Below are 144,179 nucleotides of genomic sequence, written 5' to 3'. Positions count from 1 at the left end.
AGTTGAAACTATGATCTAAAGACTTGTGTCATGGGCATAAAATGGGGAGGCTAAAACTCTAAGAATTCTAGCAAAAACCATAGAAGAAAAATCCTGCAATTCTGAGGTAAGAAAAGGATTCTTAGATAGGACCAACAAAGCACAAATCAGTAAAATACATGCATTTATGTTCCTCAAAGGTAAAAACTTCTACTCTTTAAAAAGCTCACAATTAAGAAAAGGAAAAGTCATCGACTGAGAGAAAACATTCTCAGTCTCCACGACTGGAGGGTTCTTATCTAAATCATGTAAATAATTTGTACGACTCAATACTAAGGGGAAAAAACCTTGATTATACATACATTTATCTTATTAGTTTATCTTTTTATCTTCTACTTCTATGTAACAAAGTACCACAAATTTAGCAGCTTAAAATTTACTATCTCACGATTTCCACAGATTAGGAGTACAGGCAGGGCTTAGCTTGGGGCCACTGCTAATAAGGCTCTCATCACCATGTCACCCGGGGCTGAGGTCTCACCTGAAGCTATGGCTCCACTTCCAAGTTCACCTGCTTGTTTCCAGGGACTGATTTCCTTGCAGGAGTGGCACTCAGAGCAGCTTGTTCTTTGAGGCCAGCAATCTCTCATTCTAGAGCCTTTTACAAAAGGTTCACCAGATTAGGTTAGACCCACCCAGGAAATCTCCCTGTTAATTAATTAAAGGCAACTGATGAGATGTTTTAATCACTGCTGCCAATCGCTGCACCTTGACGCTCTAGTCATGGGAATGACACCTATCATTCACAGGTCCTGACTGCACTCAGAGGAACGGATTACAAGAGCAGGTATGCTAAGGAGGCAGGTAATCTGGGGGGCAGACTTAAGAATCCTATACACCATATTTTCCATATAACCCAATAATTCTACTGTGAAGTGCTCCCCAGATCAGTAAAAACATACGTTCACAAAAAGACTGGTAAGGATATGCTCATACCAACCTTATTCATAATAATTCAAAACTGAAATAAACCAGTCCACCAGCAGTTTAATAGACAATCTGTAGTTTAGTCACGACTCACTAATGTGAGGAGGAAAAAAAATGATATATGCTACAACCACTGATGGCTCAGTGGTTAAAAATATCTGCCTACCAAGCAGGAGACTCATGTTCAATCCCTGGGTCGGGAAGATCCCCTGGAAAAGGAAATGGCAACCCACTCCAGGATGCCTGCCAGGACAATCCCATGGACCGTAGGAGCCTGGCAGGCTACCGTCCGTGGGGTTGCACAGAGTCAAACAGGACTGAATCGACTGAACAGCAGCAACAGCAACAACACAGATACGTCTCTAAAATCTATTGCATGAAAAAAGTCAGGAATGAGTTCATATATTATGGTTCCATTAATATGAAATTCTAAAACAGGCAAAATCAAAATCTACTGTAATCAGGAGAGTGATAGAAATCTGATCCCTGCTTTTAGAAGGAAAGAGAGGGCTGACTGCAAAGGAGAAGATGGAACTTCTGGAGTGATGGAAATGTTTTACGGTTTTTTTTTTTTTTTTTTGGAGAGATCACAAATGCACATGTATGCATTTGTCAAAACTCATCAAACTATACACTCAAACATGTGCCTACTATGTAAATTATGCAAATTATATCTCAATAAAGTTGATTTTTTAAAAAAGAATGTTTCTATCAAAACCAAGCAAAAACAAACTCCTGAGGCCAGATTATCTCAGAACACATTTGGAGATACTTCTCTGCTTGCATATAGTGTCACGTTCATGCTGAAATCCTGGCTGCCTAGTTTAGTTACTCAGTCATGTCCAACTGTTTTGTGACCTCATGGACTTTAGCCCCCCAGGCTCCTCTGCCATGGAATTTCCCAGGCAAGACTACTGGAGGGGTCACCATTTCCTACTCCAGGAGATCTTCGTGACCCAGGGATTGAACCTGCATCTTTTGCATTGGTGGGCGGATTCTTTACCACTGAGCCACCAGGGAAGCACCCTGTATGGAAACATCCCTGCCCTTAAATGCGCCTGCCAGCCAGTTAGGGACCAGCATCTGGCATCTGTGACTGGCTTCATTTGTCTTGCAGTTTGTGGATCTTCTAGTATCTCCACAATTGGTTCATTTTCTGCCTGAAGCCTTTGTGCATCAATGTAGTCTCTTCTTTAGCAGAACAAGGAATAAGTTGAAAGAGAACATAGTTTCTAACATTTGTAGCGAAGTTGATCACGATGGTATTAGCAAAAGGTTTTTCTTACAGGACTTCTTATTCTATACACGCACAGAGCAACATATTTCACGACATTTATCTCCTTTACAAAAACAGTTCCAAAAATACACTATGTGAATAGTCAAAACTGTACTCTGCCACTTTGTCAAGGGAAAGGAGAGTTTGTCTTCACCAAGCATTGTTGATCCAGTTGACTAGCAACCAGGCATGGGGAAGAAGGACTGTGAGGTGATGGGCTGTATCCTGCTTGAATGATTGTAGATACTGGGGCTGCGGCAGGACCAGTGCATGGGGGAGGGGCTTGGGGTGTTCTCTGGTTCTTCTACAGGAAGCTTGGAGGCCCACGGGCATGTCATGTACTTCTTGGCACCTAGTGGAGATTCAGTAGATGAATGAATGTATATTGGATATATATTAATATTATATACAGTTGTATATAATACATATCCATTTTCTGTGTGTTTGTGTGTGCTCAGTTGTGTCTGACTCTGTGACCCCATGGACTGTGGACCACCAGGCTCCTCTGTTCATGGAATTTCCCAGGCAAGAATACTGGAATGGGTTGCCATTTCCTACTCCAATATATGATATGTACATATATCAGTTCAGTCACTCAGTCGTGTCCGACTCTTTGCAGCCCCGTGGATTGCAGCACGACAGGCCTCCTTGTCCATCACTAACTCCCAGAATTTACTCAAACTCATGTCCATCGAGCCAGTGGTGCTATCCAACCATCTCATCCTCTGTTATCCCCTTCTCCATCCGCCTTCAATCTTTCCCAGCATCAGGGTCTTTTCCAATGAGTCAGTTCTTTGCATCAGGTGGCCAAAGTATTGGAGTTTCAGCTTCAGCATCAGTCCTTCCAATGAATATTCAGGACTGACTTCCTTTAAGATGAACCGGTTAAATATATAATAACATATATGTCCATTTTTTTCAAACAAAAATGCCCAATATATAGTCAAGGCTAATTAAATAATACTTGAAAACATGTTATACTTATCTCAGATTTTAAATAATTGTGAATTATGAACTATAAGACATTATAAAGAAATGTCTTCAGTTCATATAAAAGAGCTTGTAAAGATATCAAGACAGTTATTAAAAGCATGTTTAAATGAGATCTCAAAAAATGTCACCATTTCATTCTTATGACATCGTAGAATACTGGCCAAACTGATAATTTTGCACAGGAGCAAATATGGCCAGAATGTTGCTAACTCTCTGTGTTTTGAAACAAAACCCCTAACTATGTAGCTAGCAGTCCCTGGGGGTACTCATTGGACTTGCACCTGTCATCCAGCTGCTCACAGACCAGAAGGGAGTGTCTAGTATTTGGTGATTTCAATGTGTCCTGTACAATAAGGTCATAGGATGCACAGAGCCTGTAGGAAGAGAGGCAGGACACCAGCAGAGGAAGCGGAGTGGTGTTAACAGAAGCTGGGTTCTGGGATTCCTGCAGACAGCTCTGTAACTGAGACACGAGAGAGGAGATAACGTGATTCGGGGAATGAAAAAGTGCAAGAAAAAGACAGAAGAGTGAAAAGGGGCAGATCAGCAAACAGGTGAGTGCAGCTGGAGGAGAAGAGCGAGAGAGATGACCTTGGCCAACTCACCAAGGGCTGCATTTGCCAACTTAACACCCCTGACCTCTGAGTTGCAGGCTTCAAGTCAATGACATTGCGATAATGGCTTTATCACTGTGAATTTCAAACCTTACCATATGCTCAGGGATGTTTAAAAGTATGTCAGCAACACACTAAGCTATGCACTTAGGATGCAAGTCATAAAGACAGTCACTGACAGAGGATCATGGATTAGCCAAAGGAAGTCACATGTGTGAAATGGATAAGTGCACTCTTTCAGAATTGTCAAAAAGTAAGCACCTTCCTGAAACACTTGTATAGCAAATCCCAAAATATTTCATCCAGTGCTAAAAAATGGAACTCCAAACAACAAACAAAACCCTCATCTTTTTTCACAATTCTGTAATGCAAAGTGTAAGTCATGTTTTACCCATAATTTCTTCTTGAATGCTCAATTTTCAAAAGCAATCAGAGTGAGTCAGATCCAAGGGTCTGTATTTCACCAACTTATAGAGTATTAAATTTACTGTTTGGTGGGGTAGAGCCATAAATTTGAGAGGATTGCATATGGAGCATGTAAAAGGTATTCTACTGTGTGGGCTTCAATACACTTACTTATTTTGTCCTGGCCAAAAAAAGAAAACCCTGCTGTGAATGTTAAATAGTGTTCTATTACTTAAAAAGCCTTTGGGTACAATTCAAGACCTTGACTTCACAAATATTAGGGATGGGACATTTTTAGTGCACATTCTTATTAAGGCTGTTTAGTTCTAATGAGTATGAAATGCAGTGGTAATCACACTCATTTCCAGTTCTTTGTTCCTTTTTTAATTGAAAAGAACAAAACTTTAACAACCATTTACACATGTCCTTTTAGGCACATGACAAATATTCATTCAAAACTGACAAAAATAAATCCAAAGGTCTCTACAACAAAGTGCTTGGCTGTTAATTGTTAACGGTTAGAGTAAATTTAGGGGCTTCCCAGATGGCTCAGTGGTAAAGAATCCACCTGCCAATGCAGGAGAGATTGGAGACGTGGTTCAATCCCTGTGTCAGGAAGATCCTCTGGAGGAGGAAACAGCAACCCGATCCATTATTCTTGCCTGGGAAATCCCATAGACAGAGGAGCCCCAAGGGCTAGTGTCCATGGGGTTGCAAAGAGTGGGACATGACTGAGCAACTGAGCATGCATGCAGAGTAAATTTTCCACAAAATACTTTAGGAGATTGAAAGCTAGACAATGTTTCCCTCTCTTCCATGTTACACAAGAAGAATTTAAAACAGTACAGCAAAATGCACAAGAACGAAACGTCCTTAACTCATGCCTCACTTGATAGGTGTTTGTGATAACCCCTGATGGAAGTTATCCTACTCCAAAACACAATTCCAAGTAGTTCTGACTTCTATTTTCATTCAAAAATGATCATGGAAGTTGAGACATTACCTGGAAGCAGATTATCAAATGTAGAGCTTGAGTTCTTCAGAATAACTATAAAACTCTTTCTACATGTTTTAGTATTTCCTTCCTCAAGGTCCCTGACCTGTGCTCCATTGCTTTAAGAGACCTTCCCAAACATCTCCTAATTCCTTTCAAACACCTGTAGACAATGCTTTTGTATAAGAGATTCACTTAGCTTCAGGACCTGTAGAATTGCCTTCTGCAGGTAGCTGTAATAAAAGTGTATAGAAGGAACCTTAGACCTTAAAGGACCTTTTTGTGCATTAATTTCCAACTTCCAACTTAATGCCATTATCTCCTTCAATTTAAGTACTCTTGGACAATTCTCAGTGGCAGAAAACAACACACCGCTTCAAAAACAGTCATTGCTGGATAATCTCAACTACCAAAATTCTTCCTTAAAATAGGAAGCTATCAACATTGTTGACCAAACATATAAAAATTAGCACAGGTTGTTACTATGTGTTGAGACTCATCTTTATTGACTGAATTTATTTCAATGGGTGTTTACTTGTTTCATAATTCAATTAACTGGAATAGCTGCAATAAGACTTCCTTATATTGCTTGAAAGATGAATATGCTAAGATGAGCTCTTTGGGGCTAGAGAAAACAAGCTTCATGTATCAACTTTGTCAATATGTAACAACTTTGGGATCTGGCTCCTGACCAGTGCCCAGAATGACCTGCTCCTTTTAATGGAATAAACTGTGGAAAATTCTGAAAGAGATGGGAATACCAGACCACCTGACCTGCCTCTTGAGAAATTTGTATGCAGGTCACGAAGCAACAGTTAGAACTGGACATGGAACAACAGACTGGTTCCAAATAGGAAAAGGAGTTCGTCAAGGCTGTATATTGTCACCCTGCTTATTTAACTTATATGCAGAGTACATCATGAGAAACGCTGGACTGGAAGAAACACAAGCTAGAATCAAGATTGCCGGGGGAAATATCAATAACCTCAGATATGCAGATGACACCACCCTTGTGGCAGAAAGTGAAGAGGAACTCAAAAGCCTCTTGATGAAAGTGAAAGAGGAGAGTGAAAAAGTTGGCTTAAAGCTCAACATTCAGAAAACGAAGATCATGGCATCCGGTCCCACCACTTCATGGGAAATAGATGGGGAAACAGTGGAAACAGTGTCAGACTTTATTTTTCTGGGCTCCAAAATCACTACAGAGGGTGACTGCAGCCATGAAATTAAAAGACGCTTACGCCTTGGAAGGAAAGTTATGACCAACCTAGATAGCATATTCAAAAGCAGAGACATTACTTTGCCAACAAAGGTCTGTCTAGTCAAGGCTGTGGTTTTTCCAGTGGTCATGTATGGATGTGAGAGTTGGACTGTGAAGAAGGCTGAGCACCGAAGAATTGATGCTTTTGAACTGTGGTGTTGGAGAAGACTCTTGAGAGTCCCTTAGACTGCAAGGAGATCCAACCAGTCCATTCTGAAGGAGATCAGCCCTGGGATTTCTTTGGAAGGAATGATGCTGAAGCTGAAACTCCAGTCCTTTGGCCATCTCACGCGAAGAGTTGACTCACTGGAAAAGACTGATGCTGGGAGGGATGGAGGCAAGAGGAAAAGGGGACGACAGAGGATGAGATGGCTGGATGGCATCACTGACTCGATGGCATCACTGACTCGATGGACGTGAGTCTGGGTGAACTTCGGGAGTTGGTGATGGACAGGGAGGCCTGGCGTGCTGCGATTCATGGGGTTGCAAAGAGTCGGACACGACTGAGTGACTGATCTGATCTGAAGGTTGCTTTTGTGTCTGGGCAGCTGGGTTGCACCATTGACTTGTGTAGAGTTATTTGTAATGAAATATTGAGTTATTTATGCTCTGTCATCCTCTGTAACTTGGACAGTGCCAGTTTCACCAACTTTAGTTCATTGTTTCTAGTTCATCACAACATCAGTAGCAAAGTGATTCTTATTAACTGTTTCTTGTGTGGTAAGAAGAGTTATGAGACTTTGATTTGCACTATTTCAATTAATTCTCAGAGAAGCACTGTCTGGCACACCAGTGGTAATTTGAAGCAAACTGCTTGAATCTTCGGAATACAAGAATTGTATCTGACTCTATGTTATCACCTTCTACTGGCAGTGGGAACTTAGAAAACTCACTTTCACCGGGTGGGTCTCACTTGCCTGAACAATAAAACGAGTACTGTAATGGCTCCCTGAAATTATAGATAATATTCTAGAGGGTTAGAAATGACTACCAGAAAATCAAGAATGAAGAGATGCTTAAATTTCTGAAAAGTTGCTTTAGTAAAGTATGTAGTACCTTGCTACTTAAAGTGTGGTTTGAGGCCAGCAGCACTGCCTGGGAACTCAGTGGACATTCAAATTCTCAGGCCCTGACCCAGACCCAGACCCAGATCTACTGAATCAGAATCTGCAATGTCACAAGACTCTCAGGTCATTCCTAAGCACGAGCAGCTCTGCAAGTGGGGTGGATTGTGGGGGTAGAGCTGCATGGAGAGGGCAGGGCTGCTGTGTAAGTCCTAGCTTCATATACAGCAGCTGTTTGCACAAGTCATTTCGACCTTTCCATAAAAAAAAAAAAAAAGAAAGAAAGGAAAAGAAAAACACTACTACCTCAAGTTGCAGTTTAAAATAAACTAGATTAAATATACGTAGGTGATCAATGCTCTACCTAGAATATCACTGATATCTTTTACATATTTGTTGAATCCAAACATGGGTATTTTAAAACCATGCTTTCTCTTCTCTGATTTTAAAAATAATACCTCTTCATTGCAGAAAACTGGCAAAATGCATTTTTATGTGCAGTTTTTATTTCCGTTTAAAGCTGTAAAAGACAACTAAAATGTTTATGGGTATTCTGTCAAATTAAGTAGCAGTTGTAACAACAAAAAAAAAACCAAAGCACTTGCACTGCACTTTAGGAAATCAGATTCTATTTTCTTAAAGCAATTCTATGATAACAAGAACAGTACATGCAGTGCGTTTTGCATAATAAGCTTCATAAGGGGTACAGACAAGCTGAGCAAGCCCGGAGTTGCGAATCTGGGAGAGGCAAGTACGGATCCAGAGGTGTCATTGAATAGATGGATGATGTCAGGCACGGTGCTCATGTCTCCTGAACTGCAGTTTCTTCACCTTGAAGTCTGTTGTGGAGAAGATTTAGTTGAGAGGAGAGGCTCAGCTCAGGGGCCGACATGGAGTATGCCCTTCATAAATGGTGATGATCTCTGTGCTAGGGTGTGAAGACACTCCGTTTCTGACAGCCCATTCAAAGAGAAACTTGGAACAAGTTTTCATATCTATGTGGGATTCCAGATACACAACGTAACCAAGGCAGGAAGGATAGGAGAGAGGGCTGAGAATTCTCCTTGTGATGGAATTTGACATCGCAAAGGCGACAGTTCTCCTGTCAAAGCAGTGTAAACCACAGCTCTATGATAGAAATGATTATATGAAATCACTTGACTATCTGCAAAATGCCCATGCCTTTTCAGACTGGGAGTGATCAGAACACAGAGGACAGTCTAGGAGGACCAAGGTGTGTTTGTCAGGAGTTTATTAAAAGGATGGTTGCCAATCACATTTCTAGTTGGTCTCTAAATCTCTTTTCATGTTTTCTGGTCATTGGGACCTTTTCAAGTGAGTCATTGGGTGAGTAATAGTTCATTATTTGTGACACAGTGATAAAGAATCTATAGAAGATGTGGGTTCAATCCCCGTGTCGGGAAGATCCCCTGGAGAAGGGAATGACTACCCACTCCAGTATTCTTGCCTGGGAGATCCCACGGACAGAAGAGCCTGCAACCTACAATCCATGAGGTTGCAAAGAGTAGGGCATGATTGAGCACTCAGCACTTAAGATCATAATGGGGATGTAAGATAGCATAACTGATAGAATCTGGTTGAAAACCCACCAGGTAAGAATTGTGTGGAAGATGACAAACAAGCTTTGCTGCAGAGAAAAAGTCTGAACTGAGCTCAAGAAGAATCATTCCAGAGGAGCTACAAGAAGCAGCTCACTTTTGTTTTCGTCCTGCAACGCGTGGCTGCAAAATGCAGTTGGGGTGCAGGGAAGATGGACACTGTGCTGAGGTGTGACGATCCTGCCCAAGGAGCCCAGTGTCCGGAAGAGCATTTCTGAGCCCAGCCTGCTGACCGAGTTACCACACTTACATGTGTGGTGGGCTCAGTGTGTGTGATCGGTTCCAGCTTCCTGCCGATGTACAAGGATTAGAGCCAGTTCCACTCAGATGTCTCCTTCACTCTTCTTCTCACTCTTGTCATGAGTTCTTCTGCTTTTAATGGAAAATGGAAAAAAAAAATGCAGTGTAAAAAATGGTTCACAGAGTAAAGGCTGAAGCAATTTTCTACAGAGTTTTGAAGAGAAATATGCGGACATAGACCACTCCCTAAATGCATGTGTTGATACGGAATATGCTTTCGAACCATGCCGCCTTTGAATGGGTCAGCATAGTTGTGACTCTATAATTGGTTCATATGCACTGAAATGGGCTTCCCTGGTGGCTCAGACTGTAAGGAATTCACCTGTAATTCAGGAGACTGGGGTTCAATCCCTGGGTGGGGAAGATCCCCTGGAGGAGGGCATGGCAGCCCTCCAGTATTTTGTCTGGAGAATCCCATGGACAGAGGAACCTGGTGGGTTACAGTCCATAGGGTCACAAAGAGTTGGACAAGACTGAGCAACTAACACTATGCATTGAGATGCTGTTTGGTTCGGGTCACTCTTGGGGAATCTCATGAGAAGAAGCATAGCGCAGCAGGTGTCCATAGGTGTCCATAGAACATTGGACACCAGGAGAGAACACCATGCAAACGTGTACACAGTTACATAAAATCAACATTTAACACGACAAGGGATGGGCCTCGAGGCAGCAGGGACTTCACACTGCTTGGATGGTTAGAGGGAGGTGGGGCTTCCGGGGGAGGAACCTGGTACCCCAGAGGAATCCAGAGTCTCTGCAGGTCCTCTTCTGAAAGGTAGACAGATTCCAAATGTGCAGAGACGAGAAGGAAGGGGAGAACCATGAGCCACAGCTGCAGAAAGTGCTAGGTTTTGTCCTGGAAACATGGATTTTTAAGTTACTTTTCTGTAAGTCTCTCTCTGTGTTACTATATATAAAGTGTTAAAAAAAAAAACCTGTTAGAACTCAATTACAAAATAATTTTCTATAACTAATTTTAAGTTGGATACATGCACACCAATGTTCATTGCAGCACTATTTACAATAGCCAAGACATGGAAGCAACTGAAATGTCCATTGGTCATACAATGGATGATTAATCAGCTATGAAAAAGAATGAAATAATGTCATTTGCAAAAACACGGATGGGCCTGGAGATTATCATATTAAGTGGTAAGTCAGACAGAGAAAGACAAATATCATATGATATCACTTATGCATAGAATCTTAAAAAAAAGACACCATTGAACTTACTTGCAAAAGAGAAACAAACTCAGATTAAGAGAATGAATTCATGGTTACCAGTGAGGGGAGGGATAGAGTAAGAGTTTGAGATTGACAGTAACCTGTGTACACAGTACTATATTTAAAATAAAATGCCTTTCCATGAAATAAAGAAAAAAAGAAGTTTGGAGTAAATAAATCAGATCAGATCAGATCAGTCGCTCAGTCATGTCCGACTCTTTGCGACACCATGAATCGCAGCACACCAGGCCTCCCTGTCCATCACCAACTCCTGGAGTTCACTCAGATTCACGTCCATTGAGTCAGTGATGCCATCCAGCCATCTCATCCTCTGTCGTCCCCTTTTCCTCTTGCCTCCATCCCTCCCAGCATCAGTCTTTTCCAGTGAGTCAACTCTTCGCGTGAGATGGCCAAAGGACTGGAGTTTCAGCTTTAGCATCATTCCTTCCAAAGAAATCCCAGGGCTGATCTCCTTCAGAATGGACTGGTTGGATCTCCTTGCAGTCCAAGGGACTTTCAAGAGTCTTCTCCAACACCACAGTTCAAAAGCATCAATTCTTCGGTGCTCAGCCTTCTTCACAGTCCAACTCTCACATCCATACATGACCACAGGAAAAACCATAGCCTTGACTAGACGGACCTTTGTTGGCAAAGTAATGTCTCTGCTTTTGAATATGCTATCTAGGTTGGTCATAACTCTCCTTCCAAGGAGTAAGCGCAGTCACCATCTGCAGTGATTTTGGAGCCCCAGAAAATAAAGTCTGACACTGTTTCCCCATCTATTTCCCATGAAGTGATAGGACCCGATGCCATGATCTTTGTTTTCTGAATGTTGAGCTTTAAGCCAACTTTTTCACTCTCCACTTTCACTTTCATCAAGAGGCTTTTGAGTTCCTCTTCACTTTCTGCCATAAGGGTGGTGTCATCTGCATATCTGAGGTTATTGATATTTCTCCCGGCAATCTTGATTCCAGCTTGTGTTTCTTCCAGTCCAGCGTTTCTCATGATGTAGTCTGCATATAAGTTAAATAAGCATGGTGACAATATACAGCCTTGATGTACTCCTTTTCCTATTTGGAACCAGTCTGTTGTTCCATGTCCAGTTCTAACTGTTGCTTCGTGACCTGCATACAAATTTCTCAAGAGGCAGGTCAGGTGGTCTGGTATTCCCATCTCTTTCAGAATTTCCCACAGTTTCTTGTGATCCACACAGTCAAAGGCTTTGTCATAGCCAATAAAGAAGAAATAGATGTTTTTCTGGAACTCTCTTGCTTTTTCCATGATCCAGTGGATGTTGGCAATTTGATCTTTGGTTCCTCTGCCTTTTCTAAAACCAGCTTGAACATCAGGAAGTTCACGGTTCACATATTGCTGAAGCCTGGCTTGGAGAATTTTGAGCATTGCTTTACTAGTGTGTGAGATGATAAATAGGAAATACAAAAAAATGACTTTTCTGGTTGATAGTGTGTGTGTGTGTGTGTGGCCAAAATAAATATTAGCTGACTCAAGTAGACATGTGAAAAATCCTTGGCCAGTCTTAACTCTTTAAAATCAAATATTTACCTCCCTGGAGTTCTCAAAATAAAAGTTTCTGCTTAAAAATTATTGCCAGCAAAACAAATGATTTTTTTGCACGACACTGCAACTGGTCTGTGATACTGCCAAATAAATGATCACTAAACAATATTCTGTTTGGAAAATGACTACAATTGGTCATATAGCCCAAGAGTTAAAGTTAGTTTTTTTGTAGGTGAGTAATAGTGTGGGACACTCTACAAAAAGAGTGTCAGTAAATCAGGCGATGTTTGCTCTGTGGATATGACACACTTCAAAACATTGGTGAAGTTCCTCCGCAAAGGTACATACTCGCCTGTAAAATAAACACTCCCTGGAAGGTGCATACTGCACATCCCCTGGCTTGACCACGAGCAGCCCAGCTACCATCTCCAACCTTCACAAATGTTAGTAGAGATTTTGTTGTGGAAAACAAGCTCAATCAACCAGACTCCCCTAACTTTGAATTTGTAAATTGCTTAAAGAAGTGAGCTTGAGATCATCCTTTTATAGTGAAAGAGTAAGAATGATTTCAGGGTCACTTTTTAAGGCAACTAAATAGATTGAGTTATTTTTATGTGATGTGGGAAGCATTTATTTGCAGGTCACTCCAACCTATGGATTTAACCAAGTTCCCTCCAGATCCTCTTGGATACGTGGACTTGCAGTCACTTCGAGGGTTTTACTGTCAAAGTTTTGTTTTGTACGGTCTTAAAAGTTGCATGTATTTATATTGTTCTCAACTTTGTCTTCTGTGCCCAGTTTCTATGAATCTGGGACATTTTCTTTGAAGAAAGTTACACTGGTTACGCTGAAACAGCAGAAATGGATGAGCTCACTCTTCTGGAGGCTACAATCCTGAAATCATGGTGTTGGCCATGAGCGAAGAACGGTTCCAGGCCAGTTTGTGGACTTGCGGTGTTTGGCTGACAATCTCCTGTATTCCTTGGCTCAGAGATACATCACTCCCACATCTGCCTGCTTCTTCACCTGGTGTTCTCCCGGTGCCCAAAGTCCCCCTTTTTATAGCAACCCAGCCATATTAGATTAGAGCTCACCCTAAAGACCTGATGGTAATTTGATCATCTACAAAAACCTTACTTTCAAATTGGTCCCATCCACTCACTCATACTGGAAGTTAAACCATCAACGTCTTTTTAGGGGCCATAATTTAACCCATAATACCATAAATCCTCTGGAGAAAGAAATGGCAACCCACTCCAGTATTCCTACCTGGGAAATCCCATGGACAGAGGAGCCTGGTGAGCCACAGTCCATGGAGTCCCAAAGAGTTGAACACAATCAAACAACAACAGAACAGAACCATAGGACCTAGTGATCCCACATCCAGCTATTTTTCCTCAAAAGGCTTTGTGAACATTGTTGTTGTTATTTAGTCACTAAGTCATATCCAACTTTTTGCAACCCCATGAACTGTAGCCTTTCAGGTCCTCTGTCCATGGGATTTTACAGGCAAGAATACTGGCGTGGGTTACCGTTTCCTACTCCAGGGGATCTTCCTGATCCAGGGATACAATCCACGTCTCTTGTATCAACAGGCTGGTTCTTTGCTACTGAGCAACCAGGGAAGCCCTTGTGAAGATTACATGAAATGTATTTATTTTTAATTTTTTTAAAAAAATTTAAGTGTAGTCAACATACGATGATATGTTTAATTTCTATCAGAGGAAGTACCATGAAGAAAGTGACAACTGATGTCATCTTAAAAGCTCTGGACAAGTAGAGAGAAAGGCAGTCCAGGTGGTGAAAGAGTAAAAGTCAGGTAAAGGAGATGGGGTGCATAGAAATATGTGGAAAACCTATATATCACTGATAGGAGGAGGGAAGCGTGGGCGAGGTGGGCTTTGGGGAAATATCGCTGCATCAGGGGATGGTCCAGGAGGCCATCAGCACAGGAGCTCTGTGTTCTGAAGGCAATAAGGAAAGAAGGGACGCACCTGGAACAGGAGAACGGTGATATTAGTGCTTTTTCAGCAAGTTTATCTTGCATGGGGTGTTGTGCAGTGTGATCAAAAAGGGGAGTATGGCATGGGGGCCACTCAGTGGTTGAAAAAGGGAGGAGATGCCCCCTGACAGGAGCTCCATCTACCTTCCCTTTGGGAAGGCTGTTCGCTCAACTGGCCTTGTACATATCAGCCCATTTTCTTTTAACACCAGTCCAGCACAGGGTGTGTCTAAGTGGTCAGAGAGGCTGTTGGTCCCTCTAGTTAGGCTAAAAGAGCAACTATTACCTGATGCTGCCATTTCTTCCTTCTCCCATAAGAGAAAAGCTCTTGATCATGCAGTGATACTGGAATAATGCAACGATCAGCTTTATCTTTGCAGAAAAAGCAGCAGCATTTTTTTCAGAATAAAATCTCTGGATCACCAGCATTTAAGATAATTCCAGTGCCACCGTTCTTCCAAGGCTAAATCGTACACCACTGTTACTGCATTATTCTTCTAGGGGAAGGCACCCAAGCATTTAGGGCTATAGCTCAAATTGTGCAGATTCCCAAATAGCCCTTCACAGCAATATCTTTCAAGGTCAATGGCCAGACAAACAATCTCTGTGAGAAAATCTGAGAATGGCTTGATTGCATAGTAAACTCATAAAATTGGTGATTTAGGGAGGCAAAGTTGAAGGACTTCTAATCCTTTAATTTTATGTCTCTCCTTGAATATGATCATAAAGGTAGACTTGGTATCCTCCTTTCACTAATATATCAGGAGACTAAGAGAGGAAATGGTGGTGGTTTAGTTGCTAAGTCATATCTGACTCATTGTGACCCCATGGACTATGGCCTGCAAGAGTCCTGGAGTGGGTTGCTATTTCCTTCTCCAGGGGATCTTCCCCACTAGAGACTGAAACTGGGTCTCCTGCATTGCAGGTGGATTCTTTACCAACTGAGCCACCAGGGAACCCAATCCCTCACCCAAATATCTCATTCAGTTCAGTTCAGTTCAGTCACTCAGTCGTGTCCGACTCTTTGCGACCCCATGAATCATAGCACGCCAGGCCTCCCTGTCCATCACCAACTCCCGGAGTTCACCCAAACTCACGTCCATCGAGTCAGTGATGCCATCCAGCCATTTCATCCTCTGTCGTCCCCTTCTCCTCCTGCCCCCAATCCTTCCCAGCATCAGGGTCTTTTCCAATGAGTCAGCTCTCCGCATGAGGTGGCCAAAGTATTGGATTTTCAGCTTCAACATCAGTCCCTCCAATGAACATCCAGGACTGATCTCCTTTAGGATGGACTAGTTTGGATCTTCTTTCACTCCAAGGGACTCTCAAGAGTCTTCTCCAACACTACAGTTCAAAAGCATCAATTCTTCGGTGCTCAGCTTTCTTCACCGTCCAACTCTCACATCCATACATGACTACTGGAAAAACCATACTCCTTCCCAATAAGTTGCTACCATTGCTTCCCTGTTTCCCCAGTGGAGCTGTGTCTTTTAGGACAAGCTCAGTGACTGTGGGGTGAGAACCAGCTTGGAGAAAAGGCTTCAGGTCTCTCCAGATGGCTGGGAGATTGCAGTGTACCAGGCAGACTTCTCACGTATGTAGCTTCAGGAAAGAGGAGGCTCCCTCAGGAAGGCAGCTCCGGATGCCGATCTGTCTCTCATGCACAACAGATGAGTTTGAGAACAGTTAAGTCGAATGCACTCACACACCATCTCTGTGAGTTCTCCAGGAAGCATTTTAAGCAGGAAGCAAAATGTTTATTACTATGTAAAGCTCTGAGTTTCCTGGATAAAAAAATCTGTTCCCATATTTATTTATGCCTTAGTTCATATATACCTACGGAGAAGAGCAAAATATTTTAGGCAGGAGCCTCTCTGCAAGGCAGGCTTGTATTTTTAAGGAAGATATTTGAAAGTGGTGATATTTGGTGATCTGAGAACCAAAGGACTCTGTGGTGGTGGTTTTAGTCGCTAAGTTGTGTCCGACACTTTCAGCCCCATGTACTGTACTGTAGTCGCTCTGTCCATGGGATTTCACAGGCAAGAATGCTGGAATGGGTTGCCATTTCCTTCTCCGGGGGATCTTCTGATCCAGGGATTGAACCTATGTCTCATACACTGCCGTCTCTTCATTGCAGGCAGGTTCTTTACCAACTAAGCCACCAGGGAATCACTTTTAAAGGAGTCTGTGGCTTAATGAAGCATTCAGCTGAAAGTTAAAGCAAGTAAATAATTCTCCAAGGTCCCCAGATGAATTGCTGGCTGATTTGAAATCTGGTCCTCATCTTTTGATTCCCTGCTTCTATTATCTCCTCAAATTCAGTGGCTCAAGACAATAGCAATTATTTGGGTTTTTTACATTAATTTTTATTGGAATAAAGTTGATTTGCAATGCTGTGTTAGTTCTAGGTATACAGAAAAGTGAATCAGTTAGATGTATACATACATCCACTTTTTTAAGATTCTTTTCCTGCAGAGGTCATTACAGAGCGCTGAGTAGAGCTCCCTGTGCTATATCGTAGCTCCTTGCACTATATGTGCTCAGTTGTATCCAACTCTTTGCAAACCCATGGCCTGCCAGGCTCCTCAGTCCATGGAATTTTCTAGTCCAGAATACTGGAGTGAGTTGCTGTCTCCTACTCCAGGGGATCTTGCAGGCCCAGGGATTGAACCTGTGGCTCCTGCATCTCCTGTGTTAGCAGGAGGGTTCTTTACCAGTAGCACCAAAGGATTGTGCTGCTGCTGCTAAGTCGCTTCAGTCGTGTCCGACTCTGTGCGATCCCACAGACGCCAGCCCACCAGGCTCTCCCGTCCCTGGGGGAATGTAATTATTGTTTTAATTTGCATTTCCTGGTGAGAGATGATGCTGCCTTCTTTTCCTATGCTTGTTTGCAATCTGTCCATCTTCTCTGGCGATTTATCTGCTGAGGTCTTTGGCCCATTTTTCAGGTTGGTTTGTTCCTTTTCTGATGGTTGAGTTTTAAGAGCACTTTGAGTGCTTTAGATAACAGTCTTTTAGTGGATGTGCTTTTGCAAATATCTGCTCCCAATTGGTGGCTTGTCTTGTAATTCTCTTGATATTGTCTTTTGCAGAACAGAAGCTTTGAATTTTAATGAAGTCCAGCTTATCAATTATTTATTTCATGGATGGTGCCTTTGGTGTCGCATCTAAAAAAATAATTACCTTACCTATTGCCATCTAGGTTTTCTCCTGTGCTATCTTCTATGATTTTATAGTTTTGTGTTTTACATTTGGGTCTGACATCTATTTTGACATGGTATTTGTGCAGAGTGTAAGGTCTGTGTCTATATTCTTTTTTTTTTTCTTTTGCATTTGAGCACCTAGATGCTCCAGCACTGTGTTGAAAAAACTGTCTTTGCTCCTTTACGTTGCCTTTGTCCGTGGATCAAAGATAGTTGACTGTATTTGTGTAAGTCTATTTTTGGACTCTCTCTTCATCTCATTGATCTATTTTTTTTTCTATCCTTTCACCAATACCAGGCTCTCTTGATTACTATCGCTTTATAGTAAGTCTTGAAGTCAGATAATGTCAGTTTTCCAACTTTCTTCTTCTCCAATATTACCTTGGATATTCTTGGTCATACCTTTCTCTACGGATGAAAGAATATTGCCTCTGAAAACCCATGGGATCTCTCCCATTCCCTCAGTCTATGAGTTTTAAATCCCTTTTACATTATTTTAAAAATTATTTATTTTGATGTGAACAGTTTATAAATTCTTTATTGAATTTATTACAATATTGCTTCTTTTTTTATGTTTTGGTTTTGTAGCATGTCTGATCTTAGCTCCCCAACCAGGTATCAGATCTGTACCCTCTGCATTGGAAGACAAAGTCTTAACCACTGGACTGCCAGGGAATTCATCCCTTTTGAGGCTTTTAAGAGTGAAAATTGTGTAAATCAGGTTTCTGTCTTAGCCGTGCTGTTGTTTTGACCTACATCACTCCTGTGAGCTGAGTTGTACAGTTGTTAACACACTCTTGTGCTTGGGCCATTGTTTATATTGCTGTGGTCACTTTACTTACATGTTGAGGCCACAGTACTATAGTGACAAGTGGAAATGTTATTTGCTCAGTCGTGTCCGACTCTGTGCGACCCCATGAACTGCAGCCTGCCAGGCTCCTCTGTGCATGGAATTTTCCAGGCAAGAATACTGGAGTGGGTTTCCATTCCCTTCTCCAGGGAATCTTCCCAACCCAGGGATGGAACACAGGTCTCCCACATTGCAAGCAGATTCTTTACCATCTGAGCCACCAGGATACACTTATGTAATCCCAGGGATGTTGTTCTTAGTGTAGCTTCAGGAACAACCTCAGTACATACAACGCTTTCAAAGAAAGCCTGTTTCCTGCTGAACCCTGCATAAGAATAATACATCTTTACCCATGGTGATTTTTGAAATGCGATTCTCTGGGTTAAATGTCCTTTCCGTACATTGTTGTGGTTTTAGGACAAACATAGCATTTAACTTTGATTACACAGGGAGTAGATGTGAATTTAAACTAGTGGAACTCAATTATCAGACTGATTAAACAAGAAATATATGTTGTCTATTTTAATCTGCTTAATTATTGAAACAAGCTTTTCTTTTAAAATTACTCCATTAGTCAAAAGAGCAAAATCAATGCATATTCAATATTAATTATACAATAGATTCAAAGTTGAGTCAGGTTTAGCACAGTCCAATAATGTGGTTTTTGCATTGGTAAATTGAAAGTTCATTTACTGAAAGAGAGTAGGGTGCTTTTGACTGTATTTAGAATCACCATGAAGGCCAAATTCTAAATGTCAAAGCCATCTCAGACTCCAAGGGGTTTGTTTGAGTGTATACAAGTCTGGGTGGGGGGTGTAATATGACTCTGTTCCCTCTGCTTCTAGAAGAACAACTTTTAAAAGACCCAAAGAATAAATTTCCTAGACTCAATTTATAATTTTAAGATCTAGTCTAATTGGCCACAGCCATATAAATTGAGTCCAGGTAATTTATTCTTTGGGTCTTGACCAAAGAGAGGGCAACACAAACATGATTTTTCAATGATTTCCATGCCATGAAGTCTGGAAGTAGAATAGAGTTTATATGGGCACGAAACAATTTACCATTCTGGATACAGTAATTCTCAATGCATTTGGATTTCACCATTTCTAATTCGTCAGTTCTCTTATCTTGTGATGAACGGACAGAGAGAAAGAAGATGAAGGTAGCATGCCTTTTAGGATGCTTTGGGATTCTTATATATAAACAGACAGAGGGCTTCCCACCAATTTTTCCCTTTTCCTATCTTCCTCTCCAGGTCTCCTGGGCATATGTTTCCTAGGGTGTCTCTCTCCGATCTAAATCACCAAGTCGTGTATACCTTTCTCTTAAGAGACAGCATACAGACTTTAAAAATAAACCCTTAGAAATAAGTAATTAAGATAGACAGTGAACAGCCATTAATCATGTGGTTGGCATTTAGGTCCTTTTTGATGACTCACCACTCATTTGCCAAACATTTGCTGCTTCCTGAAAACCCTTGTCTTCACACCTTGGTGTCTGCATTCCTTTCTGAGTGCTGCCTGCCTGGCAGACGGCTGTACACGCTTAGCTTCATTTCCTATCTTCAAGCTTCTACATTCAGCTCACATATCATTTATTCTTGCCACCCAATGTCCATTCAAATTTCTTCTGCTAAAACAATAGTCTTTTTTTTTTTTTTTATAGGGGTTCTTTTTTCAAGGCTCTTAACCTATGAAGATTGGATGGATCTGAGTTCACCTCCAAGCACTGTGATGGGTGAACGCTGATTGGCCCAATCAAAATAAAACATTCACCTTAATTTGTTGTTGTTCAGTCACTAAGTCATGCCTGACTCTTTGTGACCCATGGACTGCAGCATGCCAGGCTTCTCTGTCCTTTACCATCTAACAGAGTTTACACAAACTCATGTCCATTGAGTCGGTGATACTTTCCAACCATCTCATCCTCTGCTGCCCCCTTCTCCTTTTGTCTTCAGTCCTTCCCAGAATCAGGGTCTTATCCAATGAGTCGGCTCTTCGAAACAGGTGGCCAAAGTATTGGAGCTTCAACTTCAACATCAACCCTTCCAATGAATATTCAGGGTTGATTTCCTTTAGGATTGACTGATCTGATCTCATTGGAGTCCAAGGGACTCTCAAGAGTCTTCTCTAGCACCACAGTTCAAAAGCATAAATTTTTTAGCGCTCAGCCTTCTTTATGGTCCAACTCACACATCCATAGATGACTACTGGAAAAAAAAGAGCTTTGACCAATAAGATACAAAAGACTTCTGCTGGATCTCCTGAAAACATGCAGGTTAACATTATGCCTGGTGTCCTTGAACCTGGAAAAATGTAGTACTGGAGCTGATGCAGACATCATGCCCTGACACGTGATTTGAAAATGTAGCCCCCTCCCACCTGCTGAATGGACCCAACAGAAAAATGAGAGTCTAGTAAAGCCAACTGAGCTCCTCAACCCAATCCTCCCTGGAACAAGTATTAGCATCACACTCCATAGATACTCTCTTATTTTTTTAAGGCAATCTGGGTTGTGTTTTTGGCTGTTTTCCATGGATAACACATTAACTGACATGCTTTGCCAACCATACCAGGCAGAATGGATGGCTCCCTTCTCTGCATCCTCAAAATGCTTTGTTTATAGCACTACTGGATCACTTGTCAAATGGTTTATAGTTAGTTATATGTGTCTCTAAGCCTCTGGAGGGCATTAACTGTGGTTAATTTCTCTTTCCAACTCCCAGCTGCAAGCACAGAGCCTGGCACATGGTGGGGGCTCCATCAGGGTTTGTTCAATTAAATAACAATTTTACTGCTCTTCCTCTGTCAGCTTCAAATTGGCTTCCCTCTCTATGTTTACAAGCTTCAACAGAATGGGAATGTATCAGCACAATGTTTTAATGATTAAAATAATTAAAAGACAATAGAGCTACATTATCTTGACAACCTCCTCAAAGGTTGAACCAAGTTAGACACTGTTAACTGATTACCATCAGAGGGAAACCAAATGTAGGAAATTGTCAATTATCTGCCAAAAACTGTCACCATGGTTTTTAAGGCATATTTTTTGGACTTAGGTTATGTTAATCCTTCCATAGGCATCAGAGACCTTTGAAAAAAATGAAGTATGAGTATCCTATTGATGAAAAGATAACCTTTCAGGGATTTTAGAGGAAAAGAAATAGCAATTCCTGAGAGAGCCTTCCAAAGCCTTATAAAAATGCTACCAGCTGAATTATTATGGTATTTCTACTTCATTTCAGAAAATCCATGCCTGCCATGTTTGAAACATACCAGCAAATTAGCCATCCAGACAGCATGAGCGCTTCCATTAGACTTCAGATCCTTGCTGAATCTCTCCCTTGCTCCCACACACAGCACACAGCTGGCTCATGCTTCCCATGCGCATGTAATCAACAGAGCAGACTCGTCATTTTTTCACTCTGGTTGCTCGGCAAAACTATGCAGAGTGAGTTCACTCCCACTGTCCATATATTTATGTTTTATCACAATTTTCACAATATCCTTTCCTCACCTTAAATGAATGGAAAGGTCATAGTAGACTTTTATCTATTATTTCTTGCCCTGATCACTAAAGCCAACACATGCTGCTTCTGTTTTTCCATAAGATACTGGCACATTTATCATTAACTGACCTTAAGAGTGTTTTTTGTGCTGTGCTCAGTCACTTCCCAACTCTTTGCAACTCTATGGACTGAAGCCCACCACACTCCTCTGTCCATGGGATTCTCCAGGCAAGAATACTAGAGAGGGTTGCCATGTCCTCTTCCAGTGGATCTTCCTGACCCAGGGATCTAACCTAAGTCTCCTGTGTCTTCTGCATTTCCGGTGGATTCTTTACCGCTGAGCCACCAGGGAAGTCCAGTAGTGCTTTTTACCATCAGGTAATGGTTTTTCCAGTGGTCATGTATGGATGTGAGAGTTGGACTGTGAAGAAAGCTGAGCCCTGAAGAATTGATGCTTTTGAACTGTGGTGTTGGAGAAGACTCTTGAGAGTCCCTTGGACTGCAAGGAGATCCAACCAGTCCATTCTAAAGGAGATCAGCCCTGGGTGATCTTTGGAAGGACTGATGCTAAAGCTGAAACTCCAATACTATGGCCACCTCACGCAAAGAGTTGACTCATTGGAAAAGACTCTGATGCTGGGAGGGATTGGGGGCAGGAGGAGAAGGGGACGACAGAGGATGAGATGGCTGGATGGCATCACTGACTTGATGGACAAGAGTTTGGGTGAACTCCGGGAGTTGGTGATGGACAGGGAGGCCTGGCGTGCTGCAGTTCATGGGGTCACAAAGAATCAGACACGACTGATCGACTGAACTGAACTGACTAAATAATGCTCTTGAATTTCACCTTCAAAGTGTGGTTCCAGGAAGAGGAATAAAGTAACATGGTGGATGCTAGGACAGTTGGCTGTTTCTGACTCTGGGTTTATGGTTCTTGGTGATATGTGAAAAATCACTTCTCTTTCCTTGACCTCACAGGCTTGTCAAAGAAAAGATATTGGTATAGGTAGTCTATAAAGTGTTAGTCACTCTGTCTTGTCTGACTCTTTTGCAACCCCATGGACTGTAGCCCACCAGGTTCCTCTGTCCATGGGATTCTCTAGGCAAGAATACTGGAATGGGTTGCCATTTCCTTCTCTGGGGAATCTTCCTAACCCAGGGATCAAACCTGCATTTTTTGAGTCTTCAGCATTGACAGGTAGTCTCCTGCATTGAACCACCTGAGAAGACCACACAATAGTGTGTGTGTGTGTGTGTGTGTGTGTGTGTTAGTTGCTCAGTTGTGTCTGACTCTTTTGCAACCCCATGGACTGTAACCCATCAGATTCCTCTGTCCATGAGATTCTCCAGGCAAGAATACTGGAGTGGGTTGCCATTGCCTTCTCCAGGGGCTCTTTCTGACCCAGGGATGGAACCTGGGGGTTCCCGTGTTACAGGCCAATTTTTTACTGTCTGAGCCACCAGGGAAGCCCATAAGAATGGTAATAATATTAATATATTTCTAATACTATATTGATTTTCCCTGAGAAGGTGACTTGCTGATCCATGTACATGGAATGCAATGAAGGTTATTCACAGAACACTTAGAACATCTTGCTTACATTTGGCAATACACATTTTTTTTTCTTTCAAGTTACTTTGCTCAGTTGTTAACTGGGGAACATAGGCTTGCTTAAAGCTGTCTTTCTTGTTTTGGAAATAAAGAACTGCAATCATGTGCTAGAAGAAATAGAGCTTTCCTTACCATTAAATCACATGGAAGTGTGCTAGTTATTCAAATAAATTCTTGGAATATTAATGAATTTTGGAATATATTACTTCAAGGGTTCTTCTTTCTGTTTGTTGATAATATAACTCAAACTGTCTGATCTAGAGAATTTCTAGTGGCTTGCAGAACTCTGCTCAGGCCTGGCCTGCTCCAGAAGGCCTGCCTGAGAGTCCTGAGCCTTGGTTAGACGCCTCTTCTCTGTATCTCCCTGGTACACACCGAAGGCCTGCCTGAGAGTCCTGAGCCTTGGTTAGACGCCTCTTCTCTGTATCTCCCTGGTACACACCGAAGGCCTGCCTGAGAGTCCTGGGCCTTGGTTAGACGCCTCTTCTCTGTATCTCCCTGGTACACACCGAAGGCCTGCCTGAGAGTCCTGAGCCTTGGTTAGACGCCTCTTCTCTGTATCTCCCTGGTACACACCGAAGGCCTGCCTGAGAGTCCTGAGCCTTGGTTAGACGCCTCTTCTCTGTATCTCCCTGGTACACACCAGCCGTTACACCCCACATGCCACTGTGTTTAGGTCCTTTCAATTATATCAATTTTCTACACACTGAATTCCTTGAAGACAGTATTTTGTGTTCCTCTCTATATGCCTAAGACCCAGCCTAACAGAAAGCATGTTATAAAAATCACAGTCAGTGTATGGAAAGTAGATTTAGATAAAACTTATTCACAAAAATCTTAAATAATACTGATAGACTAACATGCAATGCAAAAAGATTCCCAGAAATGTGTATGGGAAATAGGAAATGAATTCACCAGGGCTGGGAAGACATAGAGGAAAAGAAATAACATTAGAAAAAGAAAAGTATGAATAAATATGAAAGGAAAGTAATGTGCTTTTTATGATTAAGAACCATGATTAGTTCAATATGGCTCAGGAATGTTAGAAAGTCAGGTTGAGGGGAAATTAGAAGAAGCTTTGAAGATTAGGCTGAGACTTAATGGACACATCGATTGGCCAGGCGGAGATGTTTATGAATATATCCTGTGGGCAATTCAATCCTGCATGTGTGTTGTAAAGATAGAATCTCCCCAAGCCTCGGTTCCTCACATGTGAAGCCAAAAGGTTAGATTCCAAGGTGACCCCTAAGGTCTCTTTATGATCCTTTCTCTATGATCTAGGGCCGGACTGGCTTACTCCACACTGACAGCCCTTTGGAAAGTGTTCACCTCACTGGGTCAGCGTTCTCTAAGCCCAGGGTGTCAAGTAAATGCAATTATCACCTCGGCCTGTTCATTTAGCTTTCTTTCCTAACTCTCTTTTTATTTGTTTTCTCTTTTTTGTTGATTTATAATTGACACATAACATGATATCAGTTTCAAGTTTCAACATCAGTTCAGTTCAGTTCAGTCGCTCAGTCGTGTCCGACTCTTTGAGGCCCCATGAATCACAGCACGCCAGGCCTCCCTGTCCATCACCAACTCCTGGAGTTCACTCAGACTCATGTCCATGGAGTCAGTGATGCCATCCAACCATCTCATCCTCTGTCGTCCCCTTCTCCTCCTGCCCCCAATCCCTCCCAGCATCAGAGTCTTTTCCGATGAGTCAACCCTTCACATGAGGTGGCCAAAGTACTGGAGTTTCAGCTTTAACATCATTCCTTCCAAAGAAATCCCAGGGCTGATCTCCTTCAGAATGGACTGGTTGGATCTCCTTGCAGTCCAAGGGACTCTCAAGAGTCTTCTCCAACACCACAGTTCAAAAGCATCAATTCTTCAGCGCTCAGCCTTCTTCACAGTCCAACTCTCACATCCATACATGATGTCAACATAATGTGTCAACATAATGAGTTGCTATTTTTGTACACTAAGAAATGGTCACTGCAAAAAGTCTAGTTACTCTTCATCACCATCATATTTACAGATATTTTTTCTCATAAGGAAAACTTTTAAGATGTATTTTCTCAGCAACTTTCAAGTATGAAGTATAGTGTTAATATCTGTAGTCAGCATGCTGTACATGACGTCTAACAGGCTCATGAATTTTATAACTGGATGTTTATACCCTTTGACTCTTTTCAACCATTTTTCCCACCCTCTACCCTTTCCTAAACGTCTTGAAGACAATTCGTTAAGTAGCTCCTGCTCAGTTGTGTCCAACTCTTTGTGACCCCATGGACTGTAGTCCACCAGGCTCTTCTGTCCATGGGATTTCCCAGGTAAGAGTACTGGAGTGAGTTGTCATTTTCTCCTCCAGGAAATCTGGAGAAGAAGATCCAGGGGATCTTCCCAATTCTTTAACTCAGCTCTTTAGAAACATAAGATAATTAGTTCAAGAGAACCAAACACACTTTACTGACCTCAGGGAAGTGCTTTTCTCTGGGCACAGCTCAGTCAGAAACCAGGACCTAGAACCAGAGCTGGGTTGACTTCATATTGAGGAGGATGGAGAAATTCTGAAAAGGAGCTGGAAACTGAGGCCAGAACTCCAGAGTATGTGGTGTAGGTATGAGCAAGGAAAGATCTGAAACTCTGAAGTCATTGTGGCCAGGCCCAGAGAGGGTCAAAGTGTTCCGAGGAACCCCAGCAGACTACTATGGCTGATTAGTTGTGTGTCCATGAGTTTGCGTTCCTAACCACTTCCCATGGGTATCTCCACTTGTGTTTCAGAGAAACATAGAGGCCCCAAGTTACTTATGATGGTTTGGAGGCAAACTGACCACACAGAAGCTCAGATTGGCCAATACAAAGGCACTTTGGCAAATAGTTGAGTGAAATGCATTTATTATTGTACATAGCAAGCAACTGGAGGAGGAAATGGTGACCCTATCCAGTATTCTTGCCTGGGAAATCCCACGGACAGAAGAGCCAGATGGGCTACTGTCGGACACAACTGAGCAACTAAACAACAGCAATAGTAAGCAATTTGCATGGTTCTGTGGCAAAATAAAAATAGGACGTGGACCTTTGGATATAAAAAATTTTTGTCTACTATAATCTAGACTCAAAAAAAATAAAAAAGACTTTATATGTGAGGAGTTCCTCTGACTGCTTCTTTCACAAGATGCTTTGACTCGGTTGTTTATTCACACTTGTGGGATAAAACATGACCCAAACACATGAAGTTAAGATTTTTGAGCTTACAGAGTTTTATAGGAACAATGAGGATCATAAAACACACCTCTATTTACAGAGCCAGGTTCACACGCTTATAATCTGTATTGTCATACCAGGCCCACGCTCAGCAGGGTCCCACCATTGGTTCAAAGCTCTGGGATCACCACCTTGAAATTCTCATCATTTTTGAAAAAGGATTCAATATTTTTATTTTGTGCTGCAGTCCTACAAATTATGTAGTGATCCTGTCTGTGTGTGTAGATAGAAAGATGGGTAGATAGATGACAGATGATTGATAGATGATGTATAGAAATAGATGATGATAATGATGATGATGATGGTGATACAGAGAAATCTGAGTGAAGAAAACGAACCTCGGGGATGGGGATCTATTTTCTACCATATGTTGAGTTGTTGGGCCTTTATTTTTCTGCAGATTCACTCTTATTCTGCTCATTCACATCCTGTCTAGAGAGAACATTTCCATCCTATTATTAAAAGAGAATTTAAATGCTCTAAAGCACCTGATTTTTATGAGCTGCCCTAAGATTAGTTTGCATACTTCATTAAATGGAGTCAACATTATTTATGTGGGTATTTTAAAAGAGATTAGAAAGCCACTTTTTCCTGAAAAGGTAGTATATTTGTCAATAACCTTCTCTTGACTTCTCTTTATCATAACTTCATGCCTCAGAACTAATCCTCAGTGAGAAAGATGACTCATGAACTCAAGATCATCCTGGGTAAGCAAACTCGGACTTTGGGCCTGAGCTGCAAAGTGACTAAGGGAGATGCATTCTGAAGGCCATTCTGTGACAGCTGAGGATCCTTATATGGAGAGAAAGGGTCACTATGACAAGATGAGTATATTTTACAAAATAAGTTGCTTGAGATTCTCTAAACCTCAGTGTTAATCCACACCGCATTATTATTTTGATGATTACATATGAGTGGTTTCCTGCCTTCCCATCATCCAGTTATTCTACATTTGGGTTACATAAAAATATATATGGACTTCCTGGATGGCTCAGTGGTAAAGAATCTGCCTGCCAGTGCATAAGATGCAGGAGGTGTGGGTTTGACTCCTGGGTTGGGAAGATCCCCTGGAGAAGGAAATAGCAAACCACTCCAGTATTCTTGCCTGGAAAATCCCATGGCCAGAAGAGCCTGGCAGGCTACGTAGTCTGTGGGGTCACAGCATTGGACATGACTGAGCATACATGCAAAAAAATATATATGTTTTCTTTCTAGTGAAGGAAAAATCACTGATTCCTGAATTATTAGAGCTGGAAGGTTTATTTGGCATTACTTACTTCATTGTTTTATACTTTTTCAAGTATTTGGTATTAGCTTCAGATACCAAATATTTGAAACAACAATATCCATTAAATTCTGGCTTTAATAAACTAATTTTATGTTTTTCAAAACAAACATACACACATATGCGTAACTACTTTTTCCTAAAGTTTATCTATGATGATCTAAAAAATGGTTCATGTTTTTCTCTAAAAATATACAAGTTGAACAGAGGTGTAATTCAAACTTCTCCTGGTACACATGAGCCAGTGAAAGCAGAATGAGCTTATTAAAATAAAAACACAGATTATCCCACAACCCAATTAAAAATCAGTCTTAGAAATAAATTTCACAATCTTTATTCTGCATTTTCTTACCTCTTTGGAAAAGTCACTTAAAATCCTTGAACCTCAGTTTTGTCATATGTGGAACCTGAGTTTAATCAGCATCCTAGCTCATAGGATATTCCAAAGCAAGGAGGAAAGTTCGTGGTGGGGGTGACAGTGACAGATGACATGTGACCTGATCATGACAGTGAATATAATTCTGAGTGACAGAAGAGACCACCACCCAAGGTCACAGAGTCATCATAACACAAGGGTAGTTGACAGAGCATGAACAAAACCCAACTTTCCTAACTCTCCATTCAATGACCTTGGTGCCGAATGAAATAAGCTAATTAGATGTTGAATAAACTTCCCTGAAATCATGCTTCTGTTTCCAAAGCATTGGGTTTTTATATGGCTGATGGTGTTCACAGATCACTGATAACACTTTTTGATGAAAATATATGAGTACAGTATTGCCTAACGGTCACTGGTTCCATAATTCTTTTCTGACATGGTGGCCTCCCTGCAATTTATCTCTGAAGCAAAAGGTAGGATGGTTGGTTCCTTTCTGATTTTTCTTTCAATCTAACATATGGTTCTGTTTAAATGTGTCCATGTTTGCAACTTACAGTTGACGTTTTTGGCACTCGGAATAGTATCTTGCAATTATACTTAGTTTAGAAAGAAGGGTTTGCTTTAACAGCAGAATGCATGAAATAAAAAAAGTGCAAGTCAAATTTATTGGCTGCTGAGAGTGCTCGAGAATGTAGACGTCTGGTCTGGGGGAACTCAATGGATTTCTGTTCTTGGTACATGCACCCACTTACATGCTCGTGTCCACCCCCATCCTCACAGCCATTACATGAAAGCATCTGAGTGTTGTACAAGGCTAAAGCTTTTTGTGTTAATCTGTCCCATATGGAGTAGGCATTAAACAGACAGCGAATTCACTCAAGGCCTGGGGGTAAGCATGCATTTGTAACACGGGGACACTGTCAAGGGACTTGTGTAGCAAAGAATAAGGGAAAAAAAATAGAGAGAAATGAGCAATAGAGAAATGTGAAAAGTAGTACCTTCTCGGCTACATTCAGCCTGAAAATAATTGTTTTTGAAGACTATGGTGGTTGAGGACATGCACAAACAGCTGAGGGGGCTGTCCTTGGAGGAAGGCTACTCTCCTGCAATTCTGAGCCCAGGAGACACAGATTTTTCCTGTTCCTGGGTCTCCCTGCAGAAATTAGACCCAGAAAGAGAATGATTCAGTGAAACCCAATCATATCCCAGCACCAGATTCTAGACATATGGAAATTAATGAAACACAGGAGTTCTGCAAATGTAACAGAAATGCACATGCAGACCCCTTTGTAATTTAAGCAGGACGATTTTATGTTTTAGGTGCTAGCTTTAAGCAAATGAGAGAGAGATTGAGAGATTTTGGTGGCTAGAGTATCTGTACCAAAGCAAGACATGGTCAGGCCAGTTGGTCACATCTCAGCCGACCCCAGAGATCTGGGATGGCTCCAGGGCAACAGAAATTTCTGGGGCAAACTAGGAGAGAGAGGCATTTGTATACATGACCTTGGTTCAAGGACAGATTTGCCCCGCTCCCTCCAGAAGGGAGTAATGGAAACTTAATACCAAAACACAGCAATTAGATTGGTTTATTTCTATAACGTCTTATGTACATTTTTGCTTGTTTATTAGATTTAAAATAGCTTTTTCTAGAATGTGGATCCATTTCTTCTGGGCAATTTTACTCTTTATCTGTCCTCACACAGTTCTCAAAGGACTCTCTCAGGTGATGCAACCCTAACATCTATTAATGGAAACCTCTTACACAGAATGAACCCATGCAAAGCCTGAAAAGTCATTTACCAAGCAGAACACATGCCCTAGTGAGTTTGTGAAGAGATGGAGTTTGGAGTTGGATGATGTCTAAATTTTCTTTTAGCTCTGAGACTATTATTCAGTGAAAGTTCCCTGGCTTCAAAAAGCCCAGCAAACATGACTCCCTGGACTGTACTTCTACCCTGCTTCCAGGGACTGAACAGCTCTGTGAGTCATTCAGATCAACATTCTTCTAGTTAATGCAGTTCTGTTCAACAGATACTCAGAATGTGCTATGAGCCCAGTACCGAGGACACAAAGTGAGAAAAACAGGCATAATCTCAGTTCCCATGGAGGTGACAGTTTCGAGGAGCAAATGTCACTCAAAGAACCACAATCAAAAGGACACCCATGAGAGTGCATAGACACAGTTGGAAGGAAAAGAACATGATTTCAGGCACCTCAGGGAGCTGCTCACAGACTCAGAGATCAGGTGTTGACCCTAAAGGGTGGAGGAAGACACTGGAGGTTTCTAAGCTGAAGGTTAACAAAATTGGAGTTGAATTTGAAAGCATCAATTTGGCATCCACTTACCCAGAAACAACCAAACCTAAAATAGTCTTTGTATCAATAGCCAGAAGATCAAACCAGTCAACCCTAAAGGAAATCAACCCTGAATATTCATTGGAAGGACTGATGCTGAAGCTGAAACTCCAATACTTTGGCCACCTGATGCAAAGAACCAACTCACTGGAAAAGACCCTGATGCTGGGAAAGATTGAAGGCAAAAGGAGAAGGGGATGGCAGTGGGTGAGATACTTAGTATCACCAACTCAATGGACATGAATTTGAGCAGACTCTGGGAGATAGTCAAGGACAGGAAAGCCTGGCATGCTGCAGTCCATGGGGTCACAGAAAGTCAGACATGACTTAGCGACTGAACAACAACTCTCTTTTACATTATCTTAGTAGATAATTCTCAGAAAATCTCCACTGCTAGGTGCCTGCTCTGTGTATCAGTGGCTGGGCTAATTAGCACATGATATCTTAGACCTAGTGGATACTACACACTGGGGTTTCCTGGCCATTTTGTGCAGAAGAGCCTCTTTGATTTCCTTGAAAAGTTAAAGTCATTGGGAAAAAGCCAGGAGACACAGAGAGGTGTCTGAACAGAGACTGTGTTTGGAGAAGAAATATAATTAACTAACAAGACTGAACAATGGAGTTTTGAGAGATGGGATGTGGGAAGAACAGCCCAGAAAGGTATCAGAAATCCAGTTTCCGATTAGATGGAACACAGAGCCACTTTGCACTTCTGTTTACTTGCTTATAAAATAGGATCTGTTCATTCACACTGCACCTATGCTCTTTCTTATTTTTAAACAATGCAGCCATGCACCAAATCCTGTGCTAAGCTCAAGGGATAAAAAAAAAAGCATGGGGCTAGCCTTCAAGTTGGTTTTCCAGGTGGCTCAGTGGTAAAGAATCCACCTGCCAACGCAGGAGATGCTGGAGATTAGGTTCGATCCCTGGGTTGGGAAGACCCCTTGGAGTAGGAAATGGCAACTGGCTCCAGGATTTTATCTGGGAAATCCCAAGGACAGAGGACCACGGGGGTCCCAAAAGGGTCAGACATGACTGATAGACTGAGCACACACACAGCCTTCAAGTCACTGGTATTCTCCCTGGGGAGGCAAAAATCCAACATGTATCAAACCCTGACCCCCTTCTAGACCCTGGGCTTGGCGCTTTCACATGTGTTCCATTTTTTTGGTCCTGAGCACAACCAGGTGAGATCAGAGACCTCTTGGCTCCACTCTTACAAATGAGAAAACTGAGACTCAGAGAGAGGGGGGCCCTCGATCCAAGATCTGCAAGCGGCGGAGCCAAATGTCACATGCAGGTCGGTGCAATTCCAAGCCCCTCGTCCACCCCACCACAACACAGTGTGAGCAAGTCATGAGAGAGCAGACCGAGGAGTGTTTGCACTGAGATATGTGGCAGGAATGAGGGCAGCAGGGTGCGGAGACACTAAGAATAGCCCCTCTGCCGCCATGCAGGGCTGTCCCCAGGATCACAGGCGCTGATGGACTTGAAAGTGCCCTGGACATTAAAAAGTGCCGTGTAAATAGAAGGGATTACTCTCACCCACACAACCGGATCTGCTAAGTGGAGGCTCTGAGTAACTCTCAGGGTGAGGTTGCAGGCTGGGATGGTGGCTATTTCATTCATTCTTTTCCAGGACTTTCTTGGCATTCGAGACACCACCGCAGGGGTGGGTCTGCCAGCCAGCAGTCCCACACTTTTTAAATGGAAGCCAAAACCTGACAGCTGTGTGGGGACATTCCTGGGCGCTGAGTGCTGGAATGACACTTAAGGTTTTTATCTCCAAGCCGAGAGGGAAAGGGTTGATCTAGTCTGGAGCGGTCCCAAGGAGCACCCTCTTTCTCTCCCTCCCCTGGGCCTGAGACCCCAGAACTCAGAATCAGAGTCCTCCAGTGATCAGCAATGTGCGCCCCCCGCCTCCACCCCCAGGCCCTCAGCTGTTTCTGGTGGGATTGCCTGGGTTGGGCTGAGTCACGTCTCTACCTTGCTGCTGAGGCGGGGTGGTGGGGCATGCTCAGGAATGGCTTGGGGACAAAGCCTGTTTAAGATTACAGGGGTTTTCCAGGCTGCCCTGGGTGGGGGCTGCGTGGATTATAAACAGCTGTGTTCAGTAGCCAGCGAGTGGCACCAGGGCTTTGTGACCCGGCTGGAGTCCTTGAGGAGACATCTGTGGCCAGGCTCAGGGCGGAAATTCTCACACTGACAGTCCTGGTGTTGTGGTTAGTGTGGGCACTGCCTGTCTGAATGTGTATTAGTGTGTGTCCCGGGGGAAGAGGGGAGGGAGACAGTGGGTGACAGTCTTGCTTTTCCCTTGTCAGGAGAATTACCCTCTCAAGGCAGACTCATATGCCAACTTCTGACACAAGGAATTTTATTTACTTATTTGCTTTTTTTTTTTTTTGTTGAGATTTTTGTGACAAGAAGTAGAAAAGCAGAGAGATGGAAACAACTGAAAAAGAGAAAAGGCGGAACCAGAGGGTCAGGTGATGAGCATCTCAGTGCTGGGAGGAGAGGTGGAGGTGGAGACCTTCATGACTTCCAGCCACGCGAGAAGAGACGTTTCTGAGGCCTATCAGAAAGACTCTGTGGTTTACACAACATTGTTGTTGTTCAGCTGCTAAGTCGTGTCCAGTTCTTTGCGACCCCATGGATGGCAGCACACCAGGCTTCCCTGTCCTTCACTGTCTCCCAGAGTTTGCTCAAGCTCATGTCCACTGTGTTGGTAGTGCCATCCAGCCATCTCATCCTCAGTCATCCCCTTCTCCTTCTGCAATCTTTTCTGGCATCGGGGTCTTTCCAATGAATTGGTTCTTTGCATCAGGTGGTCAAAGTATTGGAGCTTCAGCTTTAGCATCAGTCCTTCCAATGAATATTCAGGGTTGATTTCCTTTAGGGTTGACTGGTTTGATCTCCTTACTGTCCAAGGGACTCTCAAGAGTCTTCTTGCAGGTGGTGCTAGTGGTAAAGAACCCACCTGCCAATGTAGGAGATGCGAGACACGGGGATTCAATTCCTGGGTCAGGAAGATGCCCTGGAGGAGGTCATAGAAATGCACTCCAATATTCTTGCCTGGAAAATCACATGGACAGAGGAGCCTGGTGGGCTACAGTCCATCGGGTTGCAAAGAGTCGGACACGACTGAAGTAACTTAGCATGCAATGAGAGTTTCAGGTTTTCAGGACTCCCATGTGGCATAATACCTACCAGGACTTGAAATACCTTTTCCAAAAAATGAGTCAGTCTAGATAAGCCACCTGAATATTAAATGCCAGATTTCTCTGAAAGAAAACTGCAGAAGCGTCATCCATGAAGGACCACAAATGTGCCTAACTTTGGACCTGGTATCCACACACATCGTAGTTCCCGTCCACAGAAGCTCTGGCCTTGTGCTGATTTAAGAAAACCATGCAGCACTCTTTCATTTATATTTTTGTGAGGACCGTGGGGTCACAGACAAAAGGTTATTTTCATGTCTGTCTTCAGCACTATTATTTTAAGAAATTAATATCACCCACCTTATCTAGGAATGCTTTTAGGGTCACGACCTGACCCAAACCGTGAATGAACCCCAAACTGAATGGAACCATATTAATTTGCAAAACCAGCCACTGAAACTGAAACCATGTAGTGATTTTTAGCTGAAATGTACACTGAAACGACATCTTCTAAAAATGTGACTTGGCTTGATATATTTCGAAAGCTAATGAAGGGATGTAAAAACGTCTCTGACCGATGGGTCATCCAAGCCTTATTTGTAATATGAGTCAAAGCACATGCAGTGTGACTAAAATAATTAAAGAAGAGAAAAACCATGCAGGACCTTTGCCACGACTGAGCCATCGGCTTTCCAGACGGTTCTGCTGGGGAAAGTGAGGGTGGGGTGGGAGGCAGCCAAGGCTGGGAGGGGAACGGGGACTGAGGGAGCAAGGCTGAGCCTGGGAGTCAGGCTGGGAGGACAGAAAGTGAAATAGTGAGTGGGGGACCTCTTCCTGGGGAGTTCAATGAACAGACTGAAGCCTTCTCTTAACGCTGATGAAAAAGGAACGTGCCAGATGGCAAGTGATCCTCACACTGATGACATAATTGAATTAGAAACTTGCCTTGGTCCACGCCACTTTGGGATACTGCTTTTAGTTTAAAGCACAGCTTTGTGGTGGTAGGTCCAGATTGGGGATGCAGGGTCAGGGAGGATAAAGAAAGAAAGAATCTAGAAGGACTTCCCTTGTCTCTTGCACGAAGGACTCCCTGAGAAAGCAGCCCCCGAAGGCCCTGATTCCTCTGAGGTTCCTGCCCCCAAGCCCAGGCCTCCAGATTCACCGTCATGTCCATCCTGTCTTAGCCTCGCCCATCTGTGGACAGACAAATGACTGTATGAATGCCCCAAATACTCTCCTTGCTCTTCCATCCTCCTCTTTGCACCATGCCATGCCAGCCTGAAATGCATTCATTCAGGGTCCTTTTCCCCTGGGTCACAGGCCCTGACTCTCCATCTCCATCTCCATCTCATTCTAATTCCTCCATTCCCTTGCTTGGGTGTTTGTATACTTGGTCTCCCAGTTGTGTCTGACTCTTGAGACCCCATAGAGCCCTCTAGGCTCCTCTGCCCATGGGATTTCCCAGGCAAGAATACTGGAGTGGGTTGCCATTTCCTTCTCCAGGGGACCTTCCCAAACCAGGGATCGAACTCACACCTCTTGTGTCTCATGCCTTGGCAGGCAGATTCTTTACCACTGTGCCACCTGGGAAGCCCTCATTCTCTTGCTTAGCTGCTTTGAAATAATCCTTTTCCTTCAAATACCTTCTACTTGAATTATCATCTTATCTTTCCTTTTACTTTAATAGTTGTATTCACTTCCTAGGGTTGTCTTAACCATGGTTTACAAAGCATTCGGCCTAAAACAGCAGCAATTTATTTTCTTCCAGTTTTGGAAGCTAGAAGCCCCAAACTGAGATGCTTGTAAGGTTGTGCTCCTCTCTTAAATTTTAGAAAAATGGCATGTGTTGAATTCTGTTCCCCCAAATTCACATGCTGAAGTCCTAATGTCCAGTTCCTTGGAATGTGACTTTGTAACTTAATTTGGAAATAGGTTCATTGTAGAGGTAATTAGCTAAGATGAGGTTATACTAGAGCTGGTGTCCTTGTGAAAGGGGGATGAGGGGACACAGCAGAAGCCCAGGGAGAATAGCAAGTGAGGATGAAGCCAGAGAGCGGAGTCATGCATCTAGAGGGAATATGAGACAGTGCCAGCAAATGACCAGTATCGGGAGAGAGGCAGGAACTGACCCTTCTCCTCCCTGAGAACCTTCAGAGGGACCATGGTCCCCCAGCATCAGACTTTCTCCTCCAGAATTGAGACAACAACTGCCCGTTACTGAAGCCATCAACTGGTAGTACTTTGTCCTGGCTGCCTGAGCAGACATGGGGAGACCCCTTCCCCGCCTCCCCCAGCTCTGCTGACTGCCAGCCATCCTGAGCACCCCCTGGTTTGCAGCCGCCCCCTCTGAGCCCTGCCTCATCATCACACAGGTTTCTCCTGTAGCTCTGGGTCTACATTTCCCTCCTCTTATGAGTCATCTCGGAGAAGGCAATGGCACCCCACTCTAGTACTCTTGCCTAGAAAATCCCATGGACAGAGGAGCCTGGTAGGCTACAGTCCATGGGATCGCTAAGAGTCGGACATGACTGAGCGACTTCACTTTCACTTTTCACTTTCACGCATTGGAGAAGGAAACGGCAACCCACTCCAGTGTTCTTGCCTGGAGAATCCCAGGGACGGGGGAGCCTGGTAGGCTGCCGTCTATGGGGTCACACAGAGTCGGACACGACTGAAGTGACTTAGCATAGCATAGCATAGCATGAGTCATCTTGGCTGAGTGCCACCCTAATGGCTTTGTCTTAGCCTAATTCCATCTGCTAAGACTCTATTTTCAAATCAGATCACATTCACAGGTGCTGAGGGTGAGGACTCTTTCTGGGGGACACAATGCAATCCAGACTCCTTGAATGGGTTAAGCACACTCCTAGTTTCTTCCTCAGAACCTGGTTACTCTTCATCTTTTCAATGCAAAGTGCATCCTGCTGCAGACACCCCGAACTGGGATCATACCACTTTCCTCTTCACCATCTTAATCTCCGATGTTCTATTTTCTTCCTTTCCCTGACCTTGATGAGATTGCCTCCCAACCACTTTGGAGCAGACTTCCCACCTTTCTGATTTCCTGGGCCTTCTGTTGTGGGCCTGCTCCCCAGGCCTGGCACTCAGAGCACTGGTGATTCAAGCGGTATCTGCCTGCCTCTCCTCCATCCTCCCCTCCTTTGTCCTCCTGCCCCTCCTCCTTCCTCCCTCTCCTCCTCCATCCTCCCTCCCTCTCCTCCATCCTCCCTCCCTTCCTCCCTCCTCCCACTCCTCCTCCATCCTCCCTCCCTCTCTTCCGTCCTCCCTTCCCTCTGTCCTCCCTCTCCTCCTTCCTCCTTCCTCCCCTCCATTTTCTGAGCATGGAGACCGTGTGATTTAGGCACCGGCAGTCCTCACACAGAATAAACATGCAGCAGCTCTTGAAGGAAAGAACAAAGACTTGAATGAATGGGACCTTGTGAATTTTCAGTAAGGGAGAATGACACAGCCTCGACTTGTGGTCTCTTTATCCCACCTTGAGAGATGGGCCCAGTGAGGCACTCATCATGTTCTGCTCAGTTGCACCCCAAGGTAAAGAAAGGAACAACCATGGAGTGTTGTGGAGAAAGGAACTGGGGGCTGTGGACACAGGCTGATCACTGCCCCCTCTCCCTAGGATGTGTGGGTGATGTTTCAGCGGGGGCTGGGGTCCAAGAACCTGCCCACCAGTGGCGGCTCTCAGAGTCCTTGTCTGACTGTGAAATGAATGAACATCAAGGATAAATGTCCTCCTTCACAGGGACATGACAGGGACAAATAGAATATTCTTACTTCTCTAGTGGAGACATTTAAATCCTAGCATAAAAGACTAGAAATAAAAACATCATAATGTGGGCAATAAGAAAACATCTTGAATCTGGACAGGAACAAGGGCGGGCTGCACCTACCAGCCAGGAGGGGTTTTGCAACTGCCCTGGGCTCCCCATTCAGCAGACCACACCCCCCCCCCCCGCCCCCAGTGCAGGTGTGAACAGGTATGCTGTCTACTCGGATGGAATTCAAAACCTTCACTTCACATGAAGGAACTTTGAGCCTGAGAGGATTCAAAACAATGTCTTTAAAGTTATATGGAGACAGTCTCATTGTGAGAGCCCTTCTCTGAAACAGGAAAGCGTGGGGATGGTTTTACACGAGGCACCATGCCACCCAGGTCCTTTTGACATTGGCTTGTGCAGTTAAAGAAATGACATGATTTGGGTAATTGAAAATTTGCAAAGACCATGATAGAATAGTAAAAATGAGTAATAATGGGTTGTTTCAATTTCTTCTCATTTTCAATTCAGAGCAGGAAATGAGACAGCACATTAGGTCAATGGTTATGAACTAATTAAGGGGCAAACTAAAAGCAATTTCATTTTTAAATAGGTTATGCACGGAATATGCAATACCTTACAAGTCTGTCCACTTACAGGCTTACAGCTTGGTTTCTAGGGCAGATAGCATGGGTTTCCATGGGTTCTTTCACTTATTAGCTGTGTAATATCAAGCAGTTTACCCCAACTCTTTGGATCTGGATTTGTTCATCTGTACTATATACACCTCACAGACTCTCGTGAAAATGTTACTGTATGGCTCATGTCAGCATCCTTTCTGCAGAGCTGGCTAGAGGATCTGTGTGTGATATTTTTAATCAGCATCTGACTTCAGACTGGGGGAAGCCAGAAAGGAAAACATCTCACTAAAAATTAAAATCAGCTGGTTGGGACCTCACCCCTAGATTCCAGCATTCCTTGCTTTGCCACGTTAAGCTGTTCATTAAATATTCATGGGCACTGTTCATCTCTGAATCTACCTGGTAACCCTGGAGGAAAAAGCACATCCTGTGTCCTTTGAAAGGTTACCCCGAGCTAACGGACATGCTTGGATGCTGGTGGTGGGCAATCGAAGAGCAGGCGATGACGGAATGAGGAATGAGGGAGGCTGGAAAAAAGGCAGGTCAATTCAAGGGCAGGACCTGGCTTCTGAGCCACGTCAGCCAGAAGCCTGCCTTGGGCTACTTAGACCCAGAATCTCTCTGTGTTGTCACGCGGGTGGGAAGTGCACCTCGCCCCAGGAGCCCCTGACTGAGATCACAGGAGGGGTGCCTAGAAAGCACACAGGACTTTTCCTGCAGCCTACTTGCAAACTCCACAGTTTCTCAAAAAGACTAGATCAGCAGATTCTATCTTCACAAAGATGACCTCATCAACACAGAAACCATTTGTATCTATAAAAGGCAGAGTAACTGGTAACTACCAAAGTGAAATATTTTTGCTGCCTGTTTGAGGTTTCTTTATGTCTTGTCCTAATGGATTCCAGTAAGAAATGATGGTGAAATAGGGTCCAGAGCGCATGAGTGGTGACATGCTTTGTGCTCCAATTACTCAACTTAAGATCTTTACAGTTTGCATTGCACAGTGATTCGCACCTCAAAAAGGTCGTTTGCCAGGGCTGTTTCATCTCATTCATGTTAGAGGATCATTTTGCCTTTAAGAGAGAATTGGTGAGAGAGTGACCTGAAATAATATTTGCACCACAGGAGGAGAGTCCCTTTCCAATTTTCAGCAAGGAAACTGACTCAGATCAGGGAAGGAAGTGTGGGGCGGGTCCCAAAGCATGTGTTCTCTGCCAGACTCTCCCTGAATGAACGGCTTGGCATATGGATCCTGGGCGAACAGCCCTGAGTGGTGGGTTTTACAGTGTTTTATTTAATGGATGAGGAAACTGAGATTGACACAGGTTAAGCAATAGGGCAAGGCTCTATGATTAGTTGATAGAAGAACTGGCATTTAAACTTCAGTTTTCTAGCTATATATGTGGTTTTGCTTAAATGATACTGAGAGACATATCAATGTAGCCTACTTATAAAAAGTATTCTCATGGGCTAGGCATAATAGCATATCTGACCAAAAAGAGAAAATAATTTCTAAAAGCAGACTGAGGTTGATGACTCTTGTGTCTTGCTGTTACCTGGAGGATGAAAGCACAGATTTTGTATTATGCAGGACTGGGTGTCCTTCTTCATCCTTTGCTTCCATGGCAAAGTCACAGGAATAGAGAAGAGCAGGGGAAGCATGGGCCAGGAGAAAGAAGATGGATGATTTGACCCACTGACTGCGCAGCTTGGTGAAGGTGGCCTGGTTTATCAACAACCTCAGATATGCAGTTACACCAGTCTAATGGCAGGAAGTGAAGAGAAACTAGAGTCTCTTGATGAGGGTGAAAGAGGCACCATCAGCTGGTGGCAGGAGACTTTTCAGAGGCACCCAGTTCACTGGAGCATTGCTTTCTAATACTCTAGAGATGCCACTTTGCTGACAAAGGTCCACGTAGTCAAAGCTATGGTTTTACCAGTAGTCATGTATGGATGCGAGAGTTGGACCATAAAGAAGGTTGAGAGCCAAAGAATTGATGTTTTCGAACTGTGGTTCTGAAGAAGATTCTTGAGAGTCCCTTGGACTGCAAAGAGATCAGACCAGCCCATTCTAAAGGAAATCAACCCTGAATATTCACTGGAAAGCCTGATGAAACTGAAACTCCAATATTTTGGCCACCTGATGTGAAGAACTGACTCATGGAACAGATCCTGATGCTGAGAAAGGTTGAAGGCAAAAGGAGAAGTGGGGGTCAGAGGAGGGGCTGGTTAAATAGCATCACCAACTTAATGAACACAACTTTGAGCAAACTCTGGGAGAGAGTGGAAGCCTGGAGTGCTGCAGTGCATGGGATTGCAAAGAGTCAAACGTGACTTAGTGATGGAGCAACACCACCACCAAAAGGTTTGTCATAGCTTTCCTTCCAAGGAGCAGCTGCTAAGTTGCTTCAGTCGTGTCTGACTCTGTGCGACCCCAGAGATGGCAGCCCACCCGTCCCTGGGGTTCTCCAGGCAAGAACACTGGAATGGGTTGCCATTTCCTTCTCCAATGCATGAAAATGAAAAGTGAAAGTGAAGTCGCTCAGTCGTGTCCGACTCTTAGTGACCCCATGGACTGCAGCCTACCAGGCTCCTCCGTCCATGGGATTTTCCAGGCAGGAGCAAGTGTCTCTTAATTTTATGGCTGCAGTCATCATCTGCGGTGATTTTGGAGCCCCACAAAATAACATTTGCCACAGTTTCCATTTTTCCCCCTTCTATTTGCCGTGAAATGATGGGACCAAATGCCATGATCTTAGTTTTTTGAATGTTGAGTTTCACACCAGCTTTTTCTCCCTCATCAAGAGACTCTTTAGTTCCTCTTCACTTCCTGCCATTAGACTGGTATCATTGTATATCTGAGGTTGTTGATATTTCTCATAGCCACTGTCAACATGCAGAAAGTTATCAAACCCATGTGATATGGCTCAGGTGACTCTGGCTGTGTGACAAATCACCCCAGAGCTGTGTGTTTTGAAACAATGATCACATCCATTCCACTCACAGACCTGAAACTTGGGTGGGACTTGATGGAGGTAAGGCTCCTTTGCTGCTTGAAGGCTGGCATCATTGAGAAGCTCACCCCCTCAGGTCTGGTGACCAATGTGGTCACTGGCTACAGTCTCAGCTGGGTCTTTCGACCAGGACCCCTGCGTGGTACCTAGCCATGTCACCTGAGCTTCACCACAATATGGTGCCCAGGTTCCCAGGTCAGGGTCTCAAGGTTCAGAGGGCCAAGCAAAGCAGTCCTACTTTTTATGAGCTTGCCTCTTGAGTCACATGGTGTCACCTCTGTCACATTCAATTAGAAGTGAGTTACTAACTCCAACATGTATTCAAAAGGAGATGAGTTGGACTCCACGTGTTAGGAGTGGAGTGCCAAAGGACTTAGAAGCATGTCTTTAAAATCATCACAAATATTCCCTCTGTATAAGAGAGGAACACCCACCCTGGAACCCCTTGGTCTTCCTCCTGCCACTAGGATATTCTTACTTTTCTCATTTCGTGTCCTATCTTTTCTAGAATGTTAGCTACATGAGATGATATCAATTTCACTCAATATCAAATTATGAATATATAGCACACTGTCTAAATATTTTCTGCATAAATAGTATTTTACTGCACTCACTTGTTTACTATATTTTCTTATCCTACCATTGCCCGAAGGCTTGAGCTGTGTTTTATGTAGCTTCATAATCCATTCTCCAGGCATGATAGGGTATAATACAGAGCGAGAACAACAGCTACTTGTGACAGAAATTAATCAGTGCATGGTGACAATTGCCTTTGTTATCTGTGCATATATGTGATATGTGATATTTGTGTGGAGGTGTTTTTGAAAGTCTTTTTATTTGTCTGCTAGCTTCCGTGAGAACAGACATTTATTTTTCCTGCAACTCTTCATTCAACTCTAGGAAAGTATTTAGTACATAGATAACACATTGGCTTCCCTTGTGGCTCAGCTGGCAAAGAATCCCCCTGCAATGTGGGAGACTGGGGTTCAATCCCTGGGTTGGGAAGATCCCCTGGAGAATGGAAAGGCTATCGATTCCAGTATTCTGGCCTGGAGAATTCCATGGACTGTAAAGTCCTGCCTTTCACTTCACTAACATATAAAGGAGAAAAGGAAAGATATACCTATCTGAATGCAGAGTTCCGAAGAATAGCAGGGAGAGATAAGAAAGCCTTCCTCAGCGATCAATGCAAAGAAATAGAGGAAAACAATAGAATGGGGAATACTAGAGATCTCTTCAAGAAAATTAGAGATACCAAAGGAACATTTCATGCAAAGATGGGCACAATACAGGACAGAAGTGGTATGGACATAACAGAAGCAGAAGATAATAAGAAGAGGTGGCAAGAATACACAGAAGAACTACACAAAAAAGATCTACATGACCCAGATAATCACAATGGTATGATCACTCACCTAGAGCCAGACATCCTCGAATGTGAAGTCAAGTGGGCCTGAGGAGGCATCACTATGAACAAAGCTAGTGGAGGTGATGGAATTCTAATTGAACTATTTCAAATCTTAAAAGGTGATGCTGTGAAAGTGCTTCACTCAATATGCCAGAAAACCTGCAAAACTCAGCAGCGGCCACAGGACTGGAAAAGGTCAGTTTTCATTCCAACCCCAAAGAAAAGCAATGCCAAAGAATGCTCAAACTACCGCACAATTGCACTCATCTCACACGCTAGCAAAGTCATGCTCAAAATTCTCCAAGCTAGGCTTCAACAGTATGCGAACCGTGAACTTCCAGATGTTCAAGTTTTTTTTAGAAAAGGCAGAAGAACCAGAGATTAAATTGCCAACATCCACTGGATCATCAAAAAAGCAAGAGAGTTCCAGAAAAACATCTACTTTTGCTTTATTAACTATGCCAAAGCCTTTGAGTGTGTGAATCACAAAAAACTGTGGCAAATTCTGAAGGAGATGGGAATACCAGACCACCTGACCTGCCTCCTGATAAATCTGTATACAGGTCAAGAAGCAACAGTTAGAACTGGACATGGAACAACAGACTGGTTCCAAACTGGGAAAGGAGTACATCAAGGCTGTGTATTGTCATCCTACTTATTTAACTTCTATGCAGAGTACATCATGAGAAATGCTGGACTGGAAGAAGCACAAGCTGGACTCAAGATTGCCGGGAGAAATATCAATAATCTCAGATACTTAGATGACACCACCCTTATGGCTGAAATTGAAGAAGAACTAAAGAGCCTCTTGATGGAAGTGAGAGAGGAGAGTGAAAAAGTTGGCTGAAGACTCAACATTCAGAAAACAAAGATCATGGCATCTGTTCCCATCACTTCATGGCAAATAATGGAAACAGTGAGAGACTTTATTTTTGGGGAGTTCCAAAATCACTGCAGATGGTTACTGCAGCCATGAAATTAAAAGATGCTTGCTCCTTGGAAGAAAAGCTATGACCAACCTAGACAGCATGTTAAAAAACAGAGACATTTCTTTACCAATAAAGGTCCATCTAGTCAAAGCTATGGTTTTTCCAGTAGTCATGTATGGATGTGAGAGTTGGACCATAAAGAAAGCCGAGCTCTGAAGAATCGATGCCTTCAAATTGTGGTGCTGGAGAAGACTCTTGAGAGTCCACTGGATAGCAAGAAGATCAAATGACTCTATCCTAAAGGGCATCAACCCTGAATATTCATTGGAAGGACAGATGCTGAAGCTCCAATACTTTGGCCACCTGATGCGAAGAGCTGACTCATTTGAAAAGACCCTGATGCTGGGAATGATTGAAGGTGAGAGGAGAAGGGGATGGCAGAGGATGAGACGGTTGGATGGCATCACTGACGGGAAGGACATGAGTTTGAACAGGCTCAGGGAGATGATGAAGGACAGGGAGGCCTGGTGTGCTGGAGTGCATGGGGTCACAAAGAGTAGGAAGTGACTTTATAACTGAATAACCATAAAGGTAGCTGGGGAAGAGCCGGGTTGACCGTGGCAAAGAGTAATAAAGACAGGTCACAATGACGTGGAGTGAATCCTGTTCATGGTGGTTTTGCATGCGTCAGCTCATTCAGTTCATACAGCACCTGGATCAGCCCAGCGTCAGGCAGTGCTTTCCTGTCATGTAGACGAGGACGCTGATGCATCTACGTCTTCCAAGTTCTGGCGGAGTCACAGAGCTCAGAAGGGTGAGTGACTTGAAAACTGTAAGTCTTCAGTAACTCCAGTGATTGCCCATCTGTTGGCCATGCTGCCTTGAAAGCTACAAGAAGATGGCTTTTAAGGAAAGCTATTATAAGGGTGACGCTGAAGGGACTTTGGCAACCCACTAGCCTAACTGCTTGCAAGCCTGTGTGCACAGTGCAGCCCGAGAACCACGTCACCAGCATGAATCTGCACAGTTCAGTGACTATTAGAACTGGCACTGGGACCCAGGTCCCCCTGGTCTCAGGTCTATGCCCCTCTTCTGTGTCTCTCACGTTCCTCCAATAACATAATCCCTATTCTAATGTGCATTATTAATTTCCTATGTGGTTTCACTTTAAAAAATACCATGTCTCCCCAGTCAACCATATCCTCTCCATATGGAGTTTAAACTCATATAAATCAAATGAGAACATGACATGCAGGAATGAAGGAATGACTGCTGGATTTTTTTTTTTTTTAAGATTAAAATGACTTCGATGAATAGGTATTTATGGGAAAACACTAGAATCTTGACACATACCTTAATGCTGAAAACATATTTTATTGGCTTCATAAATAAAGGGGAGGAACTTTAACAGAAGCCTTGGAATTAATCGTGGCTGAACACGATGATTTCTTGGCTGGCATCTTTTGCAGGGGATGGGTTGTGAACCCCTGCATGGCTGGAGCCCTGGCAGAGAGCAGACCGGGCGTCAGAGCAGTGGCATCACAGAAGCCTGCATCTTGGAGACACGTGAGGGCTCAGAGCTTGGGGACGAGACAGTTAATGCCTCCCCGTGCGAGCGAGTTATATCACACAGCGCCAGTGCGAGGTCAGCAGTCTGGCTGGAGCCCGGACGGGGCTGAGTGTGCCAAGCGATGCCAGGCACCCAGGCAGCCCTGGAGAGGGTTTCCACATCTAGGTTTTGTTCCGCAGCTTGGAAGAGGCTTTGACGATCGCTTGGAGAAGGGAAATGTGAAGCTGCATCTGTGATTCCCAGACCAGCCACTTTGGAGCACGGACCTCTCCCAGCTGGAGCCCACTGCTGCTGGGACAAAGGGAGCCTGGGCTGAGACCCAGCTCAGGTGAGACCGGCCGCGGGCTTTGAGGTCCTGTCTCTGCCGTGTTAGGAGAGCGGAAGTCAGTCTGCTGGGACTGGATGCTGCCATCAGGCAGATTGATGGCTGAATGCTGTTGCCTTTTCTCTAATTCCTTTTTAAGAAGCGTGAGCTAGTCCGACGATGCATTTTGGTCAGAAAGCCACCTCTAAGATTGGGGAGCTGGTTTCCTAAAGAATCCAGCAGCTGGGGGATTCTGGCTCAGGCTCTCAGAGGTGTCAGCAGCAGACCAGAGTCGGATTAGCTCGTCCCCAGAGGCGATTTCTCCATGGCGCCCCCAGATTAATACTGGGATGGTGGCGACACAATATGCCAGGGGACCTGGGGTGCTGACTTCTAACTCAGAACCCGCCCTGGGGTTACCAGGGAACTACGTGGTCTTGGGAAAGATCATGTAACCACTTGGCATTTCAGTTCTTCACTGAAAAACGTGATTAAATATTTGCTGCAACAGGTTTGCGCTCCTTGGGGTCAGAATTGTGTCCTGTTTACCTTTGTGTCCTGAGTCCTTGGCACAGGATCTGGTGAGCAGAGCGCCTAAAAATTATGCACTGGCTATCACAGTGGTTTAAAATAGAAAACAGCAACAAAATATGGGTGTGAACCTGTAAAGGCCATGGAGCCTAGGTTATTATCGCAGGGAATCCAGTTAGCCATTCAGATCCTTTGCAGAATGAAGGAACAGAGCAAAATCATGTGTGCTGATGTTGCCATGAATTGAGATCTGATCAGCCATGAGGCTAGTGTGGGCGCCCGGTTGGTTCCCCGGCCCAGGTGGCCTGTGCTTTGGGTGAAGTGAGATCCCGGTGACAGATCTCAGAGACAGAAAGATGTAGGAATGAGCCTGGGACTTTGGGGGCCAGTCTGCATGAAGCCTAGCTACAAATGCCCAAAAAGTCCAATGACCTTGAGCCATACTCACGTTGGTGTCAGTCTCCAAGATGTCTGACCCACTGGGTGGGGCCTGTCATTGGGAAGCCCCGTGGCAAACAGGGTTCATATTGGACAGATACCTGCTTTCGATCGCCAGAAAAGCCCTCCAAATGGCACCTCTAGCTGAACTCTTGAAAAGGCAGGTATGACTGTTCCTTTCTTGGTTGACACTGTCAAGCCTCCTCTCTGCCTTTAGGGCTGTGTTCAGTCTTCCTCTTGTGACCACCAGGCTGATTCCAGCCTCCAAGACCTGTCTCCTGTTCCCCTGTGCCCTCTGGTCTCGTTTCCGGACCCTCTGCTCCATGCGGAGCCTGCTGTGTGCTCATGTTTTCCTGCTGGCTCTCTGGTGCTCCTGTCATCACATCTGTTTCTGCGGGACCCTCTGTCTGTAGCTGGCAGCCTGTACCACTTGTATTCTTTGCTTAAGACCAAGCTTAGCTGCGGCTTCCTCCAACAAGCTCTGGGGCTCGTTCAGGATCTTCTCTTCCTGCCCCGAAAGCATCCTGTGTTGTTTCTATTCCATTGCATTGCAATCACCCTGCTGGGGGACGGGGGACGTGACTTGGGCATCCTGGTGCACTCAGAGCCCGACCTGCAGTAGAGACAGCCCTGTCTGACCACATGTAGAAAGAAAGGCTGTCCACTTCTGGGAAAGGCTTCAGAGGCTTCCAAGATTTCTGTGGTTCTCCCCAGGATGGGAACCCAACAACAAGATCAGGGAACCAAAACAGGAATGCAGAGTCCAGACACCAGGACTGAGGGCATCAGAGGGGCCCTGGCTCAGAAAGCTGAGCAGGAGGGTTCACCGGGACCAGGGCACCAAGACCCTCCCACGGGGCTCCATGACTGCCAGCCTGGGTCCACCCTGGATGGGGACACTGAGGCACTGAGCTAAAGACCAAAGCTAGGTTGGAATGCTGGGGCGGGCAGTAATGGTCAAGCTGCATTGTCCCAAGTGTTCATACTTGCATCACTTGGCTCTCACAGGACCGTGCATTGCAGCGTGATGTGGGGGCATTTGCACAGAGAGACCTGTGAGACTCTGAATTTGTCCCCAAATCAAAATCCATGGCCCCCTGGTGTGGAAGGAAATGGGGCCACTCCTGCCCTGGGAATCTGGGTGCACAGGCAGACCCCTGGGCCCAGGAGCCGGGCACATTGAGAAAAAGCCCCTGAGTACCACTTTGCACAGAACTCACTAGGGGCAGGTTAAATAAAAACACACAGGTCACAAGCGGTGTCTGTGAGTCAGAAACTGCCTTGTGGCAAATATGTCTCAGACTGGTTTAGATGTGAAGGGACATTTTGGGGGTCAGGTAACCACGGGGATCAAAACACGATTTTGCTTCTGTTCCCAGCTGAATCTAGGGGTTCGATGAAGTCAACAGAAATCCACGGGTGTTTGTGTTTGTTTCGTTGTTTCTGCCCCCTCTCTCTCAGGTCTGCTTTTTTAATGAGATGGTTTCATTCACAAGCAAACAATGCCCAGAGGGCAGGGCAGAGGCTACCTCTGATAGTTCTAATTAGTAAGCTCCAAGACAGAAGACCTCTTTCCCCCAGAGTTCCAGAGAAATCCCAGTGTCCTTTGTGTGGCCTCATTTGGCTCCCAATTCCATTCTCCATTCATGGCTCAGACAGTAAGGAATCTGCTCTAGGGCAGGAGATCTGGATTCAGTCCCTGGGTGGGGAAGATCCCTTGGCGAAGGAAATGGCTACCCACTCCAGTATTCTTGCCTGGAGAACTCCATGGACAGAGGAGAGAGCTAAGGGTTTTTGTTTTTGTTTTTAATTGGAATATAGTTGCTTTACCGTGTTGTGTTGGTTTCTGCTGCATAACAAAATGAGTCAGCCGTAAGTCTATTTACCCCCTCCCTCTTGGACATCTCTCCAACGCCCCGCGTCCTGATCATCTTTTTTGCATGGCTAAGAAAACAAAAAATGAGATGAAAAGACAGCTCTCAGAATGGGAGATAATATTTGCAAACAAAGCAACTGACAAGGGATTAATCTCCAAAATATACAAATAGCCCATGCAGCTCAATATCAGAAAAACAACCCAATCAAAAATTGGGTGAAAGACTTCACCAGACATTTCTCCAAAGAAGACATACAGATGGCTAACACACATGAAAAGATGCTCAACATCGCCCATTATTAGAGAAATGCAAATCAAAACTACTGGGAGGTATCATCTCACACCACTCAGAATGGTCATTAGGAAAAAATCTAGAAGCAAGAAACGCTGCAGAGGGTGTGGAGAAAAGGGAGCCTTCTTTCATTGTTGGTGGGAACGTGAATTGGTGCAGCCACGATGGAGAATAATACGGAGATTTCTTTAAAAAAAAAAAAAAACGCAATAAAACTACAATGCTGCTGCTGCTGCTGCTAAGTCACTTTAGTCGTGTCCGACTCTGTGTGACCCCACAGACGGCAGCCCACCAGGCTCCTCTGTCCCTGGGATTCTCCAGGCAAGAACACTGGAGTGGGTTGCCATTTCCTTCTCCAGTGCATGAAAGTGAAAAGTGAAAGTGAAGTCACTCAGTCGTGTCCGACTCTTCGCGGCAGCCTACTAGGCTCCTCTGCCCATGGGATTTTCCAGGCAAGTGTACTAGAATGGGGGTGCCATTGCCTTCTCCAAAAACTACAATATGATCCAGCAGTCCCACTACTGGGCATACACCTCAGAAAACCTTAATTCAAAAAGACATATGCACCCCAATGCTCACTGCAGCACTACTTACAATGTCAGGACAGGACATTTACAACAAGGCTTTGAGATTCTGAGTAAATCAGTGTAAGAGGTTATTTTCTATTTCTTTTCTGGACATTGGCCATTTTACTAATCAGTGAGATTGCTCAGAGGCTTCCCTGGTAGCTCAGCTGGTAAAGAATCTGCCTGTAACGCGGGAGGCCTGGGTTTGATCCCTAGGTTAGAAGATTGATTCCTGGATTGGGAAGATCCACTGGAAATGGGATAGGCTACCCATTCCAGTATTCTTGGGCTTCCCTGGTGGTTCAGCTGGTAGAGAATCCGCTTGCAATGTGGGATACCTGGGTTCCATCCCTGGGTTAGGAAGATACCCTGGAGAAGGGAAAGGCTACCCATTCCAGTACTCTGGCCTGGAGAATTCCATGGGCTGAGATTGCTCAGAGTCTAACTTCCATCTCCTATAAGTGCTTCAGTTGTGAAATGAATTTTCCACTCTGTAAAATGGTGTGGAATGTCCAAATTCAATTTAATTGTTATCGATTAATCCCGATTGATCTACTAACAGGCATTAAACCCCTCGATGGGTCACTGAAGGGCCTCTGGGAAGGGCAGGTGTTCACAGCCCCCATCCTAGACAAAGCCTTGATTCCCTTGGCAGAGAGACAATCCAGGTCTTTTGATGGAAGTTTTCTGGATAGTTTAAGGTGAAAACCAGAATACTTACTCTTCATCTAAGTTCAGTTTAAATATGCAACATAAGGGACTCTCTAAAGAGGACCCTCAGTTACCAACCTATTTGCATGACATGTGTGTGTGGCTCAGTCATGTCTGGCTCTTTGTAACCCCATGGACTGTAGCCCGACAGGCTCCTCCATCCATGGGATTTTCCCAGGCAAGAACACTGGAGAGGGCTGCCATTCCCTTCTCCAGGGGATCTTCCCAACCCAGGGGTCGAACCTCATCTCCTGCATTGGCAGGCAGATTCTTTACCACTGAGTCACCAGAGAAGCCCAATTTTCAAGATATTTTCAGTATAAAATGTGCACATTCATCCACATAAACACAGGACATGAGCGGGATCTTCTTGAACACCCTGTAGCTGGATATCATTTTTTTTGTTGTTATCTTTGGCTTAGCATTTATGAGATGTGTGCTTGGATGCTCTTGAGCCTCTCAACACCTTCCTTACTGAGTTCAAGATTCTGTGGCCCTTGGTTTGTGAATTAGGTGTGCGGACTGTTCCTGTGACAGGAGGTGAAATTGAAGGCTCTTTTGCCCTGGACCTGACATAGAAAAGTTGTCCCGGGGAAGGTTGGTCCCTTCAGCTCAGAGGTGACAAACTCAAGTGGCCACACAGGTGAGGCTGACAGCAAGAAGGGGTGATGCCGGCCAGGTACAGGGGAGCAGGGGTTGCCTGTCCTGCCTGGGGGCTGACTTGCTGAAGACCCTGGTCCAGCATTGCAGGGAAGTCAGAATCTGAGCTTGGAGTCTCCTGGCCATGAGAGCCCCGTGCACCCAAACACCTTGGTGGGAGGGAGGGGTCTGAGGGCTCCAACTTTGTTACATCTGCTTGGTGCTCTCAACAGAACAGAGGCGTCTCCTGCTGGGAGGCCCAGTCCCCAAACCCAGACCTAGAATGGCTTAGAAGTGGTTAGTGGTTAGAAGATACATAAACAGAATCAATTTGAACGAAAGCATCTTTAAAAGAAGTTTCAGCTCTGGTTTGCCTCAGGCCTCACCACTCCCTGCTGTCTTACCCCAGCTCCCAGGCCTGCATCTGTGCTTCCCCTCTTTTCCCTATAGGCGTCTTCACAGTGAGCTGTGTGTACAAACAGAGGGCTCCCGGGTGGCAATAGTGGTAAAGAATCTGCCTGCCAAGGCAGGAGATGCAAGAGACACAGGTTTGATCCCTGGATCAGAAGATCCCCTGGAGGAGGGAATAGCAACCCACTCCAGTATTCTTGCCTGAAAAGTTGCATGGACCAGAGCCCAGCGGGTACAGTCCACAGGTCGCAGGGTTGCAAAGAGTCAGATACAATTGAGTACGCACGCATAAACAGATGGGTGTTTTAGTTTCTTGTCTATTCGGGTGTGACTCACTGGAGATCTAGGGTTGAACCAAAAAATGCAGGACCAAAAATTGTTATAAATGACATCCTGTGGCCCACAGAGTGGGCCTTGGCCTTGGGAAGGGGGAGGGAATTACCTTTCCACCTGAACTTTCCCCTTCTGGTCTGTAACGTGCTAATTGTGATGTTGGAAACAAAATGCCTGAAGCGTGGATCACAGCACTCGATCCATAACAGGAACTCAGTGTATGAAACCTAATTATTGCTGCCATGAGCATTTTATGAGGAATATTTTTATTACAATAACCTACCTCACTGGACCCAAATACACAAATAGCCTTGGAGTCACTGCAGAAAGGCTTGTGTTCACAAGCTTACAGGGCTCCTCTGCCAGGGATTTCTTAGGACAAACACAATAGAGGCAAAATTCTAAAGCCCCAATTAAGTGGAAAAGGTCGCTTTTACCGTAACAATAGGGCAGAGCTAAGCAACAACAAAAAAAAAGCTACTTAGTTTGGCAACCTTTGTTCCGAAGAATCTTCTGAAGAAGCCCCCCTGGAACCTTCTGAATGGGGCCTGAGCCAGGCTTCTTAATCCCCTGCCCGTCTCACATAGGGTTAATTGAAAGCTGGGGAGGAGGGGGCGTCCCCTTTTGTGGCAGACGCTGGTCACAGAACAAAAACCAATCTCCAGGTTCCAAAGGGCTGCTTCCTCCGTCTCTGCGCTAAAACCACCCGGTGACTCCTTTTCCTTCTCGGCCCGGAGGGGTGGAGAGAAAGGTCAATCTTGCCAACACACCAAATTTACTGGAAAAGGTGGGAAGCTCCACCTCAAGCTCCAAATTTGAACGCAGACCCCCCCACCACTGGTCAGACACTGTGGCCCTTCTTCGTCTGAGGGAGCCACAGACGTCCCTCTAGCTTGGGCCGCAGCTTGGCCTGGAGGCCTCCACTCCGCACCACCCCCAGCCCCACCCCCAAACAGCAGGTTGTACCCGGTAATTAAACCTCTGGGGCCCAGAGATTTTGGACTCCCGGTTTGGAGAAACACGACAGAAAACCCGCCCCCAGCTCCTCCTGCTAGCCTGTGGGAATTTTCTTTAGTTACACATGGCTTCCCAGGTAAACAAGCTTGGAAGAAAAAAAAAGTCACTGGCGGGAATTAAATTAGCACCTTAGCGTTGCTTGTAATGAAGCAGTCTGCTTAATGAGATGAGCATGAACTGATAAGGTTGAAAAACAGCAGAGTGTAGCCAAAAGTGGAGGCTTTGCTCCCGCTTTCATAGGTCCTTTGCGGAACATCCTTATTACATACGATAACTTCTTAAATACGAAGGTGCTTTGTTTACAGTCAACAGGTTGGAGTCATACAGATCCGGCCCTTGTTACCGAAGGACCATGCTACAGGGGTGCACGCGTCCTCATTCTCTGGGCTCCCTTTCTGGAAACGCTCATGGTTCCACCGTCTGTCTGGGAGTCCGGTCTGAGGGTGAAGGAAGGCTCTGTAAGGCCACGCCCTGAACATTTAGGATGCGGGCAGTGCTGCTGAGGTCCACTCATCTGGGACTCCGACACGGCCTTTAGCACACACAGGCCAAGAGCTGTCGGGCACGTGGGGGGTGCAGTAACTCACCCGCGACCACAGACGGCACGTGACGGCGTCCAAGCTCAAGGGGAGCTCTGCTGATCAGAGCCGTGCTTCCAGCACAGACCAAGGCCCCCAGACTCCGTGCCCACATGGCACAGGAGTGTCCATGCTGTCGCCGGCATCTGCGTCCAAGGAAAGAGACCGTCTTGCCTGACCTGGGGTTTGAGGTCCACTGTGAACGTGGAGTCTGCCCAGGCGTCCCTGAGGCTACAGTTTACAGACGGGCACTTTACCTCAGGAATAATCACGGGGCAAGTCTGCTGGTTGGGCTTCCCTGATAGCTCAGCTGGCAAAGAATCTGCCTGCAATGTAGGAGACCCCAGAGACCCCGGTTTGATTCCTGGGTCAGAAGATACGCTGGAGAAGGGATTGGCTACCCACTCCAAAATTCTTGGGCTTCCCTGGTGGCTCAGCTGGTAAAGAATCCGCCTGCAATGCCGGAGACCTAGGTTCAATCGCTAGGTTGGGAAGATACCCTGGAGAAGGGAAAGGCGGCCCACTTCAGTATTCTGGCCTGGAGAATTCCATGGACTGTATAGTCCATGGGGTCGCAAAGAGCTGGACACGACTGAGCAACATTCACTTAATGTCTACTGGTCAGGGGAAGAAGGAAGGACACCTTCAAACATGTGCCGGGGATGGACACGCAGGCTGCTCTCGCGAGACGTGTGTGTGTCCAGGGTCACCCTGTGGTCTTTCATGGGGGAGGCTGGGTCCCCTGGTATTCTTTCAAGGGTGGACGTGGGCAGCCCCCAGCCTGAAATCTGTCCTTCTAGGGACACAGAGGGAAGAAGGTGGGTGTCTCCAGCACCCTCCAGCACGTTCTGTAGAGACTTCCACATCAGCGTCAGCAGACAAAGCTAGTTGTTCAGACAGAGATGGTGATGGGAGAGGGGCTGTTTAGATGCCAGGTTCTTGGCGTTCGGAACCAGCGGTCACTACAGTGGCTGTGGTCGTAGAGGTTATGATAGCAGGAATAGAAGTAGGAGCTGACGGTCAGTGACTATTTACTCTATGTCCCAGAGTAAATGCTGGGATGCTCTTTATTTACCCGGATTTTCTATTTCTTACAAAAACCATAGAGGTAGTAGGGGTTTCATTTTCCCTGTGAACAGACGAGGGGTCTGTCAGTTAGAGAAATGAAACTCTTGGCCCAGGCACCACCCAGCCAGTAGCCAGGGCAGCTCTGGAGAATCCGTGTGTCCATGGCTCCCCATCTACCTTATCACAACACATCCTATTTTCTTGGGAGCAGAGGTCTTGGGGGAGAAAACACTGGGTGCGTGTGTGTGAGGCCGAGAGCACGGTGGATTCTAATGACCGCCTCATGAGTGATGGTTTCCCCAGCCTCCTTCGTCCCAGGCACAATTCAAACCCCTGGTCCAGCCAAGGGATCCTTGGTTCCATCTGAAACGAGCTGTGGGCAGGGACCTTGACTGGTGCTCCCCCTAGTGGCAGTCAGCAGAACTGCCCTGTTCCCTCTGGGCAAGCCCCTCCTTGACTTCATCTCTCAATAGACTGAAAGCTTCTTGAAGGCAAGGCCTCTCCAGCAGTTTACTGTCCACCGATGTCTTCTGAAAGCTGGGGGCACAGGGCATCGAACAAGGCACGGTGACTTTCTGTGAGCAGCTGTCGTTAAGGAGACAGAGGATAGGAACCCAGGCAGGACAAACACACAGACATCCGAGGACGGTTTTAGGAGCAGAGAAAGGAATGCCTGGCTCTGCCCAGGAGAAGTGATCTGAAAAGGCGATGAGGTGGGGAGCAGCATTGGGTCTCCACCTAATAAAGTCACATGCTTCAACAGGTGGGTTCCTGGGCAGCGGGGCAGGCCAGGGGGTGAAGCTATCAGAGCTAAAAAAAACCCCAGGGACGATGGAGTTGGTCTCAAGCACTGGGGGAGAGAGTGTGAGGAGACGGCAGGTGATTTTCCTGGCTGATGGATGCTCTTTACCATCTCCATTTAAAAAATTTTAGTCTTGGCTGTTCTGGGTCTTCGTTGCTATGCTTTTCTCTAGCTGCAACAAGCAGGTGAAGTAAAAGTTGCTTCAGATCAGATCAGATCAGTTGCTCAATCGTGTCTGACTCTTTGCGACCCCATGAATCGCAGCACGCCAGGCCTCCCTGTCTATCACCAACTCCCGGAGTTCATTCCGTCCATCGAGTCAGTGATGCCATCCAGTCATCTCATCCTCTGTCGTCCCCTTCTCCTCCTGCCCCCAACCCCTCCCAGCATCAGAGTCTTTTCCAATGAGTCAACTCTTCACATGAGGTAGCCAAAGTACTGGAGTTTCAGCTTTAGCATCATTCCTTCCAAAGAAATCCCAGGGCTGATCTCCTTCAGAATAGACTGGTTGGATCTCCTTGCAGTCCAACGGACTCTCAAGAGTCTTCTCCAACACCACAGTTGAAAAGCATCAATTCTTCGGCACTCAGCCTTCTTCACAGTCCAACTCTCACATCCATACATGACCACAGGAAAAACCACAGCCTTGACTAGACAAACCTTTGTTGGCAAAGTACTGTCTCTGCTTTTGAATATGCTATCTAGGTTGGTCATAACTCTCCTTCCAAGGAGTGTCTTTTAATTTCATGGCTGCAGTCACCATCTGTAGTGATTTTGGAGCCCAGAAAAATAAAGTCTGACACTGTTTCCACTGTTTCCCCATCTACTTCCCATGAAGTGGTGGGACCGGATGCCATGATCTTCGTTTTCTGAATGTTGAACTTTAAGCCAACTTTTTCACTCTCCACTTTCACTTTCATCAAGAGGCTTTTGAGTTCCTCTTCACTTTCTGCCATAAGGGTGGTGTCATCTGCATATCTGAGGTTATTGATATTTCTCCCAGCAATCTTGATTCCAGCTTGTGTTTCTTCCAGTCCAGTGTTTCTCATGATGTACTCTGCATAGAAGTTAAATAAACAGGGTGACAATATACAGCCTTGACAAACTCCTTTTCCTATTTGGAACCAGTCTGTTGTTCCATGTCCAGTTCCAACTGTTGCTTCCTGACCTGCATAGAAATTTCTCAAGAGGCAGATCAGGTGGTCTGGTATTCCCATCTCTTTCAGAATTTTCCACAGTTGATTGTGATCCACACAGTCAAAGGCTTTGGCATAGTCAATAAAGCAGAAATAGATGTTTTTCTGGAACTCTTTTGCTTTTTCTATGATCCAGCGGATGTTGGCAACTTGATCTCTGGTTCCTCTGCCTTTTCTAAAACCAGCTTGAACATCAGGAAGTTCACGGTTCACATACTGCTGAAGCCTGGCTTGAAGAATTTTGAGCATTACTTTACTAGCATGTGAGATGAGTGCAATTGTGTGGTAGTTTGAGCATTCTTTGGCATTGCCTTTCTTTGGGATTGGAATGAAAACTGACCTTTTCACTCCAAGGTTTGCCATTTCCTTCTCCAGCACTGTGGCCACTGCTGAGTTTTCCAAATTTGCTGGCATATTGAGTGCAGCACTTTCACAGCATCATCTTTCAGGATTTGGAATAGCTCAACTGGAATTCTATCACCTCCACTAGCTTTGTTCATAGTGATGCCTTCTAAGGCCCACTTGATCTCACATTCCAGGATGTCTGGCTCTAGATCAGTGATCACACCATCGTGATTATCTGGGTCGTGAAGATCTTTTTTGTACAGTTCTTCTGTGTATTCTTGCCATCTCTTCTTAATATCTTCTGCTTCTGTTAGGTCCATACCATTTCTGTCCTTTATCGAGCTCATCTTTGCATGAAATGTTCCTTTGGTATCTCTGATTTTCTTGAAGAGATCCCTAGTCTTTCCCATTCTGTTGTTTTCCTCTATTTCTTTGCATTGATCATTGAGGAAGGCTTTCTTATCTCTTCTTGCTATTCTTTGGAACTCTGCATTCAGATGTTTATATCTTTCCTTTTCTCCTTTGCTTTTTGCTTCTCTTCTTTTCACAGCTATTTGTAAGGCCTCCCAAGACAGCCATTTTGCTTTTTTGCATTTCTTTTCCATGGGGATGATCTTGATCCCTGTCTCCTGTACAATGTCACGAACCTCATTCCATAGTTCATCAGGCACTCTATCTATCAGATCTAGGCCCTTAAATCTATTTCTCACTTCCACTGTATAATCATAAGGGATTTGATTTAGGTCATATCTGAATGGTCTAGTGGTTTCCCCTACTTTCTTCAATTTCAGTCTGAATTTGGCAATAAGGAGTTCATGGTCTGAGCCACAGTCAGCTCCTGGTCTTGTTTTTGCTGACTGTATAGAGCTTCTCTATCTTTGGCTGCAAAGAATATAATCAGTCTAATTTTGGTGTTGACCATCTGGTGATGTCCATGTATAGAGTCTTCTCTTGTGTTGTTGGAAGAGGGTGTTTGTTATGACCAGTGCATTTTCTTGGCAAAACTCTATTAGTCTTCGCCCTGCTTCATTCTGTATTCCAAGGCCAAATTTGCCTGTTACTCCAGGTGTTTCTTGACTTCCTACTTTTGCATTCCAGTCCCCCTATAATGAAAAGGACATCTTTTTTGGGTGTTAGTTCTAAAAGGTCTTGTAGGTTTTCATAGAACCATTCAACTTCAGCTTCTTCAGCGTTACTGGTTGGGGCATAGACTTGGATTACTGTGATATTGAATGGTTTGCCTTGGAAACGAACAGAGATCATTCTGTTGTTTTTGAGATTGCATCCAAGTACTGCATTTTGGACTCTTTTGTTGACCATGATGGCCACTCCATTTCTTCTGAGGGATTCCTGCCCGCAGTAGTAGATATAATGGTCATCTGAGTTAAATTCACCCATTCCTGTCCATTTCAGTTCACTGATTCCTAGAATGTCGACATTCACTTGTGCCATCTCTTGTTTGACCACTTCCAATTTGCCTTGATTCATGGACCTGACATTCCAGGTTCCTATGCAATATTGCTCTTTACAGCATCGGACCTTGCTTCTATCACCAGTCACATCCGCAACTGGGTATTGTTTTTTCTTTGGCTCCATCCCTTCATTCTTTCTGGAGTTATTTCTCCACTGATCTCCAGTAGCATATTGGGCACCTACTGACCTGGGGAGTTTCTCTTTCAGTATCCTATCATTTTGCCTTTTCATACTGTTCATGGGGTTCTCAAGGCAAGAATCCTGAAGTGGTTTGCCATTCCCTTCTCCAGTGGACCACATCCTGTCAAATCTCTCCACCATGACCTGCCCGTCTTGGGTTGCCCCACGGGCATGGCTTAGTTTCACTGAGTTTGACAAGGCTGTGGTCCTAGTGTGATTAGATTGACTAGTTTTCTGTGAGTATGGTTTCAGTGTGTTTGCCCTCTGATGCACTCTTGCAACACCTACTGTCTTACTTGGGTTTCTCTTACCTTGGGCGTGGGGTATCTCTTCAAGGCTGCTCCAGCAAAGCGCTTTATTGCTCCTTACCTTGGACGAGGGGTATCTCCTCACTGCCGCCCTTCCTGACCTTCAATGTGGGATAGCTCCTCTAGGCCCTCCTGCGCCTGCGCAGCCACGGCTCCGGGTAACTCCTCTCCTCGCTGCCTCTGGCCTCCGGCGTGGGTTGCTCCTCCCGGCCGCCGCCCCTGGCCTCGGGCGTGGGGTAATTCCTCTCGTCGCCTACCCTGGCCTCGGGCGTGGGTTGCTCCTCCAGGCCGCCGCCCCTGACCTCGGACGTGGAGGCGTGGGGTAGCTCCTCCCGGCCGCCGCCCCTGACCTCGGACGCATGGTAACTCCTCTCGTCGCCGCCCCTGGCCTCAGCGTGGGTTGCTCCTTCCGGCGGCCGCCCCTGGCCTCGGACGCTGGGTATCTTTTCTCAGCCGCCCCCCTTAACCTCGGACGCGGGGTAGCTCCTCTCAGCCGTTCCTGCACTGCAGCAGTCTGGTACTCTTGGCCGCTGCCCCTGACCTCGGACGTGGGGTAACTCCTCTTGGCCGCCGCCCTTCGGGCATGGGGTCCTCCCGGCTTCTGCACCTGACCTCGGACGTGGGGTGGCTCCTCTCGGCCTCGTGGCGCGCCCGTCGCAGCCGGCGGCGTGAAAGTTGCTTAGTTGTGTCTAACTCGTTCATGGGATTCTTCAGGCCAGAATACTGGAGTGGGTAGACTATCCCTTCTCCAGGGGATCTTCTCAACCCAGGGATCGAACCCATGTCTCCGGCATTGCAGGCGGATTCTTTACCAGCTGGGCCACCAGGGAAACCCAAGAATTCTGGAGTGGGTAGCCTATCTCTTCTCCAGTGGATCTTCCCAACCTAGGAATTGAACTGGGGTCTCCTGCATTGCAGGCAGATTCTTTATCAACTGAGTTCTCAGGGAAGGCTGTGGCAAGCAGGGATGACTCTCTAATTGTGGTCATGGGCTTCTCATTGCAGTGGCTTCTCTTGTTGCTGAGCACAGGCTGTAGGGCACTCGGGCAAATGGTCTCAGTAGTTGCAACTCCTGGGCTCTAGAGCTCAGGCTTAGTTGCTCTGCGGCATGTGAGATCTTCCTGTATCAGGGATCGAACCCATGTCTCCTGCATTGGCAGGCAGATTCTTTACCACTGAGCCACTAGGGAAGTCCCAGCATCTCTATCTTTGAAAAATCATCTCTAAGATGCTAAGCAACACCTGGATGGATACTTAACAGAAGCCAAGAATTTTAAAATATAAAAAAAATTAGAAAACTCAAACGGAGAATGAAATAGGAATAAGACCCTCAGAGACTAACATTTATCCTCCCAAAGTTTTAGCTTATCATTTACCTCATTAATTATCCCTCATGAGGACAGTGGCCAATAGTTGAATACATAAGTTGTAAAATTCAAAGCCAAAGAGCAACACAGGCTTAGTCTACTGTGTAAGTGATCCATGCCTAGTACGCGCTCATCGGCATGCACTTGGTAAGCATTTTTGGTCCAGACCGTGTGTACAGGGTCCCCACAGGGTTGGAGCACAGAGTCACAGGGTCCCCACAGGGTTGGAGCACAGAGTCAGCGGGATTGTGAGAGGCTGAGCTCACAACACAGAACAGAAGAGACTCCCGTCCATGCTCAGGCATCTGAATACCCCTTTAGCATTTGCTGTGTGGCTCTCTGTGTGAGCTCCTGCACCCCTTTGCCTGGACGCCTCCTGGAAGGAAGATGTGCACCTCAGTCAGGGTGGGCCTCACCCCAAAGCAAGAGCTGAGGACCGCTGCCTCCCTGGATGTCTTCTCAGCAGGTGGGCAGGTGAGACCCTGCCCAGAGATGTCACAAGGCGGGCTGGCAGGGGCCTGGCTGACCTGGAACTGTAGAGAGCTCCTGGGCCCTGCACTCATGAAACCTCAGCTTAGAGTCAGGGGTGAAGCTCCATGGGGTTTTGCCCCGCGTGCCCGAGGCGGGGTCCCCCTGTGATGAGCCCCCAGGCTCCTCTGACCCTCAGTCCCCTCCCTGCGTACTTCTCGCCTTCTCAGTGGACTTGCTTTAAAGCTGTTGGAGCCCACACTTGTGTTTCGCTTCTGCTGTCAGAGACCCAAGGCAGCACCAGGTCCCCTGCCCTCAGAGCTCCTGTTCAGGGACCACAGACCAGGCAAGGAAGGACCACCTCCCCGTGGCTGAGGAAGTCCCCGTAGGCATGAAGGGAGTACTCAGTTGCCTAAGGCGCAAGCATGAACTTAACTACATCTCATCTCTCCAAGCTACTGTATTTTTTTTTTTTTTTTTAAAGAAGGAGAAAGTACTGCTTTGATCTTAAACGAGACAAATGTTCTTCGGATGGGCCCACTGCGGGGCATCAGGAGCAGGACTTGGCAGGGCTCTGGAGCCAGCAGACACCAGGCCAGGTGGTGATTTCTTCTGGGGCATTTCCCCTGGTGGCTGGGGGTGGGAAGGGGTGGTGTGAACAGACCGGGCTGGAGGCTGCTGTCACTGGGTGGGGGGCGGGTTTCACTCTGATTTTTTTGCAGGTGGCTTCCCGGGGAGGGGCTGTGTTTCAGCAGAGCCCCCGTCCTGCCTCCCCTCCCCCACCCCTAAGGGCACAAGTGTACAGTTAGGAGAACACAGCGGGTCTGGACCCTTTCCACCATACACCCCGCCCTGCGGGGTCTGCCGAGCCCCTTCTCAAATGTCCGGACTCCCTCTGCCGGGTTCCCCAGAACAGATGTCAGCCTGGCTCCTATGACATTCACTCATGAACTTCACATATGCCGAGTGACGGACCCCTGGCTGTTGTATGCACTTTACTGCACGTTCCGAACGCACGCTGGTGTGGTTTTGTAGAGACTCTGCTCCCGGTGAAATTCTGATTTCTGTTCTCATCAGCCTTGCCCTAGAACTTTGCCAGGGAAGAGGAACCCTAGCAGCCCCTAGCCTTCCTGCTGGAGGGAATGGCAGACTTAGGAAAAGGAGGTGTTCATCCAGCTTTGCCAAGTTCAGGGACCGGCTTGGGGCTCAAATCTCTGCTCTGAATTTCTCATCCATCTGGGCTCTTTATGTCTCAAAATCTAACTCCATATTATCAGAACTTTTACAGATGGCATATTTAAAAACAAATGGTTCTGTAATTTTAATTTTTTAAAGACTTTATTATTTTAGAGCAGCTCTAGGTTCACAACAACATCAAGGGAACACACAGAGACTTCCCATGTGCCCCAAATCCCATAGATGAATAGCGCCCCCCCAATCATCAACACCCCCACCAGAGCGGGACCTCGGTTACGCCTGATGAACCTGCCCTAACGCGTCACCATCACCCAGACTCCACAGTTTACAGGAGGTCTCCTCTGGGTGTTGTGCGTTCTGTGGGTTTGGACAGTGTGTGATGACACGAACCCACCTTTACAGGTCTCACCGAGTGGTTTCACTGCCCTAAACCGCCCTGTGCCCTGTCCAGTCATTCTGACTTCCAGTCCCTGGAAACCACTCACTGCTTTACTGTGTTCATGTTTTTCCTTCTTTGATGTTTTTTGAGGTTTCATTGCTAGCCCGAGTGGTTTTAAGAGTAAAGAGTTCCACCCACCACAGCCTAGGGGTCAGATCAGCCAGGTGTCCACCTTCAGGACAGAAGCATTTCAGGAAAGCCCTGACAATAGCTTCCTTGTACGTATCAGAGGCTTCCTGTCTCCATGGCGACATGGTTCCACCCCTGCTCTGAAGACCGACGTCCCTTCTGGATTCTGGGATTCTGATTCCCTTCTCTTATACCCTCCACCTTCACCCCTCGGTACACCCCGCCTCCCCGGCACCCATATCCTGGGTGCCTGCCCAGCTTTCTGGGCTCTTCCAAGCCTGTTTGGACCTAGCTCCTCAGGGGGGACCTGGTGGTTGTGCTGACCACTGCTCCCATCCCTGGAGATGCCGGCTGGGTTTCGGAGGGATCTCCAAGGATAAATCTCCAAGGAAAGAACAAATGCCGTGTTTAAGCCGGTCTTTCTGACGTGGTACACTACCTACCCCAGAGTCTGAGGTCTTGTCTCAGGGTTTCTAGGACTTTGGGTACAAAGCCATCACTCTCTAAGCCAGACTCCCTGGCTTCAACCACAGGCCCTGAGTCAGTGTGTAGGGTGAGTCCGCCTCCAACACAGGGGGCCCCAGGCTTCTGGGGGAGGCACTGTGGTGTGGAAGAGCCCGTGAGGCTGAGTGCTCCGGGACGGGGGACATGGTCTCCTCACCTGCCGGTGCACCTTTCTGTCCTTACGAGGCCACAAGACTAGGGATCCAGCAGACGTCTGGGCTGCTGGCTGCAGCTATGTGTCTCCCCACCCACCGCTGCCCAGAAGCCATGGACAAGGTGCTGGTGGCCACGCCCTGCGAGGGAACACCCGCACCACATTGCAGATGCTGCCACATTTCCACGTGACCATTCACCCATGGAGGGGGGCCCTCCCATTGTGGAGAACCTCAGCCCACCCCCTCCCTGTCTGCTCCCACTCTCTGGCTAGTCCAGAGCAGCTGGGGTCATGGAAACTACTCAAGACCAGAGGTCAGAAGGCTCAGATTCCAGGCTGCCTCAGCCACCATGGACTGGGACCATGAACTGGTCACTTTCCCTGACTTTGGTTTCCAGTGGACACAGTGGGGGTGTCTCTATGCATTCCTGGTTCTCTACGCAGAGCCTCTGTGTGGTTTCTCTGTGCCAAAAAATACTCTTAACTAGGTTCTAACCTCAGATGCTTGGGCTCGGGAAGTTGGAACAGGGTTCAGACGGACGAAACTTGGGGCACAAAACAGCTGCAGAGTGCTGTGGACTCTGATGGGCTCTGCTGGGTCTTGGTTACAGTGTTCCCCGAACTAGTCATTGCTGGATCTGTGATCGCACCCCCCAACATCAAACTAGCAGCCTGGCCCCGTCGGGACAGCATCCCCAGGCTGTGATGCTGTGCGTGAGATGCGGCCTGCGATTGTACGTCTTCTGCTGCTCTGTCGGCTCCAAATGCACTGGGATCCCCGGGTCATAAGTTGGGTTGTCATTGTTTAGTTGCTCAGTTGTGTGTGACTCTTTGCAGCCCCAAGAACTGCAGCACACCAGGCTTTCCTGTCCTTCACTGTCTCCTCAAGTTTGCTCAGAGTCATGTCCATTGAGTTGATGATGCCATCCAACTATCTCATCCTCTGTCATCCCTTTCTCCCACCTTCAATCTTTCCCAGCATCAGCATCTTTTCCAATGAGTCGGCTCTTCGCATCAGGTGGCCAAAGTATTGGAACTTCAGCATCAGTCCTTCCAATGAATATTCAGGGTGGATTTCCTTTAGAATGGACTGGAAATCAACAGGGACCACCAGTCATAAGTGAGATCGAATCAGTCCTAAGATGCCATCTGGGAGCGGCACAGGAGCAGCCCCCGCGTGGCCAGCATTCACAAAGCCATGATCAGGTGTTCGGGGTGGAGCCCTGAGTCCCCAAGGACTTTCCTTGAACTCAGAAGGACAGCCCTGGAGTTGTAGCCCTGCAGAGTCTGGCCTCATTCATCTAGGTGCTCACCCCTCACAGGGCAGCTCCACCTGTTGAGGTCACCCTCACTGACAGGCACTCACTCCCATCAGTGGAAAGATGAGACGCGGCCTCTGCTCCTGTCCTGGCCCCTTTGCCTGTGGATTAAATATGTGAATAGAAACAGTGCTAATAATGAGTTTGTCGGGAAAAGTTACTGAGGTTTCCTTGGTATTTCCCTCCCCTTCTGTGGACAAGTTTTCTTTCTGAGAAAATAGGCAAGACCATGTGCTCTCCTGCCTCTGGGATTACCAATATTCCACACCACAGGCTCCGGAGCAGAGGAGCTGAGGCAGCTAGATGGCATTCAAGGCCTTGTATGTGAAAGCCTGGGCTTCCCAAGAGGAATCGTACTGGACAAGCCAGTGGAGGAAGCCACAGGGATATGGGGGTTTCAGGGATGAGAGGCCAAGAAAGGGTACCAGACGGCTTGGGTGGAGCTTTGGATAACTTCCTGTTGCTGACATCATTGAGACTGTGGTCCAGGGAGTCCCCAGGACTCTGCTCACATCCAAGATGCTGGGGGATATGAGGATAATGGACACAGGCCTTGGGGACAGGGACAAAGAATCCCTGTGTTCACACTCAGCTCAGATGCAACCCACCTCAAAGGGAGCACAGGAACTGAACGGGAGTTTATCCATGGGGCACTCAGGGCTGAAGAACAGAGAAGGCTTCCTTGAATGGTTGGACTATACAGACCTTCTGGAATTTTGTTCAAGTCTGGGAGGCAGGGCTAAAGATAAGACTCATTTGCAGTGAGAAGGTTGAAAAGCATTTGGATCAGATTTTATGTAACTTGGAGAAGTAACGGCATGTGGTGGTTCTGCTGGGGCCCAACGGGCTTGCGGGCCCTCACGGAGGGAAAGGGGTAGAAGGTGATGTGATAGGCTGTCTCCTGGTGTTCATCTCCAGGGAACCGGGGGCTGTCTTCAGGAGCGGGAGAGGTATAGGGCCCGCACCGCCACAGTGCTGAGAGGGAAGCGGGGAGTGCCCTCCACCCGGCCCCAGCACAGCTGGGCTCAAACTGTGCCAACATCTTCAGTGGAGACAGTGAGGGAGGGAAGGAGAAAGTGGAGCAAGACAGGAGGGTGTGTGTGTGTGTGTGTGTGTGTGTGGTGTGTGTATATGTGTGTGGTGTGTGTGGTGTGTCTGTGTGTGTATATGTGTGTGGTGTGTGGTGTGTGTGTGTATAGTGTGTGTGTGTAGTGTGTGTGTACTGTGTGTGTGTGGTGTGTGTGCGTGCGTGCAGTGTGTGTATGTGTGGTATGTGTATGTGTGGTGTGTGTGTGAGTGATTGTGATGTGTGGTATGTGTGTGTGTAGTGTGTGTGTGTGGTGTGTGTGTGTGTGTGGTGTGTATGTGGTATGTGTATGTGTGGTGGTGTGTGTGTGTGCGGTGTGTGTGGTGTGGAGTGTGCATGTGTGTGGTGGTGTTTGTGTGTGTATGTGTGCAGTATGTGTGATGTGGTGTGTGCGTGTGTGTGTGTATATAAGTGGTGTGTGTATATGTGTGGTGTGTATGTGTGTCCAGTGTGTGTGAGTGTGGTGTGTGGTATGTGTGTGTGTGGTGTGTGTGGTATGGTGTGTGTGTATGTGGGGTGTGTGTGTGTGGTATGTGAATATGTGTGTGGTGTGTGTGTGTGTGGTGTGTGTGTGTGGTATGTGTATGTGTGGTGCTGTGTGTGTGTGTGTGGTGTGTGGTGTGGTGTGTGCATGTGTGTGTGTGGTGTGTATATGAGTGGTGTGTGTATATATGTGGTGTGTGTATGGTGTGTATGTGTGTGTGTGTGGTGGTGTGTGTGTGTGTGCAGTATGTGCGATGCGGTGTGTGTGTGTGTATATGAGTGGTGTGTGTATGTGTGTGGTGTGTATGTGTGTGTGGGTGTGTGTATGTGTCGTGTGTGTGTGTGTGTGCAGTATGTGTGGTGCAGTATGTGTGTGTGTGTCCAGTGTGTGTGTGTGTGGTGTGTGTGTGTGTGTGGTGTGTGTGGTATGGTATGTGTGGTGTGTGTGTGCAGTGTGTGTGGTGTGGTGTGTGTATGTGTGTGTGTGGTGTGTGTATGAATGGTGTGTGTATATTTGTGGTGTGTGTGTGGTATGTATGTGTGTGTGTGCAGTGTGTGTGTGTGGTATGTGTGGTGTGGTATGTGCATGTGTGTGTGTGCAGTGTGTGTGTGTGGGGTGTGTGTGTGTGGTGTGCATATATGAGTGGTGTGTGTATATATGTGGTGTGTGTGTGTGTGTGGTGTGTGTGTGTGGTGTGTGTGTGTGGCACAAGAGTAGACCCAGCTACACAAATATTTCACTGATGCCCAAGTTGCGGCTACTTAGAAATAAGCACTTTCTGGCTGGTAAACGTTCCGTAGGATTTCAGTGTAAATTAGTGTTCGTTTTTTTGAGGAGTTTTTCATTTTCTTTCGTATTGGAGTATGGTAGATTTCTGCTGCTGTGCTTATTTTGGGTGCACAGCAACGTGACTCAGTTATCCGCATGCATGCACCTGTTCCTTTTCAAGTCCTTTTCCCATTTAGGTTGCTAGAGGATATTGAGTAGAGTTCCCTGTGCGATAGAGCAGGTCCTGGTTGATTATCTATTTTATATACAGTAATGCATATATGTTAATCCCAAATGACTAATTTATTCATCCTCACCCTCACCTCTTCCCTTTGGTAACCAAAAGGTTGTTTTCTATGTATGTGAGTCTATTTCTGTTTTGTAAATGATAAGTTCATTTGTATCTCTGTTTTAGATTCTACACGTAAATGATTAAGTGATAAAAATGTATGAGCTTTAAACACACACGCACACACACACATGCCTCTGTCGCCTGCCCCCCGCCCCTGGCCCCTGCCCCCGGAACAGACAGACCTTAGGCCCAACCAGTGTCTGGAAGGTCAGAGCATGGAGGTGTCAGTCCTGGGCAGCTATCACCCCGAGTGCCCCAGGGGAGCAGGGTGGCCTGCATCGCTGCTCAGAATCTTCCAACTAAGCCTCCCCAGCCAGCCAGAGGGCAAACTTTTCTGTTAGGGACCAGAGGGGAAACATTTCTGTTAGGATCCAGAGGGCAAACCTTTCTGTGAGAAGTCAAAGGGCAGTTGTGTTCGTGGTGGTGGCTGCATGGGGGAGTCACCTGTCTGCAGCCCTTAGCTCATGGGCTGGCATTAGCCTGTGGGCCCATGGCTCACAGAGGCCGCTGCCTGTAGTGCCTGGTGCCCCACAGATTTCTCACAAGCATCACAGATCTGGAGAGAGACCTGGGAAAAGGCAGCTGGCTTGGGAGTTCATCACCCCCACATGGAGAGCATATATATTCAAAAAGAACCTTCTAGGTAACAAAGTAGTCATGTATGGATGTGAGAGTTGGACCATAAAGAAAGCTGAGCTGCAAAGAATTGATGCTTTTGAACTGTGGTGTTGGATAAGACTCTCAAGAGTCGCTTGGACAGCAAGAAGATTCAACCAGTCCATCCTAAAGGAAATCAGTCCTGACTACTCATTGGAAGGACTGATGCTGAAGCTGAAGCTCCAATACTTTGGCCTCTTGATGTGAAGAACTGACTCACTGGGAAAGACACTGATGCTGGGCAAGATTAAAGGCAGGAGGAGAAGGGGACGACAGAGGATGAGATGGTTGGATGGCATCACTGACTCAGTGGACATGAGTTTGGGTGAACTCTGAGAGTTGGTGATGGACAAGGAAGCCTGGTGTGCTGCAGTCGATGGGGTCGCAAAGAGTCAGACACGACTGAGTGACTGAACTGAACTGAACTGAACCAAGGTAACAAAGGGGCCGTTGAAAGCTCCAAATGGGAGCTTCCTTTCCCAGCAACATCCTAGCTGCTTGTCAAACAGGCTCTGTGGTCTTGCGTGCTCTGCGTACACTCCTGTCCTCTCGTCCTGAGGCAGCTGAAGGAGGGTGGAGGATTATCCTTCCTCGAGGGAGAGCAATGCAAAGGGCAGCATTCTGTCTGCAGAGACAATGCTGAACAGGGAGGCATTTTCCAGGCACCTCTGCAAGGCAGGACGCTGTCTGGGTGAGAAGCCTCTCTTATACTCTGAGACCCTTTCAGCACATGTCCCCCTGTCTGATGATGTCTCCAAGTGCCTGGGATGATGACTCCAAGGGCTTTTATTTCAGATACAGTCACCTGCACAGCTTTACCCTGACTGTCTCGGGAAAAGTCCCTTGGGACTGCTTTGCTTTTTGAAAGGAACCATGATGACTTGGCCTTTTGACTCAGCTGGATGTGAACGTGGTGGCTCGCTCTCTCTGCTCCAAAGCTGTACAGAAACATGTGGAAATGTTCTGTTTCTCAGATCAAAAACCATGTGCGCCACGTTTTCCCAGACCTGATCTTAATGTAGATAAAAGTGAGAAACCCAGAGGGGAGCCTGCTGTCGAAGGCCTGCATTGTATGCTCTAATTTAATCATCATGTGCCTTGGGATTTCTTTGCATAAATTATAACCACGGCATCACTTTCACAAAAGGTGGCCTTTAATCAGTTCAGATCTCCGAGAGATGGGCGGCAAGTCCAAAGCGAGAAGGGCTGCCCTCTGCTTTACAGAGCTGGAGGCAGCACCTGGGGCTCGTGGCGGACGCCCATCCACCAGCACCTCCCGGTTCTTCACCTACTCAGTTCATTTTCTTTTTCACTTGACACCTACTAGCTGCTTGGTTCCTATTTTCTGGGAACAAAGGGTCATTGGCAGTGGGTGCCAGCCTGGTGTCTGGAGGAGGGGGCTTCCAAAATGCCCCCCAGAGTAGAGAAGTAGTGGAGGGAACTGTCCTCTTCGGGTACCTCCCGTGGCCTCCTGTTTCTTGTCCTCTCCTTTTTCCCTTCTGTTGGACAAACACAGTTGTTAAATTGTCTGCATTGTCAACGCTCTTGGGTCTTCATCAGGGAATGCACTGTCTCTCATGCTTCTCTGAGCAGACCTGGGCCCATGGCCTCCTCTCTCCAGGCCTAGGAGGGTCTGTCTCCCTAGGAGCCCCGGGAGAGGTTTTATAAGCCCCTGCATTGAAGGCAGGCTGCCAGCCAGCTGTGCGTGTCCACGTTGTGCTGATCCCAGAGCATATGGACAATCCCTCTGGAAGAATGGCGTTGAGAAGATTCTCAGGATAGAGACAGCTCATTTCCATCTTTGGAGCTTCCCCTCACAAAGGACATTTGCTGTAAAGACAGAATTGAGTCTGTGAAAACTTTACTCTTTATTTCCCAATGGGTTAACCCTAGAGAAAATGGAATTTTTTTTTTCACATTTTCCCAATAGAGTGATGCTTTTAGTGCCAAAATCCTCAAAACAGAACAAAGATCGCATATCACCTGTATGGGCAACAGCAGGAATGTGTGATGAAAATTCAGGGACTACAAGGGGAGAGCTGCTCTTCGATAAAGGTTAAATGAATGAGTGAAAAATTCAATAGTGTCCGTGCTGCTGAATGAAGTAGTGGTTATCAACATATGCAGGTGTACACCGCCTTTTATGACCACAGCAATGCAAAGCCTTATCTCCTGTCAAATCACCATGAGAACCACTGATATTTATTCCTGAGGGCAAAATAGGAGACCAGCCGTCCTGTGGGTGCATGTGGGTGTGTGGGTACATGTATGTGTGTGTGCGTGGACACACACACGCCAACCCACCTGGACAGCCCCGCTCTGCAAGAACTCCTCTTGTTTTGTGTGTTTTCAGTGGGGTGAGGGGTCATAAGTCAAAATGCTTCCTTGGAATGATGTACGGAATGTCAGACCATACAGCCTGAGCCAAAAGTCTTCCTCCGACTCAATTTACATGTATAAATATGAAGTTCTGAGTCTTAGAGAATGGTGAAAACAGACATGGCTATGAAAGGTAGGAAGTACACAACAGATGCCTTTTTCTTTCTGCAAATCAGATTGTTCTGTCTTATGAATGCTCCTTTAATGCTCCTATGAGGTCAGACTTGGGAGATGTTTGGATTAGTAGCCTAATAAATCTCTGGTGTAAGACTGTGTGTGTGTGTGTGTGTGTGCGTGTGCGTGTGTAGATGTGTGTGCACATCTACACACGCACGCGAGTGCATGTGTTCCCGTCCGTGCTGTGTAACTGAAGTCAGTCTGGACCCTGTGTCGTGCACATTCACCTAGAAAACAGCCCTCCTTTTCAGTTTCAATGGGGCCTGCCGACATGGGAACCCAGTTGTGGGATTTGTGTTGGGGCTGAAAGAAAAATTTGGCTTCATAACACTCCCCAGTTTTGTTTCTATGTGTTCCTTGTTTCGTATTTCCCCCTCTTGTTTCTTTAAATTAAAAAGAGAAAAAAGCTATTGGAATGGTCCTGTGGGGTTTCTATTCGTTAAAAAATAAGCCTCCTCACTCAGTGAGACCTTGGATATTTGGGAAGCTATTAACACTGGCTCCGGAGTCGGGCAGAGATGGTGTGCATCCTGGTTTCCCTGTTTGCTTCGTGGAATCTTTCCATCTACTCTGCCACTCCAGCCCTCTTACTGAGGGTTTTCTTACCTGCAGAACAGAGGAAGCTATTCTTACCTTGCTGGGTCATAGTATTGAGTATAGTTCACATAGGAAAAACACACAGTGCACAGTAGGCACCTAATACATAAATAGGAATTATTACTTGGTTTGTGGGTGTGTATCAAAGTGCACAATGCCCTTGACAAGTGAAAGTGAAAGTTGCTCAGTCGTGTCAGACTCTTTGCGACCCCATGGACTATACAGTCCATGGAATTCTCCAGGCCAGAATACAGGAATGGGTTGCCTTTCCCTTCTCCAGGGCATCTTCCAAACTCAGGGATTGAACCTAGGTCTTCCGCATCACAGGTGGATTCTTTACCAGCTGAGCAACAATGTCTTTTTATGTATTTAAAGCAAGTACATTACAGGTTAAAGACAGAGGTTTACAAAATGCCAGAAATGGGCAAATTTGAAATATTCACAAAGCTTTCAGTAAGAGATAATACAAGAGGGTCTTAGCTCTGCCATGAGTTAGTTTATGTAGCCTTAGACAGGTCATGTCACCTCCCTGGATTTCAGCTGTGTCACAGATAACCGTAAAGAGTCAGTGCTTCCTGCAGGGGCCTCTGGTGTGTCCCCTGGAGGGAAGTGTGGGTCTGCACCTCCCCCTCCCCAGCTGGACCCCTGCAGATCCACTTTTGGGTACTCCTCCCGGGAGACTGTGGCCCTTCTTTTCATTTCTCACTTTCCGGAGATTGTGAGGGGTAGTGGTCTTTCTGGTCCTCAGAGGTAGGGAGGCTGAGCCTCTGCCCCACCCCACGGCCGCTCGGACGTCAGGTCTCCTCCCGTTGGCCACCCTGCTCCTCCAGGGCTCTGCTTTGCTGAGTGGGAGGCTGGAGGCCCCATCTCTCTGGAGCCTCAGGGGCAGCTCTCTCATTTCCTGCCACCAGAAATCAGCCACTCCTCAGCTCTGGTTCTGGCTGGGGCCTCAAATTCGCTCACCTCCTCGAGTTCCACTCCCCCTAAGAGGTGGAGGGCAGACCCAGGGCTCCTGCAGCATCAGGATATCAGGATTTCCCACGAGAACCCAGGAGGCTGCTGGAACTGGCAGGGACTTGTCATCCAGGTGGCGTGCCCCAGAGCAGACCCCCAGAAGCAAAAGGGACAGCCCACTCCACCATCTGTGGGGACACAGAAGGAGGGTCCCTAGCGAAACAAAAGACATTCCCATCAGCGGGGGCTGGGTGGGAAAGCAGCCGGTGGAGACGCCGGGGACGGAAGGTGACCAGAAGGCTGAGTCCCCGGAGACAATTAGAGACAGGCCAGCAGGCAGCAGCTGAGGCCTGGGCCCCGAGAGCCATTTCCTTTGCAGGGCTGCTGCAGAAGGGCCTGCACACTGTCTCTGCCCGGCAATTTGTCCACAAGGGAAATAATAGCCCGGGTCTCATTGCTCTGGGTGGCAGAGAGGACAATGACCTGCCGTGAAAAGAAAGATTCTGAGGACAGGAGAAGCAGGCCCACATGGTGGCAATTCAGGCGCCTTTGGATGCCACGAGCACGCTCTTTAATGAAGCCCCTGTTCTTCAGCACATCCTGCAGAAATGCACCTGCCTTCCATCTGCCCGCTGGAGCGGCCCGAGCGTGACTTCACGCCGTCCTTCCTGAGTTCTGCCCGGGACTGTTCACGTGAGGTGGCCACAGGCTCACTTGCTCTTTCTCTCTTTTTCCTTTTTCTTGCTCTGAAAGATTCTATGAAAATCATGTTAAAAGTGTGTGAGCCAAGCGATTCCGTTTATCAAAGGGAGAAAGCTGTAAATAGCATTCATTCCGAGAATAGCAAACAGTACTACCAGATTCCTAGGCAAGGGAGGAAGGCCAGAGTCCCCTTAATTGACCTAATCTCCATTTCATGCCCAACGCTGCATCTGCGCCTGCAAGCTGGAACACAAAATATCTTCCTCTCACAGAATTATCTTCGGCAGCAGCAGTAAACAACCAGGGCCTGAGACATGGATGTGTGCGCTGTTTGCTGAACGACCCTGTCTTGTTTTGTGTCGCAGTGGTGGTGGCTTTTTTCGGGTGGTTTGGTGCTGACTCCGTTCTGCAAATGGGTTCCACTCACGTGGGCTGGGCAGTGGGCAGGGCCCCATGTCTGGCGAGGAGGCAGCGGGGTGCGCCCGTCTGCCCTCCTGGAAATCTTGCTGTTGCCAGGATGGTGCTGGGTCATCGCTCGGGGCCCCTCCCCTCCCCTCACAGATGTTCTTGCATTTTCAGGAGAGGCCCTGCGTGAGCTGCTTCCCTGTCCATATGTGCCTGCTGGCTCCAGCAGCAGGGGAGGCTGGTGCGAGCCCAGCCCAGGCCTGGCACCACCCTGGCCCCCATTGCAGCTCAAGCTGCCTGGCTACAGCTCTGGCTTCAGCAAAACCACACCGTTTATACCTCCTGGGAGAATGGCTGTCCCAGGAATAGGGAAGAGAGGGCCCCTATTGATTTGTGCAGGATGCACAGTAACTGCAGGAGATGCCTGTGTCCTAGAAGCTGTGAGTGGAGCCTCGTAAGCGGTCGCCCTGGGATCTGAGATCCTCCTGGGTCCTCCTGGCCCTGAGGGCTCACCCATCAGACACTGGCTCCTGCTGGCTGATCCTCTGCGCCTGTGCACTCTCCAGGCTTCCCTGACCACCACCCCCATCCCCAATGTGGTTTCTGGACACACCCCCCTTTCCCTGCCTCCTTCCATCCTCATTGACTTCGGCTTCTCTGTGCATTGCCCTGAAGGCTCAGGACCTCTGGGAACACCCTTGTTTCCCCATTGTCCCATTCTTCAGTGATCAGCCCAGAACTTGCTGGGTCTGTGGAGCTGAGAGGGCTCTTTCTTTCTTTCTTTTTTTTTTTAATATGTTTGTAATTATTCAGATAAAAGATTGCTAGGCTCTGATTTGTCTTCGCTGCCTAAAGAAAAATGGAGAATTAAACACAATTCTGCTTTGAGAAAAACCCAACTGTAAAAACAAAATGATGATTCAATGGAAGGTATTCAGGAAAATCTGCAGTTTGAATAAGCTTGATGATTTTTAGCACTTCCAATAGATTGCAAGCCCTTAGCATCATTTATTAACTATTTGGAGACTGTGGATTGATGATTATTCTGTCTCCTTTACAGACTAACAGAGGTGTCCACTGTCTCCCAGAGTGGCTGGGGAAAGGAAAGAAAGAAACCTGCCAGAAAAACAGTCTGGCTTCTCAAATGGCTCATAATGGCTTGTGAAATTGAGGAGAGGAGTAGAGACAGAGAGGGAGCTACTATTCCGGTGGAATCTGTTTGCAGCTAAGGCCTGGGCAGTTCTATGTGGGACATGGTTTGAAGTCAGGGATTCGGTTTCACAGTTTGCACAGGAGAATGTACATGCTCTCCCAGGTTAGGGGGCAGAGTGTTCTCTGGCGAAGGGGCTGCATCTTGCTCAGAGGTGCCTTTAGCATCTGGCAGCCTGGGCCACTGTCCTATAAGGTCTTGAGTGTGCCAGCCCTGCCCACCTCCACAGGTGTGGGTGATGTGTCCAGGACACACCTCCATGATTCCACGGGTCCTCCTCCCCTGTGGGTGTCCCTTCCTGGAGCAGCTTTTCAATCTTTCTCATTGTCTGCTTCCAAGGTACACCACTCTTCACAAAGCTTTCTCTTGCCTCCCCCCACCTTCACTTGATGCTATACCTTTCCCTTCAACGTTCCCATTGACAACGGAGACTTTGACTTCCAAGTTTATGTTCATAATGCTTTCTATCCAGCTCACATCTCTCTGATGAATCCTAGACAGATAGCTTCAAAGCCTGCTGGGCTCCTCAATGCCCCCCAAATGTCCAAACGACCCAGGGGTCTTTGCTGTCTCTGCCCTGACCTTGTCCTTCACCGTCTGCTTCTTCTCCATGGAGTCCCCCTCCGTAGAATCAGTGGCATTCGTGTAATTAACCTAGACTGGAGATGCACCCCTTCCTTCACACCTTTACACCCCTTTTTAATTGATTTACTGAGTCTTGCTTCCTCTGACGCGGGAAGATTTCTGGACCCCCTTTCCTCCCGTGACCCCTGCGGGCGCCTGAATTCAGTCTCTGCCCACAGGGATCCAAGGGCACCTGATGGGTTCCTGTCTCTGGTTTGCTCCTCACCCTCCAGTAGGTCTTCCACCTGCTGTGGCTTGTTTTTGCATAGAAAACTTTTATTTTCCAGCACTTAGACAATAAGCTCTTTAGCCTGACACTCGAGTCTTTTCAACAGAGCCCCCAACCACTCTGTGCTCCTGGGCAAGCTCCTGGCTACCCTCTTCCTGAGAGGCTGTGTGCAGGGCCTGGCAGCTCTGCTTGTGCCCCTCCACCTGACACCATCCCTCCCTTTGCATGATAAATCATGTTTTAAGATGACTTTAAAAGTTATCTGTGCTATATAATAATAATACTACAGTGTATGGTATTTGCTCTCCGGTGTATGCCATGTGGTATATGACATACAATATATGTCATGTGATATAAGTTATCTGGTTGCATTATGTGGTATATGCTATCTGGTATGTCATACGATATACACGATGCAGTATATGTCATGTGGCATATGCTATCTAGTATATGTCATACTGTATATACCATGTGGTATATTCCACATGGCATATGTCATGTAGTATATGCTTATATAGTATACTGTATCTAGTATATACCATATAGTATTAATGTATACCATGTGGTATATGCTACATGATATATGCCTGTGGTATATACTATCTAGTATATGTCATATAGTATGTACCATGTGGTATATGCCATTTGGTACATGCGATAGAGTTTATGCTCTCTCGTATATGCCATATAGCACATATCATGCGGCTTGTGCTGTGGCATATGTCATGTAGTACATGCTATTTGGCATACATCATATGATATATCAGTGTTATTCTCTCAGTCATGTCTGACTCTTTGTGACCCCATGGACTGTTGCCTGCCAGGCTCCTCTAACCATTGGATTTTCCAGCAAGAATACCAGACTGGGATGCCATTTCCATATGCTATACAGTATATTCCATATGATATATGCCATGAATTGTATGACATATGCTGTATGTGTCATATGATGTAATATGGTGGAAAATGCAACCAGACCTTATGAATCAAAGTATAATTCCATGTCGAGCCCACCATTTGCCTCCCACTCTGGATGCTCTGCCTGCTCTCATGTGCAGCCTCGTATTGGCTCCAGGTGAAACGAGGTGGCTGCTGACCCTGGAATGGTTCTGGGAGCCTCTCTGCTGTTTCAGGGGCTGAGAATAAGCCCCTGACTAGCTTCTTCATCCCAGGTTGCGGTGAATGTCTGCCTGTAAGGCGGCATCCTTGCTGAGTCATTAGCAAGCTGTGTGCTTACTGTCTATAATGACTCAGCACCTGTGTTGTTGTTATTCAGTTGCTAAGTCACATCTGACTCTTTGTGACCCCATGGACTGCAGCGCGCCAGGCTTCTCTGTCCTTCACTATCTTCTGGAACTTGCTCAAACTCATGTCATTTGAGTCAGTGACGCCATCCAACCATCTCATCCTCTGTCACCCTTTACTTTGCTCTTTTCAAAGTACTTTCCATTCATTTCTTACTCAGGGCAGGGGATTTCCATCCTATCATACAAAGAGGTGATAAAGATTCAGAAAGGGTAGCCCATTTTTCAAGGCAGTGGTTAAACCCTGCTTTCTCCTGACTTGGACCACTCTGTGGAAGGCCCACCTCCCTTTCTCTTTCTCTGTCTCTCTCCTCCCCCAGCCCCCTCTCGGCTCTGGTCTTCCCCCATCTCATTTTCTGGCTACTCAGAAGTCTTGCCCTTTGCCTCGGCCCCACACCATAACCTGGTCTTCCTCTGAAGTGCTCCAGGGTTACCTGATCCTGTAAAGTCCAGAAGTGTGAGTGGTGACAGGTATGTAAGCGATGCTTTGATGGAGGTGGATGGACCGCCAGAAGGGAGCTCTGCTTCCAAGGATTCCCCTGGTGGGCTCTCAGTTTTTATGCCAGAAGATAGACCCAGCTTCATCTGACTCACTGTGTCTTTTATGTAATATTGAATTTACATTGGTTTTTTGCATCTTGACCAAAGGAATGTGTGATAGTCAGAGTTGAGTTTCCCAGAGGTTTTGCCCACGCTCATTTGAAGTCCTTCATTAAGAGGTCCGATTAAGTCACAAATATCAGTGCAGCACTATATTGTACAAAGTTCATCAAACTGCAGTGGGAAAGGGACCCTGGAGGCTTTCAAAACCTGTAATTGGCCTCATCTCTAGAGATTGTGACTGAGTCACAGGATTCCTTGCATGCCAGATGATTCTTTACCTTTTCCAGATTCCCTGAGATATAATTAGCTAATAAAAATTATACATACCTAAGATATATAACTTGATATAAACAGATAAGAATCCCACTCAGAGAGTTTCTGGTAGAAGGAGAATTGACTTTACATTTAGACAGACTTAAATTCAGAGCTGATCTTTGCTTTTCATTAACTTTCTAATTTTGAAACAAGTGTTCATTTTTGACCTTCACTTTATCACTTAGGAAAAAAAAAAACTATGTCAAAGGATTGTCCTTAGGGTTAAAATAAAATCAATTAATTATATCATTAATATAAATACCCCCATGTTCCTTATGAAAATGGAAGATTGCTTTTTTATGTGAGTGACTAGTTTATTAAATTATAATGATATGTAAATAAAAATACTACAATCCATTGGGAAATATATTGGCTGCTTTATTTAGTTTGAGAAATGCATACAATTAATGTATTTCTATCTCTGGAAAGTGTGCAGGAATTACAATAGAAAATGATTATAATAATATATCTTGACATTTCAACTTCCACAGTGTGTTAGGCCAAGTACCAAAAACCTGTACCTCTAAAACCGAGCGGTAATTCTGATTACTCAGTTACAAGCAGGGTTTATGTGTATGGCTGAGTTTACAAAGAAGGATGGAAGGTCCGGAGCAGCCAAAATAAGGAACAAAGTATTAGAGCCCTAGGGCTGGCATGGGAGGCGGGCAAGAGGCAGGGAGGTCGCTCCGCTTTGTATATCAAGGGGCTTCTGTGTAACCATCAGAGGAGACACTGAGGGAAGTCTTGGAGCAGAACTCAGTCTACTCTCCTGCCCTACCTACAGGATAAAAATCAGGTACGAGGTGATTACATCTTAGTGGAAATCACACAAGAAAAACTGTTCACCAGCTCAGTGAATTGACAAGTTTTCAGGGCTAATTCCACCTGGAATAAGGTTTAATTAAAAGGCAAGGGTGGGGGCAAATTCCCCTGAACGCGTGCGGCTGTGACCTACCTCATGTGGAGTTGGCAGTCAAATGGAGGATATCAAAGCCGTGAAGTCTGGGCAACCTGGCAAAAGCAAACCCAAAGCCACTCTAGAAAACTCAGGTCCACCAGAGAGGAGCCCAGCATCGCCAAGTGCAGACTCCCTGTGGCATGAGGGTGCTGGAAGGATTTAAAGACATCAGAGGAGAAGGTGAAGTCATTGAGAAGACTACTGCAAAGATGTCAGGTAGATTTTGGAGAAACAAGATAAAATGAAACGCTTAGAAATGAAAACTGTCACCACTGAAGTGAAGATAATTCAGTTCAGTTCATTTGCTCAGTCGTCTCCAACTCTTTGCGACCCCATGGACAGCAGCACACCAGGCCTCCCTGTCCATCACCAACTCCTGGAGTTTACTCAAACCCATGTCCATTGAGTCAGTGACGTCATCCAACCATCTCATCCTCTGTCATCCCCTTCTCCTCCTGCCTTCAATCTTGCCCAGCATCAGGGTCTTTTCCAAGAAGTCAGTTCTTCGCATCAGGTGGCTAAAGTATTCAGCATCAGTCCTTCCAATGAATATTCAGGACTGATTTCCTTTAGGATGGACTGGTTGGATCTCCTTGCAGATAATTAGAATGAGATAAATAGTATGTATGTCTGGATGCAGGAGAAATCTTAACATAAAAGAGCCCTCACACCTTCCTTTCTTCTTGGTTATCTCCCACAGAGAGGCTGGACACATGTCTTCTCAGGTTCACGCAGTCAGTGAGTGAGGGAAAGCTACAATTCAAAGGTGCTTTGCTCTGCCTGCAGCCCATGGCAGGAGTACGCCTTACAGAGTGCTTTGTGCACCAATGTAGGGAAACCACATCACAGTCAAAAAAAGTGTCATTGGCCAGAAGAAAGACTGACTTCTGTGGACCTCCCTGAAGGCAGGCGGCCTCCATGGGCCTCCTTGAAGGAAGACGATAATGTGAAGGTCGTAAAGTATAAGAAAAACAGAGAACAAATCTGCATGGACCGGGCCTACCAAGGATTATCTGTGTACTCTCGAGGCCGTGGGAACCTAAACCAGAACTCAGGGAGTTTCGGTTTTTCTGTGATATCGTGAGAACTATTATAATGAGAAACATAATTATATGGAGACAAACCCCCAGTGGTTTCTAAGCATCCTTCTCAGCCTTTAACAAATAAAGACATATGCATTTTGCATTCACGCTAAGGAATAAATAATAAATTATAAACAGAATAGAAACTATAATACAGTGGTGTGGTGTCTGTAGATTTTTATGGTCCCTGGAGTGTGCTGCTGTAGTAATGTATGCTCTTTCCTGATTTGGAAATATTCACAAGTCTTTGTGAATCCAGTTCACCATATCAGTACAGGAACATTGGAATGGAAAATGTATTTAGAATTCCATGGGCTCCGTTCCTCCATTGCATTTCAATTAGAGACACCATTTGTCTTGGGCCCTTTATCTCTTGGAACATTCTCCCATGTGCTGTCGGAAGATAACGTGGTTTTCAGGTCTTTGAAGTTGTGGGGTTTTACTCTGTGTCTCCACACGCCCCACAGGTGTATGTAATCTGGCTGTAACAGAGTGTTGTCATGTCTTGTTGACTAATTAAGCCCCTTCCCTTGAAATCCCAGCAGCTGAAAGTTCAAGTGTTAAACGGTGGGACGGTGAATCCAAAAGGGAGCGAACACTGAGCCGCCCCAGCCCCAGCTGGGTTTCATGTTTCTGCCTTTCTTTGCTCTATTTCCTGTCTGTCTGGCCAGGGGCTGCCTGATTAGAGATGCTAGTGTGTTCAGTCTAGAGCCAGAGACACCATCCAAACGCGAGACTCGGAACCAGCTGATACGTGATGAGACACAGCAAATTCTCACAGCTTGGTATTGCAGTGGCAGGGTGAAAATTGTCGTCATCAACTGATCTGTGTATTCACAGGGCAAACGTTGAGTGTCTACTGTGTGCTGGACACTGGGAAAAAGACTGGAGCTACAAAGATTTGGAAGACGAGATTTTGCCCTCAAAGTACACGATCTGGTGGGAAAGAAAGACAAACAGACAATTGCGGGACCTTGCGGTGGAGGTTGAGACAGGGTGTCTCAGGAGTCCTGAGAGCTTGGAAGAGAGGGGAAGACCGTTATCTTTGTCATAAACAGGGGTCAAATCCGACAAGGTGACTTTGAACTGTGTGAAAATCAGTTCAAAGAAGGATGTGAATTGAAGGAGAGGAAGCAGGGCCCATCATAAAGGGCCACACATTTCACAGTCCAGGCTTTTGGTAAAAGACTTGAGGGTTGGTTGAAAGATTTTAACTGGGAAGTTTCAAGGGAAACCTTGAGGTTGAATCCATACATTGACAGCGGTGTTCAAGGATGGACTTACTGGGGAAGAAAATGGGATCAGACAAACTGGGGGACTCTTTCAAAGAAAGGGAGACATTGGGACTCGGGGCTGAGACAGTGACCGGTTCTAGAATTACGAAGGAGCTCTTTGGTAGATGCAGCATGCAGCTGGGGTGAGAAGGGCTGGAGTCCCGTCTGGCTGCCTCGAGTGGAGAGGATGCTGCTTGTTAAAGCAGGGACTGCGGAGAGAAGACAGCAAGCTTCCAGTGCTGGTCAGTTGTGGTCTGACATACCAAGGAGGCATCCAGGAGGAAATGTGATGACCAGATGGCCAGGAGTGGCCAGAACCCCAGAGAAAGATCTGGGCTAGTATATAGATAGGTTCCTAATTCAGAAGCTTTCCAGAGCAGCTATAAACCAGGTGTGTAAACCATAAAACTACAGGTAGCAACAAGATAACTATAAAATTCTGGAGAATGATTCAATGGAAAGAAAATGGAAAGAAAGAAACCTGAGAGGCAGAGAGGGAGCCAGGGCCTCAAGAGGAAAGAGGAGACCCAGAGAAGGGAAGAATCATCAAAGCTAAGAGGAGAGATGCCATGGAGAGCTTGGGTCAGCGTAGAAGGGACCCCTACCCACTGCACTTGGAAATCCGAAGGCTCAGGTAAACATGAGATGAGTGATGTCAGTGGATTAAAGAGTGAATTAAACACTAAGCAAAGCAGAGGTCGTGTAATGGAGGTGAAAGAGAAGCTGAGAGTTACTCTGGCTCATTTGCCTCTGTCTGTAGATGAAGAGATTGAAGTCCAGTAAGGGTGTTTACCCAGCACACTTACAGGCTTGAAAACTGGGCTCATATAAGGGACTGGAAGAAGCATGCTTAGAAAGATGGCAGCCGGCTCTTGCGTATCGTCCTGAATTCCAGTGCAGGAATACAAGCTTCGCTTTATTGCTGTCATCAGTTTCAACACGGAGCCACTGAAGTTTTTGTGCTGAGTGCTCGCGTGTTCATAAGAACATTTAAGAAGATCCATCTAAGGTAAATGAGCATGAGGGTGCAGAAAGATAAAGGATGAAAAGACAGGAAGTAGAGATTGGAGACAATAGCAAATTCAGGTGAAAAGGGCTGGGCTTACAGGATGCGAGAAAATTAGAGAATCATGAAGACTCTGTCAACATATGAACAGAGGAAATGAAATTGAGATGTAGGTTCTCTCCATTCTTGTCTTGAAGGAAGAGGGATTCACTGGTAGGAATAGGAAAATCCAGAAGTATTATTTTTGACATATATCTAATGACTTTTTTTTTTTTTGGCCATGCTGCCCAATTTGCGAAATCTTAGTTCCCAACCAGGGACTGAACCTGGGCCCTTGGCAGTGAAACCACGAGTTCTAACCACTGGACTACCTGGGAACTTCCAAAATGCTTTATTTTTCAATGGTGCTTCTGATTTCCTGGAGAAGAACCTAGATTGTACCAGGAGGAGGCTAAACACGTCACCTAATATGTGTCTTTTAAGGTGTGTGTGCTCACTGATGGGAGAACACTGAGCAACCTTCACTTTATCCCTGAGTAAATTCTTTCTGACTCTCATGCTGCTGTATTCCCCAGCCCAGCCATTGGAATGCAAGCCCCTGGTGGTCTGCCTCACCTGTCAGGAGCGATTGAATAACAGAGAACAGCGGTGAGGGCTCATGTTACTAATATTCCATTACTTTTGCAAAGGAGACAAGAGTACATTCATTAGTACACTATGAAATATTACCCTAAATAAGTAAAATTAAATTATGCTTGTCAAAATAAATGAACACTGCACATGCCACAATTCCGTGTCTCTAATTCTTTTAATTATGTTTTTTTTTCTTACTTGCTAATTTGTGAAATTTGCTAACTCACAATGGGCTCCCCTGTCATTAGTGAGAATGAGCTGACTTCTGCCTAGCAGTTTGCACACCCTGCTACCCGTGGCTTCTGGCGTGTTCTACCTTGGCCCCATACAGACTAATTGATTGGTTCTTTTCCTCTCTTCAAGCTTGCTGCAAGCTACATATTAATTTTCACCTTTTGAAATTGGTGATTAGGAGACAAACATTCTCTCTGCAGATGGAAGGACACCATTTCGCTCTGAAATTGGAAATTCCAGTCTACACAATGACTGTACTTGCCTTCTTTTAAGTGTGGTGTGTGTGTTGTGTTTTCTTTTCAATGAAGAGAAACGATTGTGTTAATTTCCAGCGTGTGACTGCTGATCCATCACCCGGAGGGATGCAAAAGTCACTTTGGCCCAGGTGTTCCTTGAGAGGGCTTCGAATCCAGGCCGTTGTTCCCTGAGTACCTTCTTGTAGTGTGATGCATTCTGAAAGAGTTTTGCAAATATCATCCAATCCATCCTCCCAGTATTTCTATAAGTGAGGCATTTTGAACACCTTTTAATGAATCTGTAGCTCAAAGCTGCTGCTGCTGCTGCGTCACTTCAGTCGTGTCTGACTGTGCGACCCCCAGATGGCAGCCCACCAGGCTCCCCCATCCCTGGAATTCTCCACGCAAGAACACTGGAGTGGGTTGCCATTTCCTTCTCCAATGCATGAAAGTGAAAAGTGAAAGTGAAGTCACTCAGTCGTGTCTGACTCTCAGCGACCCCATGGACTGCAGCCTACCAGGCTCCTCCATCCATGGGATTTCCCAGGCAAGAGTACTGGAGTGGGGTGCTGTTAAAGCAGTTAGAGGGATTCCCCAAGTCCACGTATTCGTGAGAGACAGGATGGGAACACATCTCCCCATCACATGTCTTTTCCTGACCCTGGTGTGTTATGGGCTCACATCAAACTGCCCGGAGATTGCCTATTATTAAGAAACCATAAAGAAATAGAACCTGTGAAGAGAGAGAGAGAGATGATGGTGGGGAAGTGTTAGAGGCAGGAATTGAAGAAAGGCTTACATAGTTATCTCATTCCTAATTTTAACTATTTTTTTGAAGGATATGTTTATTGAAGAACATTGAGAAAAGTACAATGAAAGAATGGGCTTCCCAGGTGGCTCAGTGATAAAGAATCTGCCTACCAATGCAGGAGACGTGGGTGTGATCCCCAGCTCAGAAGATACCCCTGGAGGAGGAAAAGGCAACCCACTCCAGTATTCTTGCCTGGGAAATCCCATGGACAGAGGAGCCTGATGGATTAGAGTCCATGGGATCACAAGAATCGGACACGGCTAAGCGACTGAACAATCACAACAGTAACGACAGAATTGATGCCTAGCAGCGCGGTATTTGCACATTTTATCTTTTAATATTCTCAAGCTGGGATCACACAGCCTCCCCTTGACCATGCACTGGATCTCCGGGCTCACAGAGCAGGAAGAAGACATAGGACGCTACCTGACCTTCTCTCAGGCTGGGCTCTGTGGGGCTTCCCACTGGCTCTGTTCTTCCCTGGGGATATGCCCCGGGGAACCCGGCACGGCCATGCTGTGTGCTTGTTCACCCTGAGGCCACCAGGCTGGAGACACAGATTAGACTCAGGGAAACCCCAGGAGCTCAGTGTGGTCCCGGCACCCGCGGGTGAGTGAGCGCACCTGCCAGCCTCAAGCCACATCAGCTCTCCCAGGGAGAGATGCTGTCCTCATGGAGACCTGCCCTGTAGGCTGAGTTGTGAGGGAAATTAAAAGAAGTGGATTCTGTTTTAAGCCACTAAGTTTGGGGTGGTTTGTCACATAGCCATTGTTACGGGAACACAGGCATAGTTTTCCTTTCCTGCTTGTGATCATACTGTACCAGGCTCCTCTGTCCATGGGATTCTCCAGGCAAGAATACTGGAGTGGGTTGTCATCCCCTTCTCCAGGAGATCTTTCTTATCTAGGGATTGAACCGGGGTCTCCCATATTGTGGACAGATTCTTTACCATCTAAGCCACCATGGAAGCAATTAAGTATATGTAATGTCTAAAAGAAAAGCTCTTGCAGATACATTTCTTTTGTCTAATTATGAGAATGTCCATATAGTAAGGGGAAACATTTTTTGCTGAAACTATTTGATACTTTGGCCACCAGATGTGAAGAGCCAACTCATTAGGAAAAAACCCTGATGCTGGGAAAGATTGAGAGCAGGAGGAGAAGGGGGTGACAGAGGATGAGATGGTTGGATGGCATCACCGACACAATGGACATGAGTTTGAACAAACTCTGGGAGTTGGTGATGGACAGAGAAGCCTGATGTGCAGGTGACCTTGGGGTTGCAAAGAGTCCAACACAACTTTGCGACTGAACGATAGTTTACTTTTAAACGTCTAATGTAATCATGAACCAAATCCATTGTGTAGATGTGTTACTGTGGCCAATTCAATAAGATAGGTTTGGCTCAGATGATTTTTAATTCTCCTTCGAAAACATTTGGATTGGGTCTTGGTTAGTCAGAAGGTGATCACCAGATCCAGTGCCATAAAATAATGTGTGCTTAGTCACTCAGTCATGTCTAACTCTTTGCCACCCCATGGACTGTAATCCTCTAGGCTCCTCTGTCCATGGGGATTCTCCAGGCAAGAATACTGGAGTGGGTTGCCATGCCCTCCTCCACGGGATCTTCTCAACTGAGGGATAGAACCCAGTTCTACTGGGTTATTACAAAATAATGGTAACATGAAATACCTTACATTCTCTTAAAACTGAAGCAACACTAGTTGCCTTATTCATTTAATTTAAAGACTGTCAGCATCAGTGTGGGTGTCAATCTAATATGCACTTGGGGGCTCACCTTATGTTTTGGGGTGTTTCTAAAATCATGGATGTCCCACGTGGCACGGCATCTCGCACTATTCACTGCATCCCCAGCCTGGGAACTCCGTATGAATTTTGCCCTTCTGGGGAACATTGCTCCCATTAGTCCATCTTCCCATGGCTCCTTCTCCATCTCAATATTCAGGCCTTGCCTCCTCCTCAGATCCTGATCATGTGAACTAAAGAGTTTCCCATATCTCTCTTAAGCCCATCACCCTATTTCATATTTTAAAAGTATGTATCATTATCTGAAAACACTCTACCACCCTGCTGGTTTGCTTGTTCCGGCCTCTCCTATTTTCTGTGGAACTGAAACTGCTGAGAGCAGGACCCTTCCCTGTTATTTACTGAGTTATCCCCCACTGCCTGACACATGCCTGGAAATTAGCAACTGTGCCATAAATACTTGTCAAGTGAATATAGGAAGCAAGGATGGATAAGGACTTGATTTCCTTAACAGAAAATCCTTAAAAAAAAGGTTATTTTTGATGTGCTGACCACACCTGTCCCCATCTTCTCTTATTCTGGCTCCTGATTCTTTCCCACCCTGTTTTGAATTCTGCTTTTGGCTCCCTTTGCAGACATGGCAAGCATGTTGCATTCAGATCTTCTGCTATCTTTCTGCATCCATTTCTTTTATTTACCCTGCCTATAGCATCACACCAGTCAATCAATCCCAAAGGAAATCAACCCTGAATATTCACTGGAAGGACTAGTCACTGCTAAAGCTGAAGCTCTGTTACTTTGGCCACCTGATGAGAAGCGTCAGTTCATTGGAAAAGATCCTGATGCTGGCAAAGATTGAGGGCAGGAGGAAAAGGGGGTGACAGAGGATGAGATGGTTGGATGGCATCACTGACTCAATGGACGTGAGTTTGAGCAAACTCCGGGAGATGGTAAAGGACACGGAAGCCTAACATGCTGCAGTCTATGGGGTAGCAGAGAGCTGGACACAACTTAAGTACTGAACAACAGCAAAATGTAGCACAAAAGCCCTTCACATACACACACCTGAAAGTTGCTGGATGTAACTGGTTATATAAACAGAAATATTTGGTTGGGAGAATATGACAGTGACAAGCTCACGGAGCAGCACTTAGGAAGCCAGGCGGTAGCCTGAGTGTTCCAGTTTGGAATTTCCCTATTATGGAGAAAATGAGAAGCAGGGAAGAGGATTCTTTTCATCTGTCTTCAGACAGGCTTGGCACAAGTACATGAAAAAATATTATCCACTTAGTTCCACTGGCCTGGCAGTTGTCGTAAATGTATCTTAAATTCCTAAATGTATCTTAAATTGCATTCTATCCTCCCATGGTGTAGTCAGAGGTTTGATTTCTGAGGCTACTAGCCAGACACACATTTTAACAAAAACTGGGGTCCATTTGTCTTTACTGGAAATATATATATATATATTTCCAGTAAAGATATATATATGTGTGTGTGTGTGTGTGTGTGTGTGTGTGTGTGTATATCTATATATAGAGAGAGATATATATGAACAGATCCAAGTGGGGAAGTATTCACAGAGGACAACTGGTTTTCATTCAGTCTTCACATTGGTGCTATTTTTGATGGAAGTGTAATTTACACAGAGTAGCAAGAGATGCTTTGAATACTCTGAGATCTGACTCTGAGAACCAAAGGTGGTTTTCACAGAAACAGCTTTGCAACCATCAAATCTATATCCATTGGTGGAATAAAGGTTTCAGTCCCATTGCATTCCAATCAGAAATTAATGCTTTCAATGCAGATTAACTGTGGGTTACTTGCTCTATCTGATTTTTAAATGTATCCCTGGAAACTAAGCTTGATGCTTTGCCAAAGAGCAGGCCTTTGCCCTTGGCCTTGACATAGCTATTCTTCCTCCAGCAAGCCCCTAGATAGTTACTATCCAGAAGGACCAAGAATCCCACTCTAACGTGTCAGGGTGCAGGGAGGGAAGGGGGCTGAGGAATCACGCAAGAACTGCAGTGCCGGGGGGGAGAAGAGCCACTCATCTGGGTGTCAGCACGTGTGAGACCTCAGCCTGGACACACATGTGCAGGACCGCTAGGTTCATTCACCCAACAGTAAGCACAGGGAGATGCAAGGTAGACTCTGCATGGTCTCCTTCTGTCTTTTTAGATGGCATTTCACTTGCAGTTGTAATACTTTGGAGATGATTTAATCTTTCATTGAAAGAGTCATGTGAATCAAAGCAAGCAGTGGTGACCATGCAGGCAGTACTCGGCAGGAGTGAAGGAAGGACAGGAACCAGATTTGAGAGGATGACAGATTTTAAGAGCTTTGGAAACTGCTTAGCTGTGGCAGAGGGGGAGAAGGGGCAGGTGAGTGAGGCTTGCAGGACCACTCCAAAGCAGATGCCCCCAAATGCACCGGGTCAGGATCCAACAAGCCAGTCGGTAAAATTAGGCTAAAAACCAGTTTAGTTTACTTCTCTCTGGCTCTGTCGATGCTCCTACTGAGAACAGCAGCTCTTCAGATTCCCTGACTTCCACTTTCCCATTCTGTGAATGCAGCCGTGGCATCTCTGAAGTGTCCTCCTTTGTCATGATGCAGCCACTGCCTGCCACTTTCCTCTGGCCCCACTTTGTCTACTAGAGGCCTGGCCCTTTCCCCATCTGTGTTAGTTTTCTCCAGCCCCTATAACAAAACACCATAGATCAGGTGGCCTAAAGACAGCAAATAGAGAAATGCATCATGTCACAGTTCTGGAAGCCAGAGGTCCAAGATGGAGGTGATTCAGAAGGCTGTGGGGGGAGTCTGCTTCTGGCCCCTCTCCTAGCTGCTGCTGGTTTGCTGGCATCTTTGGCCTCCCTTGGTTTATCGATGAACCTCCCCCGTCTGAGCTTCATCTTCACCTGGTGTTGTATATGCGTGCAAGGCTGTGTCCAAGCGTCCCCCTTTTATAAAAACTGCATTAGGGCCCACCCTGCTCCTGCCTGGCCTCATCTTAACTAATCACATCCACAACAGCACTGTCCACACATCAGGCCACAGTCCAGGTGCTGGGGGTTAGGACCTTGACATGTGCCTTCCCAAGGAACACGTTTCAGCCCATGACACCATCTGGTGTTAGGACCAGCAGATATACTCACCAGGACAGGGAAGACACTGCCTCCAGCGGCCCATGTTGGAGGCACCACCGTTACTGTTGATGAACCCCGAAGCTTCCACGCTGGGTATTCTCTCCAAGGGTAACATTACCTGTGCACGCAATGAGTGGTGTGGTGCTGCTGTGATCTCAGATGTTCCACCCTCCCAGGAGACCACAAGGAAATGTTGTCCACTTGAGATTTGTCTTTAATACATCCCTCTAGCTGGGCAGTTGAGCATGACCCACAGAACTGGACTATTGGATGACTGAAGAAGAGACCCTTGTTTTGTCTAATGATCCCTGTGATGGCTTTCCATAGAACATGGACAGGTGATGAAAAGGCTGATACTGAAAACCACTGTTCAGCACATCACTTCACAAAGTCATATGGCGACATTCTGAAAACCACAGTCTTTTCATTGTCTCTCTTAGCCTTGCAAGGCCTTCTGTGTTTTATAAAACCTGAATGAAGTTAGGAGGAGATAACAATGAAGAATGGGTCTCATTCATATATCAAGGAAAAGTACCAAATGATTTTTTCAATTCTATGTAAAGCTACTGAGACCACTGTAGAACTCACTGGGTACATAATACCAGATTTGAGTCGGGAAGTTGTGCATTAAAAAGATGTTGTCAAGATTCAAGTTACTCCGTGGAGGATGGCATGGATATAGAGTGTCAACCATAGTGAATTCCCTGTCAGTGAATGTGGTCAAGTCCAAGGTAAATGATGAAAGGCCAAAGAGCTGGGCAGAGAGCCAGGTGGTGACTAACTCATCATGGGGGTTCAGTGTCTGTTGGAGGGATGAATGAATGAATGGAAGCATCATATGCATCACCCAAATTCATTGACTTTAAAGTGTCTCTTAACCCTGAGAATCTATGAGTCTATAATTATCTTGTCCCATATCAACCTGTGAAAAACTAGCAGTATTCTTTCTAAAATGTGTGTGCAATGTAAATTACTTTATTGATAGCTAAGCCATAGATTCATATTTTGGCATTCTGAGAGAGGAAATTCTCTCTGAATGCTCAATGCTGATACGTGTATTGGCTGTCTGGCATGCCATCATTCATGCCATCTGTTCTGGTGGCATTATGCCTAATTGCAAGGTGGCCTGACAGTTTTAAGGGGCTTTGCATGCCAATCACATTTGAGCTTAGCTAGCTAACCTGCAGAACTCAGAACATAACAAGCTGAAAAAAGTTGCCCTGCTGGTAGATCACAACTTCAAATGAAAAGATCATGCCTCATTAAAAATGGCCATGTTTTTTGAGTGTGGCAGGTACCCTTCAAAGAGTCTCTTGCATTTACCTTTCCTTCAGTGACCACTGCTGTGGGCAGGTCATGTGTGAAGAGGATATAATTGACAAAGATTCCGTCTTGTCCAGCCTGAATCACTGACAAGTTATAAATGCTCAGGATCCCTAAAACTCTCATGCTTGGGAATAAATGCAGCGACCTGCCAGAATTTCACAGCATTGTCTTCCTATAATGAGCAAACATCTGTTCACTCAAATCCAGTTTATCTTTTGGAAACGATGCAGTTGGAGGCTGGATGTGGGTGCATTTGCTTACCTCCTGGAATTGTCATGGAAAAGACCCAACATAAGCATTAAAATATGTAGATTGCAAAACAGGAAATTAAACTGCTTTCTTGACATTGAAAATCTGGGAGTGTACACTTAGGCTTACAGCTGCTGGTTACAGATGAGATAGTAGTAGGCTCAGAGATGTTAAAAGACTTACTCAAAATCAAATAGGCAGCTTCTGCAGAACTGGGATTATATCAGCCAATATACTCTCCTTTCTTCCAACATTACTGGAATAATGATATTTGTTATTCTGGTTAAAATGGTCATCATGGCTCTACTCAAGTCTGGATTGACCATAATGTGTTTTTCCTTTTTACTTTCTCTCCCTTTAGTAGCTTTTTTTTTTTTTTTTGCAGTATCAACTCAACTGTCCATGCATTTAAACGTATGTCTTAAGTATTGTTGTCATTGTTTAGTCACTAAGTCACATCAATTCTGCAACCCATAGGCTGTAGCCTACTAGGCTCCTCTGTCCCTGAATTTCCCAGGCAAGAATACTGGAGTGGGTTTCCATTTCCTTCTCCAGGGGATCTTCCTGGCCCAGGGTTCAAATCTGCATCTCCTACTTGGCAGGCAGATTCTTTACCATTGAGCCACTAGGGAAGCCCTTCTTAAGTATAATTTGAAGATCTGATGTTTTTCATCTTATAAATAAACTCTTTGAGATATTTAATAAGAGTTAATATAAGTCATATTTTTAATGAAGTGATCTCTGTTTGGAGCTGAGCTCTCACTGTACCTGCTGCAGACAGATGCTTTTGTGTTTTCATATATTCCATAGTATAGTACTCAGTACATAGCAGAAGCACAATACTATTCTGTTCTGAATAGAGAGGAATGATGTGAATAAGACCAGAGAAGGTGGGAATGGAAGGAAAGGGAAGTAACATTGCCCATGACTGTGTACATGAATGATGGTGGCTTCCGAGGGCAGTGCTCCTCACACACTATTTCTAGGTATCATTCTCTATTTAAACACATTTGCACGCATGCATGACTTCAATACTGCATGCATCGAACTTGTCAGAGCCTAGTTAAGACTATATTTTTATCCCATTTTAAACCCACCTTACTGGTCTTCTTTACTTCATTTCTAAGTGGTTAGTTCTCATCCCTATTTTCATCATAATAATGTATTAAAATACACTCATTTGCAGTCATTAAAACCTCCAAGGTGGTCTAAGTCAGCATTTGTATCTCACTTCTATATTTCCATTGATCCCTACCCCAGGATTCAGGCCTGAATAAGGCTCTGCAGCCTTCCACGGGAAAGCAGGGTGTCATCTGCTCTGACTCTTCATCTCATGTTACTTTCTAGTTTCTTACACATGCTTCCTCTAAAGGAAGGAGCAGGATAAGGTCCTCTGTGATTAAGGACCTCTGTGCAGATTCTACAACATTGGTTAGTCACGCTGGCGCAAATGCTGTGGGTTTAACTGAAGTATAATTGGCTCCATGTCCTCCTTGTTCTCCTTGCTGATGTCAGATAATGCATTGATTGTATCAGATAATGCATTGATTTTGTCAAATAATGCATTGATTATGTCAATTCAGATCAGTTCAGTCACTCAGTCATGTCCAACTCAGCAACACCATGGACTGTAGCATGCCAGGCTTCCCTGTCCATCACCAACTCCTGCAGCTTGCTCAAACTCCTGTCCATTGAGTCAGTGATGCCATCCAACCATCTCATCCTCTGTCATCTGCTTCTCCTCCCACCTTCAATCTTTCCCAGCATCAGGATCTTTTCCAAAGAGTCAGTTCTTCACATCAGGTGGCCAAAGTATTGGAGTTTCAGCTTCAGCATCAGTCCTTCCAATGAATATTCAAGACTGATTTCCTTTAGGATGGACTGGTTTGATGTCCTTACAATCCAAGGGATGCTCAAGAGTCTTCTCCAGCACCACAGTTCAAAAGCATCAATTCTTTGGCTCTCAGCTTTCTTTATGGTCCAACTCTCACATCCATATGTGACTATTGGAAAAACGATAGCTTTGACTAGACAGATCTTTGTCGGCAAAGTAATGTGTCTGCTTTTTAACATGCTGTCTATGTTAGTCATAGCATTTCTTCCAAGGAGCAAGTGTCTTTTAATTTCATGGCTGCAGTCACCATCTGCAGTGATTTTGGAGCCTAAGAAAAGAAAGTCTGTCACTGTTTCTATTGTTTTCCCATCTATTTGCCATGAAGTGATGGGACTGGATGACCAACAGAGGATGAGAAGGTTGGATAGCATCACCAATTCAATGGACATGAACTTGGGTGAACTCCAGGAGATGAAAAGGAACAGGGTAGCCTGTTGTGCTGCAGTCCATGGGGTCCCAAAGAGTCAGATATGACTGAGCGACTGAACTGAACTGATGGGACCAGATGCCATGATCTTCATTTTCTGAATGTTGAGTTTTAAACCAGCTTTTTCACTCTCCTCTGATAATGATTTCACTCTTTTCTGATTATGTCAGATAATGCATTGATTGCATCAGATAATGCATGGATTGTGTCAGATAATGCATTATCTGATGTCAGACTCTGTATTACACATGACCCAAAGTACCTTTAGTTCAAAATGAGTTCTCTAGATGAAGGATGTGTACTAGTACAATGTTTTAAAGTTTTTTTTGACAAAACGTGGTATTATCAATGTTTATGGGGAAGCAATGAGATAATGCCTCGGTATGGATGATGTTCAGTTGCTTTCCTGAGAGTCTTCTCTTGCCTATAGGAAACCCCCAGAATTCTTGCTCTCCAAAGTCTGCAATATATACACCTGCCAGGGGGAAATACAGACCTCTCCCAAGGGAAATGAAGACACTTGACAAGAGACGTAGGGCTGCCTGAAAGGAAAATGCCAGCACCTTCCAGTGTTAGAGCATCCTTCTCCAGTGGAAAGGCAGACACATCCCTATAGCAACACAGACCTTCCCAACAGCAGAGGTGTCTGCCACTGGAGTTACATTCACCTCTGGAGGTGATGCTGCGTCCACCACTCACCCAAGTGGAATCCAGGCCCCTCCTGAGAGCCCTCCTGTTCCCTTGGGGAGAGGCTAGTGTCCCCAGCCTCTCCCAGCTTTGTTCCTGACTGTGGGAATGGTGCAGTTATTCCCAAGATGGGATGGGGGAACTGGCTGGCTCTTGGTCTTTTCTTGGGGTGGCACCCATTCTCTTCCTGAGGCACCTCACTTGCACCAGCCTGGTGGTGATCCTGGGGGCCCTCTGCCCTGTCTTCCCTTTTCTCTCTCCAGCTAGAGTTCATTTCTAGTATCTCCTTATTTAAAGTTCAAATAAGAATGATAGATTATCTCAGAACCACCTTTAACTGCTTCTTAGTAATTTCTGAAAAGGATAGGTCTAGCTACCATTTTTAGAAAGCGACACACTTGTCCATCTTGGTTCTCAGCTTAATGGCTCTAAAAATGAGGAAAAATGTATATCCAGTTACATTTATTTATATCCAATCTTGATCTTAAAACTCTCCAAGGTAGTTCTTAGAAAAAATAATATTTAATTACTGGTGTACGATAACACAGTTGAATAATTTTTCTAGGAATTCACTCAATCCCTGTGTTTAGGACTGTTTATTATATGATGACTCAAAGCAAACTTCAGTTCAAATGAGTTCTCTAGACAAAGGATGTATAATAATAGTACAATGTTTTAAAGTTTCTTTGATAAAATGCAGCATTTATCTTAACAATGTTTATGAGAAAGCAGTGAGTCATTTTCTCAAAGGGAGGCAGAGATCACAACGCTATAGATGGTCCAGGTGCCATACGTGCAAATTGAAAGCCTGGGATTCACTTAGTTCTTAGTGAATTCACTTAGTTCTTACACACAAGTAGCAACACCATTTTGATAGCATTCCTGTAAAGGAATGGAAATTAAATGTATCTCAATGAGTTAATCTAGGGTTTGCACAATGTAGCATAATGTCTCCTAACTGACACATAGAAACATTTCTTTAAATTTGTGAAAGAAAAATATGATTTATTAAAATCAGTCTTACCTAAGTAAATACATTTTGAACCATTCAGAGGATGAGATGGCTGGGTGGCATCACTGACTCAATGGACATGAGTCTGAGTGAACTCCGGGAGTTGGTGATGGACAGGGAGGCCTGGCGTGCTGCGATTCATGGGGTCACAAAGAGTTGGACACGACTGAGCGACTGAACTGAACTGAACCAAACTGAACCATTCACATCTCTCAACATTTCGTTTCAAGAAACCCGGATAAATATTATATCCCCATATAATGGATGGGAAAATTGATCCCAAGGAGATATTTGCTAAATAAGTAAGAACCTTTCTTGAAAGACAAATCATAGCATCATAGTTTTTATCATGACTGGGGAGTGAAATCACTTTGCAAAGTGAGAATGTTCTCCGTGTGCTGTCTGGGTCAATTATCATCATTTGGCCAGTCCTTCTGCCTCTCACAGGGAGGCCATGTCAATAAGCCAAGCCCTCCAAGGCTTCATGTGGCTGCAATTAAGGTTCAGCCCTCCCCTGGGATTTTCAGAATCTGGGCATATTGTGGATAAATCCACACCATCTGAAAAGGTGGAGAGGAGAGAAATAAACAGGACAGGAGATTGCCAGCTTTCCATGAGACATGCTTGCTTTTCTGCAGCCTTCTTCGCTTCAGTGATGACTTTTATGTTCTATTGATTTTCATGTTATTTCCCATTTTTGAGCAGAATGGCTTGAAGCAATAGCAGCGATAAAGCAATGTTTCTGTCAGTCATCTCTGTCTTTCTCACTCACACACATGTTCTCTCCATCGCGTACATACAAACACACATAACTCTTGTGAGTGTTGAGTTTCCAAACAGAGGAAATAAGGCTGAGATTTCTAGGACAATCTAGGACCACCCCTCAAAGCTTTTAGAATTTAGAACTGTTCTTAGAACACATCTGAAAAGGGATGAGCGCATTGAACTCCAGCACCTCTGATCTTGAGGGCTGGCATCATGGACCCGTCAACTTTTTCAACTTTGGCATTTTACCCAGAAATGTTCCCCCACCCCCCCTCCCAGTTTCTGCCCTGTGTTAGGCCATGTGATAGTATTCAAGAGTATCTGTAGAATAATCCTGAAGAGGACAGCAGGGCAGAGTCAGCATAAAGCCAGGAGGAGTTAAAGGCCAAGGGCCATGGTTGACAAAATTATAAGAAGCCCACCTGGTTTACACACCTGGTGTAATCCTTAGGACAGTGAATAGAATGGATATCACTCCCACGATAAGATTAGATTACAAAGCAGAGCTGGCCCTAAGGTAGAATGTCCTGGGAAACACTGAGCTAAAGATGAGCCCTTATAGGTGATAAGCCTAATCCTGAACGTATGCGTGCTCAATTGTGTCCAACTGTTTGGGACCTCATGGACTGTAGCCCACCAGGCTCCTCTGTCCTTGGAATTCTCCAGGCAAGAATACTGGAGCATGTTGCCATTTCATTCTCCAGGGGATCTTCCCAGCTCGGGGATCAAATCCCCATCTCCTTCAAGTCTCCTGCATTGGCAGACAGATTCTTTACCACTGAGCCACCTGGGAAGCCCCTCATCCTGAATAAAGATGAGGAAACCAAATACATAAATAAGAACAAAGTTTGAACAGGGAGATTTTACGTGAGGAGGATACTTTATTTCTGGCTTTGAGATGGGGGGGACCACCTGGCAGGGAAGATAGGAGGCCTCTAGGAATGAGTGGTACCAGCTGTGAGTCCTTCAACTTTGTTCTTCTGTTTAAAGATTATTTGGCTGTTCTGTCTGCGCTGCATCTCCCTGTGAATCTTAGGTTTGGCATGCATTTGTTTTTCCTTAAGATTATTTATTCTACAAAAAAAATAAATAAATAATTTTCTTAGGTACAGAAAGCAATTCCATCACCATTTATGGAAAATGAAAAAGGTTTTGATGCCGGAACACTGAATCTTGAGTCCTGTGTCTCAATCACTTTACATTTATTGTCTCATGTACTTTCTTAGGGAGGCAGTGGGCTGGTTGAGAATAACTGGCTTAAGGGAAACACTGGGACTGTAGCTGAGAAGGAAAGAACAACCTGAAGGCCAGGGGTGAGAAACAGATAGAAATTCCAGGCCCGAGCGAAGCCACAGCCACAAGCATAAGTGATGTGGTCGAGGTGCCTGGCACACATCACACTACTTCACAGGCATGTACTGAATTAATTACTAGGTCAAGGTCAAGAATCTGAGTAATGGTGTGGGATTCACACGGAGGCTCTCTGAGCCATGTGGAGGGCCAGAGGGTCATTTCTGTGAGGGTGTAGCTGTTGCCTGGGTCCCAGAGCAGCTGAGTAATGAAAGTATACAATCTACATTGTATAATTGTGTCCTCCTCTCTTATTTCCCTTTAAGTCCAGTTCTTTTGAGCCTAACCGCGACACACTCTTATGACATTTGATTACTGGCTTTTCAAGCACAACATAACACAGTCTGTTTTCATCTGCTGTTTGCTTAGTGCTCATCAGATGCTGGCCACCCCCAGCAGCCTCTCAGTGGAAGGGCACTGCCTAGAGATCAGCTCGGGTCTGCATGCTAGTGTCTTAGCTTGTTCCGATGCCGTCAGAAAATCCCACGGACTGTGTGGATGGTAAACAGCAGAGATTTATCCTTCACAGTTCTGGTGGCCACAAGTCTAAGATGGAGGCACCAGCAGGGTCTCCTTCTGGTGAGGGTCCTCCTGGTTCACAGTTCATACCTCGTTTATGGAGGAAGGGGCGATGGAGCTCTCTGTGTCCTGTTTATAAGGATCTCCTAGAACTAACGCAAAAAAAAGATGTCCTTTTCATCACAGGGGACTAGAATGCAAAAGTAGGAAGTCAAGAGATACCTGGAGTAACAGGCAAGTTTGGCCTTGGAGTACAAAATGAAGCAAGGCAAAGGCTAAGAAAGTTTTGCCAAAAGAATGCACTGGACATAGCAAACACTCTCTTCCAACAATGCAAGGGACGACTCTAAACATGGACATCACCAGGTGGTCAATACCGAAATCAGATTATATTCTTTGCAGCCGAAGATGGAAAAGCTCTATAGAATCAGCAAAAACAAGGCTGGGAGCTGACTTTGGCTCAGATCATCATTTCCTTATTGAAAAATTCAGGCTCAAATTGAAGAAAGTAGGGAAAACCACTAGGCTATTCAGGTTTATAAGAACATGAGTCCTATTTATGAGGGTTCCTCCCTGGTGACCCTCCCAGCTCCCAAAGGCCCTATCTCCTAACACCATCACATGTGGGGTTGAGGCTTCAATATATGAATTTGGGGAGGACGCAAGCATTCAGTTTCAAGCACAGGTCAAATGACATCATCTTTCCATGACTCAATCTCTTTGTCATTAAAAAACATGAATAATCGTCACACCTACCTCATAGTTTGTTTTGAGGATTAGATGAGTTTGTATATGGAAACTACTTAGAATAACCTCTGTCATGCTGCTGCTAAGTCTCTTCAGTCGTGTCCGACTCTGTGCGACCCCATAGACGGCAGCCCACCAGGCTCCCCCGTCCCTGGGATTCTCCAGGCAAGAACACTGGAGTGGGTTGCCATTTCCTTCTCCAACATCTGTCATAGATAGTATTAATCTAAATACATATTAATATATTCCACTGTTCTGAAAGGTATCTGAAAAATTATACTTCTCATTTCTCCAGGGATTTAAAAAGTACTTAGGTAGATATAATGCAGACATGAAATAACCGGAGCATAACTAAGTAATAAATCTTGTTTAATTGCCTGTAAGTACAATGGGTATCAGGGCTTCCCAGGTGGTGCTAGTGGTAAAGAACCCACCTGGCAATGCAGGAGCTGCAGGAGACGCAGGTTTGATCCCTGGGTCGGAAGATCCCCTGGAGGAGGGCAGGGCAACCCACTCCAGTATTCTTGCCTGGAGAATCCCATGGACAGAGGAGCCTGGCAGGCTAGAGTACACGTGGTCACTAAGTCAGACACGACTGAAGAGACTGAGCATGCAATGGTTATTCAGAGGTCGAGAGAGCATCTGGAATAGGCACAAGCAGAGAAGATTCCTAAAGAGGATCAGGAGTCATCCTCAAAATACAAGATGCCGCTTTTTTCTGCTACACTGTTTCTCCTCAAGTCCAACGTTTTTGGCAAGAGCAGCTACTGCCCTAACTTCCCCCTCCTGTCACATTATGCAAAATATTGCCATCTTTAAACCTTGGCCAGGAGCATTTGTGCAGTTATATGAGGAATGGAATGTGTATTCCAGAGGGATCTAATTCCATATATCACTCAGCATCTAAATAGCATTTTTGAGTAGGTTTTAGGGTTCTTTGATTAATCCTCTCCCCCTGACAGGTTTTAAATAATCTATTTAGGATGTTTAGAGCTTAGCAGAACCTAAGCACCACAGTCCTATTCCGGAATTTCTCTCTGTGGTCACTGCTACACATTATTCTCCATGGTCAGGGTGCGGAATGGTCTTCCCTGGTGGCTCAGATGGTGAATCCGCCTGCAAGGCAGGAGACCTGGGTTCAATTGCTGGGTTGGGAAGATCCCCTGGAGAAGGGAATGGCTACCCACTCCAGTATTCTGGCCTGGAGAATTCTGTGGACTGTATAGTTCACGGGGTCGCAAAGAGTCAGACGCAACTGAGCAACTTTCAGTTTCAGGGTGGGGCGCACCCAGCACTCGGTCAGGAGGACTCACTCCAGCCAGCGCTGTGGGTGCTGACCTGCTGGGCTCCACCAGCATCTGCATCAGGCGGTGTGCCTTCTCTCTGGCTGGTCCTGCTTCCCGGACACACTGAGTCTTCTTGAGAGGATTTCTTCTGACTTAGGATGGTTCACCTTATTTTCTGACGTTATGACATGCATGCAGTATAAACGGCACATGAAGTTTGAATTTTGATTTTTTCCACGGTGAGAGACATGCTGTGAGAAACCCTCTGGTGAAGCTGGGAAGGGACAGTCCCAGCTCCTGTGAGCCACGTGATCCAAAGGGTAAGTAGCTTCCACCCTGACAACTGTTCTGCACCCAGATGACACTTCCAGCACAGTATTCAATAAATCACAGGAGATTTTCAGCACTCTATTATAAAACAGGTTTTGTTCTAGACAATTTTACCCAACTGTGGGCTAATGTCAGTGTTCTGAGCATGTTTAAGGTAGTCAATGACAACTGACTCCAGTACTCTTGCCCGGAAAATCCCATGGACAGAGGAGCCTGGTAGGCTGCAGTCCGTGGGGTCTCAAAGAGTCAGACACGACTGAGCGACTTCATTTTCACTTTTCCCTTTCATGCATTGGAGAAGGAGATGGCAACCCACTCCACTGTTCTTGCCTGGAGAATCCCAGGGACGGGGGAGCCTGGTGGGCTGCTGTCTATGGGGTCGCACAGTGTCGGACACGACTGAAGCGACTTAGCAGGAGCAGCAGCAGCAGGCTACGTTAAGGTGTTAGGTAAATTAAAGCATTTTTTACTTACAATGTTTTCAACTTCTGATGCATTTATCAATCTCTACTTAAATAAGTCTGATAAGTAGATAAAGATCTGTACATAAAATAATACATATATATAGAATACATTTATACTTATATATTAAATAGAGTATAGGAACTATTTTTGGAATATTAAAATAGAGTTTAATATTTTTAATTTTAATTTTAATATTTAAAAATATTAAAACTATTTTTACATAGTTTTAATATGTACAATATACAAATTGTTATGATTTATCAGGTTTATATAATGCCATCATAATTAAAGATCTGTACATAAAATAATACCTATATATATAATACATTTGTGATTATTATAGATAATACAGGAATATATGTCACATATAATATACTTGTATAATCTATAATATGCACAATATAAATATACAACATATTTATACATTATATATTATATATCATGTTTTATATACATGTATTAAAAATCAAGAGTCTTCCATTCCAGAGACAGTAAGAGCATTATTTCTCTTTGGAGGCAGCGTGGTAAATAATTAGCATGTGTATGTTGAGTGGAGGACAGAAGATATTGTAGAAAAGGAGAGGTCAGGCAGCAAGCAACAGCTAGGAGCAGGAATCTACCACTGGCCACTGGAGAGACTCCCTGTGGGTAGGATAACATGGTAAGGAAGGGTCTGCCTTTTGGAAAGAAGCTGAGATTTCTTGGCCTGCATTTGCCACATCTGAACTATCTAGTATTGGGCAAGCCTCTTTGCATTCTTATCTGCAAAATGAGATTAGTAACACAACTTATTCCATAGCATTGGTGAGAAGAAAAAAATTGAAAGTAAAAGAAATAGAATAGTTGTGTTAGGACATTGCATAACACAAGATAACTTTGTCATAAATATCAGCTTTAATCATTATTATTTTATCCACTTTTAAATGAAATGTTGAGAAAACAGCTGTACCAGACTTTGATAGATAACAGACAGATAACAGATAGATAACAGAGCATCCAACTGACTCCACATGTTTGGTTCCCATTCTTACTAAAACAATTTCTGATTTTGCTTCTTTCATAGCTCAGTTGGCAGAAAATGAATTCACGTTCACACTGAAATGAACTTTCCAGCCTGTGTGACACAGCTTTCCCATTAGAAAGGAACATCCTGACATTATGGTTCTGGCATTAAGAACTGAATCAGTATCATTTAATTCCCCTGAGACAAATCTCTCCTGGGTATAAACAAGAGTGGATTTCTGGTCAACCTCCCACCTCCAAGCATTTTGAGTTCATTTGAGCAACATCAATAAATGGGACCTTTAGTGGTCACCTGTGGTGCTAGTTCCCACATCTACTTAGAACCCACTGAAGTGTCCCCAGGACACCCAGGGGAGTCCTATGCACACTGAAGTAAGTGGGAAAGGTTGGTTCCATTGGCCTTGCTTCCCTGGGGTTTGTTAATCATAATATGATCTGATACAAACATCTTTGTTCATTATTCTTCCCAGCAAAACACCTACAAAGATACCCATCTGATTGTTATATCCTGTATTTGAGCTCTTGCTGCTGGACAGGCTGCAAAACCAACTGGGAGGTATGCAATCTGTTATAGGTTGAATTGTGTCACCCAGAAAGATATGTGAAAGTCCCAACTCCCAGTGTCTCCAGATATGATCCTATGTGAAAATAGGGCCATTGAGGATAAAATTGGTTAGCATGAGGTTATGACGGACTACAGTGGGCCCCAAACCCAATATGATTGGTATCCTTAAAAGAAGAGGAGAGACACAAATAGGAGAATGACATGTGAAGACAGACACATGCTAACCAAGGAAGGCCAAGGATTGGTATTAAGTCTAGAGCTGGAAGTGGCAAGAAAGACTCTCTATAGACTTCAAGGGGAGGATGGTCCTGCCAACACTGTGATTTTGGGGTTTTCCTCTCCAAAACTGTAAAACAATAACTGTCTCTTGTGCTAAGTCTCCCAGTTTGTGGTGTTTTGTTCCAACAGCCATGCCCCCCACCAGCAGCCATTAGAACCCTTGGCCTCACTGACCCTGGATTTGCTTAAGGCACCATCCTATGCTGAGCATGTGTTTGACATGAGGTTGGAAAAAGACAGCACTTCATCTTAGGCATCAAATACAAACAAATAAGAATATTTGGGATCCTAATGTGAAAATGCCTGTTTCTATTAGTTGGCTCTGATTAGCTATCTGCCTTTTCCTACTAAAAGGAAAATCCATGGCGTAATTGAATTAGTCAGTCTCTTGTAAATGAATGGTTTAGAACAGAATGGCTTTATCAAGATATCCTTGTAGGATTTTTATCCCTCATTGATTCCATCCCAGTAAGTGCATACAATTCAACATCAAGAAAAAGAAGAATATGCTGAAGACGCATTATTTTATAATGCAGGAAAGCAGACCTATAGAGATTCTTACAGACTTTGAATGTCAGCCAGATTTTTAAAAGGGCTAAATTCTTCTGAGTTGTTTCTTATTTTGGGGAACTGGATCCATACAATAGTGAAAATTTTACCATATCAGTTAATATGATAGAAAAATGTGATGTATTGATTATCCTCTGATCAAATACTCCATCTCATAGAACTCTTGATTCAGACATTCTGACTTGACTGGATGGGTTATTAGCCAAGGAATAAACTGGCTGATCTCATGAAAGCATTATAGTGAGGGAGGTGCAGTTGTTAAAAGAAAAAATAAAAAGAGCGCCATAAATTTTGTGCCCGGTAGCTCTTCATGCACTCACATTCTACACAGATGGCAGTGCATTTCAGTTGCAAAAGCAGCCCCTTATCACCATCTCTCTCTTTTGTGTACGTTACCGTGGCAAGCAGAGCCCAAGGCTATTGGCAGAGCTGAAAAAAAAAATTTTTTTTAAATGATTGCCACTGCTTTGGGATTAGGTAAACTGCGAGGAACCAGAAGCAGGGCTTTCCAGTTTGAGAGCTTGTGCATTTGCCAAATGAGTGGTTTTGAAAATTGGCCTTCCTTTGCTGAAACATGTTTTTCTACACTCTAAGAAACCTCCGCATAAAAGGGAAATGTTGTGTCAGGACACAGGAGGCAAATTGAACACTGTGTCTCCTACTTTTTCTTTATTTTCATTTTCTCTTGTGGAATGAAGACAGGCCAAATACAAGCCACATTTATATTCCACCACTCTTTTTGGTGGCTTCCAGGAGACAGTCTGGAGGCGGTTGACAGACTGACCCCACTTGCAGGAGCACCTACTATGCCTAAGAGACAGCTATGAATAACAGGTTGACCAGAAGTCCAGGTGAGCGGGGAAGCCTCCAGGAAGCATTTGAGATAGATGTTCAGTGACCTCAAGTCTATAGAACAGACTTTGACAAAGGCACAAGGGAATATTGTCCAAATGCCCTTCTTCCAGTCTCACGATTTTTGGCAGAATATATTGTCAACTAAGAGCCAGGGTAGTATGGAGGACCCCCAAAATAAAAATCTTGAAATCCTGGAGGTTTAAGTAAGGAGACCCTCCTTCCCAACTTGCTGCCAGAGGCAAAAGCTAGTTGAGTTGGAAGACTAGTTGCAGAGAGAGGGTGGGCAGTGGGGAGGTTGGTTCAGAACCAGTATCTACAGCTCACAAGTGGTAAAGGAGAGGAAGGCACACATTTCACCATCCTAAGAATCTAGATATGTGGCCACAGAGCCTGTCTCCTCAGAATAAGACTTTTGGACTAAAATCTAGAGCTTCTTCCATGACATCAACTTGCCTTCTCTTTTTATTAACCATGATAATGGAGACCAGAGATCTCAGATGTTTCATCTTTAAATGATCTGCAGCAGTTACTACTTGAAGGTAACTAATGGTTACCCTCCCCAGCCTGAGGGTGGGGGAGGGGTGATAAGCTCATGCTGTCTTGGCTCAGCATCCAGATCCCAGAAATTTGAATGAGGTATAGGAATTTATTTGGGAGCCAGGAGACCGCACATGGTTATTTATTTGTTATCCTACCATGTATGTTGCATGTCCATCAGCTGTTCTAGGCCCAAGGGAGCAGAACCAATATGCTGCTGCAGATGCAGAGGGCAGCCCCGGAAGGGGTGAGTCTGGCGTGGGGGCATTGGGGGAGGGGATGAACACAGCTCGGCTGCACGTGGCTGTTCTGGGGAAAGCCCACTTAGCACCTGTCATTTAATGAGAACTGAGAGGGAAAAACCGGAATCATTTTCTTACTATCTGATGATTGAGTCTGGTATGGAGACAATTGAGGGGAGGAAACAATGAAAACTCAGGAACCTGAAATATCACTGAATCTTCAAGGCAGAAAGTACTTGGTTATTGGCCCACATGCCTTGGGAAGTCCTGTTGGCCTGGGGCTGCCCTTGCTTTCCCATGGACAGGAGCCATGAAGCCTGAGAAGACATCACACTGTATGTCCATGGACTTCTGCACCTGTCCTGGTCTAGGTGTCCCACGAAGTCCAGGACTCCAGCATCCTCTGTCTTCCCTTCAAGAGGAGAGCTTAACAGCATTCCCCTTGAGTGTAGGCTAGACTTGCTTCTAAGACACAGAATAAGGAGGAAATGATGGTGTCTGACTAGGTCATAAAATCTATAGCAGCCTGAGTGGCCTTCTCCTCTATCTTTTTCTGTCTTTGTCTCTCTCTCTGTCTCACATACTCTCCTCTCTGTCCCATCACTTGATTTGAGGGAATCTGATTGATTTGTAGATGGGCTCACATGCCAAGAACTGATGCCTCCAGATTCCAGGCACATGAGGTAGCACCTTGGAGGCTCACAGTCAAGCCTTCAGAGGTTGTCACTCCTAGCCAACAGCTAGACCATCACCTTTCAGGATACCCTGAGCCAGAGCACTGTGCTAAGCTGAACCATTGTTTGTTCCTGACCCTAAGACGCTGTGTGTTGTGCTAAACTTCCAAGTTTTAGTGGTAATTTGTCACAGGCCAGAGATAACTGATATACCCTGGACTCATCCTTTCACACAGCTTCTCTAGTCCCCTGGCAGAACCGCTCTTACCTGGGTTATTAGTAGATCCAACCTGCCCTCTGAATTCCTAAACCAATATACAAGGTCTTGAACCCAGAATCCAGCGTTCTTGTTGGCATCTAAGGGATTAGCTCGGAAACCTTGAATGGACCTTATTATATTGGTTACACTTCCTGGAAACAGCTTCATCCTGGTTGGTTGCTTAGGGAAAGTATAGGAAATGTAAGGGGTTTCATGAGAAGGTGAACGGCACTGAAGCTGAGCTCTGTTGTTCTTGAGTGGGAGTGAAGGGGTGGAGGTAATTTTAATCTGACAAACAGTGGGCATGGGAGTGAAGCAACCATGTAGTATCATTTATTCTGTGACAATCATTATTTCTTGACATTAAATTAGTATCATTTCCCATCGCAATTACAAAGGTGCTTTTTTTCTCCAGTCTTCAAAATAAAATTTCACCAACACATATTGAGTAATTACATGCCTGAACTCTGGCATTTTAAGTATGATTAAAACATTGAAATTCAATTCTATAAGGGACACAGACATCTCTAAATCCCTGGGTAACTAGATTAAGAGCTACTCTGGATATATAAAGGATATGTTAATTGAAATGCTTTATGGGAGAGAGATTGCATGAAGACGAGAAGACTTTATGGAAGAAGGGTGAACAGAGTTGAAATATGAAACATGTCTAGAATTCCAACAGGGTAGAAGTGGGGAAAAAAATATTCCAGGTGAAGGAAACACCCTAATCGGAGGCTTGAAGATGGAGGAAATACAATTTTAATGCAGACTGAATTATCTGAGTTATTCAGGAGATAAGACTGGAAGAATCCACATGGCCAATGTTGAAATATTCATAGGGGTCTGGCTCTTTCTTGCATTTTAAAACCTATTCCTATCAAATATCTCAACTTTGTTAATGCTGTCATCGTGGTATTCTATAGTTTTCCACGGTCTTTGAAACTTGCAAAACATTTGAGTTTCATTAGCTCATAGAAATTTACTAGAATGAATCAAATTTAGCAAACTGTTACAGCTTCTTCCAGTGGCAACAGAAGTGGAGAACAAGCTCAGAAACACAGAAGGGACTCATAAGACATTAATCATCGTGTTTCTTGGCACCGGTGCTGGTCACACCAGGAAGCATTGGCAAAAGCCCAAGAGACAATGAATATGCAACATTTAACCTTTTTCCTTCAAATGACAGGTACTCCTTTAGATGTGTTATCTGACACTCAGTATAACAGATACCCTAGAAAGCATGACTCTCTCTCTCTCTCTCTCTGCAGTCCCTAAATTTGAAGTCAAGTGGATCTGCTTACAATTCTGTGAAAATGTTCATATCTGATATCCCAGATATATTAAAAAATTCTGAATTTTTTTAATTTAAATAGTACAGTTCTTTCTGTACTGTTTCATATAGGCCTGTATGATTTTATTGATTCTTTTTTTTAAATGACTGGCTTTCTTATTTGTATTTTCTGGATTTGGCTGAAATTTGATGTTAATTCTTTTAAATGAATAATCTTAATGGGATACAGAATTTTCCATCATTAATTACTAAACTGCTAACTTTGTATCTGGATAATTGCTGCTGCTGCTAAGTCGCTTCAGTCATGTCCGACTCTGTGCGACCCCATAGACGACAGCCCACCAGGCTCCGCCATCCCTGGGATTCTCCAGGCAAGAACACTGGAGTGGGTTGCCATTTCCCTCTCCAACGCATGAAAGTGAAAAGGGAAAGTGAAGTCGCTCTGTCATGCCCGACTCTTAGTGACCCCATGAACTTCAGCCTACCAGGTTCTTCCGTCCACAATTAAAAGTTGAAGTAAATCCTTTGAGAAGTCCACACCTAAACCTAAGTCATTCAAATTCAGGGCCTCTCCATAATTACATTATGAAGTAAACATAGAATATGTTACTTTCTAATCATGACATTTCCTAAGCATCCCATGAGAGCATCATCAGGAGAGAAAATAAAAGAAATATTTAGTACCAAAATAGGCCAAGAGGGCAAAAAATGTTTCATATCTCATATCTGAATGTCTTACTCTTGGAGCTCTTGGTCTAAAAATGATATTTGTAGAGTGTTTTAGAGTTTAAAAAGAATATTCATCCCCTTTTTCATGTTATTCTTTCAGTATACTCTGAGTCATCATCAGCCTTATTTTTCTAACGGAGAAACTCAAGATCATAGAAGTTAAATAATTTATTTTGCTGGATTACGTTTTGCCTTAATATCTTTGAAGTAAGGATCCATCTCACAATTAATGCATTAGCAATTATGCCTTTGTGGTAGTATTTTCTTTCATATCAGTGTTACATATACATCTTCAAGTCAATAAAATATGCAAATTCTAAATTTCACGTGGCTTATGAGTAGTGTTTAAAATCAAACAAATTATTAATATAGTCTCTTCCCATGAAACTGCTACCTCACTCAAGATCATCTGTGAAAAATAAATCAACCAACAGAAAAAGATTTGAACACAGTGGATTTTGAGCTGCAAATACATCCATATTCAAAATATGCAAATATTATATGCTGCATTGCTTTTTAATAACAAAATATCAGTGCATTCCTATCAAATTTGAATTATCTATATCTTTTTGTTGTTGTTCAGTTGCTCAGTTGTGCCTACTCTTTGTGACTCCACGGACTGCAGCATGCCAGGCTTCCCTGTACTTTCTCCCAGAGCTTGCTCAAACTCATGTCCATTGAGTCGGTGATGCCATACAACTATCTTGTCCTCTGTTGTCTCCTTTTCTTGCCTTCTATATCTTTTAAATCCAGTGTAATTACGTAAACACTTACCAAGAGTGTCTTTTGTGCAGGAGACATTGCCCTTCCTTGTGAAACTTCTACATAGCTTCTTAAAATTGAGATTACACACTTATGAGAGAAGATGATGGGGAATATAAATTGATAAGCAATCCTACTATGTAAGGGGTTTGTGTTCAGAACTTTTACAGACTTTGCCTCATTAGAATTCCCTTTTTGTAGACGAGTAGACTGAGGCTTATAAAATGATGCTTTCCCCATGATATCAGAAATAAAATTGTTGAACTGAAAGTAAAATCAAATCTTCTCACTCACCAAACCAATTTTCTTCCTTTATTTCATGTAAGTAGGTAGCTCTTATATAAGATATGGAAAGAGACACACAATTATTTTGGGGTTTTGTAAGAAGAGAGTTTTGTAGTATATGGAGAAAGCTAGTACAAAATAATCTCTCCTCTAATCAAACAAACTTTCCTTTACTTTGTGAGCAAACCTCCTGCTGGGGGTATTTCTCAAGAGACATTCTCATCACAAGTGGAGTATAAAATCAATAAAATGATCAAAGTGTTGGCACAGGAGAAAAGAGAAGGCCTGGCGACTTTATTTGTTAATAAAAGTGCTAGATAACTGGAAACTTTAAATTTGTTTGTGAGTTCTTTTCATTTCATAAAGATACTTCTATCCAAAGAGAAGGAGAAAAGGCACATTTTTTTCAACTCTAACCCTGAGCTGGGTACTGTATGTTTACCATCAATTTTTATTCCTGAGACAACTCTGAGAGTTATTGTAACTCTTGTAAGTGTAAATATGTTGCAATGCAAATATCTTGCTCAGGGTCACATAATTGTGTTTCATTCCAGAACCACAGGACCTTTCTACTATATAACACTGATGGGTTTGGAGAGCCTACCACGTATGCACATTGGCCAATAAATGAACAGCTGGAGTCTGGAGACTGCCACCCAGCTGCCTGGGATACTGACTCATCTGAACTATTGGAGCTTCTGTTTGAGTTCTGATAGAGTGGAACTAAATGAATCTGAATTAATACTAATCATATATTTCATTGATCACTATTAATCTTAAAACCTGTTTTCCACTCTCGTTTATCTTCAAAACACTCCATTGCTGATTACCATGTTTGTTGTAGCTGTTCCTACATCATAAAACTAATATGATTTTTCAGATGAGGAAGAGTACATGTGTAGAACTGACAAGGTCACACAGATATTATGGGATAGATCTCAAATTTTTAGCTCTTTCTCAACATTGCTCTCCATTTGAAAATGTGTTTTTGGGGGGAGTCCAGGCATGGATAGGTGACGGATTTACTTCCTTGGTGTATTTAAAAAGGTTGAAGATAATTCAGTCAGAGATGTTGGTGTTTTGGAAACCAAAGACTGACAGATAGACCTATGTTTCCTATGCGGAATATACAAAGCAAACCCTGGGGGTGATGATGGAGAAAGAGTTAGTGTAAGTGAAATGGATGTTAGTAATTCTCCAAGATGGAGGCACTGCAGTTGGAGAGAAGGAGACAGTCTCAGCAGCACAGACTTCATCCTTCACAAGAGGAGTGATGTGTTTCCTTGGCTATCTCCATGCCCTTGGAGAAGGGCACGGCAACCCACTCCAGTATTCTTGGCTAGAGAATCCCATGGACAGAGGAACCTGGGAGACTGTGATCCATAGGGTCACAAAGAGTCAGATAAAATGGAAGCAACTTAGCACACATGCCCTTGACCTGTCTTTAAAGAAAGGCGAACTGGTGGGTCGTTAAGAATGTGAGCCAGAGGTGGGAAGGAGATTCAAGAAGGGGGGACATATGTATACCTATGGCTGACTCATGTTGATATAAGGCAGTCAGTCAGTTCAGTTCACTCAGTCGTGTCCTACTCTTTGCGACCCCATGGACTGCAGCACTCCAGGCTTCCCTGTCTATCACCAACTCCTGGAGCTTGCTCAAACTCATGTCCATTGAGTCAGTGATGCCATGATGCATGTATGGCAGAAGATAACACAATATTATAAAACAATTTTCCTCCAATTGAAAAAAAAAGAAATTGAGCACTAACCATTCTTGACCCCGGCTTCTCCACTGAATATCTCTGAGACCTCAGGTGGTTTACCTCTGTTCTCTGTGCCTCAGTTTCCTCCCAGGAAGTCATGGTGATCTTACTTTCATCTGTCTCAGACTTTTCATGAGAACATATAAAGTGCTTGGAGCCATCTTGGACACAGATTCAGGAAGGAGGTGTTAGGGACTGTTCTTCTACCTGCTATAGCCTCCATGTTCCTATCTGTAGAATGGGGGTTGATGTGACATTCTGACAAGAATCACATGAGAAATACAGATTTATCAAAATACATAAAAGCAGAAAGTGAAGAGGAACTAAAGAGACTCTGATGAATGTGAAAGAAGAGAAGGAAAAAGCTGACTTAAAATAGCATTCAAAAAACTAAGATCATGGAATCCAGTTGCATCACTTCATGGTGAATAGATGGGGAAAAAATGGAAGCAGTAACAGATTTTATTTTCTTGGGCTCTAAAAATCACTGCAGACAGTGACTGAAGCCATAACATCAAAAGATGCTTGCTTCTTGGAAGAAAAGCTGTGACCAACCTAGACAGCATATTAAAAAAACAGAGACATCACTTTGCTGGCAAAGGTGCATATAGTCAAAGCTATGGTTTTTTCAGTAGTCATGTATGGATGTGAGAGTTGGACCATAAAGAAAGCTGAGCATCAAAGTTGATGTTTTTGAACTGTGTTGCTGTAGAGTCCCTTGGACTGCAAGGAGATCAAACCACTCAATCCTAAAGGAAATCAGTCCTGAATATTAATTGGGAGAACTGATGCTAAAGCTCTAATTCTTTGGCCACTTGTTGCAAAGAGCTGACTCATTGGAAAAGACCCTGTTGCTGGGAAAGATTGAGAGCAGGAGAAGGGAGCAACAGAGGATGAGATGGTTAGATGGTATCACTGACTCAATGGAAAAACATGAGTTTGAGCAAACTCTGGGAGATAGTGAAGAACAGGAAAGCCTGGTGTGATGCACTCCATGGAGTCGCAAAGAGTTGGACACAACTTACTGACTAAACAACAAAGTAATAAAAAGAGACAACAGCAGTGGGAGAAACCTCTCAAAGAACAAGTACCAGATGCTTTTCACTCATCAGGAACTGTTTTGTACAAGAGATACTAAAACAAATAATACACAGATTCTGGTCCTCAGGGGCTCACAAGAGAGTAAAGAATCCAGACATACAAAGAAACATTTCTCAAATGCTGTCATGATTTTCCTGGAATCCTGAAGAGAAGGGAGGAGATGTGTCTGGAAGCCTGTGAGTGTCCATGGACTCATCTAAACACAAGGGAAGATTAGCTTCCTCTTACTGAGTTTTACACCAGGTGGTATCATGGAGCCAGGGCATTGCACCAGCACCCAGGTAGCCTCATCTTAGCCTTCAATGCTGTATAACTCGGGGATATTGCTCATTTCTTTATGTTTCAAACTACTCATCTGTCTTTGACTGAGTGTTTGCTGACTGGAAACACCTCCAGTGCTACAGGCAGTCAGAAGACAGAGGGAAGTCTTTGAGAAGTTGGCTATTTTGTTGGTGAGAAAAGACTTAAATATGAAAACCCAGACATTCATGGGTTAGGATTGAGCAACATACATCTGCTCCCGTACAGTGTGGATCAGTGTCACTTCCTGGAGGAGGTGAGAGTACAAGCCCAAATCTGGGACAGAATTATTCCAGGTCTCTAGGAAGGTGATTCTAGGGATTAAGTTGAACCTTGAGCTTCTGACTCAAAGATTAAAAATAATCTTCCCTCCTCTCAACAATTAATACTTGTGATCTATCCCCCCCACATGGGTTTTGTCACTTTCCAAAAGTACATTTAAGTTGCTTGTAGGAATTTTTAAAATTCTCTTAGCAGCCTGAACATTCTTTAATGACAGAGCAGGTTTTAATTATCTTTATTGCTCCAGCATGCGTAACTTAATGCAAGCTCATGACATGTGCTTATTAATGGTGGTAACAAATGCATGAAATAAAGCAGAAATGGAGTGGTCCCTGAGTGTGGGGCAACCTCCTGAATGTCCCTCAGCAAGAGTTCTAATTAAAGGGAATAAAATCTGATGGCCAAAGCCATGAATAAATGGGTCAGGATTTCAGCCAAGTGACCCATCGCCAATTAGGTGAAGAGGGTGACGCCCAGGCCAGGGACCCTAGGAAGGAGGTCAGCTCACAGTCTAGCCTTCTTCCACCTGCCCTGTTTATAAGCTTTCCTCTAGCTTCACCTCCCCTGTGTTTGGCCCCGGAAATGAAGATGCCTTCTTTGTCATCATTGTGGGTCATCCATATCCCTCTAAGGGAGTCCAAAATGGAGAAGCAGACACCAGGCAAGAGACAGGTGCAGAAAGGAGAAGCAGGGTCACGGATGGGAAGTGAGAATGGAGCCTGCACTCTGATCTCCCCTCTCCCTCCAGGACCTCTCCCTCCCCCTTCTCCTCCTCCCCTGGCAGGACTGCTATACCCCTTGGACTCCAGGAGGGCTTCCCCTGCAGGGGTGTGAAGCAGGAGAAGGAGGTCTCAGCTCTGTCCCTGCGGGGTGGCCTCCGACTGTTTCCCCGAGTGAGGGTCGTCAGATACCCTCTCCTTGCACCTGGTTGCATGTACACCATCGTCTTTGTTTCCTGGCAGCCTCTCAGAGCTCTCCCCTCCCCTCACCCCAGTACTGGTGCTGGGGGCTATAATAGCTCAATTGATGGCAGCTTCCAAAGTCCTACAACCCACCCCAAGCTCTGTCATTAGCATCTTTGCAAATAAAACTTTATAAATCCTCCTATTCAGGATCTATTTCCTGTTAGAACCCTAACAGATGTGGACCCATAGATCAGAACTTAATTGCCCAGCACAGAGCGGTTTTATGTTTTACTTCCTGCTCCCCATCTACTCTGTAAGTTTTGAGATACTTTCTTTACTCTGTGACCTGAACAAGATATTTGGTTTGCATAGCACTTCAGTTTCCTCTTCTCCAAAGTACAATTAATACTTGGGTTGTTCTAGGCCTTAGACAAAATAATGCATGGGAGATGCAGGTACGGGGCTTGGAAAACAGTAGATATTGGATGTATTTCAGCTTTGAGAAGTCCTGAATATTCATTGGAAGGACTGATGCTGAAACTGAAACTCTGATACTTGGGCCACCTGATGTGAAGAGCTAACTCATTGGAAAAGACCCTGATGCTGGGAAAGATTGAAGGCAGGAGGAGAGGGGGACGGTAGAGGATGAGATGGTTGGATGGCGTCACCATGTCATTGAACATGAGTTTGAGTAACCTCCAGGAGTTGGTGATGGACAGGGAGGCCTGGTGTGCTGCAGTGCATGGGGTTGCAAAGTGTCAGACACGACTGAGCGACTGAACTGAACTGAGTCTTAAGCACCTTATTCTTTCCACTTTAGTAATAAATGAAAAATACACATCATTGTGTGTCCTGAGTGGGGTTTTATAGCAAAACAGTAAAAGTCAAAGATGAGGGGAAGTTGTTAACTAAAAAAAACAAAAAACAAAAAAACAGAAACTAAGAATCACTCTATGTGAGTGATATTAGCCTCAAAAACATAACTGCCTCACCCCCTCTATGCTCATGGATTCTAGAAAAAAAGAGAAAAATAGGTCTGCTCAAAGGGTCCTCTGAACAGTACAATTCAGAGAGGTTTTATGAGAGATTATATAGCTCTGGAAAGAACTTGATCAAACATGACAACAGGCTCACTGATAACATTGTTGTCAATTTACTTGATTGAGTTATCTGAAAAATATGGGATTTAATTAGAATCTATTCTCTGTTCTCTACCAACATGAGCAGAGAGAGGTGCATGCCAGCCAACCCAGAACAAAGATGCCGAGCTCCGAGCAGAGCCGCCCACTCCTCATCCTTCCCAAGGCCAAGTAATTAGAAATTATTAGGATGCTTATAGCTGAGGCAGAGAAGAAAAAGCAGGAGCTTCTCAAAAATGTGAATTATCTTCTTGCCTGAAAGGAGCACAGAGAGAAATTCCACACGTATTTCTCTGAAAGGCAGGACTGGGCTGTAAGATTACCCCCAAATTATTCAGGATAAAGTAAAAGACGGTTGTGGTTTTGAAAACATGAGGCCCAGGAGGCGTCTATTGAAGCAGTGAATAGAGAGACCGTTTGTTTGGAAAGAACACCATTTATCGGAAATTCCTCATCTCCTTTTTGCCTTCAGTCTTGGTGACTGGATGGCAGAAGTTAAACTTGGCAATGCATATTTCCCGCCCTTATGATGTAGGAGAGGGTCTGTTGATTTTCAAGAAAAAATGAGTGAAAACTTTATTTTCTGCATTAAAGTCAGAATGGTACATTTTCTTTATTCTTCAAAAGTTTCCTGCCAGGGTTAGGCCATAGAGTAGAACCTAAATAATTTGATGTAATACTAACATTAGGCTCTTTCATGAGATCAGCTCTTACAGACTTTGATCAATAGATATTCCATTCTTTCTGGCTGATTTGAAATCCTTGCTCTCGCTAAGAAGACAGAATAAAAGTATCTTGTGGTGGCAGGGGAAGGGTGGGAGCATTCAAAAGTGTGGCTCTTTATGTGCAACCTTCTTCAGGGCCCAAGGAGGCACCAGCATCTTCTCACAGTTTATCTGGTCCTCAGATCTGTCTGGGACAAATGCTCAGACCCCAGTTCTCATCCCTTTCCTTTCACAGCAGCATCCACCATGGGGGTGTGGGGCTTTCCTAAATGAGCATGTTTCAGAGGCATAAACTGGTGTTAGACCCAAGAAGGGCCAGTCTATGCATTAGTAGCAAGGTGCCCATTAGTTCTGAAATCTAGGTCTGGTTTTCTCTGTATTCCATACTATTTTGTAGATATTTGGTCTTCTTCTCTTTGTTAAGCTAAAGGGCTTTCTGCTTCCCAAGTTCACCCAGCTCATCCCCAGACACTTCTTCTAAACAAACCAATAGAGCAATTCTTCCTGAAACAGCAGCTCTTTAAAGCAAGGCACTGGCCTTCCTGAGGCAGGTGTGCAAGTTACAGCATCCTACCTGAGTGGGGGAAGCAGATGGTTTGTGAAGGAGTGTCACACTTTTTCTGACAGTCTTGCTTCCACTTTGCAGTTGCCTCTCCAGATCTCGATGGGAAAATGCCATCCTGAGAGGACCGTGAAGGGCAGCTGGGCCCAGGTGGCTACAGGGTGGGAACCGTCATTGTCGTTGGCAACAGCTATGGTGTCCAGTAATGGTGTGGTTTGATGTACTCCTGGCAAAGTTTCCAGGGTTATCTGTAAACAATAGCTTTCTGTGACATGAACGAATCCCAAGAACAGATTCCATTTCTTAAAGCATCAGTTAGGCTTTTTCTTTTTTCTTTTCAAATGACAGAGGGGTATGGATGCTCCTGGCACTGAGTGAATGAGTGTGGCAGGGTGCTGGGTGCTCCACGCACATGGCTGGAGTCTCAGCTTGGGTGAGAGTCATGGTCGACCGGGGCCGGTGTGGTCACCCTACGTGGTAGCAGGGGATGACCTGGGGACACGCTCCATACTGACTATTTGCTCAAGTGTCAGCTTTCCTTCAACATCGCCTGTTCCCCTTCAGCCACCTGTGCCCGCAGGGAATCCCTTGTGTACTCACTCAGGTTGTGTAGCTGTCGTGTGTAAGAGGGTGTTTTTTCATAGCTGCCCTCTTCCACACTGCTACTAGAAACCACATGATCATGAAAAGACAAACGAAACAACGATGCTAATGCAGCCCTTTCCAAAATAATCAGAGACATGGATGGCATTCACCAGAGCCGCCGTCCTCACTTATTTATGTCTCTGAGTACAAACATCTCCGCATTGTAAGGCTTCCTCTTTTCTTTCCAGTGCCCCAGCAATGCTGGTGAGGCAGCTTCCTTCTTAGGCCTGAACGTGTGGGCACCAGTGAAACTGCGACTCTAGAGTTTCCACTGGGCAGTCAGTCTTTGCTTCCACATCTAAGGTTGCAAACACTGCACTGCGGAAGGTGGTCACCTCGCCTTTTCACAAGTGGAACCCACAATGGAGAAAGGGAAGAGAAAGGTCACAGGGGATTTCACATCCAGAAGGGAGAGGCTCTGGGGCACTGTGAGGGGCACCAGTCAGTGGGAGGGGTGAGGGGGGAAGGGGGGTCTGGGGAAATGTGGCTGAAGTCTCAGCTCCGTCATGGAGCTCTTTGGTACCATGGATATATTGTTTACTGAATCCAGCTCCTGCTTTCCCTCCTATGAAATAAACGATGTTCTCAAACTCTCCAGAAGCATTTGGAAAAACTTACAAATTCATAAAAATGTTGCAAGAATAAAAAATAAGAGTATAAAGAACACCTATATACTCTTGATCCATTAATAGATTTGTTTTGAATTTTTTACTGTATTTGTATTTTCTCTATCTCCAGATATGATATAGATAAAGACAGAGATAGAGATTGAGATCAATATTGAGATATATAGATATAGATACGTGGAGCTTCCCTGATGGTTCAGCAGTTAGAGAATCCACCTGTAATGCAGGACACACAGGAAATGCAAGTTCAATCCTTGGGTCAAGAAGATCCCCTGGGGGAGGAAATGGCAACTCACTCCAGTATTCTTGCCTGGGAAATCCCATGGACAGAGGAGCCAGGCAGGCTACAGTCCATGGGGTCACAAAGAGTCAGACACGACTGAGAAAATAAACACATACACACACATACACATATATACACATACGATTGTTTCTGGATCATATGAGAATAAGTCCTATGCATTATAACCCTCTATCCTAAATACTTCAGTGCACATTATATACACTAATATGTACGTATATACATGTAGCACAGTTATAAGCTGTAGTGAAATTAGTATTGGTATAATACTTCTATCTAACCTATTATGTTATTGCAGTTTTTGTCTCTCTCATCTCTTTTAGTCTGGATCATTTCTATAATCTTTCCTTGTCTTTTACGACATGGACATTTTTGGAGAATACACTGCCTTTCCATTTTAACACCATGTTTCTGAGCTGGGGTTTGCCTGCTGTTGCTCCATGGTTACACCAGCTCATGTTTTGGCTGTAACATGGCTTAGGAGATGCTGTGTCCTCCTCCAGGAACTTGATCTAGAAGCCCAAGATATCCATGGCTGTAATCACCCTATCAAAAGATTTTCTGATTTCTCTGGCACTGTAGTTTATAATTTTATTTTGGAGCTGATAAGCTATGCAAATAAATACTGCTCTGTTCTTCATCAGAATGTCCCTCTTGATTTAGGATAAATGGATGATTTTTTTCATGAATCAGTATTTACTGTGAGGTTTGAGAAATGATGGATTTCATTCTGCTACATTCTTTTCACATTTACTAGCTTGCCTTAGAAGTTCTACTAGAAATAAGAGCCCCTTCTCAGTCCCCAGTTTCTTATGTATTATTGGTATGAACTCTGGACTCAAGGTTATTACAGTTTAATTATCTTGATATCCCCCAGCCTGGCTGCAGAGTCTCTGTGACTTATCCTTGTCTTGGTTTTGAACACTTTACTACTTTCTGGTATAAAACAATGTTCCAGGCTCAAAATGTACCTACTCTACCCTCGCCCTGGAATCACCATGACATGAAAAATTTTTGAAAACATGAGTTCCATTGTTTATCCTGGAACACTGCTAGCAGAGCAGCCTGCATTATGTGAGACTGAAGCTCTTTAGACAAGAGTAAAGTAAGTCCCTTCAGTCGTGTCTGACTCTTTGCAATCCTTTGGATCTGTAACTGCCGGGCTTCTCTGTCCATGGCATTCTCATGCAAGAATACTGGAGTGGGTTGCCATACCCTCTACTAGGGGATCTTCCCAAACCAGGGATCAAACCTGGGTGTCCCACATTGCGAGCAGATTCTTTACCATTTGAGCCACCTGGGGAGCCCTTTAGACATAAGAGCATGTTTGTAGGGTTTGTTTCACTTCTAGCTTTAGGAAAATTCAATTATCTAACCTTTCTCTGACTAATTCCTATACCTGAAACATAGCTTAGAAAAAAAATCCATTAAGAACATGATCAAGTGCTTTAAATTTCCAAAGTTCCTGTCCGTGGCATCGTGTAAAATTTAAGGAAATAAGAAAAAAGACTCTATCCCCAACATTTGAAGGATACGATAATTAATCAGAAACAGTTACTAGAAGGTTAATTCAGACAAACAATCTCTGCAAGTCTGAAGGTGGGCAGACATAGGCCAGGTAGAGGATCTCCCTGGACAGGACAGAGCATCCTTAGTGGGCAGCCTCAGGCATGTTTGACTGGTTCTTACACTTACCTGCGTGTAGAATTCAAAGGCATCTGGAAAACAATAAGAGCTTAGGTGCCTGATCTTCATTATCTGAGGCTTCTCTCTTGGTAAAACCGACAGATGTTTCTCATAGATTTCTGACAAAGGAAAGGGGAATGCCACATGCCAGTGGGCTGCAGCTGGGCTCGTGGTTTCACCAGGAGAGGAGGTGATGGGGTGTGGGGACCAAGGAGTGAATGCTGAATTTCAGGTCCCCAAAGTGCCCAGAGTAGGATTCTACCACAGGCCAGTCACTGAATTCAGTTAAGCTTTCTCTACATAAAATATTGTACTTGCTTCCTAATTATTTTAACCCATCCTTTAGACATGTTAAGGATATGTATGTTTTAGCCAAATAAATGTTGGTTGTTAAAATAAAAGCAGAGTTATTTCCCAGACAATATATAGATAGACTAAAATTGTCATAAACAATTAGAAAATTTTAAAAGGTGAATATAAAATAAAAATTAAAAAAGCAAAAAAAAAATCGAAACAAGAAAGGATTCTGCCTTGAAATCTTAAGCAAATTCTATTTTGTCAATGATATTTGATGTTTTCTTTTTGTAATTGTGTCAATCAACTTGTAAGGGACTTTTAACTTCCACTGTAAAGTAATAACATACACTATTTTTTTTGTTCACAGTCAATTATACCAGTAATATTTATTAAAAAGCCATATTTTCAGTAGAAGTCTGAAAAAGAGAAATTTTTAAAAGATATATATGTATTTTTTCAGAGCACCACTTTATGTCTAAAGGTGAAATATCTGCTTATTTCTTTTGGCAAGTTCTCACATGCCCACCTACGCCCCTGTGGGTTTATCCAAGTCACAGGACTCTCTGCTATTGCCCAGTGAAAATCAAAGACAGTTCTCCACTGCCTGCTGGAGCTGCTGAACAAGAGTCTACACGTGGTGATGTGGACAGAATTCTGCTCTACTCCACACAGGGTGAGGACGTCCACCAGAAGCTGTGACGTGAATTTACTGCTGGCTCTCATCACACAAGGGCAATAATATAATACAAAGGCTCTCCCATAGGCTTGATTTTTTTTTTTTTTTTGTACTGGGTGTTTTTTATTGTTGTTGGTGGTGGTGTTTTTTGTTTTTTGTTTTTTTTATTTTAAGGAATAGTTTTATTGAGAAATAATTCACATACAATTTACCCATTTAAACTATAAAATTTAGTGAGTTTTAACATGTATAAATTAACTATATACATTTATACTAAATATATACATATATCCGTAGCTGTGCAATCATTACCAGTGTCTAATTTCAAACAATTTCATTTCAAAGTGAAACCCAGTACTCATTAACTGTCATCCCCCTTATAATTGAGTTGTGATAATTCCTTATATATTCCATACCCAAGTTCTTTATCAGACACATTATTTATGAGTATTTTCAGTCAATGATCTGTGACTGGTCTTTTCATTCTCATCACAGTGTCTTTCAAAGAGCAGAAGCTCTTAATTTTAACAAAGTTCAATTTGTCAATTATTTTTCTTTTCCAGATTGAGCATTTGCTGGTATTTCTAAGAAATTTTTGCTTAGTCTCAAGATCTTTTCCTGGGTATTTTTAATGTGCTTGTGTAACCAAGCACTAATTATAACCTATCTCACCAAGGTCAGAAAATGCCCAGACCTTGGCTTTCAACTCCAGCCTTTTTCTCAGGCAAAATGGACTCCACAGGCCTGCTCCGACGTTTCTTCTGTCTTCCCTCCCAGAGATGATCCCAGAACAAAGTATTAAACCCACTCAGTGGCTTTCTTTCTCCGTCTCCTCCCTTTTTCATTAATATTTCATCTCTAAGCCCGAACTGCCAGGAACCATGGTCAAAGAACGGTGTGGTTTTGATGAAACAGACCCTCAGTGTCTGACTCACTTGAGAGGCCAGCCTCGATGGAAGCCTTGAGGATGGAGCGAAGTGGCCGCCAGGCTGGGGAAAGAGAGCTGACGACTCTGAGATCAGGCTGTCGCCCACCCCCAACTCCCACCTCACCCCCGCCCGTGTGAATCCATCTGCCTGTAGCTCCTGGTTTTGTGAGCTTTTGTTCTTTTCCAGTTTTTTAAGCAACTGATTTTTGTTGCTGTTGTTGTTGTTTGTTTAACGTATGCATGGTGGGGTTGGGCACACTGGTTAATGAACAAGAAGCTGCTTTCTCATTCTCCCCGCCCCCTCCATCCCCTTGTTTCCACCTGCTCAGATCTGCGGGGCCCCATGGAATAGGACCGCACTTTACACCTCGCCCCTGCCTGGCAGGCGGCAATTAGGTTGTGTTTGAAGACTGAAGAAGGTGAGCATCTTGCAAATAACGTGAGAAAAGGCTCTGCAGCAACTGGCGCTCCAAAGCGGAGGCGCGGGGGTCCGAGATGCTGGATCTTCGGGGCTCACCGCTCGGAGGCTGAGGGGATGTTCCTGTTGTTTGGGAAGGCACGAGGCCCCGCGCCAACGGGGCTCGGCGTGCCCCAGCATCCGTCGGAGAACGCGCGTCTGTCTGAATTTTGCCTGGGTGACCTCCTGCTCACGGGACCTCGAGGCGCCGGGAAGCCTGGCTGTGTGCCTCCGTTGGGGAGGGGGAGGGATGGGGCGGGGGTTGCCTAGAGGGTGGTACCCTAGGGGTTCCCAAGAGAGTAGCGACCAATATGAGCATCAATATGGAAGCAGAGGTGGTCTGGGAGCCTGACCAGAGCGAGGTCTTGATTTTTCTTCTCTGTTTCTCCACCCTCAGCTCGATCCTCCTCTCAGAAGCCCCTCCCCGGGGGAATTGCATCTACCTGGGGAGAGAGAAGACGGCAGGCTATTGGTCTCCTTTCATACAGCATATGTGTAGCAGGGGCGTTTGCCAGCTTTATTAAGGAAGCTTTAGATTCACGTTCTGGTAGGTGAGAGGGAAGGGGAGTCGGACAGGAAACAGTGGCCGCAGCGGTCAGTCCGTGACGGATGCCCCCAGCGCCCCCCCCCCCCGACACGTGAATTACCCGCTGACCTTCTCCTGGAGACAGAGGGAGGTTACAGTCCAGTGTGGGGGGAGGCAGCAACTAATGTGTATAATAATATGAGTTTAAAAAAAATCCCTGTGGATGAGAAAACCGCAGATAATGGGTGGCTACAGTTATTTAATAACTTTTCTATCTTCACACTGTCTTATCTTGATCAGGAGACCCATCCCATCAAGCCTGCTAAGTATCTCTAGCTACATGTGGTTGTTATATGCATTTGGGGATGTTTTCATAGATATCTAGATGCCAGAACTGCAGCCACCCATTATCTGTGGTTTCCTCATCCACAGGGATATTTTTGAACTCATATTATTACACATATTAGTTGCTGCCTCCCTCTACACTGGATTGTAAACCCCCTTCTGTGAGAGTGTAATTCCATAAGGCAAAATGGATCTGTCTCTCAACTGAAATGGGTAAATAAGAAGCATCAACACAGTGAACTGGGTGTCCCCTCTTGTAAGACCCCAAAGGTCTTGCATATTAGATAACAAAGTGGCTTTTGTCAATTTCTGAATGGTCCTGGTGAATATCAGATTGTACAATACAAGATGTACTCATATGTTAAAAAGGAAAGGGAAGTAGAATATGGTCTTACACACTTCACATTCAGCTGTGGAAACACACACACACGCACTAGGATGGACAGGGAAGCCTGGTGTGCTGCAGTCCACGGGTCACAAAGAGTCAGACACAACCGAGTGACTGGACAGCCACAAAGGATGGATAATGAAGCAAAGGAATGAAAAGGAGAAAAGAAACAAAGGATTTCTTTACTAGGAGAAAACAGCTATTTTAAGAGCGCCTAGATAACTAATGCTTCTTTCTGTTGATCAGGAACTATCATGAGTTTGAACAAACTCTGGAAGACGGTGAAGGGCAGGCAAGCCTGGCATACTGCAGGCCATGAAGTCACAGTCAGACATGATTGAATAACAACACCATGCTGGGAAATGGAGGAAGGTAAGTGTGTGCAGGTGTAGATGTGCACACACGGCTGCAGGGCCTTGATTCATCAGGACGTTGACAACACGCTCTTATCTTGTGCACAAGCTGAAAAATAGTGTTAAAGGAAGAGTCATTTGGATTTGTGTCTGATGATAAAACCTTTCTCTCAATATTTTGATGAATGAATTTCTGTCCACCAGATGAGGAGGAGATCTAGACCCGTGGCAAGGATCCTACCTAGTCCTTGTGTGTCCAGTTCAGAACTTGTATTAGTATAAAGTTGACTGTGTGTGTTTCAGATTTTTTTTTATTAAATAAGGGAAAAATGAACATACATTTTCTGATGTCTTGAAAGCTTATCATTGTCATATGATAAATATTATACACCCTCAGAGTTGGTGTTTCTTGCTTTCCCTGACTGCCTGGGTTGGGTATCAGCTCTGGTGCTGATTCTTGCTGATGTACTGACCTGGGGGCCATTAGGAGCCCCCACTCCATCTGCTCCATTTGCCTGAACACTGTTATCTTTATCCTTCATCAAATATTTAGTGGGCGCTCCTAAGCTTTCTTATACAAAAGAAAGAAGATCAACCTTTAGGATTTGAAGCTTGTATCACAGTGTAGCCTCAGCCTCACAAACAAGGCTCCTTCAGGAAACCTGTTCAGCTGCATTCAAGGTTCCAGTGGGACCCCAGGATCCTAAGAAGACCTGGACTGGGGGTGGCTCTTCTGCCCCACACAGCTCCTCCATTTCTCCAGTTGCTTCCACCCATCCTGTGATCTGGGACCACTATCCCTAGCCCCTCCTCTCTGCCTCCAATCTGCTGAGGTCTGGCCCCCACACTTAGCTGTACATCTTCCTCCTGCTTGCTCTTCCCAGCTCCTCCTCTCCAGAACTCTTCATATGCCTCTTGAGTCATGGAGGTAATGCCCTTGCAGGATGGGACTGACCTTCAGCTAGTGGGCTTTGGATGTGGGCATGAAGGAGAATATTCTCCCAGCGCTCTTCCTAAATCAGGGACAGTGGTTCTGTTGTCATGTGAGAGAGTGAACATTTGGCATCTAGGCCAATTTTTATATGCTCTCTAATTTTTTTTTCTTTTGTCATGCTGTATGGCATGTGGGATCTTAGTTCCCTGATCAGGGATTAAACTGGTGCCCTCTGCAGCGAAATCTTGGAGTCTTAACCACTGGCCCACCAGGGAAGTTCAAAATATGTATTGATTTTTGACAGCTCCAGCATATCCAGATTTACACACATGCACACATTTTTACAGACAAATCCATCTGTCTAGGTTATAAGAGGCAAAATTGTGTAGTAGCTAAACTAGAGTCAGAACGTCAGTATTTGAATCCCTTCTCTCATCTCACCAGTTGTATATCCTTGAGCAGGTTATTTAACATTTCCCTGCATCAGTTTAAGCATGTGTAAAATGAGGATGACAACGGTATTATTCTCTTGCCTTTGTTACTGAATTTGCATCAGTTTATTTCATATGATCCACTCAGGACAGTATCACCTTTTAGGTTTACAATTCCATCCTCAACATATCCATGAAAAGAGAGTAAACTTAGCAATTCCCAGGGCCACAGACACTTCGCTGACCTTAGTTGATTGTCGACTATATTTCAGGAGCTGTGCTGAGCACTTGCTGTCAGTTGAATTACCCAAGTTTACTGATAACCTCTGTAATTAGGAAAATCAGGCAGCTCCAATGAACAGTTTTCTTATCCACAGAATGGGCACAGAATCTCTCTTTTGAATTGTGATAACAATTTAGTGAGGTTAGGTGAAGGACTGGTCACAGTGTTTACTACACGTGACTGCAGTTATTGTTGTGATGGTTGTTAGTACTGTCCTTCTTACTATTAATCACAGCCACTTGTTTTCTTAAAGAGTTAAAACAGATTGTGCTCATCCACAGACCCCACTCGCCAGCAGAAGTATACCATGATGCATATGTGTTCTTCTCAGGCCCTCAAGGTCTGGGGGAACATTTATTTCTCTTCTCCTTCTAAAAGCATGTTTAGTCAGTGTATGGGGGAAACAGGGCTTCCCAGGTGGTTCCGTGGGTAAAGAATCTGCCTGAAATTCAGGAGACGTGGGTTCAATCCCTGGGTCAGGAAGATGCCCTGGAGGAGGAAATGACAACCCACTCCACTATTCTTACCTGGCGAATCCTATGGACAGAGGAGCCTGGTTGGTTACAGTCCACGGGGTTGCAAAGAATCAGACATGACAGCCTTGACTGAACACACGCACACACCCCATAAGTGAAACGAGAGCAGGAGCAAAGGTAAGAGAACTCAGTCTTTGTTTTAAAATAACACCATTATTTTGATATGGGATGGGATGTTCTAATTTTTCCAAGCCTGTGTAGTTTTATGTATTTTGCTTGCATAATTGAAGAAATTAAGTACTGCTCGTTCTCATTAACAATAGGAAGAGAAAAAAAATGGTAAAAAAAAAAAAAAAAAAAAGGATCAAATAATGTCCTGCAAACCTCACTGGTCCTGGACGGTTTAAAATTGCTTCTCCACCAATGCAGCTGTGACACAGAGAGTGTTTCCTGGGCTCCTGGAAGCTTTGTCTATAAATGACTCCATTTTGAGAGTGGCCCCTTGTTCTTTGGTGGTGGTTGTTGTTGTTACTTATTTATTTCTTCCAGGAACAATATAAGGGTCTCCAATTAGTTGCAGGTGCAAATATTATGCATGCAATTAATTGTCTTCAAATGGTTAATTATGGGCAGAATTGGCTAATTTGGGGTGCAATTAACTGCTTGCCACTTCTTCAGAGAATGCCCGTAGACAATTGTGTCTGCAATTAATTTACAAGAGCCATTCCAGTGAAAACCTTGAGCTATAAATCCAAGAATAGAGTGGGAGGATTTTTTTTTCGAAGCAGGATTTCATTCTGGGTTAATTGCATTGACTCTTTCCTTTGGCTTTTCTATGCAGGTTGACTGTAAATGGGGTTTTCTATGAGCTTCAGACGTGATTGGAGCAGGCCTGCTCCCTTGGAGAATGCTGAAAAGGAGCAGAGAATCAGGGAACCTTCATGGAAGCCGAGGGACCCTTGAGCAGCCAGGATCCAAGTGGCCTTTCAGGGAGCCCTATTTTCCATGTGGTGGTGGTTTAGTTGCTCAGTCATGTCCATCCGACTCTTTTGTGACCCCATGTACCTGCCAGACTTCTGTCCATGGGATTTCTCAGGCAAGAATACTGGAGTGGGATGCCATGCCCTCCTCCAGGGGATCTTCTTGACCCGGGGTTTGAACCTGGTCTCCTGCATTGACAGGTGGGTTCTTTACTGCTAATCTGCAGGGAAGCCCCTGTTGTCCATTAGTTCAGTTAGGTAGCTCAGTTGTGTCCAACTCTTTGCAACCCCATGGACTGCAGCATGCCAGGCTTCCCTGTCCATCACCAACTCCCAGAGCTTGCTTAAACGCATGTCCATCAAGTCTGTGATGCCATCCAACCATCTCATCCTCTGTCGTCCCCTTCCCCTCCTGCCTTCAATCTTTCCCAGCATCAGGGTCTTTTCCAATGAGTCAGCTCTTCACATCAGGTGGCCAAAGTATTGGAGCTTCAGTTTCAGCATCAGTCCTTCCAATGAGTATTCAGGACTGATTCCCTTTAGGATGGATTGGTTGGATCTCCTTGCAGCCCAAGGGACTCTCAAGAGTCTTCTCCAATACCATAGTTCAAAAGCATCAATTCTTCAGTGCTCAGCTTTCTCTCGGAGAAGGCAATGGCACCCCACTCCGGTACTCTTGCCTGGAAAATCCCATGGATGGAGGAGCCTGGTAGGCTGCAGTCCATGGGGTCGCTAAGAGTCAGACATGACTAAGCGGCTTAACTTTCACTTTTCATTTTCATGCACTGGAGAAGGAAATGGCAACCCACTCCAGTGTTCTTGCCTGGAGAATCCCAGGGACGGGGGAGCCTGGTGGGCTGCTGTCTATGGGGTCGCACAGAGTTGGACACGACTGAAGTGACTTAGCAGCAGCAGCAGCAGCAGCTTTCTCTATGATCTAACTCTCACATCCATACATGACTACTGGAAAAACCATAGCCTTGATTAGACGGACCTTTGTCGGCAAAATAATGTCTCTGATTTTTAATATGCTGTCTAGGTTGGTCATAGCTTTTCTTCCAAGGAGCAAGTGTCTTTTAATTTCATGGCTACAGTCTCCATCAGCACTGATTTTGGAGCCCCCAAAAATAAAGTCTCTCACTGTTTCCATTGTTTCCCCATCTATTTGCCATGAAGTGATGGGACTAGTTGCCATGATTTTAGTTTCCTGAATGTTGAGTTCTAAGCCAACTTTTTTCACTCTCCTCTTTCACTTTCATCAAGAGGCTCTTTAGTTCCTCACTTTCTGCCATAAGGATGGTATAATCTGCATATCTGAGGTTATTGGTATTTTCCCTGCAGTCTTGATTCCAGCTTGTGCTTTACCCAGATCAGCATTTTGCATGATGTACTCTGCATACAAGTTAAATAATCAGGGAGACAATATGCAGCCTTGATGTACTCCTTTCCCGATTTGGAACCAGTCTTTGGTTCTGTGTCTGGTTCTAACTATTGCTTCCTGACCTGCACACAGGTTTCTCAGGGGACGGGTAAGGTGGTCTGGTATTTCCATCTCTTTAATAATCTTCCACAGTTTGTTGTGATCCGCACAGTCAAAGGCTTTGGTGTAGTCGATAAAGCAGAAGTAGATATTTTTCTGGAACTCTCTTGCATTTTTGATGATCCAGTGGATGTTGGCAACTTGATCTCTGGTTCCTCTGCCTTTTCTAAATCCAGCCTGAACATCTGGAGGTTCTTAGTTCACGTACTGTTGAAGCCTTACCTGTAGAATTTTGAGCCTTACTTTGCTAGCATGTGAGATGTGTGCACTTGTGCCTGTTGTCCATGGTTCCTGCTTATTTGTTTTCTCTGCATGTTCATCCATCTCTGTACCTTTTCCGGAGCTGCATTTCAGTGCATTTGCAGAAATGGGTGTCCTCATGTCTTCCCCGTCATGTCCAATGTCTCCACTCAACAATCGATTTTCACAGCTACTTTTTAATTTACTTATCAGCAGAGATCAACACTTAAACAGATCCTTTCCACAATCATTTAAGTATAGTTTTAAAATTTGCTATGTTCTTTCTATGGGCCAACCACTGAGCTAAATACTATGATTACGTTATCATATTTAATCCTTACAATAATCCCATGTACTAGGCCCTCTTTTTATCCCCATTTTGCTTATAAAATTAAAAGAGTTTTGGTGTCTTGCAGGTAAATGGTGGAGCTGAGGTTAAACCATGCCTGTGTGAATCCAAGCCTTAGATCTTGGCGACTCTGCGATATTGGGGATTTCAGACCTGAAAGAGCGCTTCCATGCCACCCTCTGTAACTTCTTCTTGGACAGATGGAGGAACCCAAGACACACAGCTAGGGACAAAGCCAAGCTTAGGAACCAGGTTTCCAGCCACCCAGACTAATGTTCTAACTTCAAGGAGTTGCCAAATGCAAATTCCATGCACACAGCTTGGTCCATTTTCTGTCCTTTCTTCATAAAGGATCATTTTCCTGTGGAGTCTGAGTTGTCTGTGTGTCCACATTGACCACTGATGGGGAATGCCATTCCACTGAAAGTGCCTCTCAGGACTGTCCAGGGACCACCAGCAGAGAAGAGCTCAGGTTGCAGCCACTCTCCAGGCTGGAACAATTGTGCTACCCAGCCGTTCCTCACATCTTGTTTCTTTAGCACTGGGATAGGACGGGTAATCAAAGATGACAAGCTCCCTCTGCTCCTCCGGTGTCTCTCGCTATGCAGGCCGGCCACATGCACATGAATCTGCAAAGGCAGCTGCTGCGAGTCTCAGATACAGAAACTCTGAGCCACATGGGGCTTCATCACGTTGCTGCAAGGAAGGAAGGAATGGCATCGGTCATCACATTATTGGAAGGAAGGAACATGTTTGTAGCTAGCAGAGAAGAAAGAAAGTTCTGCCAACATGAGATTAAATCACCTTGAGTTTGTGTAACTGATTTGGTCTGCATCTCTTTTAAGGATGCTTCTCTGGTACTCAAATATGGGGATGGCAGAGCAACTCATCCCATGGAGGCTGGCCCACTTGAAATTTTTTGTTCCCTGCCATTGGCAGAGGCTCTGAGAAGCTAAAGGGGTTCAAGTACAAGTGGCAATAACCTAAATGCTGTATGATGAAGGAGATCAGCACAGAAAGGATGGATGTCCTTCTCTTTGTTTCTGGTGAATTGTAAACTTCTTGGAATAAAAGTCTACAAAGGGAGTGAAAGAAATCTATCCAGATATATACATCTGCCATGTGTCAGGGTCTTCATACACCTTGTCTTTAAACCTATCCATCTGCGTTGCATGAGGGATGTTTGTTACCATTTAAATAAGGAGTAGATAAATCTGGGAGGGACAAGCCAGCTTGCCAAAGCTCACACGCCCCATCAAGCAGAGAGAGCCCAAAAGGAGGTGTCATGGGGTTGACGATAATGATAGTCACGACTCGTTTCCTTGTGTCGTGTTTCCCAAAACTTTCTGTAAGATGACTTTGAGTAAGGTTGAGTTCTCACCACTTTTTAGGATGAAGGGTAGCTCTAAACTCTTTTCTCCTGTAAAATATGATTTTGTTTTGCTCCTAAACAGGTGTGGCTTGGGGAAACATCTTCTGTTCCCTTCAGGGCATATGTGATCATTTGATGGGTATGTGGGGATGATGCATGGAGCCCCTTGAATCTGATCTCCTACTCTGCATCCGAGACCTGGTTTCTTATTTATGTCTTAGGTCTTGGCCACACTCTTGGATTTAGGATTTCTGATTTGCACTTCTAACAGAGATTAGGATGTTCAGTACTACTTCTGTCAGTTTGTCATTGTCTTCAAAATCTCAGGCCCAGCGTGACAGCTCATAGTGAGCTCTTGTTTTGAACATAGACACTCCCTGTCCATTAAGTCCTTCTCCCCACTCCCACCCCCTGATGTGACATATACCTCATGATCAAAGTGTGGATTCCAGAGCATGCACCTGTAATAAGAATAACATTGTTCATTCCTTGTCCTAGAAGATACAAAAGGTACCAGAAGGCTAAAAATTTGGTTTTCAGAAAGAAACAAGAAAAAAAAAAATAATCAATTTCAGAAAGAAAAGACCTGTCAAGGCAATTTCTTGCAAGAGCAAACCTTTCATTAGAAATCAAGTTAGGTCTAGTTTTGAAGGCGTGGCGAGATGTCGCCTGGCGTTTCCTATTGTCATTTCTTACATGACACAGACAGAGGAGAGTGATTGTTTTCAGCCCCACTTATATTAAAAGAGAACTAACCAAATGAGTAAAATCAAATATAATTAGTTTTACCTAAATTGTAGGTTTTCAGAGCAATTAATAAAACTGAGAGTTGAAAGCCGCTTGTTAAGCGAATCAAAGATCAAGGAATATATTTCCTTTATTGAATGTCATTCCTATGTAAACCAACCTACACAAATCATCTTCATGTTTGAAATATAGCAAGTGGGTAATTGGAATATTCAGCCACAGCAGTAACTTAAGCACTGCAGGCATCTCCCTGGATCCTGACTATAACATGATATCTCCACCCCTAACTCCAGTTCTCATCCCTGAGGAGCTGAAGGCACAGTCGTCAAATACCAGAATGCTGGAATCAGGAAGGACTCCAGTTTGAGTCTCAGCTTGGTTCCCCCACTGACGCTGGGAGCAGGAACACTCCCTTTACCACCAAAGCCCCACATTCCCATCAGTAAAGCTGGTCTACCCAAGTGGTGTAGACCCTGATGCCAGGAAAGACTGTGAGCAGGAAGAGAAGGGGAAGACAGAGGACAAGATGGTTGGATGGCATTACCCACTCAATGGACATGAGTTTGAGCAAACTCAGGGAGATGATGAAGGACAGGGAAGTCTGGTGTGCTGCAGTCCATGGGGTTGCAGAGTCAGACACAACTGAGTTACTAAGCAAGAACAACCCAAGTCATATTGGGTTGGAATTCTTCAGGAGGAATTCTTCAGATGCCTTATGCAAAGTATTAATATTTAGCAAACTGCTTTTCATATGGCTTAAGCCAATAAGTGCTTTTTACTACTATTATTCTTATTTTCCAAATGATATGTGAAATAATTCTGGGGAGCCAGTTATGGTCACATTATCTTTTCCAGAACTTACCAACCCATTATAGTGTGCCGTAATCGTGCATCTCTCTCTTTAGTTGATGGCAGGAAACTCACTTTCCTGTCTTGAGCCTTGATCTCATCAGTACAATGGACACTCCCTTCAGCCTTCATAGGAAGGTCCTTGGAATAGAGGTCCTTATGGCAAAGTTGTGCCACATGCAAGAGCTGTATCCTTGGGTGCCCTTAAAAATTTTGGGAAAATATTTCTCCCTCTAAAAATTCATACAGCTTAGGATCCCAGGGTGACTTTCCAGGGACACCTCATTATAGAACCACAAGCCCAGGGGATACTAAGAATTCCAAGGCAGCATCTGAAACTCCATTCCCATGTGCTTCATTCTATCAACCATTGAAGCATTTGCATTTGTTCTACCTGAGCTGATCTCGCATTTTCCATGGAAAATAAGGCACATGTGATACTGTGGTTTTATATTATATATATAACATACAGTCTTTGTTTCTACTCAGAGTTCTGAAAACCCTTGAGGTTTCTTGAGTAAAGAGAGTGACAGAGCTGTCTTTTGTTATGTTAACGAGGGGATGTTTGGAAAGCACCTCAGGTCAGGGCAGAGCAGGGTGTGGGGGTGGGGGTTGCTGATTGCCTAGAGAACCAACCGTCTGTTTGAAGGGCTGGCACTTTAATGCCCTCCTCCTGGCAGCTGAAAAGGGAAGAGGAGTTGGAGTATGCACCAGTGACCAATGGCCAATGATTTCATTAATTATACCTATGTAATGAAGTCTTCATAGACACCAAAGTGGAGGGCTTGGAGAGCTTCTGCATCCGTGAATGAGGGAAGACTTGGGGAGAGCGGCATGATCAGAGAGCCTGGAAGCACCACACCCTGTGCCCACAGCTTGCCGTCTACATCATATCCACCTGGCTGTTCCTTATCATAAGCGGTTAATCTAGTGAGTGAAAGGTTCCTCTGAGTTCTGTCAGCAGTTAATGGAACCCAAACAGGAGTTGTTGGAACCTTGTTTCTAGCCAGTTGGTCGGAAGGGTGGGTAGTTATTTGGACTTGCGACTGGCATCTGAGAGGAGGTTGGATGGGTGGTGGGCAGGCTTGTAGGAAGGAGCCCTTAACCTGTGGTGTTGGACACTATCTCCATTGTCAAGACACCCAGCTCATATCCAAGATTTGCCGGGTGGTGTGGAAATATCTGCCATACACTGGAATCGGGGACTGGAATCCTTATCATGTATCATTATGCCTGTTTAGCAGATAAACACACTGAGACAACAGAGCACAGAACCTGTCCACAGAGTGTGGGATAAAGTGTAAAACGTGCCTTCTCTTAATGTTTATGACAATGACTCCATAGACCTCTTACTTTAGCATCTTGTTAATATTACTCCTGCTTTTAGGTTTCTGTTGTTTGGTTGGTTGATTTTTTTTTTTTTTAACAGATGGCAGAACAATTGCAGGAAAGATGAGGACCTAATTTGTATGCCTAGTTTCCTGCAGCTCCAAGGGGGTCTCCAGGATTCCACTGAAAGTGAAAGTGAAGTCGCTCCGTCGTGTCTGACTCTGCAACCCCATGGACTGTAGCCTACCAGACTCCTCCGTCCATGAAATTTTCCAGGCAAGAGTACTAGAGTGGGTTGCCATTTCCTTCTCCAGGGGATCGTCCCAACCCAGGGATCGAACCTGGGTCTCCTGCATTACAGGCAGATGCTTTTCCATCTGAGCCACCAGGGAAGCCACTGAACCAGGCATCAAATGATGGGTGGTCCTTTGTTGAGGACCTGAGAGTCCCCTGAGAAAAAGGACCAAGGAGATGCTGGAACTGACCTTCCAACCAGGGTATTGAAAAATAGAGGTTTCCATAAAGGAGCAAAGATTTTTCCTGGAATCTTCTCAAAGAGAAAATGTAGCACATTTTATTTGGACTGTAAACAAACTTACATTAAAAAATGCTTGCCTTACTTCTAAATTAGATGTGGTACCAGGTAATGGGGTAAATGGGCAGCCTGCAGGTTTGGGAGGCAGAGTAGTCTAAATCGTCAATCCTCCTGTGAATGGCCTCATGCCCCAGGTAAGCTCTGTTCTGTGGGCTCACCTGAGAGTGAGGGCAGCGACCTTTTTCGCAGCTCTCTGGGAGGACCCAATGAGATGCTACATATCACCTGCCCTGTTGACCTTAGTATCGTGAGCCCGATTGTAAATGGAGAGATGTTCAAACCCATTAATACATCACCATTTTCCATCACATCTAAGTAAGGTTTCCTTTTTGGAAACAAACAAGGGTGTACAGACTTTAATATAAAACCCCATTCCCAAATAAGCATACAAACCTTAATAGAAACTTAAGGAAAAAAATATTGAATAATTGAATAATAAATAGAACAGCATATAGATGAATTAAGAGCCCAGGAATGAGCACCATATGGGTGAGAATTTGCTTAAAATACACACAGGGCTTGGAGGGAGGGGGGCAGAAATAGAAGATTGTTGGCAAAAAAAAATATGCTTTGGGATGATGCCAAATTTGAAAACATTTGAATAAATAATTTAAGCTTACGGAAAGTATAGAAAGATTTCTCTCATCCTCCTAGATAAATGAGAGAGAAGAAATGTAGGTGTAGATCCAGAAAACTCGCAGTGAACATGCAGGCCTTTTGGCAGAAACTAGTTTGGAGTTGGCTTGGCCAGATTCAGAAACAAGACTCTTCCTCTAGGATGTTACTATTTAGCACACAACACTCCGTTGAATGCTTGCATGTAGAGGCATCTTTCACTTTAGTTTCAGCATAAGCTCCACCAGGATTCAAATAAGGGGTGTGCCTGGCACATAGGACTCCTCATACCTGTGTAATAAGAGCCTGCACCTGTCTTTTCTGCAAAAAGGACATGAATCCTCCTAGAATGTCGGTTCACAATCACATTCTTTTTGTTCAGTCCACCGTCTCACTTTTCATTTTCATATTCTCTGCTGTTGTATGTGAATATGGAAATGTGCCTTACTTTCACTCGTTTTAACCAGGACAATGACTTCATTTAAATAGGCATCATTCTCCCAAATATTTTGGTCCTGGGCTCAAGAATCTATTATATTTCAAATAAAACATGTACAGGGAGATATAATGTTGTATTAACGGTGCACTGACTTTCAGGTTAGAACTCACTGACATCCATTCTTTGGTACTATGTGGTCAAGTTCAGTTCAGTTGCTCAGTTGTGTCTGACTCTTTGTGACCCTGTAGACTGCAGCACGCCAGGTCTCCCTATCCATCACCAATTCCTGGAGCTTGCTCAAACTCATGTCCATTGAGTCGGTGATGCCATCCAACTGTCTCATCCTCTGCCATCCCCTTCTCCTCCTGCCTTCAATCTTTCCCAGCATCAGGATCTTTTCCAATAAGTCAGCTCTTCACAGCAGGTGGCCAAAGTATTGGAGCTTCAGCTTCAGCAACAGTCCTTCCAATGAATATTCAGGACTGATTTCCTTTAGGATGAACTGATTGGATCTCCTTGCAGTCCAAGGGACTCTCAAGAGTCTTCTCCAGCACCACAGCTCAAAAGCATTGATTCTTCAGTGCTCAGCTTTCTTGGTCAAAGAAAGCACAACCTTGTGGTCAAAGATAAACACCATTTTGGGTTGGAAAGAAGTCAGTTGTGTCCTCACTGTCCAGGGAGAGATGATCCTTCATTTCTTCACCCTCACTGCCCTCAGAGCACTGACCTGAGGTTTCCAAGGCTGAAGTCCCATTTCTGAAATCAGAGGAAGTCTGTTTGTGTGCCCAGCACTCTGTGCCTGCTCCAATTTCCCAAATTCTCAGTTACTCACTCATGGTGCTCTGCACTGAGCACCTACTGTGTAGCTTGGCACGCATCATGGCAGGTCTCAATTTACAGAGCCTCTGCCTTGAGAAGCCCCCGCCTGCCCCTGGAGCGTGCACGGTGCATACTCAAGAGGCTTCAGAAACACAAGAACAGCAGACAGGTGGACCGTGATTTAGCACCTCACGTGGCCCTTCGCTGCTCCCTGGACGTCAAGACAAATAGAACATATGACAAAAGTACAAGCTATCCAGCCTGCTCTCCCCCTTATGCCTTTCTTGTGGATCATTCTATAAGCCATGTGCTCTGTCGCCTTGAGGAAGGTAATTTGTTTTTATCAGTGCAAGTGATAATACTTCTTCCAGGGATTTCTGTTTCTAAAAGATTCTAATGACTTACCAGTCTTTGGTGAGTAGACCTGGTCGCTGGGACCTTCATGATCTGGGGTTAAATCTCTCCTTTTTTTTTTTTTTTTAAATGATTCAACCAAAGTGTTGGAGTCCACACTGTGCTTTTCCCAACTCTGCATCTCTGTTCACTCCTCTTTTTTCTTGCTCAGAATGTCCTCTGTCTTCCTTTGTGTCTTTGCTCCTCCTCTCTGGACCCACCCAGTTCTTGAAGTGCTGAGTCATCCTTCATCTGCGCACCTGGACCAGCTAACAGCCTGGTAGTGAGATGCTGATTTCAGGAAGCCTTGGCTGTGGATCTTGGATCCTCCAAATTTATTGATAATTTTGGGTGGATTATTTTCTCTCACTGATCCTCAAATTTCTTCACCTGTAAAATGGGACCAGCAGTGCTTATTTCTGAGTTACTGCAGGTGAGATTAAATAAGATGAAAGTTGCTCAGTGGTGTTCAACTCTTTGCAACCCCATGGACTGTAGCCCACCAGACTCCTCTGTCCCTGGGATTCTGCAGGCAAGAATACTGGCATGGGTTGCCGCTTCCTCCTCCAAGGGATCTCCCAAACCAGGCATCAAACCCAGGTCTCCTGCATTGCAGGCAGATTCTTTACCATCTGAGCTACCAGGGAAGCTATCTACATGCATTCAGTGCTACTCAAAGTCTTTGTTTTAGTTATTTTTATATTTTTTAACTCAATGAAAAGCAGGTTCTTGTAATTCAAGACACTACTCTTCTTTTATACCACCATGATCTTAAAATGATGCCTTGATAGGCAGAGTAAACAGGACACATGCCAGTATTAGTATTGTTTCTAAGTAGTTTTCAGGCACGTAAAGTAATACCTATATGACAAGAACAGTTCAGAATTTTGCCTTTAAAAAAAAATCTACAAAACACAATTTTGTTTTAGTTTATTTGTTGATTTTTGCACTACTCAGATGTGTTCTCATGCTGTATTCTACACATAAATTTTATTTTATTTTATTTATTTTTTTTAAATTTTATTTTACTTTTAAACTTTACATAATTGTATTAGTTTTGCCAAATATCAAAATGAATCAGCCACAGGTATACATGTGTTCCCCATCCTGAACCCTCCTCCCTCCTCCCTCCCCATACCATCCCTCTGGGTCGTCCCAGTACACCAGCCCCAAGCATCCAGTATCGTGTATCGAACCTGGACTGGCAACTCGTTTCTTACATGATATTTTACATATTTCAATGTCATTCTCTCAAATCTTCCCACCATCTCCCTCTCCCACAGAGTCCATAAGACTGTTCTATACATCAGTGTCTCTTTTGCTGTCTCGTACACCGGGTTATTGTTACCATCTTTCTAAATTCCATATATATGTGTTAGTATACTGTATTTATGTTTTTCCTTCTGGCTTACTTCACTCTGTATAATAGGCTCCAGTTTCATCCACCTCATTAGAACTGATTCAAATGTATTCTTTTTAATGGCTGAGTAATACTCCATTGTGTATATGTACCACAGCTTTCTTATCCATTCATCTGCTGATGGACATCTAGGTTGCTTCCATGTCCTGGCTATTATAAACAGTGCTGCGATGAACATTGGGGTACACGTGTCTCTTTCCCTTCTGGTTTCCTCAGTGTGTATGCCCAGCAGTGGGATTGCTGGATCATAAGGCAGTTCTATTTCCAGTTTTTTAAGGAATCTCCACACTGTTCTCCATAGTGGCTGTACTAGTTTGCATTCCCACCAACAGTGTAAGAGGGTTCCCTTTTCTCCACACCCTCTCCAGCATTTATTATTTGTAGACTTTTGGATCGCAGCCATTCTGACTGGTGTGAAATGGTACCTCATAGTGGTTTTGATTTGCATTTCTCTGATAATGAGTGATGTTGAGCATCTTTTCATGTGTTTGTTAGCCATCTGTATGTCTTCTTTGGAGAAATGTCTATTTAGTTCTTTGGCCCAGTTTTTGATTGGGTCGTTTATTTTTCTGGAGTTGAGCTGTAGGAGTTGCTTGTATATTTTTGAGATTAGTTGTTTGTCAGTTGCTTCATTTGCTATTATTTTCTCCCATTCTGAAGGCTGTCTTTTTACACATAAATTTTAAAATTTTGTTTTTCAGATGTGAGAAAAAAATGTTTCCATATGATAGGATGTATTAGTCTTCTAGAGTTATCATGGTGAAATATCACAGACTGGATTAAACAGCAGAAATGTATTTTCTCAGAATTCTGGTGGCTGGACGTCCAAGATGAAGGTCCAGCAGGTGTGAGTCCTGCTTGCAGATGGATGCCTTCTGGGCTTGTGCTTGCCTATGTGCCTGTGGAGAGAGAGGGAGTGAGGTCCCAGATGTTCCTCCTTATAAGGGCACTAATCCTGTCAGATCAGGGCCCCATACTAAGGCCACACTTAGCTGTCTTTACTTTCTTAGAGTCTCCATCTCTGAATAAACCACACTAGAGGTTGGACTTCAACGTCTGAGTGGGTGGGAGACAGAATCATTCAGTTGGTAACAAAGGATAATGGTCATCATCTGAAAATAACCTCCCAGGACCTTATGTGGGTAGGGTTTCAAGCAACATTTTCACCACTTCTTGGGTTGATGCACACTCCTGTGCATCTTTTTGTTCCTTTGAACATCCGCAGGATCTTACTTTCCATTCGGTCCTCTTTCCAAGCTCCGATCGTGTTTGTTTGTTAAAGAAAAGCCACCAAATAGTGGTTGACTCTATGACTCAAATCTTGATGCAAAGATCTCTCCAAAACTAAGGAATATTTTTAAATAGATCTGATGTCAATGTGTTGAGTGGAAACTGCTTATGTGCTGGTTTCCCCAGAGTCAGTGGAATGACTATATTTTGTGTGACTGGTTTGTATTTAATTTTAAAAAAAGAAAGATGAAATCATAGGCCCTGAAAATAAATTTAGAAGCAATTGAAAATAATTGCATCATGACAAAGTAGTGCAAATTTTTATTCCAAAGCTAATATTCATTATTTTACCTCTTTGTATTTCTCTGCATCTATATCTAAACACATACAGGTGTCTCCAATATGTGTGAAATATGTCGAAATAAGTATGTAATCTTTTTGCTTGATTCACAAGTACACAGACTAATCCAAACCCCAACATGTGCACAAACCAATCCAAACCCCAACATGTACACAAACCAATCCAAACCAGCTATTGTGATTCAACTCAAGAACAGGGGACTCTCTAGAAATAAGTGTGCAGGTAGAAATTATACAAATCCTCCATGTGTGATAAAATTCTAATTCTGCAAGGTGCTCTGCACACCCCCTGCCGCACCCCCAGCCTCACTGTGTACAATCTTTTATCTTTAATATTTCCGTATATTTTATATTAGTGGATCTTGATGAATTTAAGCCTGGGCACTGCACGGATTCCAGATTTCAAATGAATAACTCTTTCATTTAGTTAATAGCTGCAGCAGAGCCATAAAATGGTAATAGTTTATGACTTTCAGGATATAACCTGCAACCACAGACAATATAAATTATATTACATCGCACTTTACGGCCGTGTGAAGCATAGCCAGGAGCTCACCACTGGTGTAAAGTCTGAGGAGGAGGGGGTGGGTGAGGGAAAGAACTGTTTATTTTTTTGCTTGTTGGCTAAAAAACGCTTTCCTCCCATGACCCAGTGAGCCATAATTCTGATCGGAGGCGTCCACACCACTGTGCTGAAGACAATTGTGGCCACAAAAGAAAACTATTCATAAGGAATGGAGGTGGATATTTTCATTCCATCCTCAACTTACAGGGCTTCATCCAGCACAAATGGAAAAGCAACCTCCATTTCTGCTACAGGCATCAGTAATTATTTTCAAGGAGACATGTGTCATTAGAAAAGTGAGGTATGGGGGAGCGCATAGAAATGTGCTGTGTCTGGACTCGCCAGGGTTTTTGTTTTGTTCTCTTATCTGTGAAGAGGAGCCTGGGTGATGTTATCCTTCCTTCAATTGTTCCTGTGGCTTCTAAATCCTGCTTCATGTCTGGGCTTAAGGTTAGGCCTCTGAACTGAGAGGGGAGGATGAACCCTGATTCTGTAAATGGACCGTCTAAATAAAAAATGAAGATAATAGAGCTTCAGAAATTGTTAAGGGCCAGAGGGAGAGAGTGAGGCAGCCCAGCTTTTGAAACGACGGAAGGCCACTCACTCCTTCGCTGCACCTGCTGCCTGAGAAGGGCTGTGTTTTTGAAGAGGGCTGTGGTCCGATCTGCATATCAAATAGCTGATTTGTAGATGAGGTCATTCATTTTGTGGTCTGTCTGTTTGCTGGGCTGAGGATGGGCTGTTGCCTAGCAGTGGCCCCCAGGGTCCCTGCAGCCCCTTGAGTCAGCAGCCCTCCTTGTCCATTCTGAACTCAAATCCAGGATTGCCTTTCATGAATAAATCTCTGAAATATCTAAGGGATTGGTAAGTTCAAAGCATGGGCAATACGTGACCAGCAAAGCTTTTCCTTGATGGCGTTGGTTCATCAACTTAGGTATTGTTTAGGTAAAAGAGTGAGCTTGTCAACATTTCTGTCTCCTGCTCACTATCACAGGGATGGGTAAGGCTTTAACATAGAAACATGGTACCTGCTTTGGTCGTGTTTAGGAAAAGCTTACTGCTTGAACACAGGGTGAAAGGAGAAATTAAAATATGCTGTCCTCTCTGTGGAAATACATAAATATGGTAGAATTCAATGTGGAAGATTGATTCCAACTTCCAAGCAAGTTTTCTTGTTCTAGAATTCTGTTAACCTTCTGGCTGTTACTGTGTGCATGTATGTGTTTGTCTGTGTGTGTGTGCATATACACACCTGCATATTCCTGTACACACACACACACACATTTTAACTGCAGGCTCTTTCCAATAGAAATCTGCAAAAGAATAAAGTCATGACTTCAAGTCAGCCAGCGCCTTTGTAATGTAGTCTTTGTATGCTTTTCAAAAGAGAATAGTCATTTCACCTGGTCTAATTCTTTAGATTGCATTTTTCATGGCTTCATGGCTTTGTCTAGTAGAAAATGTTCCAAAGCAGAACTTTCTTCTAAAACTTAGGAATTAGAACCAGGAACAAAATTTGATTTAAATACATAAAGATGACACCCATGTTGTGGAGGTGTGCATCTTATCACAGATCCTTTTCTGGAATAAATATCTTCCTTTGTTATGGATCTCTGGTTCATTACATTTTTCAGTCTCCAACTGCTATTTCAGGCTGAAGGAATAGCTTTGCAGACTGGGAATATCCTATAAGATTACAAAATGTTGTCAAAATAATCACACACATCTATAAAAACATTAGCAAGAGGGGGAAAAAAAGCTAGAGTTCCATAAGTCAGGTGGTGAAATATAAAGAGTATGTTTAGATCTTAAGGTGTCACTCCCGGAATAATCTGTTTCCTTCCTTAGACAAGGGAAATCATCCAACATATAGAACACTACCATTTACAAATTACTTCAGTGAAGTGTGGTCAGTAAGGAATGCTTTTCTGATTGTGAAAGGGCCATTTAGAAGTAGGTAACCAGAAGTAAACTGGTCAACAGTGAAACCAACTAAATAGTGCTATTTGTGCATTTTGAAGATTGGCAATTCTACTGATTAATATCTATATATATCTTTTAGTATCTTGCAAAGCTGACATAAAATTATGGAAATAATGACCTATGTTTGCATGAGTTTGAAGCTCATAAATACTTGGGCCTCCCTTTCTTGATCTGCAGGGACTGAGGCTTCAGAAGCTGTGACTTAGTCAAGGTCATTTAGCAAATATGGAACCAGGACAAAAATGTGGTCTTCTCACTTCTGGACCGATGCTTTGTAATGGCATTCCCCAACAGATAACTGAGTGGATATCTGATGAGAACTGTAGGCTAAGCACATAAAGAAATTCTATGATAGGATAATTATATATATGCATTACATATATATAAGAGGATGAGATGGTTGGATGGCATCACTGACTCAATGGACATGAGTTTGAGCAAGGTCCGGGAGTTGGTGATGGACAGGGAAGCCTGGCCTGCTGCAGTCCATGGGGTCACAGAGAGTTGGACACGACTGAGTGCCTGAACTGAATGAATGTATAGTTAGAAAGCAAATCATATTTTTTCAAAGTGGCATTTTTAATAGCAATGTGCAGGAAAAAGAATGCATTTCTGAAATCCAGTTCTGGAAATACAATCTGGTTGTATATGTTGTGGAAGTGAGCAGACATCAGTTTCTTCAATAAGACTGGAGAGTAGAGAGCTATCCAATCCTAACCGTTGTTAAAGATACGTTCCTGTATATGCAACATTGAGTAATAAAACCGTAGTGACACAAGGTACCCAGAAAGCCCAGGAGGAGTGGAATTTACATCTAGATCTAGCCTGATCTTTGACCCTTTTTACAGACCAAAAGCCTTTTGGAAACTGAAGCTCTCAGCCACAGATTAATGAACTGCAGGCGGGCCGTGGGCCCTGCAATGCTGCTCAGAGAATGTGTTCAGTTCCTACAGCAGCGAAGAGGTTAACATCAGTCATCTCCTAGGGAACCAATTGACGGTTCACTGCAGAGTGCCGGGCGATGACTGGTTTTCTGTTTAATAAAGTAAAGGTTGATGGCTATGGATGATTCTTTTTTTGAGTCCTTTTTTTTTTTTTTTTTGTCACTGTAAGCAAGTTAATGCCACCTACCATGGTACAAGCCCAGAGATATTCTTCACACTGGAAAAAAAACTTGGGATTTAAAAGCAACATCAACAACAGGAATATTTGTAAAAATGCTCTGATAGTGTGTATATTTACAATGTCTTATTTTAAATATTTTTATGTGGAATTACAAGGAAAATAATGCAAGGTGTTCCCACCTTGTAAAACCATTTACGAAGCTGTATCACTTTCTTCTTCGAGAATGAGAAAAGGTTAATTTCTGTAAATTACACAAAACAATTTTTAAGGTATTGGATATTTTGTGATATATTTGCCAGCTTTTTTAAAAAAAACGGAATCTTGATTCTGAAAATAAACCAAAGCAGAATTGTGTAGATACCCCACCTTCAGACACACACACAAAAAGATTCAAAGTTCCTTATGCCTTTCTCCTTTCTTTTTCAAAAACAGCTTTTCTGCGTGTTGTGGTGTTGACAAGAGGTAACAGGAAAACCAGTGCATTTGAGCTTAATGAGCAATTCATCTGCACACTGAGAAGGAGGAGGGAAATAAATTCAGGCCAGCACTGTTCAGGTGGTGGTGGTGGGGGAGAGACATTTCTTATTTATCATGCTGCATAGTAGAGAACCGATCTCCTGTCCATAAACTCCCAGCCACCAACAGAACATCTATTTTGTATCCTTCTGCTCCAGCACTGACTTTCCCCACGAAGCAACTTTGTTCCTCCACCTAAGAAGCCTCGGTACCCAGCTTGACATGGATTTTGTTTGTTTCTTGGCTGTCTGATTACTGTCCCCAAATATACCCTTAATAATTTAAATATACACACACAAAGATACTGGCCTCATTGATCAAGGGCAGAGCATATGCAGGTGTGGATATAAAATGCACAGACTCTGGCCCCATAAATGAGGCCACCATCTCACAACAGCAGGGGCAGGATTGATTTGGGGGAGCCACAGAGAAGACGGCCCTGTGAGGAGCCTTCTGAACACATGGCCAGGGCTCCGGTTTGCACCGGGAGCCCAGGAGGCTGCAATCCTACAAAAGAGCTTTGTTAAACCAAATCTTTAATTCCAAGAGGAGTGCCTAATTTACACCCTGCCTCAGGCTGGGCATTTTGCATCTGCTATTTTTACAACATTTCTGAGGTAGCCCTTTGTTGCAGTTACCAATGGAAAATCAAAGGCTGGCTTTCTCCCCTCTCCCTAGTAATCTCCCCGTGTTTTGTCATCCTCACTCTGCTCGAGATTAGAAAAATCAACAACATGATTCCCAAACCTAATGAATAGACAACGCTAAGGAATGTATGTGATTTTTTTTTTTTTTTTTTTGCACCAAGTATATATTCTGGTAGTAAATTCTGTGATGTTCACTGCATCAATGGTGCGTAACCCTGTGCTTTTCTTAATAGGATTTATGCTTGTCGGCTTTCTATATGCCCTGCCATGCTGGATAAAGGCAGGCAGAGTTCCCCTGGTAACCACGGCCACTCCAACACTCCCAACTCTTGGCAAATTCCTCCTAAAGCGTAAAACAGACAGCGCCGGGAGACAATGTCCGCTGATACATAAACATGACAGACCCATCTCTGGAAGCCCAAGGTGTCCAGCCTCCGACCGCATCGTGATTTTTCTGATTGTTGGGCCAGATGCTTCTATTCAGTCTTCCCTTTGAAACATCTGCAACTGGCAAAACAAGAAAATCTTAATTCTTTCCAGATTCAAATCTCTTTCTAGTCAAATGTCACCCAGATTCCACGGAGGATGGAGGACACAGAAGTCTTCCTGCCTCTGCTCAAATTGCAAAGGTTATTTCACTGTCTTCAAGATGGCTCGAGCTGCCGGGGGAGGGGGGTGCTGGAGGGGTGGGGGGTGGGGGGCTGAGGGGCTGAGCCCTGAATGCAGGGGTTGCTAGGAGATAAGTCCAGCTCGCCGACCACATTGGTTGGCGTTATCTCTAATTGACAGCTCCTTACCCTCAGGGTCTCATTCTAACCTTGAGACCGAGACTATAATGAGAGGGCAGCTTGCCGTCACCCCTGTTTTGGGCTCAGGCAGCGAGATTCCTGGCAGCCTGTTCTTCTGGGGTTTTGTTGGGTCTCTTTAGGATGGAGGCCCCGAGAGGGAGAGAGACTGTCTGCAGCCCCCCTCCCTCTGGGCATCACTGGGGGCTTGTTCGGTTCCTGCCACCTGAATAAACTTTCTCTTTCACTTAAGATGGTCTCCCTTTGAAATCAGAAGTGTGTGCTGGGAGAAGCCTTCACTGAACTTTAAAAGGATTTGGAATTTGAGCAGGGAAGGTGAATTTTTTAAAAAGGGGGGGTTAGGGGAGAGGGGGAGGGGAGTTGGGCGAGGAGGAGGGGGAGGGACAGAGAAAGGAAAGAAAAAGAAAAAAAAAAAACCCACTCCTTCTCCATGTTCAGTTGTCAACGCCACCCCCCAGCTGTCCTTAAAGGGGTTTGCTGTGGCCTGTGCTGCTCATGAGACACGATTTAGTTCTTGAGGATAAACAATAAATAGAGACGCAGCACCAGGAAGAGGCTGCCAGGCCTGGAGAAGGCGGTTTGGTCCGACAGTCTGAGGAGGGTGCTGACTTATTATTCTGACAAAATAACATAGATCATGAGATTCTTCCAAAGCCTGAGGCTTATCCACCGAATGGGCTGAGGGATCCTTTGCTTTGCAGAGGTGTCTGTGAAGCAGCTCAGATTGCTGTGAGCAGGAAGGTGAAGCCAAGGAGGGAAGCTGAAGTGATCCGAGGCCGAACCATCCCCTCTACAGGATTCAGCCCTTTCTTCTCTTCCAAGGCCTCGCCCCACCCCTAACTGCCAAGGACCCATTTAAAAATGACACCAATTTTGCATTTTTGAATCTGATTGTTGTCATTTCACGGATAGCAAACCCTGATCCCTGCTTTTCCTACAGGAGGAAAATTGTTACGTCGGGTGCTTTCCTGCTTAATAAACATATTTTGAACATGGAACATACAATTTTATTAGAGGTTGTAATAATTGTGACAAGGTAATATTTCTTTTTCACCAGGGGAGGATGGCTAAAGGTTCATTTAATTGTGAGTGGGTTTATGGATGACTTAAAATAGGGAAACATCTGAGGAGTCAAGACCCAGAGATTAGAGACTTTGTTTATCTGATCGTGAACAGCCTAGACACCAAAGTCATGTGTTTTCAAGCCAACAGAGCGGGAGTGGGATGGATACAAAAGACCAAAACCAAAGCATATTCTTGAACAAAATAGTATGTTAGTTTCCTCCTATTTTCTAAATATTTTTGTTGAAATTTCTGCAAAGCAGGACTGTTTCTAAAAAGAATATTATTTCTAAATGCAACCTTTGGTGGAGTTAAAAGAAAAAACTACAAAAGCATCATCTTTACAGTTTTAATTACATTTTTATTCAATTTAGAAATGTAATTAAAAAAAGAAAGAGTACATATCCAAAAAAAAAAAAAAGACTGGTAATGATCAAAATAGTCAATAAATAACAAGATTTTCTTCTTATATTTTAAAGAATATTCTGGATGCAATTTTAGTTTACAGAAGAGTTGCAAGAATGGTTCAAAAATGTCATATCCTTTGCTCATATTCTCCAATTGTCTACATTTTGCCCATGGCATTCTCAAATTATCTGTGAGAGAGAGTGTGTGTGTGTGTGTGTGTGTATTTATAGATTTTTTTTTCCTGAACCATTTGTAATAGGTTGGAGACAACATGTCTCTACCTCTAAATGCTTCAGTGTGTTTCTCCTAAGAATGTTTCCTTCCACAACCACTGTGCAATTACCCAAATCACAAAATTTAACACCACTGAGAAATTACTATCTAATTCACAATCTAAAATCAAATGCTGTCGTTTGCCCCAACAAAGTCCTTTATTGCAATGTTTTCCTAGTTTCAGATAAATTCTAGATCTCATGTTGAATTTAATTATCTATAGGAGATTTGTCATCCTCTCACCTGGAGGGGTGTAGAATGCTTACAATGGAACACTGTAAGACACATCAATTTTTGGCCGTTTTTAATATGCAAAATTGGGAGCAAAGAGAAACTCCAAGGTGAGTCTGACACGGGTTCTATGAGATAAGTCTTGACCTCTTTTAAGGAAAAATGGGTCATTTATCCTCACATACTGCCTCTAACAAAAATCAGTAATGGCAATT

The 144,179-nt window shown here is 44.5% G+C and overlaps 1 long non-coding RNA gene and 1 other non-coding gene across 6 annotated transcripts; one reads left to right on the top strand and one right to left on the bottom strand.

Moving 5' to 3' along the window:
- The first annotated feature begins 45,060 nt into the window (after positions 1–45,060).
- LOC100847972 (uncharacterized) lies at positions 45,061–138,258 on the top strand. 5 transcript variants are annotated; one of them, XR_009496541.1, is made up of 5 exons: positions 45,061–45,504; positions 120,841–120,966; positions 123,913–124,252; positions 126,248–130,078; positions 130,578–138,258. It is a non-coding gene; the product is annotated as an uncharacterized lncRNA (long non-coding RNA). The 5 variants fall into 5 exon arrangements; XR_009496543.1 differs by adding an exon at positions 123,049–123,248 and having other exon boundaries at positions 45,063–45,504; positions 126,248–138,258; XR_009496542.1 differs by adding an exon at positions 119,733–119,882 and having other exon boundaries at positions 45,067–45,504; positions 126,248–138,258.
- TRNAY-GUA (transfer RNA tyrosine (anticodon GUA)) lies at positions 130,798–130,869 on the bottom strand. Its single transcript has one exon. It is a non-coding gene; the product is annotated as a tRNA-Tyr (tRNA).
- Positions 138,259–144,179: the final 5,921 nt, after the last annotated feature.

This window comes from Bos taurus, chromosome 11 (assembly GCF_002263795.3).
Source record: "Bos taurus isolate L1 Dominette 01449 registration number 42190680 breed Hereford chromosome 11, ARS-UCD2.0, whole genome shotgun sequence".
Classification (NCBI taxonomy): Eukaryota; Metazoa; Chordata; class Mammalia; order Artiodactyla; family Bovidae; genus Bos; species Bos taurus.
This window is presented reverse-complemented; position numbering and strand designations above follow the sequence as displayed.